A 144,179-nucleotide genomic window follows, 5' to 3' on the forward strand; every position below is an offset into this window, starting at 1 on the left:
CATGTATCAGTACTTCATTCTTTTTATGGCTAAATACTATTCTACTCTATGGATATAGCACATTTTGCTTATATATTCATCAGTTGATGGACACTTGGGTTGTTTCCACATTTTGGCTATTATGAATAATGCTGCTATAAATATTCATTTTCAGGTTTTTGTGTGATTGTTTCAATATTTTGATACTAGGAGTGAATTTGTTAGATCATATCATAATTATGTTTAAGTTTTTAAGGAACTACCAAACTGTTTTCCAAATCAGTTGCACCAATTATTTATTTTTATTTATTTACTTTTTTAGGGTATTATGGTTTCTTTTCTTTCTTTCTTTTTTTTTTTGGAGACAAAGTCTCACTCTGTCACCCAGGCTAGAGTGCTGTAGCATCAGCCTAGCTCACAGCAACCTCAGACTCCTGGGCTCAAGCCATCCTCCTGCCTCAGCCTCCCGAGTAGCTGGGACTACAGGCATGCGCCACCATGCCCGGCTAATTTTTTCTACATATTTTTAGTTGTCCAGCTAATTTCTTTCTATTTTTAGTAGAGACAGGGTCTCGCTCTTGCTCAGGCTGGTCTCGAACTCCTGACCTTGAGCAATCCTCCCGCCTTGGCCTCCCAGAGTGCTAGGATTACAGGCATGAGCCACCGCACCCGGCTGACACCAGTTTTTCATTGACAGAAATGACCTCGTATTTTCTTAAAAAATATAGAATGCTTGGAATAGTCAGAATCCCTTTAAAAAAATAAGTTTAGCCAGGCACAGCGGCTCATGCCTGTAATCCCAGCACTTTGGGAGGCTGAGGTGAGAGGATTGCTTGAGGCCAGGAGTTCAAGTCCAGTCTGGGCAAAATGGCAAGACGCAGTCTGTATAAAAAATAAAGGAATTAGCTGGGTGTGGTCACGTGTGCTTGTAGTCCCAGCTACTGGGGAGGCTGAGGCAGGAGGATCAGTTGAGCCCAAGAGTTCGAGGCTGTAGTGAGGTATGATCATGCCACTTGTATTCCAGCCTAGGTGAAAGAGCAAGACCATGTTTCAAAAAAATAAAAATAAAAAAGTTGTTTTTCTGAAAGACATCTATTATTAAAATTATATGGACATAATAATTTTCCCCAAGTAGCCTGTGGAATCATCATTTTATAATGCCCCTGATAGAACACTGTAGGAATCCTAACCACAGAGAAATGCAATTAAAGGAAGCTAGCACCTTTGAATTTACACAATTTGGGATTGTATTTGTGTTCTGTACTGGATATATTCCAGCTCTGTATCACAACATGAAACTTACCATCCCCTCAAAGCTAAAAAGCACAGACATCAGGTTAAACAGGCTGGTAAACAGAGAAATCAACTTGAACATAATTCATTAATTGATCACTGTCAGCCAGCCAGAAGTTGGGTACCTATATTTCTAGAAAAGATGGAGATAAATTTCTACTGATAAATTCAGGTCTTGCAAGGTTTAACAAGTTATTTGTAAACAGGAAAGTATGTTCAACTGATGGAGAAGATGCAATATATTTCATTACCTTGACTTTAGAGTTATGAATGTTAATGGCTATGGTAAGATACATATTAGGACTGTAGCCTAATGCAAGGTAATGCAATCATTAAACCATAAGCCACAATTTAACATTTTAACTATATAGTTTTTCTATGTAGATATTTCACATATTGTCAATTTTGAATTAACATTATCATAGTTCAGCAGTTTGAAAGTTGAATTTACATTATCATAATTTAGTAGTCTAAAAGTTGAATTTCTTCCCTTGTATTGCAAATTTTATATTATGATAAAAGGATAAAGGGAATTCTTTAGGGTATGGCAAAAAAGAAATTCTCTTCAAAATTAATGTTACAAAAGATTCTTGGGTTGTGCATCTATTCCATCAAGTGCTATTCTCTAAGCCTGTATCATATGAACTCTTTCCATGAAGCTGATCTTGGAAGCCCATTTTCTTCTCTCAGCTCCCATAGTACTATATTTGTACATCTTTTATAGCACTTATCTATATCTTTTTAGGTGCCTTAATGTTCCCTTTAAGTTGATGGTGAAGTTTGTTTTACAGAAGTAAAATTTAGATTCAGTGTTCTATAAACAGAAATCTGTTCTATCCAATGTTATTTTAAGTCTTTCCATAAGCATTGAAACAATGGGTTAAGTAGAATAAGACTAACTTACCTCTATTTCTTCCCCTAGGAAAAAAATAAATCTCAGGACAAATACTATTTTGATTGTTTCATCCAACTTGCTAATCAACATATTTAATTTGTAAAGAGTTACCAACCTAATTAACGTGCAACCGTTTTATTACAACTAGACACTCATTAAAATAAACACGTATAAAACTTTTGATGTATTTTTCAGTTTTAACTATTCACTTTTTAAAAAATCAGAACTTATATATCTAAGCATATAGTCTATTCCCATAGAAACTATAGAGAATCCTTTTTTTTTCCCCCACCATTTCCTACTACATTAGCCAGAAACCTTTTGGGTACAATTTAGAGAAATGTAACTGAAAACATCTTCAGTAAGGAATGAGGAAGGCTCTTGAGGGAGCCTACGGTGCTGAAAGAAAAGCTATACCTTGATGGAATGAGGACTGCCAGAGCACTTTTTCTGTCTCCAGCATGGATGCTGGGATCAGAAAGATGAGTCTAAACCTAGCTGTTAAGCTTTAATTCCCTTATTAGTAATGATATATTTAATAATTCAGTATTATATTAAATAAGACAGTACATTAAGAAAAGGCTACATGATAGTTGCTAATTCCATGAAACTGGACATAATTTTTTCCCTAACTATTGTTATTTATATACCACCTTTAATACAAACAATTCAGGATACTATGCCACTAAATGATAAGTAGAATTTTTTTTTTCTTTTTTAGCAGCGTAGTGTGGAAGATAAGTAGAAATCTTAATGTTTAAGAGCAAACTAAATTGAAACAATTTAAACAGATAAAACAATTTAAAAAATCCAAAGTGAACAGTGCAGCGTTTGCCTTGGGAACGGAGTAAATTTCTGAGTCCAAACCCATCCCATACTGGTGCAATTCAACGGCAATTAAGCACTTGTTGATGCTATAAGAGGCAAAGTTATAGAAGACAAAATTTCTCCCTTTGAGGAGGCATAATCTAAGAGGGAGGTAAGATGATACTCAAATGCAATGTGACAGTTCATTCATAAAGGAAGGTATTCGGCTATGGGAACACAGATGAGGAAGCATTAAATTTGTTTGGTGTAAGAGGGTAAGAAGTGTTAAGGAGAGTTACCAAGGGGAGGCGATATTTAAACCAGGCCTAAAACACGTGGGAGTCTGCCAGACAGAACAAGGGGAAGAAAAGGACATTTTAGGTGAAGGGAACAATAAGAAATATATATTCAATTCCTACAGACAATTAGGAAGACATAAAATCTAAATAATTGCAAAAAATGCTCTAAAGAAAGGGCTCTTCTGAGAAAAAAGGCCAAGTTACAAAGGGATCTAATTATTTACTCCATTGAATTGATTTTCTGGAGTCTGTGAAACTAACCAGCCAAGCCATCTTTTTTGGGTAAAATAATTTAAAATACAAGAATGATAAAGAAAATTAGCTTTATTTAATTTAGAAAAATTGATTGTAGTGTTAGAGTTTCTCAAATGTTTTCATTCTGAACAATTTACAAGAGTATTTATATACAAACGTAATAAAATAGAATACATCACATTGCTCTTGCTTGAATCAAAGTGTTTTCTCAATTCTGAACATGGCTCTGTCACTTCGGTTTGTAATTTTTAACAGGGAGATGATTTGTCTTGACATAGTGATTCACACAATATAACACTGAAGTGGAAGGAGAGTCACTGATCATGAACAGAGTTAAAAATATTTTTCAACCAATTATGACTTTATCATTAGATTTTTTTCTATGATAAAATATGTTTCAGTTAAAAAAAATACTTGTATTCACTGATAATCTAAATTTGTTGTACTAAATTTGGCATTTATATAAACCCACAGTTGATTTAAATATAATATAGATATGAACCTATATTAAACTTATTGGTATAAATGTTTGCCACAAACAAAATAAACAAAATTGTTAGGAATACAGGTAACAGAAAATCCATCTCAAATACGGTGAAGTGGAGATGCTCTATTCTATTTAAAACAAGTAAAACTTCCATTTTCTGAACCCAATACAAACGAACCAAAAGATGGTGAAAAGTCATGGTATTTATAGACATCAAATCTTAAGTCACACTGTAAGGCTGTAATTAATTTATACTATTATATATTGGATAATTCTAGGCCAAGTTTCCTAAATAGTTTTCCAATCATTTATCTTGTTTGAGAAATACAAGAAAGTTTAATACAATTACTGAATAAGGCAGAAGTTTAAATTAGCAATTGGGATACAATATAAGTGCAGATAATTTATACTACAGTCAAATCTATATCTGTCACAGTATTACGTATATCATGTGTGCATGGACTGTTAGAAGAAATCCATTTAATCTTTAAAGCTGTGGATTTAGTAAGTTTAGTTCTTTAGCACTTTCTTAAAATTCCTGGCAAGAATTTTGATAGCTCTGTTGTCTTACTAAATGGAAAAAAAGCCCACAAAAAATGTTAAGTATGCTGTTATTCTGAAAAGTCATACCTATTTAAGGTATAACAATCAACTAGACCTCCAAGTGCACTTGTGTCTAAAATGTCACTTTTGTCCCCAAAGAGAAGGAAGTTTGATCAAGTATTATATTAAGGTGCTTACTATTCCAAAAAATATAACATCAGAGGAAATTGGTCTTTAATTGGATGCTTGAATTTTTTCCAGGGCTCTTAGTATGTTTAGATGTTGGTATCTTGACTTTGACACTTTCCTGATTGCCCTTTATAGCAGCCTCAAGGCGGGCTTTCAGGGCCGGAGAAGAAGCCATTAAACTTTTAAAAACTGATGAATACTGAGGCCCAATCTGCATGAGATTTTGCAAAGCAAAGTCATGTAAATTTCTCATTATGGAAGTTGCAGATCCCAGAGTATTCTCATCCAAAAGGAAGGAAATGAGGATGGGTAAAAGACAGGCCACCAGCTGAGAGCCTAGAAAGTAAACAAATGATGTAAGTTCAGGGACATAAATGTTCATTATACAAGGCTGCAAAAGCACTTGATCTGTACACATTTTTCCCCACTAAGAAAGAAAACAATTCTTCCAATTTCTTCTCCTAAATTAATAATAATATCAATATTTGGGATTAACATAACACCTATCTGTCAATGAATGTGAAATACACATATAATGTGACTAACTGTTTTACAATTTAAACATTGAAATTTTGATTTTGGTGAGATTCTGAGTTTGCATGAATTTAGTGCTGAGACTTACGATGATGTTCTTCAGCAATAGTAACCAGTGCTTCCAAAACCTTTATGCCTTCTTGAAAGATCTGAAGCTCAGTATTGTTTTCAGGTTTTCTCTTGTCTATTTCCTGCAGTTTTTCCACAATAGAGGATGCTAAAGAGTAAATGTATGGGTAGGAAACAGCTGGATTCGGGTACTGAAAAATGGAATGCAGGAGCTGATAGGTCTTGATTTGTACCTAATCAGATAAGAGACAAGAAAAGCATAAACTGTAAATTTAAAAAACAAAGTCCCTGAGGATTCTTTGCAGTTAAAGTAGCAAAGGTATTTAAATTTATTTCTAATTTACCTTTAATTTTGAAAGTTCAAGTGCCAATAGGTATTGAAACTTTGATGCTAACAGTGGTTGTGACAGTTTGGAATGGGATAGACACATATGGGTAAAATAGGGAAGGATAACTATGAATAGTTAATTTTCATTGTTTTTTCTTATTCCCATGTCCCCCCCACCCCCCGCCATGTCCTTCTCTATAATGTAAAAAACCTCCAAAACCAAAAACAAAACACGCACCAACTTGAAAAATATTCTCATGATCAAAAATGTTTAGACAAAAATTACATATATTTGATGTTCAAATGTCATGGTCTGAAGGTTTCAAGGAACCATGTCTGGACCATAGTAATGGTGTGTCATCACACCTCAGAGCCACCACTTGGAGACTGCTACACAAAGCTCCTGTAGGCAGCAGGCAACCAAGGGGACAGAAAGATAAAAGGAAATGACTATACATCAAATACATAAATTATTTTAAGTTAATTGTGATGGTATTTTTTTTTTTTTTTGAGATAGGGTCTTACTCTGTCGCAGGGGCTAGAGTACAGGGACATGATCATAGCTCACTGCAACTTCAAACTCCTGGGCTTAAGCAATCTTTCCGGCTCAGCCTCCCAAAGAGCTGGGACTATAGGCACACGGCACCACGGCTGCATAATTTATTTTATTTTTCATAGAGATGGGGTCTTGCTATGTTGCCCAGGCTGGTATTGAATTCCTGCCCTCAAGGGATTCTCCCACCTCAACTTTCCATAGTGCTAGGATTACAGGCGTGAGCCACCACACCTGCCCTCTGACAGTATTTTAACAATTATTTTTTTCTGAGAGAAAAATCTTGTTTCTATATCTTTAGTAGATATATTTGTGACCAGAAGCCACAACTTATTTTGTAGCATGTAAAAGAAAAGGAAATTAGTCTAGCAACTAAAGGGGCCATAAACTTCACAGGGATCAACTTCCTTGAATAGTTTTTGGAATGAGTTCCATTATCTCACAATTGAATGCATGTGTCAGAGTCTTCCTTTCCTTTTTTTCTTTTTTTTTAAGGAAATCCACTATAACAAGCTATAAAGTAAGTCCCTTATAAAGTTCTAGAGCTATATCAATTTTTAGATTCTCCCATTTCAAATTTAGTTTTTAATAGTTCCTCTCATCCTCTAACCTCTTTATCCTTAGAGCCAAAGAACAAGGCCATAATTATTTGTCACCCCAGGAATAGAATAATCCAAAATCTAAAAATAAAAAATTATAGTCTGATACTTCTTGTTGGAGCCAATAAAATCACAAAGAAAAATTTTGCAAAAGCCTAAACATATTCCTATTACAAACATCTCTTTGCTAGAAGACACTTACCATAGGATCTTTTATCTCAAGAGTAGCCTTAAATTTCTCAATACAACGCTTCTGAAGGCATGGGATGGTAGTTACTTCTGGACTGGTAGACAAAATAAATACCGTGATAGCAGTAAGTAGACTGACTTCATCAAGTTCTTGGTGTGTTCCATCGACTAAAGAGAAATGATCTATTAGAAACAGATCATATTTACTGCTTTATATATCTGTGTGAAGCTGTCTTTAGTTTAGTAGTAACAGATACAGACAATAAACACTGACTGACTTTAAGAACACTGGAGAATGTACATGTTAAGATGTGCATTGTAAGTAATTCCAGAGACAAGAATTACCAAGGTAGTTATAATATTCAAAGGTAAAGATATCAGTAAATATATACACATTTACCAGGAATATACATTTACTAGTTGTGTAACCTTGGACATCTAACTCTATTTTCAGTTTTTTCATTTGTAAAATGGAAATAACAACAGTACTCACATTGACAGGGTTATGAGAAGCAAATGACTCAATCCATGTGAAGCATTTGGAATAGCATACTACAAACACTGCTCAATATATATTAGCTATTATGTTATTATTTTTACTGCACAGCAATACAGAAATGCTTGAACAATTATTTTATTCTTTGTTAAGTTTAAAGTATTTTGATAATACATGTAGCAACTGAAAATACCTTAGCATTTTTTCTATACATGCCATTTCACGGTAGGGAAAAATCTGAAAACAGCTGTGGAGGCCACAATCATTTGAAGGAATTTTCTATTAGAAGTAATCTAACCTGCATTTTCCAAAGCCATACTCCCATTAAATAATTTTAATGAACCTGGTGTGAAAAATCAATGTTATTCGAAAAAAGGTGTGGCAAATTCAACTTACTAAATTGCTTAAGAATGGCTTGTTACTTATGAAGAAATGGTATGTGTATATAGTAGCTTTGGAAACACTATGTGCCAACCCCCTTTTAGGCACTGAGAATACAACTTACAGAGAGGATATATTAGGTTATTAAGTATGAAATGTCCAATTTCCTTAAGTACTAAGTTTGACAGGCGATATCTCTGACATTTCACTTTGACACTTCTCGTATTTTTATCGTGAAGGTATATCCTCCGTCTTTCAAATGCACATTTTGGCTTGTGATTATCTTTCAAAAAATTTTTTGGAGCAATTCTTGTGAAACCATGGATAAGTCAAAAATTCATGTTATTTTCGATTATGAGTTCCATTGTGGAACTAATGCAGCACAGATAGCTCAAAATATCAACAAAGTGTTTGGGAAGGATATTGCTAATTGAACACACAGTACATTGATGGGGTTTGAAAAGTTCCATTCTGGTGATTTTCATTTTGAAAATGAGCCATGTGGGCAACCTGAGACCAAGATGGATAATGATAAGCTGAAAGCTGTAGTGGAAGTGAATCCATCTCATCCTACATGTGAATTAGCAGCAAGGTTTGATGTTACTATTCCAACAATATTGGACCATTTGAAACAAATTGGCAACGTAAAGAAGCTGGATAGAAGGGTTCTGGGTTAAGATGTTGACCTGACCCTGGCCAACATCTTAACAGTAACCTCATGAGAGACTGGGAGCCAGAACCAACTAGATAAACTGCTTCTCAATTTCTGACCCAAAGAAACTGTCAGATAACAAATGCTTGCTATTTGAAGCTACTAAGTTTTGGAGCAATGTGTTACGCAGCTGTCATGATCAGCTCCTTCTCTAATTTCTCTCAGTAGCTATTCTAAATCCTGTTCTAGCCTCACTCACTGATACACAACCAAAAAAACCATTTTTGGTGTGTGATGAGACAAGCTCATCATAATGCTCAACATATAGACTTATAATGTATTGTTTTCCATTCTTACCTCCTGTTCTTTCCTCCTACTGGCAGAGGTTAATCCTTCTAAATGTGTTGTAAATTTTACTCCTTCTGCCTAGACAGGGATGCTGCTTTCCTCTCTAATACTTCTTACTTCAATCTCATCTCTACCTCCTTTTTCCTCTGTATGAAATCATGCTAGAGTCTCACCTTTAAAAAAAAAAAAAAAAAAAGTATTCCTTAACCCCACACCTTTCCTTCAGCTATTTCTCTTCTTCTTGTCAAGAAGAGCCTATACTTGATCTTTTTCCCTCCTTACCTCTCATTTGTTACCTCAACACTGTGAACTCTATCTCCCATATTGTTTGACTTCTCTATAGTATTTTTATACTCCTGACCACGCCTCCTTCTCTATTAAAACTATCTTTTCTTTGACTTCTATGACTACATTATTTTCTGAATCTCTTCTCACCTTGATTTTAGTCCCCTTCTTGCTCCATAAACTCAAGTCAGGTAATTTCATTATCCTATAGCTTGTGCTGACAACTCTCAAATACATGTACTACAAAATTATCTCTAGCCCAGACCACTTTCTTGAACTTCAGACCTGCATACATCTGCCCCACTCACTTATCTGACAGGCATTTCAAACTCAACTCACTATCTTCCCCTGAAAACCCTTACTTGGTTATTTCTATTAATGGCACCAGGGGTGCTCAAGTTACCCTACCCTTTCAATTTCTAAATCAAACTATCAGTAAATTCTGTTGAAAATTGCTTATTATTTTATTTTCATCATTCTATTCCTCTTTATCCATATTGCTCTTATCTCCAACAGTTTGGCTTTCTTTATACTGCTGCCAAGAGTGATCCTTTAGAAATGCAAATCCTATCACATTACTCTCCTTCTTAAAAAGCCTTTAATGATTCTGCATGCCAATTAAAGGCAGCCCAAATTACAAATCATGCCTATCCCTCCATAATCTGGCCCCATACACCATCCAACTTCATTTCTTTCCTCACGAATTTACCACCCTCCTACTCTTCCCCCTAAACCCACACTCTCTCATTGCTATACTCACTGTCCCTAAATGTACCATAATATTTAGGTCTCCAGGTTTTTGATCATCATTTCTATGATGTCCGTGTGGAGAAAGCTTTTTAATCCTTTAAGAAATTGACTGAGAAGGCTTTTGTGGTAGATACACATATGCACCACTGAGAGCCCCTTTGAGAGAATGTGCTGCCCAGCTGTGGGGAGTGTGATCAGCTATCAGCTCCTTCAGGGTCAGCTTCAGCTACAGAGAGCTGCCTCGCCTGAGATCAAATCATTCCTGGGGCAGCCCATATCTGAGGTAGAGTATGAAGGAAGGCCAGCCCATTTCTGTCATATATAAAACACTCTGACGGGCAATCTCACTTCAGAGCTCTCTTGAGAGGTTCACTGAGATTTGTTGGGGAAGTGCATTACCGTTTGACTTCTTTTGCCCAATATTGCCTTCTCTTTTCTTCACAGATGTTGTTCCTTAATAAACTTCTTGCTCCCCCAACTCCATAGAAGAGTGTGCTTTTAGAGAACCTTACTTGTGACACTGCCTGATTTACTCAGACAGTGCTTATTACTCACATTTTTTTTTGACAGTTACTATCCTTTTTATTGTACTCCAAATGCAGTGATAAGACATTATTATTGCCTTCAAGAGCTCCTTATGGTATTAATCACACCTTACCGCAATTCATAGGAACCAGACTCCATTAGACTCCCAACTTAGGGTGAAGTGGGTGGTTAATAAATGCTGAATTCAATTGAAAACTTTTAACATATGAAAGCAAATATGGTGAATTGTGACATAAACAGAAGAAAGAAGGCAGGGATAATGTATAATATATCTAAAGACTTTTTACAATCATTATAACATACTGTTGAAAATAAAAACCACACAACAATAAGAAAGGTGAAAAATAAATTTTAATGACTGGCTATCATTTATTGATATATGCCAGGTAATAAGATGCTTTTGACATATTATGTTACCACTCTAAAAAATTTCTGCAACGTAATATTCTTATTAATGAGAAAACTAAGGCTCAGAAAAATTGGGAACTTGGCTAGTCACTTAGCTATTAATAGTAAATGCTGGAGTAATGAACCATATTGGTCTTATTTTATATTTAAAGTATATGGCTTATGCACATTTCAGTATACTGTATTAAAAAGTTCTGTTAGCTAGACATGGATCATATTACATTTTTAAATAAACATATATCTGAAAGTCTTCCACTGTCAACTTTATGTATAGGCTGCCTGTCATTTATTTAACTGTCATTAAAGGTTAAAGATACTAAAATGAGAGCATTGGTGTTTTCTATCTATCTACTTACATATCCTCTAAACACACAGTGAGTCATCAATATTCACCATATTCACTCATCTCTAGGTGAGATGGCCAAACATGATCAAGTAAATAGCTTATCCTCAGAAAACTGTTTCTCTCACTTTTTAAAACAAACTGAACAAATGCTTCTAAACAGCCTTAATTACCTGGATCCCAACAGTCAAGAATTGTTATTAGAGCATTTCGGAGAAGGTCAGTCCAAGCAGTTTGGCTCTTTTCTGCTCGGGCCATAGGAGAAGATAATATTCCTTTCAGAGCCTGTAGGGAAGCTGCAACTGTTGAAGATAACTGGCCCCCAGGTAACTTCACAGCAGTCTCTCTGAGGACCCCAATTGTGAGGTACAATATAGTAGGGAGAATTGAGATGCTTCCTGTAAGATACATTTTTAAAAAACACTCTGGATTTCAACACACATATCTATAGTTTCTAAAAAGAAATCATCAATGAGTAAGACAATGTCAGAGATTTCTATAGATTTTAAGATTATTTTTTCCCCACTCCAAGATTATTTTTCATGAAGTAGTATAACTAAGATAATTTAAGTAACTTTATTAAGATTTTAAGTTTAGATTAAATTTTGATGTTATAATTAGAGATGTTATTTAAATTGAATCACTTAGTATCATTATGCTTTTGTTGTTTTACTTGGCAGTTGACAAATGATTATTTTTTACTGTGGTAAAATATATATAACATAAAATTTACCATTTTAACCACTTTTAAATGCACAATACAGTGGCATTAAGTACATTCACAACTGTTGTGCAACTATCACCACTATCCATTTGAATATATTTTATATTAAACTCTTTTTCAAGAAATTTGGGGAGATCCACTCAGTATAAAATATTAAGTTTTCATGCCCACTAAGGAGTTGAAAAGTCAGTTATAAGTTTAAAATATAAGTAAAAAAAACTTTAAAGCTAAAATGGTCAATTTAATTTTCTTAGAGGCTACTCAATAAAACTCATATGGTTTATTTTTACCCCTAATTTTCTGCTAGTCACTTTTCCTTCTACTTCTGGTGTAAGACAGTGTAAGAACAAGGAGTACAGGTTTTAATTCAAATTGAAGCTTAAAGTCAATAAGCTGATAATGAGACAGCATATAAATTGGTCAGGACGCATTTAGGCAGAAATATGCTTACCTATAAGAAGTATTATTAAATACTAAATACCTATTATGTGCTAGATTTCAGAGAGTATACAAAATTTGGTTGGAAACAAGACATACACATCTATATATATTTTTATCTTCTATATATAATAATCAATTACATATGTTAGGTCTGGAGCCAAAAGAGAGACACATGAAGCCTCATGTGTAGCAAAATGCTGTTTATTTTGAGCATCTGGGTAGAGGCCAAAGAGCATCCACACTGAGGGAGGTGAAAGCCTTGGGTTTTATAGAGGGTTTCTCAGTAGGGAGTGAGTACCCAGGTCAGAACAGCCACTACAATAAATTTTTTTAAACAACCAATTTCTGGGACCCCTGCATCAGTCTCAGCCTGTAGAGATAAGGGAGGGGGGTAGCTTTGTCCTTATCAGGAGGGATAGGAATGCTGGCTGCAGCTGTCTGTTAGATTTACAACATTTGGGGACTCTCCAGACTTCTGTGGCTATTGTTTTACAAGCCCAAGTTTTCCCATTAACTGCATTCCGTCCTATACATACTTTTTGGGTTCCCACCTGGAACAAACCTAACAACATATAATGCCTCTATATGACAGATAAAAGCTATAGACCTACATATAGAAATAACCTATGTATATACATGAAAAGACAAAATTCATATGAGCTAGAGTTTTTAGGGAAGCCTGTACAGATGAGGTAGGCCTGGAGTTAAACTCTGAAGGAAGAAAAATTTTAAGAAGCAGAGAAAGGTCATTTCAAATCAAGTGACAATATGGAAAACAGCCCAGACCAAGGATGAACATGAAGCCTCCTGGGTTTAAGATTTGTATACAGAAGGAATCAGGAAAAGGCAATGAGTCAGCAGAGCTGTATGGAGAACCATAAATACTCTGTTAAAGAGTATGGACTAAATTCCAAACAGAACTGGATATGAAGACAAACCTGTATCATCACTGAGGCAGGAAAAGTCCATTAGATACAGTATACCAAAAAATGTCCAAGAGCTAATAATTACCACTGGCTGGTTTAAAATACTGTCAATCATAGAAGAGGATATCTATAGTATTTGCCGTGTCTATATTTTCATCCTTTTAGTAAAACAAATTACTATACAGAATGTAATCCTAATCTTACAGGATAAAAGACAATACTCAGATGTTTGGGTTAGTATTCATTTAATGAGACAAAGATTAGCAACTAGGCTCCATTATCTATGCCATTTCTTTCCTTCCACATTAAGTCAAGCAATGACATACCACAGCATACCTTCAGGAGAGCACACTGCAGGAAGTTCAGAGAGAATAACCAACGCAGCTGAAACCAATCTACTTCCATCTTCTGACAGCATCTGTGGCTTTGTAGCTTTTACTCCTGGGCTACCTGTCAATTTAGGATTTAGTTCTGGGAGCTGTCTAACTAGAATGCACACACACAATTCCAGTGTTGCAAAGACCAAAGACTTCCCGGGCACAAGTCCTCCTGTGTCCTTTCCCTCTCCAAACTCTGGCAGGGTTTCCTTTTCAGCAGCCCCATCATCAACTAAAAGACAGAAACAATAGTGTTTAATAAATACTTAGTGCTTGCTTTGCTTCTGGTAGATGGCAACTTAGTTAATTTCTGTTATAGGTAACACATTTAATGACTAAAGTTATGGGTATTAAAGATTGAGTGAGGAAGCAGTTATGGAGGTAAAAGTAGTCATCTTTATTATGACTTCTTATTGCAATGGATCAAAAGAGGTCTTTGTAACCCCATCAGGCTTAAAATATTGCCTGGTTATTTCCTTGCTGTTAAGAATGTAAACCTGACGGCTGGAGCTCCAGCAGTGACAATGTGACCATAGGTATTGATAGTGGCTGGGAAGAAAGATAGAAGCCTAGGTCCCCAATATCTTTAAGAAGGTGCCATACCAGCCCCAGACTGCCTCATTCTGGACTTCCTTTGAGGTGAGAAAATAATCTTTGTGGTTTAAATCCACTGTTTTCTATTATATGTTGTCAAATGTAATCTGAAATGATAAACTCACCAATATCATGTTAGACTTGTAAATGGGCAATTCACAAAAATAAGTCATCAAAAATTGTCAGTAGTTCTTTCTATGAACATTGCTAAACATAGGTAAAGCAAGTACTCTAGTAGTATAAGGAATTTTTTTCTCCCAGGTTTTGCTTAAATTCTTATTTTCCCAAAAAATAGTAGTTTTGCTACTGACAATATCCAAGCTAACATGTAGAGGTGAATGAAAATGAGAAGATTTGAAGCCATTCCTAGACACATTTCATTTTTACTCTACAAAATACATTATCAAAACTATAAAGATATATTAAATAATATTTTAAAAAATAATGATGCTATTTGGCATTAAGGGTTAACATTTACCTTCTGCACTTCGTCTTTTCTCCTTCACATGTTCTTGAGCTGCACAGATAATCTGCCTTACCACTTCAAGTGAAGCCAGTTGAATGGAAGGCGACTCTCTAGTCAAAATTACTCTATGTAGCACATTCAGCAACTCGATACCCAAGTCCTATCACAGAAAATATGTAAGGTACACTGTTTTGGAAATTGTGCTTCTTTTTTTTTTTTGGTAAAAATACCAATGTTAAATGCCATGACAAAATTCAGAAAAATAGAATATAACAAATTACTAATAAAAAATAAAGATATTAGTGCAATGAAGTTATATAACACTTGCTCCACTATAAACCAACTCCAGATTGTCTATTGCCAAATCTTGTGGGAGATGGCACCATGACAAAAGATCATTTTCACACAAGTACTAAACTAGGAAAACAGAAAAGGAAATTTCCAAAACAACATCTGAAATTTGGCTAAAATAATACAAGGGCTGACATGTACATTCCCAGATTTTTTTAAGAGACAGGGTCTCGCTCTGTTGCCCAGGCTGGAGTGCAGTGCCGTGAGCTGTGATTCGAACTGCTCACTGCAACCTTGAACTCTGGAGCTCAAGCAATGTTCCCACATCAGCCTCCCAAGTAGCTAGGAGTACGGGCATGTGCTACCAAGCTTGGCTAATTTTTTCTATTCTTAGTAGAGACAGGTCTCAAACTCCTGACGTCAAGCAATCCTCCTGCCTCAGCCTCCCAAAGTGATGGATTACAGATGAGAGCTATAGTACCTGGCTGATTCCTAGATTTATGTTAAGGTTTTCTACTAATAATAAAAAATGAAAGAAAACTATGGCATTAAAAGTGGATCATAAAATAATAAGATAGGCTAAATAGTTCTCTAAAGAATAAAATACACTGGAGAAATACCATTCCATTCTCTCTTCTCTTTTTTTATTGATTAGACTGGATGCTTGCTTTCTTCTTTGAAAATAACAGAGTAAGACTGTCATTATAATACTTGTTTTTAAACATACAGAGAAAGTAAATACAAAGAATTTAACATTTGTTCAAGTCCAATCCAAGTTGGGTAGGAACCTGATGCTTTAAACCTAATAAATGTTAGTGTTAAACACTTAAATAATAGCTAGTCTATCTAAAGAGAAAATCATACTACCCATTTATCTTAATGCCTAAGAGTCAATGATAACAAAAGTAATATATTGGATAAAACATTATGCTAAGAGTATCTGCTCAAATGCACACTTGTCCTTGAGAAAAGCAGTCAAAGGAAGTGCCATATTTTGTACAGCAATCCTTCTAACCATGGCCACAACTGGGTCAGATCTTAGTGTCTGAGTCTACCTATAGGCTAGGCAGCAGTCTCTTAACAAGACTTGGAGGGAGAACTCGGCCAACAAGAATATGTTTCAATGAACAGTAACTACATGAACCAATTAGATTCTCTTAGGGAAATGCAATATAAGATACAGGCACATACAAAGGGCAGGCTGCACAGAAGCAGGAAAAGCAAAGGACTAATGCCATATATAACTAGTGGTTACTGTTCTGGATAATGCAATATAGAACCTTCCCATCACTGCAGAAAGAAGTAGAGAAAGAATGTGGTAGAGTCAGAGGCATGATTGCTCCTGGGTCACCACATATGCTGATGGCATTCTGGTTCAAAGGCCTAGCTGTGCAGCTGTTTAGTTTTCTTTTTTATTTCTCCGTGTTCACCTTCTGTTCGTTGTAGTAAACTGAACGTGTTTCTGTTCCTTCAAGTCTACAGAAGCCTTACAAAAAAACCCAAGAAATCACCTGATCACTGCCAATTTTAGACCTGGGCCAAGGAACATCTAGAAGCGCCTGTAATGCATGTAAACAAGCAGTAATGCTTTCCATGGTTGCATCTGAGCGTAAGGAACACAGAAATTCCACACTGATTCCTGTGGAAAGCAAAAAAGAGAAGGAGGCTTCTTTGAGATTATCAGTTAAATAATTAATCTTCTATTTTGACAAGATACACAAATAAGCTTAGCAAAAAGGTAATGAAAATAAATCACAATGAATTTAAGACTCTAAACTATTAGGAGATAAGGCAAGTTCCTTAACTGTTTTCATTTATACATACACAAAGAATAATCTCCACTGGGCTTGTACACTAGTTGCTTAGTTGCTGTGAAATAGTTCAAAGATGCAAAAATTAGAATAAAATTGTACCAGAGAACTTAAAGTATTATAACTTTATATTGTCTAAAATTTATCGAGTGATTATCATGTATCAGGCACTGTGCTCTACATGTATCATTCTATTAAGTACTCATAATAACTGATGAAGTAGGGACTATGATTACTACTCAATTTCAGATAGAGAAATGAGCACACAGAGCTTAAGTAATTTATTTAAAAATTTATTTTTAATCAACAAATAATAGTGAGCTTGAGTAATTTAATTTGTTCAAGGTCAGTCACAATGGTGCACATCAAGAATTTGAAGTCAGGTAGTTGAACTGAATACCTTATGCTCATAATAACTCTACAATCCTTCATTCTATACGTTTGTTTTTAAAAAGCTGTCATCCTAAGGCAACTGGAAATAAATTTTTAATATACTCAATGATATAGGAATCTGGTCATGTCTAGCCTAGGAATGAATAATAATAGAAGTTCTATGAACCATAAATTTTAATTTAATCTTTTGCTTTTATAACAGTCATATTTCATTTAATCAATAAATTCTTTAAAGGTAATGATCTTATAGTTTGTTTCCTCAGAACTAGGTTAAATATGGAAAACCATTTATTCCATTTATTGTAGAAGCTCACTGTGTTATCTTAGGAAGACATTTCACTTTAAAAAATGGCATTCTGGAAGGCTAAAAATGGGTTAAATTTCATAAATCTAAAAATCTCAGTAATCTTTGATCTTTTATGGAACCTACTTTTTAGAACCTTGCAACCCTTGAGAACAAGGAGGAAAACTCCTCAGTATATTGGTATTTTTTAATGTATGTACTGAGAAATTCAGAACATTTGGAGATACCACATGGATCTTTTCAAAATCATGTGGAAAGATCTAGGCTTCTCCTACAATTTCTATAATTGATTTGACTTGATGCAAAAGTCAACTGTAATAGAGTTCTAGACTTAAAAATAATAAAACTTGTCATTTTACAAAATGTATACAAGTTTACCCAGTATACATATCAAGACAATCACTAACACTTAACAAAGAATAAAATGACAGCCACCAAGAGGCAGCAAGGCAAAATTTAAGAATAATCCCTATAAGATGTAAGCTTTTAAGCTCTTTTACTGACCTAAAATAAGATGGAATCTATCAGTGTAGACATCCTCAGGAGACTTAACTGTAGCCCCAGATGACGAACCCTGACACATGGAAGTTGGTGTTACAGGCCTCGAGAGATCAGATGCTCCTTCATCTGGGTCAGCGACAACAAAGCCTGTGCTTGTAAGCCACAATGCTGTAGCATGGAGGATAAGTGCCCAGGAGTGGTAATAATGCCACTTTGCATTTTCACTAGTCTCTGCTGTGTAGAACGCACCACCTACCAAAAAAGGGAAGCAAACAGTTTCGGGAGGAATAAAAGAGATTAGCTTCTAGTATATTTTCTCTTTTCTCTGTCACAAGCTATAGACCATTTCTATCACTCTGAAAGTTCCTTTGTACTCTTTTTCAGTAAGTCCTCTATACCCCAAGGCAACTACTTCCTGATTTTTATTAGCATAGATTAGTCTTGGCTGTTCTTGGATTTCATATAAATGGAATCATATATACAGTATATATTCGTTTGTGACTGACTTTTTATTAGCCTAAAAATGTTTTTAGACATTCATTCATGCTGCTATGTTACCAATATTTTGTTATCAATGTTTTTATTTCTCCTAGGAATACAACTGTTGCGTCATAAGGCTGATTTACCTTTAACTTGTAAGAAATTTGCAGGCTAATTCTTTTTTTTTTTTTTTTTTGAGACAGTCTTGCTCTGTTGCCCCGCCTAGAGTACAATGGCATGATCATAGCTCACTGCAACCTCAAACTCCTCGACTTGAGTGACCCTCAGCCTCCCAAGTAGCTGGGACTATAGGCGTCTACCACTGCGCCCACCTAATTTTTCTTCCATTTTTGGTAGAGATGGTATCTCACTCTTGCTCAGGATGGTTTTGAACTCCTGAGCTCAAGCAATCCTCCAGCCTCAGCCTCCCAGAGTGCTCGGATTACAGGAGTGAGCCACCGTGCCGCGCCCTTGCAGGCTAATTCTTAAGCTTTTATAATCAATTAATATATAATTAATTATAATATCAATATATTAATTATACATTCCGGAGAGAGTGCAACGGGTCAGTCTCCAGGAGTGGAGAAAGACCTGCTTTTATAATTTAATAAAATATTTTATTTTATTTTATTTTATTTTATTTTTTTTTGAGACAGAGTCTCACTCTGTTGCCCAGGCTAGAGTGAGTGCCGTGGCGTTAGCCTAGCTCACAGCAACCTCAAACTCCTGAGCTCAAGCGATCCTCCTGTCTCAGCCTCCCGAGTAGCTGGGACTACAGGCATGCACCACCATGCCCGGCTAATTTTTTCTATATATATATTTTTAGCTGTCCATATAATTTCTTTCTATTTTTAGTAGAGATGGGGTCTCGCTCTTGCTCAGGCTGGTCTCGAACTCCTGAGCTCAAACGATCCGCCCACCTCGGCCTCCCAGAGTGCTAGGATTACAGGCGTGAGCCACCGCGCCCGGCCAATATAATTTAATAAAATATTTTAAAACAAAATATGTGTATATGTGTGTTTAAAACAAATACCAATAGCCATTTATCCACTTCCAAGACAGACATTAACATTTTGCCTTCTTTTATTTTCTTTCTTTCTTTTTTTTTTTTTTTTAGAGATAGGGTCTTGCTCTGTTGCCTAGGCTGGAGTGTAGCAGTGCAATCATACCTCACAGCACACAGCAGCCTCAACCTCTTGGGCTTACGTGATCCTTCTGCCTCAGCCTCCTGAGTAGCGGGGACTATAGGTGCACACCACCATGCTTGGCTAATGTTTTTTCTTTTTCTTTTTATTTTTTGTAGAGACGGGGTCTCGCTATGTTGCCCAGGCTGGTCTCAAACTCCTGGCCTTAAATAATCTTCCTGGTTTGGCCTCCCAAAGTGCTGGGACTACAGACTCATGCCACCATGCCCGGCTTTATTTTCTTAAACCTCTTAAACCTTACTTTTTTTCTTAAAAAACCTAAAACTTTGTTACAACAGTGAATCCTTGCCCCTCCTTTCATTGCCACTTTCTTTAAGTCAGTGTGAATCATCAACGATGATTTTAATACTTTTACAATAATGTACATATTCATTAATAATGTAAGCTATTTTTTAGTGTTTAAAACTTTACTTAAAAGGCATATTGTATGCATTCTTTTTGAACTTGTTTTTTTACCTGACATTATGCCTTTGAGATTTACTTATGTTGATATATGTCTGTCATTGATTTTTACTGTTAAATTATATCAATAAATCAGTTTATTTCCATTTTGTTTCAATTTTTATGCCATTGAAAAGTACAATATAGAAGTTGCTTCTTCCATAAATAACCTAATCATAATCTTTGTCCATTTGCTACTTGGTGTTTATCATTTTCTTACTGATTCATCAATCCTTTATGTATATAATTTAATACTATTCCTTTGTGGTTGCATGCCTTACAGATCTTCTCTCCCAGTCTATAGCCTGTCCTTCCTTTCACCCTTTTAAAACTAATGTAATCAGTCATTTATGGTTTGTGTGTATTACCTGATACATTTTTTTTAACTTAAGATCATAAAGATCTATCAGCTTTACAGTTTTGCCTTTAGCATTTTGACCTTTAGTAGAACTGGAATTTACTTTGTAAGTATGAAGTGGAGATAGGAATCTAATTTTTATAGTTACTAATACTGCATTTTATGGGTTAGTTATTTGGTAGCCATTGGGCATAGTGACTCACACTTATAATCCCACTACTTTGGGAAGCCAAGGAGGGAAAATCGCTTGAGGCTAGGAGTTAAAGACCAGCCTGAGCAACATAGTAAGGCCCCTGTCTCTACAAAAAATAGGACAATCAGCTGGGTATGGTAGCACACACCTGTATTCCCAGCTATTTAGGAGGCTGAGACAGCAGGATCGCTTGAGCCCAGCTCAGGAGTTTGAGGTTGCAGTGAGCTGTGATCATGCCACTGCACGCTAGCCTGGGCAACAGGGTGAGATCCTGTCTCAAAAAAAAAAAAAAACCAACTTAAAGATTTTCAATCAAGGAAATAACAAAATAAAACAATGACATATTATTTTATTCCCATCAGGTTAACAAAAATCATTAAGTATGGTAATATATCATGTTGGGAAGGTATGCAGAAACTGAAACATGTTGCGGATCGATGTATAAATTGTTATAACCTCTTTAGAGAGTAATTTGGCAGTATCTTATGAGGTAAGATGTGCATGCCTTATGATCTCATGAATCAACTTCTGGGTGCCTACCCTAAAGCAACTCTTGCATGCTTATTCTGTGAGTGAAAATTATTCTGGGGAAAACGTTTCAGATAAATGTTACCTGCTAAAGAGGAAATTTCGAAAATATAAGTTACTGTCACTTGAGGAATTATCTAATTATTTTACCTCCTTACCCTCAGCAGGAAGTTGGGAGGCAAATTCTGAAGGCAAAGTTAAGAGAGCAAAATCCTGAAGTGCAGCAAGCCAGAGTCTGCTTAGCGTGCCGAGATCTGTGTAGACTAAGTCAAGCAGTCCATCTGATGAATATGATCCATTTCTGACACTTTCTTCTAAATAGGTGATAGTCTTCAAAGGTTGTTTGTGGGTTTTATGTCTTTGTACAGCAATTATGTAGACCTGTTAAAGGTTAATTTAAAAATAGGAAAATATTTTATCTGCTAAGAAGGTGCCATAATATTTTTATATCTTCCTGAAGAGGTAGATTCACCTTTGAGCATACTGCACTTGAAATGCATAGTGGTATCAAGAAGGCACATATGTGAAACCACACATAGAACCAGGGTAGAGGCCGGGCGCGGTGGCTCACGCCTGTAATCCTAGCACTCTGGGAGGCCGAGGTGGGCGGATCGTTTGAGCTCAGGAGTTCGAGACCAGCCTGAGCAAGAGCGAGATCCCATCTCTACTAAAAATAGAAAGAAATTATATGGACAACTAAAAATATATATAGAAAAAATTAGCCGGGCATGGTGGTGCATGCCTGTAGTCCCAGCTACTCGGGAGGCTGAGACAGGAGGATCGCTTGAGCTCAGGAGTCTGAGGTTGCTGTGAGCTAGGCTGACGCCACGGCACTCACTCTAGCCTGGGCAACAGAGTGAGACTCTGTCTCAAAAAAAAAAAAAAAAAAGAACCGGGGTAGAAAGAGCCAAAAATATTATCTTCAATGAGATGCATTAAGGATAACAAACACCTGGTAAATATGCTGCCACTCTGCATATCTGCAACCACAGCATCTATAATCGATTGATCCTGGCACTCTTTCTCATGAAGACTAGTTATGGCCTCATAATCCCAACACATGGGCCACCTCTGAACTAAAATACTGAAAATATTTTCATTCAAACTTACCACTAAATCACTACAAAAAGTGTATGTACATAAATAGATTTAACAAGGACTACAGAATATTAAAGTACTCAACATAGTACATAACATGTACTATCCCCTTTATCTACAACTCTAAAATCCAAAAAGCTCTGAAAAAATGTATTGTGGCAAACTAATCTAGTGGCAAAAGTGACTGAACTCATGTGAAATTATTTATAGTCTTCATACCCAACACAGTATGAATATTCAAACATTTTACTACAGATATATTAATGTGTTGGATTATAGATTCTATGGCACTGCCCCAGACTTCCAAGATGGATACATGAAATATGTACTGTATTACTTTTCTAAAATCCCTGAAATTCTACCAAATATATCTGATCCAAGGATTTCAGAAAAGAGATTATGGACCTCAATTACACAGAATATATTGGTCAGTCATTACTTATCTTTGCTGAGAAAAGAACAGGAGGAGGTAATGGGCTTAAGCAAGGGCACAGAGATTTAAATTATTATAAATAACACCACGTGAGCAGAATTATCTATAAAATAGGTTACAGATTTTCTGTTTACTTTAGTAAAAGCATGTTTTAAAAGCATAAAGAGCCAGGCATGGTGATGCACGTCTGTAATCCCAGTTACTTGGAGGCCAAAACGGGAGGATCACTTGAGCCCAGGAGTTCAAGACCAGTCTGGGCAACATAGCAAGACCCTATCTCAAAAAAAAAAAAAAAAAAAGGGACAAAGACTTGACTGTTAAACATAATTAGATCCAGATTATTACATCTAGGCAGAACTACTTCTTAATAAAGGTTTGTCAACTCTAATAAGAAAAATAGCTCCACTGGAGGAAATCCTTCTATACATGTTAGTTAATTCTCTCAGTTGCAATCTGAGACTATATGCCTTTTATTAAAGTGATGTATGAACCAAGATTGGCTATGTTTGGTAAATGATGAAGTTGAGTGATGGGGATTTGTGGATGCATTATATATACTATTCTATCTCCCTTTGTACATGCTTAAAAATTTCTGTAGTAAATTAAAAAATGATATAGCTTTCCTCTTGATTAGAAAAGTAAATAAACAAAAGTTAAGCATTTTATTACAAGATTTCTTTATTCTTAGAAAATAAAATGACTGCTATATAATATTCAAAAGTCATTTTATGAAAGAGAGTTAAAAAAGATTAAAGTAGATGTTACAGAGCTGAAATAGCATATAAGCAGACCCACATTTCCGAATTCAGATTTTGATATAATAACAGTTGATTTCCATTGGCTGTTTTTTTTTCTTTTTTTAAAGAGACAAGGTCTTGCTATATTGCTCCTGGGCTCAAGCAATCCTCCCACCTCAGCCTCCTGAGTAGCTGGGACAATAGGCGCCTGCAACCGTGCCCAGCCTCCATCGGCTATTATAAAGTATCTCTGGCTCATAACTGGTCCTGCTTAAAGCAGTAGATAACACACTATGGAGGGCTCTTTACAATACTTGGCCAACATGTCAATTAACATAAAAATTAATCTCATGTTAGAAGTCTCTTGTTTACCTTAAAAACGGACTTATTTGTAGTTAATTTTAAGTAGTTAATTTTGGTTTATGACCTAAGGTGTTTATTAACAACTTCCAAAATTCCAGTTATAAATTAAGAAGTACCAACCTCTGCCCAGGCTTTTAGCACAGCTAAGATCTCCATGGTAGAAGCACTTTCATTATATAAATGACTTACAGCTTCTTTTCCAGCTTGTATTTTTGTTAATGATGAAACAAGCAACTGATGAACTCTTCGGAGATCATTAAGGTCACTTACAACTCCACTTGTTATCCAGGCACTGCAAACCTAGTTTTTAAGAAAATCAAAAGTTATATTTAAAAATTATAAACATCATCCTTGTGAGTTCAGCAGAGCTCACCCACTTCTCAAGAATCTAGCCACTGAAACCATGCAGCTATCAAGAAATCCAGTGGAATGAGGCTGATAATGATAGTCAAAAGCCAGCATTTCAAAAAGGAATGAAATCTAAGGATGAAGCAAGGAAACCAGTGCTACTAAGTATATAAATTGAAGATTTTAGATGTATTAATATGGAGAAAAGAAGCCATAAAATCACGATCATAAATGTTTAGATATTTGAATTAAATCTCTAATCTTGATTATTTCATCTCATTATTTTTAAACCAGAGATTGTGTGGTTAACTAATGTAATTTAGTTAAAAGATATAGCATTTAACATTTAACATCCTAGGGGCCAGGCGCGGTGGCTCACGCCTGTAATCCTAGCACTCTGGGAGGCCGAGGCGGGTGGATCGCTCAAGGTCAGGAGTTCGAGACCAGCCTGAGCAAGAGCGAGACCCCGTCTCTACTAAAAATAGAAAGAAATTATATGGACAACTAAAAATATATATATAGAAAAATTAGCCAGGCATAGTGGCGCATGCCTGTAGTCCCAGCTACGCGGGAGGCTGAGGCAGGAGGATCGCTTGAGCCCAGGAGTTTGAGGTTGCTGTGAGCTAGGCTGACGCCACGGCACTCACTCTAGCCTGGGCAACAAAGCGAGACTCTGTCTCAAAAAAAAAAAAAATAAAATAAAACATCATTAATAATTCTGCAATGCAAAATGTTTACACAATTATCTGTGGTTCTTCCAGATAGATGCATGATACTTCTTTTTTCTTAGAGAAGATTTGTCCTCTTCTGTGTATGTATTTAGTTTTTGTTTCACTTTACAAAAGATTTCAAGTGGCTTACAGCAAGAACACATATAATAAAGTGATGATAAATTAGAGATGCAGTATAACATTTAACACAGTTCTTTGAATACTGGAGGCACTCAAGTATTTCCTAAACACACTTGAATAAAAGAAAGTTGAAAGAACTAAAACTGGTTTTCCTCATTATGTTTACCGTTTATTTACGCCAGTCCAGCTTTTAATTATTTCAGGTTACTGAAGGCTACATATTGAGTGTTTGACAACCTATTCCAAAAAAAATCAACTATTTATATGGCTCTTAGGTATATGAAAAAATGTTCAACTTCATTTGAAATACAAATCTAAACTTCTGTGATACCCTTTTTACACTATTACATAGACAAAAAGTTTGACAATTCATGATGTTGCTGAGACTATGAGAAAATAAGTACTTTATACATTGCTTGTGGGAGTTTAAATGGTTAACACCTATAATATACTCTTTAATCCATCAATTCAATTTTGGGGAATTTATCTCACAGATATGCTTGTACCAGTGAAATGACCTACGCACAAGGTCATTCACTGCAGCATTATTTTTAATAGCAAAAGATGAAAAAAATCCACATGTCCATCAATATACAACTGGTTAAATAAATTGGAATATATTCACACAGTGGATTACCATACAGTTGTCAAAAAGGAAGAGGAAGTTCCCTAAATTTAAAAAGAAAAAGAATATGGTGTGCTGAGAGTGACAGTGAAACAACAATAAAGAACTTTGGTAACAAATACTAACTGGAGGATTGCTCCCTAAAATTCTCTTTTTCTTTTTTTTTTTTTTTTGAGCCAGAGTCTCACTCTGTTGCCCAGGCTAGAGTGCCGTGGCGTCAGCCTAGCTCACAGCAACCTCAAACTCCTGGACTCAAGCAATCCTCCTGCCTCAGCCTCCAGAGCAGCCAGGACTACAGGCATGTGCCACCATGCCCAGGTAATTTTTTCTCTCTATATATATTTTTAGTTGTCCAGCTAATTTCTTTCTGTTTTTTTAGTAGAGACGAGGTCTTGCTCTTGCTCAGGCTGGTCTCGAACTCCTGAGCTCAAACAATCTGCCCGCCTCAGCCTCCCAGAGTGCTAGGATTACAGGCGTGAGCCACCTCGCCCGGCCTTTAAGATTATTTCTTAAGCTTCTTTTAATCATTTACCTGACATGCTTTGGCAGTGACATCAGGTGGTGTCTCTGTAGTGAAGGCTGGTCTAAGTGCTGCTCCTACCTGGCAAGAAATTATATGACATATCAAACATCAGTAAGATAGCATAACTTCTCCCTCTTTGTAAGGTTATTTTAAAGTTATTTGTTTATAATAGGTATTATGGACACCTGTTATTTTTGCCTGCCCATAATATTTTCCTCTGTTTTTAGATAATAGCATCCTAATTTTGTTTTTCCTTTGGAGAACCATCTCTGTCTCCAACTCTTAGTCCACGTTGTTGTTTTGGAGCCAACAGCACTTCCAAATACATTGGAAGAGAAGGAGAGAAAAAAAAAAAACATTAAAAAATATCTTATCAAGAAAGACAATATGCTCCAGGGACCCACATTGGGACAATGAAAGCTCTCAAGACTTTTGCCAGGAATAATGTGAAAGAAGAATTGTCTCTTTATAAGGCGCTGGGTACTATATAGCACTTGGAGAGAGCAAATCCGAGAAAAAGTCAGTGCAGAAGAAAAGCAGAGCCAACTAAGAGATTCCTAACAATAATTTTCCTTTTCTGCTTAAGTGAGTTGTAATTGTATTTCTAGCACTGGCAATTGTAAGATGGCTAAAAATATAACACAGTTCCCTTTAAGTAAGTTGAATTTTAATATTTTATTCTAATATGATAGTTCTATGTAACTTCAATTCCTTCCTTTTCTTTCTCCCTAAGCATACATTGGTATTACCTGCTAGGAATAAGTGATGGAGATGGCTAACCAACTGCTCTGGTCTCCCTAACTGCTATCCATTAGAAGCTGCTTCTGAACCATAATGAGAGATATCCTTGGTTGAATGCTACCAGAGGATTACAAGACAGGTGATTTTGTTGTTCTCCTCGCTCAACGCACCAGTCAAATAATCAGTTAAAAATATTATAGAACCAGTAAAAGAAACCTGAATCCTTTCCTAAATCTAGAAGGAAAAAAAAATGAAGGCGGTTATATATACTATCCTATTCCAGGAGTATTAATTTGAAGATAAAACAGGCATGTAGCCTAAATAGAATATTTAGTAATGATTTAGTGTTACCTTGTTTACGTAGACATTTTATAAAGGATTTCACTACTAAAGTCCTCTTTTTCCCCAAATTAGGAAGAAGGTTTTAATTTTAAAAATTAACCTTTAAAGTTATAAAAGACCTGTTTTATGTACCACTTTGCTTTTACTTGAAGCTTTATAAAATATTAGCTATAAGATTTATTCTTCAAACACACATTTTCTATATATAGATTATACTGTGATATGTTAGCACATATATATATACTTGTTTATGAATTAAGAGGTGACATGCCAATTAGTTTCACAGACTTTTTATCCATATGTTTAATAATAAAATTCTCTAACAGAACGTGCTTACATTGGCTTGATACTGTTCCAGAATCACATGCCCTGGAAACTCTGGTTCTGGAATAGCTGCAAATCGCCGAATAACAACTAATAGTGTTTCAAGGCCAGAAAGACGGAGCTGGTCACTGTGATCAGTGGCAGCCATAAAAGCCATGCGAATTAAGTCAGCAAGATGTAGCACCAAAAAGTCATCTATAAGAATAAAAAATATATTGGAAGAGAAGGGGAGGAATAAAAGATTAAAAAATATCTTATCAAGAAAGACAATATGCTGGAACTAAGATTTATGTTAAGTGATAACTTCTCCTCCTTTAACTTCATAATCCAGACTTTCTTTTAAGTGTCTCTGATTTTATTAACTTTTTTTTTTTTTTACTATTTGTTAAAAAGACACTTTAAAGCTGGATTTAATGCACACTGCCAATACACATGAAAAACTATCCCAAGAAAATAATTATATACAGGTATTCAAACACCAAAGGCAGAATTAACATCCTTTAAGAGTACTGACAGTATCTTCAATAAAAATTTCATTCAGACTGTCTGATAAAAATACATTAGTTGGGCCGGGCGCAGTGGCTCATGCCTGTAATCCTAGCACCATGGGAGGCCAAGGCAGGAGGATCGCTGGAGATCAGGAGTTCGAGACCAGCCTGAGCAAGAGTGAGACCCCGTCTCTACTAAAAAGATAGAAAGAAATTAGCTGGACAACTAACAATATATAGAAAAAAAATTAGCCGGGCATGGTGGCACATGCCTATAGTCCCGACTACTCGGGAGGCTGAGGCAGAAGGATCGCTTAAGCCCAGGAGTTTGAGGTTGCTGTGAGCTAGGCTGACGCCACGGCACTCTAGCCTGGGCAAAAGAGTGAGACTCTGTCTCAAAAAAAAAAAAAAAAAAAAAGAAAAGAAAAAATACATTTGTTGGTACTTAGGAGACTTTGGGGTTTGATGAATTAGGCAGTACTTTATTTTCTTTATGTCAAATTGAAGCCACAAAACTTAGTGTTCCTTTAAAAAAAAGTTCCATGTAGCTCTTCATATGAACTAGATTATCTTATTTTTGCATGTCTTGCCAAACATAGAAATGATGGCAGTATAAAACATTTCTAGCTATAGAAATGATAAATGAGAATTCCTTTCATTTCTACAACACATTCTTTGGTATAATAATGCTCCTAGGGAGAGACATAAGAAAATCCTTTACCAGGGTTCCAATAATATAATGTTTTGGGGTACAACTAACTTTTACCTAGAATATATGAGAATAAATCAAAGAGCAGAGTCATAGCTCACACTAACAAAACCAACATATCTTAGTAAGTATCAATTACAATTTTAATTGGGAGCACAGAAATCATTAAGTATCTGAGGCATACTAATTTTATACCTATAAGTATCTAGCAGTGTTCATCACAAATAAGAGACCTAAATGCTTGCATAAAAATAATTAAATCAGAGATACCTAATTCATATTCAGACTGGCAATAGCAATTTTGCTACTGTAATTCTTTTGTATGGCAAAGAATATTTTTAAGGCATTTAGAAATATGCATTGTGTCTTTGAACATATGTGTGTAAGTGAATTTAAAAAATGAGAAATTAAATCATAAACACAAACATAAATAGTTAAAAATAAAACTGAACGGTAAGAGGCAAAATGGTCTTACAATCAGGTTTGCTTTATATTTAGATGGGCTCAAATGTTATCTAGGTAATATCCATGACATCAAAACAATCTATAAGCAAAAATTGGCATAAGTTATAAGACAGAAAATAATTTATGGGAACTGGCTGATATACATACTATTTCCCAACAACTGGCTGTTCTCTATAAACTTAGCTCATTGCACATACCCATAAAACAAAAGTGAATGCCAACTTAGGAAATTTAATCATTAAAAATGTATTTAAACATTAAAAATGTACTAGCATTATAGCTTATACAAATATAATCATAACTGATTTAGAAGAATATAAACAATTTTTAGTTTCATTTTTAAAATTAATAATAAAACTATAAGCAGACAGCATTTCTACATATATCATTTGGTCTTTTCATTACTATGCCACTTACTTCTTGAATCTCTTTTTTTCATTTCTTGTGCTAAAGCAATGTCAAAATGTGCAATGTTTGCATTCTCACACTGGTTAATTATCCTACAGACACATTCAGCAGCAAAGACTCTAGTAGCCCATCGGGGATTGGTAAAAGGATGGGATTTTTCATCATTTCTGGTGGTCAGTACTGAGGCATCATCCCCTTTATCTCCTTCTTCCTCTTGCATTGTATCCACACAGATTACAGTTGAAAAATCTTTTTTATCAAGGAAGAACATATGTAATTATAATCAATTGGAAGATATCTTTATAAAAGAACACAAAATTGACTTCATATTCGACTAGAATTACTATTGATCAATCATACATCTTTCTGATAACATCAAATAATTAGCTGTAATAACTACAGATAACAGTGTTGTCTAAAGGAAATACTATAAGAGCTGTGCCAGGTCAAAATCATGAAGTTGTTAAATTATATTCAAAGTAAAAACCAAACACAATACTAAATACTGGAATAATTATCAATCCCCTCCATCTACATGGAGGAAGCTCAAAATTCTCTAGTAGGGAGTGAGGGTGGCATGCAACGGTGATGCTCTTTGAACACTGGGAGCTTGAATGGATTTTTAAGGAGGTTCCTAAACTCACTGCAACTGTCTGAAAATATTTTTCTTAGGATAGACCCGCTGCTGCTTTAATAGCTTCAAAGTTGTGCTGATTGCTGAAGTCACTGATTAATGAATTATTTCCTTTTATCTGTTAACTTATTATTAATTGTTAAACTTACAAACTGTTTAACTCTACTTAAAATAGAACTAGCACTATAAAACAAACCAATTTGAGGACCAATAAGAATCAAGGTATAATAGAGGAGAATACAGAAAATTCCAGGAACTTTATGGTTCCTTTTTTCCTTTCACATAATTCAGAGATAAGAGCTACATTAAACTGTAAGGCTTGGGTAACTGAGTTGAAACCTACTGAAATAGAGTGGAAAGCGCTGGATTTCAAAGTTGTGCAGGCTTAGGATTGAATTTATCTGTGTATGTCTTTGGGTAAGTTACTTACCACTCCAAGCATGTTTTTTCTCCTGTAAAATGGAATAATGCCAATTCATAGAACGGGTTAAAGGATTAAATCAGATAAATTATGTACAGTTCTTAGAATTGGTTTCTATTTTCTCTCTTCCTATCATTTATTTTCACTCTTACTCCATGGATACAAACTTTAAAGATTTGAATACATTTTCTCAATAACAATTATCTTGTATTAGCAAAGACATTAAGGTAATAACACTATTTTCTAATACTCTTTGAAATTAAGTGTGGAGAAAGTGGCTTGCTCAAAATGTCATAACTTTGGGTGAATTTTGTTACATTGATTTGAGGCAATCCTTCAAATGTATATTTTATTATGTGTATAAAAAATGATGGGGCCAATTAGGTCATACCTTTTATAAATAACAGCTCTACTTCTTAGTTTGTTTTATACAGGAAAGTAATCTGAGATAATCAAAAGAAATAAAGGAGGCTTAAGTGTTGGATTTATATTATTCAAATTAAAGAGAATTCTAAAATGCCAGAACTAGAATCTTCATTTAAAGAAAGCAACAACTAATCACAATCCAAATATTCAGACAGGACTGATGATTTCTCAGTGGCACACAATTTTATATAGTTTTTCCTTTCAATTTTATTGTTTTAATTGATAATCCCCAGTACTTACCAGCTGATGCGGCAAGTACATCTTTACAAAGCTTTAACCAAAGGGAGAGTTTTTCCACTGCCATAGATGTTAGCATATGATTTAAAGTCTCTTTGATATCATGGCATAATCGCTGATCTGTCTCTTTGTCTAGTAAGGTCAATAACGCTCCTTCAAGTCCTAATTCTCTGATGTTAGCATCTGACAAGAAGAAAATCGATGATCTAAGTAATACAGAAAACAAAACTGCCATATGAGAAGCACACACATTCAGTTGTTAAAAAATAGTAGATACAAAAAGAAAAAAAAAATAGTAGATACAAATATATTTTAAAGAACTAGCCCAAATATTGTACCTTAATCTACTGAGGTTCATTTTAGTTTACAATCGAAGTTTGGGCTTATTTATGATCCTGTATAGCTATTATAGCTATGTTTTATGTAATGTCATTGAAAGATAAGTCTTTATTAAAGAGTTACTAAGATATCTTCTTAATTAGGTATAATTTTTTACTTGATTAATGTTCAATACTTATAAATTTTATCCAATGTTTCTTGGTATAATCATTTTATTTTCTAATTTTAAATAAATAAATACTTCCTCATTCTGGTATAAAGTCTTTAAACTTAATAACATGTGAGTAAAGTCCAAACAGAAAACAACCATTGTATGGAGAATAGTGATACTGTTTAATTACTACAACTAAGCTATTGTGGACTATTGAATGAACATAAATCACTATACAATATCCTCAGTACAAAGTAAAAAACCATCTCAAAAGGGAAATACAAGCCTTGATCTATCATCTATTTCCTTTAACTCTGAAAATGCCAAAAGAACAAATGAATTTTCTCTTAAAGATTTGACTCATCTAGTATTTATGAAAGCACATAGATTCAAAAGATTATGCCACTATTAAACTAATTTAAAGAAGAATTATCTTTTAAGGATCAGAAAGAGGCAGTTGGAATATTTCAGATTAGGGATCTAAAAAGATGCAATAGCTAATGCAATGTGTGAGTCAATGACTAGATCCTAGATTTAGGTGGAATTGAGGGGGTTAGGAAGGAGTCATAAAGAACATTTTTTTGCATAACTAGAGAAATCTGTGTGAGAACTGTAAATTCTATGATGTTATTAAATCAGTGTTGATTTTCTTGGGTGTGGAAATGGTATATGGTCATGCAGGAGAATGCCTTTCTTGGGAAATGCAGACTGAAATATACAGGGATGAACTGTCATGATGTCTGGAGTCTGCTTTAAGATGATTTGGCAAAAGGTTTGTGTGTGTGTATAAAGAGAGACATATAAAAGACATTAAGTAGGTAAATCTATGTGTTCACAGCATGTTTTTTTCAGCTTTTCCATGAGTTTAAAAAAATGACAAAAATTTAAAAAAGGAATTATATACTGAATTTTTTTTTTTTTTTGAGACAGAGTCTCGCTCTGTTGCCCAGGCTAGAGTGCTGTGGCATCCTCCTAGCTCACAGCAACCTCAAACTCCTGGGCTCAAGCAATCCTACTGCCTCAGCCTCCCGAGTAGCTGGAACTACAGGCATGCGCCACCATGCCCGGCTAATTTTTTCTATATATTTTTAGTGGGCCAGATAATTTCTTTCAATTTTTAGTAGAGACGGAGTCTCGCTCTTGCTCAGGCTGGTCTCGAACTCCTGAGCTCGAACGATCCACCTGCCTCAGCCTCCCAAGTGCTAGGATTACAGGCGTGAGCCACCGCGCCCGGCCTATACTGAGTTCTTTATTATAATTTTACTAACATAGGGAAAATATACCAGCATGATTATACAATGAAAGCCCAAAGCAACAGATACAGATAATTTCAATGGTGAATATAAACTAAAAGTCACATCTGGGAGAACATGTGACATTGTTAGAAAATTAAAATTTCTCTGGTTAAGGTAAGTAATCACAGAAGAGTTTTCAGATGATTTCTGCAACCTGCTTGATGATTATTACAGGCATACCTTGTTTTATTGCACTTTGATTTACTGTACTTTAAAAATATGATTTTTTGTTTGTTTGAACAAATTGAAGGTTTATGGCAACCCATCCAGCAAGACTACTGGCAGGCACCATTTTCCCAGCAGCAGATGCTCATTTTATATCTGCGTGTCACATTTTGGTAATTCAAACAATATTTCAAAATTTTCCGGTATTATCCTATCTGTTAGAGTGATCCATGATCAGTGATCTTTGATGTTACTATTGTAATTGTTTCGGGGCATCATGGACCTCACCTACATAAGATGGCAAAATTAAATGATAAATGTACATGCTCTGACTGCTTCACTCCATCTCGTCTGGCCTCCCTATCCCCTAAGACACAATATTGAAATTAGGCCAATCAATAATTCCTCTACAGTGGTCTCTAAGTCTTCAAATGAAAGGAAGAATCATACGTCTCTCACTTAAAATCAAAAGCTAGAAATGATTAAACTTAGTGAGGAAGATATGTCAAATGGCTAAAGCCAGGCTAAAAGATAGGCTTCTGGTGCCAAACAGCCAAGTTGTGAATGCAAAGGAAAAGTTCTTAAATGAAAATAAAAGTGCTCATCCAGTGAATACACAAATGATAAGAAAGCAAAACAGACTTATTACCTATGTGGAGAAAGTCTGAGTGGTCTGGATAGAAGATCAAACCAGCCATAATATTCCCTTAAGCCAAAACCAAATCCAGAGCAAGGCTCTCTTCAATTCTATGAAGTCTGGAAGAGGTGAGGAAGCTAGAAAGAAGTTGGAAGCTAGCAGATGTTGGTTCATGAGGTTTAAGGAAAGAAGCCATCTCCATAACATAAAAGTACGAAATGAAACAGCAAGTACTGATTTAGAAGCTGCAGAAAGTTATCCAGAAGATCTAGCTATGATTGATGAAGTTGGCTATGCTAAACAACAGATTTTCAATGTAGACAAAATATCCTATTGGAAGATAGTCATCTAGGACTTTCATACCTGGAGAGAAGTTAATGCCTCACTTTAACGATTCAAAGAATAGGCTGACTCTTATTAGTGGCTGATGTAGCTGGTGACTTTAAGTTGAAGCCAATGCTTATTGACCGGTTCAAAAATGCTAGAGTCCTTAAGAATTATACTATTAATAAATCTACTTTGCCTGTGCTCTATAAAAAGAACAACAAAGCCTGGATGACAGCACATCTCTATACAGCATGGTTTACTGAATATTTTAAGCTCACTTTTGAGAACTACTGCTTGGAAAGATTCCTTTCAAAACATTACTGCTCTGTGACAATGCAATTGGTCACCCAAGAGCTCTGATGGAGACATACAATAATTAGGTGAATGTTGTTTTCATGCCTGCAAACAACAACAGCCATTCTGTAGCTTTCCAAGAAGTAATTTCGACTTTTAAGCTTGTCTTATTTAAGAAATAAATTTATTGTAAAATGTGATTTAAAAAAAAGAGGAAAGAAACAAGTTCCAAAAGGCTATAGCTGCCATAGACAGTGATTCCTCTGATGGATCCGGGCAAAGTCAATGGAAAATCTTCTGGAAAGGATTCACCATTCTAGATGCCATTAAGAACAATTGTGATTCATGGGAAGAGGTCAAAATATCAACACTAACAGAAATTTGGAAGAAGCTGACTCCAACACTCACAGATGACTCTCAGGGGTTTAAGATTTCAGTGGAGCAAGTAACTGCAGATGTGGTGGAAACAGCAAGAGAACTAGAATTAGAAGTGGAGCCTGAAGGTGTTATTCAATTGCTGCAATCTCATGATAAAACCAATAGATGAGGAACTGCTTCTTTTTTTTTTTTTTTTTTTTTTTTTTTTTCAATTTAGTTTTACAGAATCAAAGAGTCTAACAGTATATCTTGTTAGATACAGTATGTCCTCATAATGTATACATTATTTCTTGTACAATGATATGAAATAATATGGGAAATATTCATGATAAATTATTAAGTGAACAGTGCAAGTTAAAAACAATAGTTTCATAATATGGAACTGCTTCTTATGGATGAGCAAAGAACGTGGTTTCTTGAGATGGAATCTACTCCTAGTGATATGTGTGAACATTGTGAAATGACAACAAAGGACTTAGAATACTATACAAACTGAGTTGATAAAGCAGCAGCAGGGTTTGAGGGGATTGACTCCAATTTTGAAAGAAGCTCTACTGTAAGTAAAATGCTATAAACAGCATTGCATACTACAGAGAAATCTTTCATGAAAGGAATAGTCAATCAATATGGCAAACATCACTGTTGTCTTATTTTAAGAAATTGCCACAGTCACCCCAACCTTCAGCAACCACCAGCCTGAGCAAGTCAGCAGCCTTCAACATCGAATCAAGACCCTCTACCAGCAAAAAGATTACAACTCCCTGAAGGAGTTATTAGCATTATCTAGCAATAAGGTTGGTTTTTTTTTTAAAATTTGAGACAGGGTCTCGCTCTGTTGCCCCAGCTAGAGTACAGTGCCATCAGAGGTCACTGAAACCTCAAGCTCCTGGGCTCAAACAATCCTCCTGCTTCAGCCTCCCAAGTAGCTGGGACTACAGGCCTGCACCACCATGACCGGTTAATTTTTCTATTTTTTTGTAGATATGGACTCTCGCTCTTGCTCAGGCTGGTCTCAAACTCCTGACCTCAAGCGATCCTCCCACCTTGTTTTCCCAAAGTGTTTGAATTACAAGCGTGAGCCACTGCACCTGGCCTATTATAGTATTTTTTAATTAAGGTATGCGTATAGTTTTTTTAAGCCATAATGCTAGCATTATAGTATAAATATAAATTTTATATGCACTAGAAAATCAGAAAATTCATGTGATTTGCTTTATTGAGGTGTTTTGGAACTGAAACTATAATATCTCCTGGTTATGTCTGTATAGCAGTCCAGCCATGCTGATTGAGCCAGTTGAAGCAAAAGTTTTAATATAGGAATAAAACTGTTATTTAAAGATCATAGGCTGGGCGCGGTGGCTCACGCCTGTAATCCTAGCACTCTGGGAGGCTGAGGCGGGTGGATCGTTTGAGTTCAGGAGTTCGAAACCAGCCTGAGCAAGAGCGAGACCCCATCTCTACTAAAAAAGATAGAAAGAAATTAGCTGGACAACTAAAAATACATAGAAAAAATGAGCCAGGCATGGTGGTGCATGCCTGTAGTCCCAGCTATTTGGGAGGCTGAGGCAGAAGGATTGCTTAAGCCCAGGAGTTTGAGGTTGCTGTGAGCTAGGCTGACGCCACGGCACTCTAGCCCGGGCAACAGAGTGAGACTCTGTCTCAAAATAAATAAATAAATAAATAAATAAAGAGCATAGAATATTTACAGTAAAACACATTGTGGATCTGAAAGCTTTAACATATTGGATATTAAAGTCTGTGACTCTCTAAAAGTATGATAATACTTTTATACACATACAAGTGTAAGATTATTATTAGTATCTTTGCAGGCTAATAGTTTCTTTGAATTTACATGCAAATTTGGGTTATTCACATCACGATTTTAAAATGAAAGGACATACATTTAAAACAAATTTTACTGGCTACAAAATCCTTTAATTCAGCTCTAAAATGTAAAAGGGGTGTTAACAACCCATTAAATTGTAGCAGACTCATCTCTAATACATTTTATTAAAATGAGATTTCTGGGGAAGGGAGGCATGTATGATAAATTACTTAAGGGCTAAATCCAATTTCAATTGACTGCTATGAAAAAACTTGCTGTAAACCAATGGCTGTCAAACTTTAGCAGTCATGCTTCTCTTAAAGACTGGGATATATTCTGAGAAATGCACACTTAGGTGATTTTGTAATTGTGTAAACATCATACAGCATACTTAAACAAAGCTAGATGTTATAGCCTATTGTTCCTAGGCTACAAACCTGTACAGTACATTACTGTACTAAAAATACTGTAGGCTACTGTAACACAATGGTAAGTATCTGTGTAGCTAAACATAGAAAAGGTACTGTGAAAATATGGCATTATAATCTTACGGGACTGTGACCATATATGCAGTCCATCATTGACATCATCAAAACATTATTATGTGGTGTATGACTGTACTAACATGCAGATTGCAAAAACACAGATTTCTAAAACACACATTGCTGGGCTCTACTCCCAGTTCTGGTTCACTATGTCTGGGATGGGGCCCAATAATCTGCATTTCTAACAAGTCCTCAGGTGAGGTGGATGTTGCTGGCTTGGAAACTTCAGTTTAAGAACCACTGTTCTAAACCAATAACATCAGTCGTTGGAACAACTGTTAGCGATTGTTTCTTGTAGCAGATTTAAGATATACTATATGTTAACTTTTAAATTTTGTTTTAAAAACTCATGTATATATGGAAAATATAAGATTAAAACAATCATTTGATTCGGACATAATCTTGATAAAAAGAATTACCTGGGGTCAACTCCTCTCTGCTATCCATAGCAAGCATAACAGCATGTTCTGAAACTTCAGCTGCTTCTCTTTGTACAAGCTGACGTAAGCAAGCCAGTACTGACCTTCTCAGTAACAAGTAGGGGCTACAAAGATTCACCTGAAAAATACCATTTGAGGAATGAAAGAGCTAAAATTCTTGGTGGCACTCAGTAAGTCTAACAGATATTCACTGGATCCCCTCCTGATTCTGTCTAGCTCAGAATGGGCTGGATACAATTTATTAAATACATAGAAACTTCTTGAAACTATTCTAGTATGTATTTGTGATTATATAACTTAGAAACAGCTTAAGGAGTAATATGTGTACTAGATTATACACAATTCATAAACAAATCCAAGCAAAAGCCTTTTGACAGTATTCGAAGACAGAATTTATACAAGTAAAAGTAGTTTTAGGAGACAAAAGAAATGCAGTTGAAAGGATGTATTTGCAGTTTATAAATTTGTGCTCATGCAACTACATTATAATGTTTTATAATTCTCTAAGTAGAAATTTATACAAATCCATAAAGGCAATATAGCATATTGGTTTAAATGCAGGCTCTAGAATTAAACTGTCTCAATTTGAGTCCTAGATCCACCACTTTCTATCTGTGTGACCTTGGGCAAATTATTTAGATCTCTCTGTGCCTCAGTTTCCTTACTTGTAACACTACCCCATCACACAGGGCTGTTATGATGTTAACACAAAGTAACATGCAGAATGCTTACCATAGTACCTAGCAAATAGTAAATTCTCAATAAATGTTAGTTATTGCTAATGTAGTCTCTAGCAATAGTATTTTATTCAGGTGACATATAAAGTAAGTAAATGCATTTTCAAATAAGGGCAGAAAGTTTTACTCAAAAAACATATTCACCAAAAATGCTCTGTAGAGACAAACATAGGACAGCAAATTTTATATATATACACACACACACATATATTTATATTCTGATAAATATACAAATATGTACATACCTTAGAAATACAAATCTCAATAGGTTCTGTCTACTTACAGCAAATAAGATTTGTGACATAACTCAAATGATCAATTACAAGTCAAAGATTTCTGCATAAATTCTTACTCTATGATTTCACAAATAAAATAAAGTCTAGAGATTTTAAATTTATTTTGTTCTAACTATGAAAGTAAAGATCAGTTTGGTGTGGTCTACAACAATAAATATGCATGTTATAATAGTGATTTTCCAAGCAAAGCTTGAGAAATAGTGGCATGAGATTTAGCATATGTGAGAAAAACAGGACTAAAGTAGATGTGTTTGTTGTAAAGAGCAGAGGCTAAATTTCGACAGGAAAAAAAGAGTAGGTGGTAGGAGCTAGTTTTCAAATTATAAGAAGAAACACATGTAAGAGAGCTAATTTTATATTTTATAAGAAGCCAAAGAAAAAAAAGTTTGTGAATATATCATCAGTGAAACATATGGATGGGAAGGGCTTCATAAGTATGTTCTATTATACCCTCAAACTATATCATGAACTCAGAAAAGTGGACAGAGAGGCACATAATTCACAGAAAAGTCTCAAGGTAATGCCATTCCAGTCATGTTTAGGAACTCTGTTGTTCCTGTTAGAAACTAGTATATAGCATTAACAGAGAAGTCAAAAAATAAAATGATTAAGTTTACTCATGCCCAAGATTATTGCTGTATTTGACAACAATGACCAAACAAACAAACAAACCAACCACACAAAAACACTCTACAAGACAATTTTAAAGAAAAGTTAATAAATCTACGAGTTATTGTAACCAGAGTTTTACAAGCATATAATACAAGGCAGGTGCAGCATTTACTCAGGCTAGTCAAACAATCTTTCAGAAAAAGCATGCTTAAAAGTACTCTTTATTTGTTTGGTAGAAAAAGACTGAAAGCTGTCACACAAAGCAAAATGGGAGGCTTACTATCTCCATGTCATTCTCCAGCATTTATATTGGGAAGAGGAACAGAGTGATTTAAAGCAAACGATGCAGGCAAAATATAGAAATTAAATTAAAGTGCAATTATAATTCCTTTCTAAAATGAATATATTAAATTAAAATGATGCAAAATTCAGTGCAAGGAGTGAGTGCACCAGCTGGAGAAGGTTAGGAAGGATTTGTTTACATTGGTATTAAATAAACACCATGTAACATGCTACACATACTGTACTTTGCATTAATGGTTAGCTTAAACAAAGAGATGCAGAGGAAAACAAACATCTACAACCAAAAATGACACAAAGAAACAGCACTGCAAAACTCAAAAAAGGGTTAGGAATCAAGGGTCAGGGACCTACCAACACAGAATTATCCAACAAGATCTCCTGCACAAAAACAAATGACAGACCGGTCATGACAAAACCAAAAGATAAATACTAGGATGACTTTGACAACAGTCAGCTAAGCATTGAAATATAAATGTTGATCGCTATCATTCAAATTGGCTTAGCTTTAAGCTTAAAAAATATGCCACAAATACTTTACTTTCCAACTTAACAAAATATGAGCTGAGCTAAGATCTTGAAAATACTCAAGAACTCCAAGATATAAAATATGTTATAATTTTAAAATGTATATTTGAATAATTAGGTTTTCCTTTGGAATCTCTGATTAAGCCTCAGTATCAAACCAGATCAAGTAGGCATGAATGTAAGAGGAGTGATCTGGATTCTATTCATATAAACAGGTGCCCAGCAAGAGACAAAGTTAATGGTTTACCTCATCAGAAGTTAATTATAGACTTTTTTTTACTCTTGGAAGCCAAGTTTTAAAGCTAAGAGCATTCAGAATTGCTAGTGTAGCTAAGGGCAAGTTCAGAATGGAAGTTAAACAGCATGCAGTTAGAAAATAATGCTTTCCACTAAGATTCTTGCCTAATGATGAGACACAATTTCCTTGCTTCAGGGAATACTCTAAAGCACAATAAATTCAATCTTTCTTATTTATGTATTTATGTATTTATTTATTGATTGATTGACAGAGTCTTGCTCTGCTGCCTGGGCTAGAGTGTCGTGGCATCAGGCTAGCTCACAGCAACCTCAAACTCCTGGGCTCAAGCAATCCTTCTGCCTCAGCCTCCCAAGTACTGGGACTACAGGCATGTGCCACCATGCCCTACTAATTTTTTCTATATATTTTTAGTTGTCCAGCCAATTTCTTTCTATTTTTAGTAGAGATGGGGATCTTGCTCTTGCTCAGGCTGGTCTTGAACTCCCGACCTTTGAGCGATTCTCCCGCCTCGGCTTCCCAGAGTGCTACGATTACAGGCGTGAGCCACCACACCTGGCCCAATCTAATAAATTTAGAATAAATTACTAACCAAAATATTAAGATACATAATTAACACACTGTAGTGATAATAATTTTTGAATGTATTTTTATAGTAAAAATCATTTTACAGCTTAAATATTATCAGTAACATGAATAAGATTTGTAACTGTTATATCTGATTTTCTCAATTGCTCTGACTGCACCTACCTAAAGGAAAAATCTGATACATTCTTCTTTATATGTAAACTTTTTTGATCTGGGGAAGAAAAAAATTAGTAAGTTTGACAGATCCTATTCACTATGAATTAGTGGTTGGTCTTGCTCTTCATTTCCCAATAAACTTTGATTAATAAATAAATTCATGTATTAAAGGAGAAATTTTAAAAGGCTATTAACAGAAATTTTCTACTACAATTCAGGAAGAAAAAATGGCAGTATCACTATATTTAAATGGGCAGTAAAAAACCAACTTGCAAAAGAGTGAAAATTTTTTTAATAATTGATTGTGGCAAGAGTTCTTCAAATATAAAGGGTAATATTCCTGGGCAAAATTCCTTGAATGGTATAGGTAAAAGCTTTTTCCTGTAAGTGCTATTTTCCCTAATACAAAATTGACCAGGATCTAAAAAATACAGGAAGAAAAGTTTGTCAGAAAAATCAGAATCCCATTTTTAAAGTTTTGTATCACTATCAGTATCAATAATTAATACAATGTATGTTTAAGATATATGTCAACATGATAAAAGCAACTACCATTATTAAGTACTAATTAAGTGCCTAGGACATGTGCTTTTACATGCAGCACTTTGTGTAATCCTCCTGTTTTACAGACAAGGTAGCTGAGGCTAGAAGAGGTTATGGGACTTCCCTAAGGACACACAGCTAGGCCCGCAGCAGAGCTAAGATAAGATGTAACCATAAAATCTACAAAGGCAGTATGGAATAATGACCTGAGGACTGAAGGAGGAGCCCAGAAACCTGGTAGCTAACACTACCTAAATGTGTTACCCTGGGCAAAGTATTTGACTTTTTGGTCTTCAGTTTATCTTTTTATTGAGAAGACTGGTTTTAATGACGCAAACATCATTCTACAAAACTAGGGATAATCTATGTGACAGATTTTTAGATTTTGAGGTTCTTTCAAGTCTGAAATACTGCATATTTTGCTTCACGCTTGAAAATGGAAGGTCAAAAGTAATAATTCTCAATTGCCATGTTACTAACAGGAGTGTGCTGTGAACGTTGCAGGGGCAGAAAAAGTTGAAAAGCAACGGTGTCAAGTTGTAATTCCAAATGCAGCTCAGTTTTTGAGGCAAGTCTAGAATACGTATTCTTGACCCTTGAGGTAAATCTTTTTTTTTTTTTTTTTTTTGAGCCAGAGTCTTGCTTTGTTGCCCGGGCTAGAGTGAGTGCCGTGGCGTCAGCCTAGCTCACAGCAACCTCAAACTCCAGGGCTTAAGCGATCCTACTGCCTCAGCCTCCCGAGTAGCTGGGACTACAGGCATGCGCCACCGAGCCTGGCTAATTTTTTTTTTCTATATATATTTTAGTTGGCCAGATAATTTCTTTCTATTTTTAGTAGAGACGGGGTCTCGCTCTTGCTCAGGCTGGTCTCGAACTCCTGACCTCGAGCGATCCACCCGCCTCGGCCTCCCAGAGTGCTAGGATTACAGGCATGAGCCACTGCGCCCGGCCAAGGTAAATCTTAAAACCAATGACAACTACAAACCCCTTCATCAGAACTTCTGGCTGATTGCCTTCACCCTTCTACATTCATTAGATACATAATTAGAACTCATATATTGATGCACATGTTGCTAGAGTATTAAGGAAAGGTGTTACTTCCCCATCTAGGATGGAAACAATTTTATAATCATTTAGAATAGAGGAAGAAGAAGAAAAAAAATAGACAGGTGACCACATAAATTTTTGCATGTCCTACAGCATGTATACAGTACCTGGAACATTATAAACACTCAATATGTGTTTACGGATTAATGAATCAATATACCAAATATTAAGTGCAACATTAATGTGAGAAAAATGAATCAATGTGAGAGAGATAAGAAGTGATTACATGAGAGCTCCCCGCCAAAGATTAGAACTGAGGAAAAACAACAATGTACATAACATATAATTTTGTATAGTCTAGAGAATAACTAAAATGTGTATTAGAATAAATCTAAGTTTCAAATAAAAGAAACTAAAGGCTCATTTATAATTCTATACTCACACAGAGGCAGCTAACTAGGCTAGACAAGTTGACATGTCGTGGAGCAAACATATGAAGCTGCTGAAGGCAAGAGATGGCCTGTGCTTGAACAAGGCAGTTTGGATTATCTTGCATCACTGCACAACCCAACAGACAGGAAGTTCTTAAGGTAGAAATTGAAGTACTATTACCTAAATTAAAAAGCAGAAAGCTTTTAATAATTGGCCTATAGAATCATTACTCTTTAAACATATATTATTGGATTTTAAAATTTACTTTCAGTTTTAAACTTACAGATCTGTGAAGAACAATTTCTGCTAAAAAAGCAGGGATAATGGGATAATCTAAGTGACAGAGTACTTATTCTTAATGTGAAAGGTTTATTACAACACAAATCATTAGGCAAAGAAGAATCTAAAACTTACCTGTAGGTTATATCGTATTTTCATGAAAAGTGGAATTAGAAATTGCCAATAAACTTAACCCTGCTTGTATCAGTTAAGTTACTTTCATGTACTATTAATATAATCATATACTATGCAATCTGAACAGATTAGAATATTTGAGATTTCTGACTTAGTCATTTATTTCTTAAATGGAGATGGGAGCTCTTTATTCTATTTCATGTCTGTCATTTTAATTAAGGAAAGCATCTTTAGGACATATCTAATCTTTCTAAATGTGGTACTCTTTGTCTTTTCAAGGCAAAGAGAAATCAGACTGAATGGAATTTACACATTCATTTAACAAAACATACTGAGCACCTACCATATGCCAAGCAAAGAGACTAGGAACTGAATTCATTTTTATGTGTATATTTTTAATGTAAAACATCACAAAAGCAGCTGTGCATACCTTGTAGCTCTGGACCTAATGTAGTAATAAGTGCATTCAAGCAGCGACCAAGACTTTGGTGAACTTCAGCATGAGTAGGAGGCACATTTAACAACAACATTATAATAAGAGAAAGGGTAGGTTCCACATGTACATAATAGAGTGGGCCAGCAGAATCAATTATCAGTGACAGAGAATGTAATGCCCAGGTCTGTAAAGACAGAGAAAAACAATTAAAAATATTATAGTAGCATTAAAATTAAGACACATAAAATACCTTAAATTCTTCTTTCTTTGAAGTGATAAAGTAATGGCAAAGTAAAGTGTGTGTATACTACTGCTAATTTGGAAAGAGAAACAGCAAACTTTAATAGTTTAAGAAAATTCTTCTTGTCCTAGTACTCTGGGAGGTTAAGGCGAGAGGATTGCTTGAGCCCAGGAGTTTGAGACTGCGGTGAGCTACAATGACGCCGCTGCACTCTACTGGGAGTGGAGAGACAGAGAGAGACTCTGTCTCCCTCCAAAAATAAATAAATAAATAAATAAAAACTCTTCTTTTTAAATATTCAACTCATAAAACCAACTCAGAGGCAACCATTAAATTTAGAATGGTATATTTAGATATAGCTCAGCACTAAGAATTCCAAGATAACATTTGGTACTTTAACTAACAGCTTGAATCAAATCTAGTTTGTTGAAAATTGTGTATTGTTTAATACGTAGAAAGAATGAAAATACAAATTTTTAAAAGGATTCAACAAAATCTACAACTACATGCAATAATATGGACAAATCTCTTGAACATAATGTTGACTGAAGAAAGCCAGATACAAAATGAGTACATTACTGTATGATTTCATTTATGTAAAGTATAAAAGCAGGCAAAACTAATTTGTCCTGCTACAAATTATGATAGCGTTTACCCTTGGTGGGGCAGGGAGTTAACTAGAAGAGAGCATGAGTAGAGTGTCTGGGGTATTGATAATGTACTATTTCTTAATTAAGGTGCTGGTTACATAGTGTATTCTGTTTGTAGATATGTATACTTATGACAGGTACACTTTTATTTATATGTTAATATATAAATATATACTCTGGTTTAAATGAAACAAGACTGTCCATATACTGATAACCACTGAAGGTAGATGATGGGTATAATAGATTCATTACAGTATACATTTTACTTTTGTATATGTTTGAATGTTCTATAACAGGAAGTAAATAAAAAGTTCTCCCTTTAGGAAATGAACTAAAAAAGTTTTATCCCTTTTATCGATGGATGTGTAAGAAAGCTTATAGTACTTTAAATGCTATAAAAATGAGCTCCTATTTGTTAGGTGAGAGACAGCAATCAAGAAGACTCAGAACTGATGACACTAGAAGCCATGGTTTAAATTCATCAACAAAAAAGGTATTCAGCATAAAACTACGTACATTCAGAATGGACTTCTTAAAGGGAGAGAAGAGGAATATAACAGACAGAAGCAAAAAGTACTGTATTTAAAGACAGGTGAAAAAATGGAAAATCTTGTAAGTCAATTCAATTAAGTATTAGATAATGTGAAAGAGATGATTAGTAATATGGTAACTCAGAGAAGGAAAGCTAACTGTGGATTAGAATTATTGGAGTTTGATGAGATGGTGGTTAAACTGGATCTTAGGCTGGGCATGGTGAAGCATGCCTGTAGTCCCAGGTACTCCAGAGGCTGAGGTAGCAGGAGGATCACTGGAAGCCAGGAGTTTGAGAGTAGCCTGGGCAACATAGTGTGTCCCTATCTCTTAAAAGAAAACAAAGTAAATAAATTTAAAAAAACCAAATTGGATCTTAAAATACTAAAAAATTTGGATTATCAGATAGGAATGTGAGGGGAAAAGATGAAAAGAAAAAACGTAAACGCAGCTATGAGAATGACTGACATGTGTGGGAGGAAAGTAGGTAGATCATTTGTAGGTAGAAGCCACTAATACTTTGGCGTAATAATTGAGAAGGTTCATGGGTCAGCTGATGGGACTGGAATGAGAAGTTGATTAAAGAAGCAATAAGCAGGGCCGGGCGCGGTGGCTCACGCCTGTAATCCTAGCACTCTGGGAGGCCGAGGTGGGCGGATCGTTTGAGCTCAGGAGTTTGAGACCAGCCTGAGCAAGAGCGAGACCCCACCTCTACTAAAAATAGAAAGAAACTATATGGACAGCTAAAAATATATATAGAAAAAAATTAGCCAGGCATGGTGGTGCATGCCTGTAGTCCCAGCTACTCGGGTACTCGGGAGGCTGAGACAGGAGGATCGCTTGAGCTCAGGAGTTTGAGGTTGCTGTGAGCTAGGCTGACGCCACGGCACTCACTCTAGCCTGGGCAACAGAGTGAGACTCTGTCTCAAAAAAAAAAAAAAAAGAAGAAGCAATAAGCAGACTGGGCATAGTGGCTCACGATTATAATTCTAGCACTTTGAGAGGCCCAGATGGAATGATATCTTGAGGCCAGGAGTTTGAGACCAGCCTGAGCAAGAGGGATACCTCGTCTCTACAACAAATAGAAAAATTAGCCTAGTGTGGTGGCATGCACCTGTAGCCTCAGCTACTCAAGTGGCTAAGGCAGGAAGATTGCTTGAGCTCAGGAATTTGAGGTTGCAGGGAGCTCTGATGATGCCACTGCACTCTACCCTGGGAGACAGAACAAGATCCTGTCTCTACATACATACATATATACATACATATGTACATAAATAAAGGGGCAATAAGCAGCTGGGCATGGTAGCTCACACCTGTAATCCCAGCACTTTGGGAGGCCTAGGTGGAAGGATTGTTTGAGCCCAGAAGTTCAAGCCCAGTCTGGGCAACATAGAGAGATCCCATCTCTACAAAAATTTTTAAAAATTAGCTGGGGGTGGTAGTGCATGCCTGTAGTCCCAGCTCCTTAGGAGGCTGAGACAGGAGGATTGCTTGAGCCCAGAAGTTCAAGGCTGCACTGAGCCATGATAGTGCCATGGCACTCCAGACAAGGTAAAAAAAATTTTTGTTTTTGAGACAGGATCTTCTGGCTTCAAGCGATCCTCCTGCCTTGGCCTCCCAAAGTGCTACGATTACAGGCAAGAGTCACAGTGCCCAGCCAAGATGAAAACCTTTTGAGAAAAATTTGGCCTTTTATCTAGAGGGAGTTGGAAAGAAAAGAACCTAAAAATAACATGACTAGTGAGGAGGCTACTACAGTAACCATGTACATACTAACAAGGGGGACAGAGAGAAGATGAGATAAAGGGAGTAAAACAACAGGGGAATAAAAATCATTCCATATTTGATTAAGATATCAGGAGAATGATGAGTTTATTGGCAGAAATGGGTAAGATATGTACACCAATAAAGGGGTTGAGAACATGAATTTTGAGTCTACAACTTGTGTTCTTGAACTGATTCCATGATTTATTAGCTTTTCAGCTGTGAGCAAGTTACTTAGCTTTACTTAGCTTCCAAAAGCCTTAGTTTTATCTCCCCATAATGGGACTACACACCCTAAATTACTGTGAGGATTAAATATGATAATATATTTAGAAGAATATAATGCCTGGCACCTATTAAGCTCTTTAAAGTAGTAAATGTTATTATTAAGATGGAAGGGAAATCCATTTTCAGAAAAAGATACTGAACTTGAGTTCAGACACTCCAAGTATGAGGTGAAGATAGATTTGAGTTTTAAAAATCCATCAAGGGTAACAATGGCTTTGACATTTACATGGGGGGAAATATTCACAAATTATTAATGGTCAATAAAAACATAATCTGCATCATCTAAAAATCATGAATTTCAAAGAAAGTAACACATGAGGTACTCACCTGCACATCAGGAGAAGTATTATCCTGAGACAAAGCATAAAGGATTCCAATGCAAGAATTCAAGTGTTGAGAAGAACTTATTCCTCCTAAATACCTGTGTAGGGACCCCAAAGCCAATGAGTGCCCTGTTCTGGTAACCACATCCCTTGCTGATTTCAATCTGTAATTATGAAATAAAAATAAATGGTAATCACTGGGAAAAAAACTAATTCATGTACATCATCACTTAAGCAAAACTTTTTATATGAACAGCTACAAAATTCAGAAATATATTTACTGTTAACTGATAAAAATTCTGAAATAGCCCAAAAGGTATCTTCTAAAGCAGCAGTCCCAACCTTTTTGGCACCAGGGACCAGTTTCATGGAAGACAATTTTTCCACGGGTGGGGGTGGGGTGGAGCTCACGTAGTGATGTGAGTGGCAGGCAGTAGATAGGGGAAGCGGGGGAAGGGAGAGGACAGGCAGTACTTAGGTGGTGATGTGAGGCCCAGTTCCTAACAGGACGCTGACTGGTACCAGGCGCTGGGGACCAAAGTTGTAAAGGAAAACATTTTAAATAAAAATGTCTTCACACTATTACTCTATTACTGATTATTTTAGTATGGACAATTTTAATGTCTTTCAGATACACACACACAAAGTTTATAAGATAGGTATTACTGTTACTTTATCATTAAGTTACATTTTAAAAACTCATGCTGAGATACTTTAATTTCATAGAAAGAGTTTTAACTCAAGAACTTTGATTTTAAAATTAACTATATTAATAAGTTAATATTTATTAGAAATTTTCCATGTACTGTGTTGTTAATTTAAATGCTTTATATTCAATTGTTCTTTACAATCTTCCCAACAATCCTGTGGTTCATACTATTACCAGTGCCTTTTTCTCTCTCTCTTTTTTTTTTTTTTTTGAGACAGAGTCTCGCTTTGTTGCCCCAGCTGGAGTGCAATAGCGTCATCTGCAACCTCAAACTCCTGGGCTCAGGTGATACTCCTGCCTCAGCCTCCCAAGTAGCAGGAACCACAGGTATGTGCCACCATGCTCAGCTAATTTTTTCTATTTTTTCGTAGAGACGGGGTCTCGAACTCCTAAGCTCAAGCGATCCGCCCGCCTCGCCTTCCAGAGTGCTAGGATCACAGGCATGAGCCACCACTCCTGGCCTTTACCACTTCCTTTTTACAGACAAGACAACCAAAATAATAGCTAAAGCAATTCTCACAAAATAACCAACTATTAAATGACAGAATTGGGATTTGAGCGAAGTTAGTAATCTGATTCCAGAGTTCAAACTCAACCAAACTGAACACAAATGTCCAGTAGAGTGCAAGTTCAAAAGTCTGTCTGTACTGCTACCATGACTACTAATTATATAACTAATATAACCATGAATTGTTTTTTAATAAAAAAAATTTTTTTAGAGATGAGGTTATGCCCTGTTGCCTAGGCTAGAGTGCAGTAACACAGTCATAGCTCACTGGAGCCTCGAATTCCTATGTTCAAGCCATTCTCTTGCCTCAGCCTCTGGAGTAGCTGGGACTACAGGTGTGCACCACCACACTATGCTAATTTTGTTTTCATTTTTTTAGAGATGGGGGTCTTGCCATGTTGCTTAGGTTGGTTTTAAACTCCTGGCCTCAACTAATCCTCCATTTTAGCCTCCCGAGTAGCTGGGATGATAGATGGGATTTACTGCACCTGGCCCATGAACTTTTATTTGCAGTTGTTTTGTTTCTTCATTTAACTTTCATATTTATTACCTCATTTACTTAAATAGGTAAGGCAGTATTAACAACTTCTTATTTGGAATACAGGATAACTGGCTGAGAGGATTCAGTAACCTACTCAAAGTTCCAGAGCTAGTAGAAATGAAAGTACAGTTTGTTTCCTGATCTGTAGCCTATAGCCTTTTTCTGTAGACTCTGTAGATTGCTGTAGATTGTTCTTACTACCTATCATATATATATACATATATATATGTATATATTTTTTTTACATGATAAAAGTCCATAAGTGTCTCATTATCCTAGAGTCTATTCCATTGATGGTCAATTATATCACTGATATTATAGTGATCTTTCTCTTATTACATAAAGACTAAAGCTGAAATAATAATAGTCTTGTATTACAAGACCAACAGGCCAAAGGAGTTCTTTTTTATTTTAAAATACCCATACTTACCAATTTTTCTTTTCTTAGTTAAATCTCAGAATGAAGTTGTTACTAGTTCCAATAAACCAGCAAGATATACTCAGTTTTGACACATAGCCCATGAGTATTAAATAAAAAATTCACTTACTTGTCAAAGCTAATTTGAACTAATCCAGCTGTAAAAGCTCCATCATTGACCACTTGAGCTAGTCTGGCCCACGCCTCTGCAGCTGCACATCTCAACAGGGGGCTGGGACTTTCTAGGCCTCCCATAACTAATGTTAGGGAAAGTCTTCTCATTTCTTCTGGACCTAAACTTCCCTTGGAGCCAGCCACGTACTGAAATATGTAAAGAACAACCCAAACTTACAATTGTAGTAAATTCTTTTATCCAGTTTGGAATGTATATTCTGGTTAACCAAATATGTTCATACTTAAGTTACAACTTTAAAAAATCAGAACACAAAAATCCATGCTGATCATACAAACACAATTTGACTTTTTTTCCCCACGAAGCACTCTAGAATTTTAAACCTCTAGGCAACAATATGGCAATCAATTATCACTGAACTATAAATGTATTCAGAACATTAATAGAGATATTCGTAAGAACAACCAGTGAAGCCTATTATATTTTACTGTACTTGGAAACAACAGGTCATAAACGTAACGAGTCGGATTTGGTCCACAGGCCATAGGCCATCAATTCCCAATGCATAGCTCTCAGCTAAGATTATAGGTTTCATTTCTGACTAATAAGTTTTATATGGAGAAAAAGTAAAAGGAGAATTCCAAATCCTGAAACATTTTCATCAGGAGATTAAGAAAAATGAAATAAAAAAAGCCCTTTAAGAACATCATCCTCGCTTTCTGCTGTAGGCCCGGGTGGTTGCTGTAGAAATGGGCAAGTTCATGAAAGCCAGGAAAGTGGTGCTAGTCCTGGCCAGACGCTGCTACTCCGGATGAAAGCCGTAATCATGAAGGACATGGATGATGGCACCTCAGACCACCCCTCAGCCATGCTCTGGTGGCCAGAATTGATCACTATCCCCACAAACTGACAGCTGCCATAGGCAAGAAGATTGCCAAGTGGTCGAAGACCAAGTCTTTTTTTTTTTTTTTTTGAGACAGAGTCTCACTCTGTTGCCCAGGCTAGAGTGAGTGCCGTGGCGTCAGCCTAGCTCACAGCAACCTCAAACTCCTGAGCTCAAGCGATCCTCCTGTCTCAGCCTCCCGAGTACCCGAGTAGCTGGGACTACAGGCATGCACCACCATGCCCGGCTAATTTTTTTTATATATATATTTAGCTGTCCATATCATTTCTTTCTATTTTTAGTAGAGATGGGGTCTCGCTCTTGCTCAGGCTGGTCTCGAACTCCTGAGCTCAAACGATCCGCCCACCTCGGCCTCCCAGAGTGCTAGGATTACAGGCGTGAGCCACCGCGCCCGGCCGAAGACCAAGTCTTTTCTGAAGGTTTATAACTACAATCACCTCATGCTCACAGGTACTCTGTGGAAATCCCCTTGGACAAAACTATCGTCAACAAGGATGTCTTCCAAGACTCTGCTCTTTTTTGGGAGATGAAGTCTTGCTCTGTCACCCAGGCTAGAGTGCAGTGGCATCACCATAGCTCACTGCAACCTCAAATTCCTGGGCTCAAGCTATCCTCCTGCCTCACCCTCCTGAGTAGCTGAGACTATAGGCATTCATCACCACACCTGGCTAATTTTTCTATATTTTTAGTAAAGACGGGGGTCTTACTCTTGCTGAGGCTGGTCTCAAACTTCTGAGCTCAAGCAATCTTCCTGCCTTGGCCTCCCAAAGTGCTAGGATTAGAAGTGTGAGTAACTGTGCCCAGCCAGAGACCCAGCTCTTAAGCACAAGGCCTGATGGGAGGCCAAGGTTAAGTCTGAAGAGAGGTATAAGATGGGCAAGAACAAGTGATTCTTCCAGAAGCTACGATTTTAGATGTTTTTTGTTTCAGGCATTAAAAAAAAAAAAAAAAGTAAATATTTCAAAATTTTTTAAAAAAGAATTACCTTCAGGAAACTAGAAACTGAAGAAATAACATGTAAATGAACTACTTGCTGACGAACTCCTTTTGTGTGCTTTATACTGTCCAAAAGCTGTTCCAACATAAGAATCCTAAAATCAGAAGTAGTAAGATTTAAAAATAGATAAAATTTGCTAATAAAGAACAAAATAAACCAAAGGGCAATACTGAGTATCTACTGCTTATTTGTATTGTTGCATCATTTTGTTGGAACTACTAAAAGGAGATAAACTGCCCTTGAATATCTTGATGTATTTTAGGAAAAGAAATATAACTAACAGAAAGATAGTTTGATTATGGGTTATTCTGATAGGAGGGGAGAAGCATTATTTTGTGAAAAAAATTACAAATGCATTACTTAATAAAGATTGTTTTTTAAACTGCCATCTCTGGCAAGTAATAAAGATTTTACCTGGGCAAACTGTACCATTGCAGTTAACTATTTCCTAAACAAAACATATCTACAAGTTACTTGCATCAGCTTTTTTGGTCTCTTCCCCCCACTCTGGCATCTTTATTTTTCCTAAAACATGGATACAATTCACTCCTAAAAGCAGGGCAGTTCTCAACACTATTTAAATTTCATACTTTAGGTTCTTTAAACTTTAACTACTGCAGTATTTGTAAATGTGAGATTGCACATTCCAATAACAGGAAAACTATATTTGAGATAATAGTAACAAATTTATTCAATATTAATATAACTACACAAAAATTTATATGTAACACATAGCCTTTAATATCACAGAATTTGGCCTTATTATAGGCAGCTTACATATAAACAAAGTTACTTTTTGCTTTTATGTCCTAACCAATATGAAGTGTTACAACCAACAGAACTTTCCTTGCAGCTTTTTAGTAGGTACTTAAGACAGATGATTCCTCTTCTTAGAGAGAGGAGAAAAAAAACCTCAATGCTCACCCAGGGAGGGAAAAAAGCATTAACCCACAATTATCAAATTCTCATCAAGTTTCAGCAGATTCAACACCAGAAACATTATGGGGATCTCTGAAGTCTTCTGCCTAAGCATTTCTATAGAAGTTTCAGTACTGACCAACATTTTTGTTCTTAGTCTCAGGACTCACTGGACTCAAATACATTAATTCATCTTAAAGTGAGTACCAATATATGTCTTCTATAGTTAAGGCAAAGCAGCACAGCCCTTTGAACCCCCAATTATACTTTAAAAGTATACTTGGGATCATACTATATATAACAATTTTAACTTTTGCTTTTCTCATTTAACATTACCTCTTTTTTTTTTTTTTTTTTTTTTTTTTGAGACAGAGTCTCACTCTGTTGCCCGGGCTAGAGTGAGTGCCGTGGCGTCAGCTTAGCTCACAGCAACCTCAAACTCCTGGGCTTAAGCGATCCTACTGCCTCAGCCTCCCGAGTAGCTGGGACTACAGGCATGCGCCACCATGCTCGGCTAATTTTTTGTGTATATATATTTTAGTTGTCCATATAATTTCTTTCTATTTTTAGTAGAGACGGGGTCTCGCTCTTGCTCAGGCTGGTCTCGAACTCCTGACCTCGAGCGATCCACCCGCCTCGGCCTCCCAGAGTGATAGGATTACAGGCATGAGCCACCGCGCCCGGCCAACATTACCTCTTTAACACTTTTCAAATCAATTTTTTTTTGTTGTTGTTGTTGAGACAGAGTCTCACTTTGTTGCCCAGGCTAGAGTGAGTGCCGTGGCGTCAGCTTAGCTCACAGCAACCTCAGACTCCTGGGCTTAAGCGATCCTACTGCCTCAGCCTCCCGAGTAGCTGGGACTACAGGCATGCGCCACCATGCCTGGCTAATTTTTTCTATATAGATTTTTAGTTGTCCATATAATGTCTTTCTATTTTTAGTAGAGACGGGGTCTCGCTCAGGCTGGTCTCGAACTCCTGACCTTGAGCGATCCACCCGCCTCGGCCTCCCAGAGTGCTAGGATTACAGGCGTGAGCCACCGCGCCCGGCCTCAAATCAATTTTTATTCTTTGATAACCTTTGTGAACCCAAATTTCATTATACACATGGTACTATAATCTATTCAATGATTCTCCTACTTTTAAGAAAACTTTTCCAGTTTTTACAATTCTAATTATGATGCATATACACAATATTTTTTGTCTGGGGTTGAATATGTCCATTAGCTATTTGAGTATCTTCTGTCAATTGTTTTTCGTGTCCTTACAGCACAGACGTTTTAATTCCTTATGTCAAGATTAAAGATATGTAACCGTGAAATAAGCCACCCATCTTTCCATCAATTTCTCCCTTTAAAACATTGTCTTTCAGTCCCATAGTTCCTTTCTCCTCTTTTCTCCCTTTAAATCAGGAAAGCTGAAACTACGTTGAAGATAATTTTTTTGGTTGTGAATTATCTTGATGGCAGGAATAGTGGCTTATAATTTATCTTCATCTTTCTAGTATCTTGTGTTTAGCATGTGGTAGGCAGTCAAATGGGCTTGTTGAACAATCATAAAAGACAACTACACTGAATAGGTAAAAAGAGGGCATGACCCAGGCTGAACATGGCATATGGATATGCTTTTACCTGACCCTAATGTACTTTCAATAATATCTTTAACTAGATCTCTATCATTCCGTTGCGGCTACAAGGCAAGCTATGCTCCAAATGGCAATTTTGTTATTAAATTAGGATATGGGGATTATGCCTTTAAGAAATCCAACTGTACAAAAAGTTAGAGAAAAAAGGAAGGTGTGTAAACCATGTGTGTATCAGATGCATTGGGAAAAGCAGTATTTGTATAAATTTATAAAATATAATAAAAATAGTGGATCACTAAGAATTGTGAAAACCACAGTACTCTAAGAATATTTACAAAAATATTTCCTTATTTCAAGTGAACTCTGTTTGTCATAATAAATCTGAAAAACTCAGAAAAGCACATTTCTCCTCCTAGGCATATGGTATAATTTTCAGAAAACTGGGATCACATTGTGCATACTTTGTTAATAACTTGTTTTTTTCCCCCCCTAAACAACATTATCAGGGATTTTCCTTATTATCTACTACAGTGAAACAATTTTAAATAGGTATTAGTATTATACACTTTGGATATATAATATTTATGTAACCAATTTCCTGGTCTGGGACATTGAGGCTATTTCTAATTTTGGTTATTATAAATAACATAATAAATATCCTACATATAAAAATTTCTCTGCCTGTTGTTCAAGACCATATTTAAGGCCGGGCGTGGTGGCTCACACCTGTAATCCTAGCACTCTGGGAGGCCGAGGCGGGTGGATCGTGTGAGCTCAGGAGTTCAAGGCCAGCCAGAGCAAGGAGACTCTGTCTCTACTAAAAAATAGAAAGAAATTAGCTGGACAACTAAAAATATAGAAAAAATTAGCTGGGCATGGAGGCGCATGCCTGTAGTCCTAGCTACTCCGGTGGCTGAGGCAGAAGGATTGCCTGAGCCCAGAAGTTTGAGGTTGCTGTGAGCTAGGCTGTTGCCACGGCACTGTAGTCCAGGCAACAGAGTGAGACTCTGTCTCAAAAAAAAAAAAAAAAAACCAAAAAAAAAAACCAAAAAAAAAAAAAAAAAAAAAACCACCATATTTAAGGCATTTTGTTTTAAGAACACATAATTACCCTCCAGGAAGATTGTGGAGGTTAAATGTGACATCGAAGGGGAATTAAGGATAACTGTATAATCCAGCTCACAAGTTTCAAAACCTAAAACATCATTTTTAGATCATATCCTACATGTATTATAATGGAATTGTATCATCTTGAAAATACTAAAAATACATAAGGTCAGAGCTTGAGAATTTTGTTATGTCATACTATAATCTGATCTGTATCATTTTCTTGTCCACATCCATGAGCCGAAGCCAAAGACTATAAAATAGTATGCCGGAGCCCAAAATCTTTTTCTCTATCCTTTGCCCCCCAATCCTGACAGAGACTGAATATGCTATTAATTAATTAAGGGCTCAAGATAAATGATGACATAAATACATTTAGAGATCTCAACAAAAGATTCTCAATCTTCAGGAAGATAGAGATGACTTACTCTTAGTAATGTTGAATTGGTATTCCTAAGTAGTAACAATTTTAATATATAATTATCAGTTTGGAAAGAAATGATAGACAATAAAGTTTTGAGTCTAGAGGGGATAAAAATACATAGTTAACTGAATAAAGGGCAAAGATATAATAACATTTGAAAATGCTGATTTACTTTATACTTTTAGGGAGGGTATATAATGGCAAAAATTTTTAGTACTGAGAGCTATAACTGTATAAGCTTTTCTTCTCTGTCCATCAACTCATAAGTGACATCAGTTGTTGAAGCAGTGCATTTATCAGAATCACTTAAGGGGTTTTAAAAAAGTCCAGTGCCCACCATAGTATGCATACTATACTAATAAATCAGAATCTTTAGTATTTTTAAAAGTTGTCTGGATGATTCCAATGTGTAAGTCAAGGATGGAAGAATCCTTAAGTGAAGTAATTTATTTGTTACAATTAGGTGTAAAATATATGTAAAAGTAACCACAAATGACATATGAACAAGATTAATAATACTTCTGTATAAAATATTTTGACATTCTAACCTTTAAACATTTTAGTGCTTTAATATTAGCAATGCAAAGTTTTATTTTTAGAATACTATAATCAGAATAGAGAACCAACTAATTTAAAAGACAATTTAATTTCTAAACTCATAAATAAAATTCATAAAAAACTTATTTCCGGCCGGGCGCGGTGGCTCACGCCTGTAATCCTAGCACTCTGGGAGGCCGAGGCGGGTGGATTGCTCAAGGTCAGGAGTTCGAGACCAGCCTGAGCGAGACCCCGTCTCTACTAAAAATAGAAAGACATTATATGGACACCTAAAAATCTATACAGAAAAAATTAGCCGGGCATAGTGGCGCATGCCTGTAGTCCCAGCTACTCGGGAGGCTGAGGCAGTAGGATCGCTTGAGCCCAGGAGTTTGAGGTTGCTGTGAGCTAGGCTGACGCCACGGCACTCACTCTAGCCTGGGCAACAAAGTGAGACTCTGTCTCAACAAAAAAAAAAAAAAAAACTTATTTCCAATCTTAAGGCAATCTCATATTATAAAGATTTAATTTTAAACTGTTTAAACATGAGGCTAACCACAACAACAACAAAATGGTTTGAAATATTCAGTTATTAAATATGGATAATTTAAGACCTTTTTTTTCTGGAAATGCAAATACAAGGCCAAAAGGAAAAGGGCTTGCCATTTTATACAACTATCATATCTATGATACCAGGAAATTAGAAACTTAACTTTTCTAGCCACGCAGTTTCTTTCCTCTGGTTCTCTAACGACACCCACTGGAGACTGCTGATAGTTGCCTATTGACCCACTTTCTACGTATGGGATCCTGCCAGACCATTTAAAAAAGTCTCTAAATTACTGCCTACTATTTTTATTCAGTTAGAATATGAACAGAATGATAGGTTTTGCTTTTATCTGTTCTCTATGTTTTTATTAAAACAAACGAAACTTTCCCTTCCTTGAATATTCACTTATATTATTATAATCCAAGTGGGGGGAAAAACTATCAGTATATTTTAAAATTCATTAGACTTAATAAAAATAAGAAAGCATCCCCTTGAAACTACAATTGGGCAATAAATATGAGAAGAAAAACTTCTCTAGGAGAATAACAAAATCACTATTTTTTAAAAGGAAAGTTTGTAAGAAATAGATTCTTTTCTTTTTTGCTTTTTTACCTTATACCTATTAAAAATAGTGAAGCCATTTAAGAGCATGCTTAATTTAAATTCTTTACCCAAAAGGCCATCCCTGTTTCATCCATAGTAGTTATTGCTGTATCAATTCAAATTCATAATTTTAAATTAATTATATGCTCTATAAAATAGCAGAGACTAGTTCAAATCTTATCCTCTCCATGAATCCTTTGAAGATTAGCCTACTACGATTTTCCTCTAATCTTTTATTCATTAATAATTTAGATACATATTGCCTAAAATATCTTATAACCATAACTATAGTTACACTACACACAGGGAGGTATAGGTTACAAATAAATTTGGGAAAAACATTATCTTTTGAAATTGAAACTAATAAAAATCAAAATAAATTTCATCCACTTTTTATGCATTGAAAATAAACTATCCCAAGACCTGTTTCAGAAAGGTACTGCCGACAAGATTAAAGTATTTTTATAAGTCTTCACCAAAGAGACTAAGGTAAATTCTCTAATTGGTATCCTCTGGAAGACATAACTGGATAAAATGATGTAATAATAAAAGCTATGATCTAGTTAAATGCATTGTTGTTAGTCTAGCATGAGAATGAGAGTGGGAGAGAGAGAATATATGAATGAATGAATGAATGTGAATAGTAATAATTTGTAAACTATTAACCAGGCTAGCCCACAAGGAGAGATTTCCTTCCCATTTAGTTCTTCAGATAGTAAGAGTATTTCTGGGATAGTAGATTTTGATCCCTGGCAAAGGTATATGCTCAGTTATTAATTAAGAAAAACTATCATTCTCAATGAGGAATCATTATAAAACTGTGGTTTTTCAAAAACAAAGTTCATTTTTCGGTAGAGGCATCTTATGTTTACTTTTTTCTCACACAACAGCATAAAATGGAAATCCCTACAAACTATGTATTAATGCTCTTAGTCATACTTTTCCCCTAGTTTTACTGAGGTGTAACTGGCAAATAAAAATAGAATATGTTTAAGGTATACAACATGTTTTGCTATATCTATACCTTGTGAAATGATAACCACAATCAAGTTATTTAACATATTCATCACTTCACATAGTTACTTGTGAATAATTAAATAAGAACCTTTATCTCATCTTTACCTATCATTTATAAGAAATCTTTTATGTTAATGAGATCTTCTGATAACAATCTTCCTACCCACCCATTCTCTATTATGCATTCACTGAATCAATTACATATTATATTTTAGGATAAGTGAACTACTGAAGATGTTTACCTTTGAGCTTCTTCCACATGAGCACATACAACCCCAAAAAGCTTGACTGCAGAGCTAATAACTGACAGTGTTGGAGGTAAGGGTTTAGGCACTGAATCTCCCTCTACATCTTTCTCATAAATAGAATAAGGGTCATATTCGAGACTTCCACATGCAACACCATTACCAAGCAGGAGCTAAGGAAAAAAAGATATGTAAGGTTTTAAAATCGCTATTCACAGACTAAATCTACCCAAGAATGATTAAAAATGGCCATACCTGTTCCTCAATAAATCTATGGTCAGTCTCTTGCAGCAAAGGACTTAATATCAAAAGATCATCCTGATGACAGAGAGGAGGAAGTAAAAATGTAGCTGCTGCCACCTGGATATCAGGGGCAGTCAAGTCAGCAGCCAGTTCTTTGAGGACAGCACAGAGGTTTCCTGGTGAGTCAGAGAAAAAGAGCAATTTGCAATTAGTACTAGCAGTTAACTGGTTAGAGTATTGGGTTAAAAAAGTCCAGGCTGAGCTTTAATCCACAACACTGGCAAACTTTAATATATCATAGCCAAAGATCATACTTCTCATCCTTGAAAACTACCCTACAAACAAATGTCTTAACTGTGTGTTGCTAGTCACAAGACTAATAATGGATACTAAAAGGACATCTTTCAAAGTATGCATGTGTATATACATACCACATGATATAAAATGACATGATATACAAAAACAGATTTTTAAAAAGATAAACATACACAAGCAGATAATTATATTTGTTTTTTAAAATGCATAACCTGAAAAAATTTATAAGAACTAAGTTGAAAAAATTTATAATTAGACATGATTTTATTATGGAAAATTTCAAACATATACAAAAGTATTACATAACAGTATTATGATCCCAACCCCCTTCACTCAGCATTTGCTCATCGTTCATCACCAGTGGAACAATCTTGCTCACCTAAATCCCCATTCACTATCCTACCACCCCCCCATATTATTTTGAAGCAAACCCCAGACAGTGTATCATTTCATCCATAAATATTCCATTCTCTATCACTAAAGGACATTTTATTTTACACATAATCCCACTAGCATAATCTCATGTTTTAAAAAAAGTACTAAACATCAAATACCCATTCAGTATTCAAATTTCCAATTGTCTCATAAATGCCTGTTTTTGTTTCTTCTGTGTTTGAATCCAGATCTAAGTAAGGTTTATACATTGCAACTAGTTGTTATATCTTCAGTCTCTTTTTTTTTTTTTTTTTTTTGAGACAGAGTCTCACTCTGTTGCCCAGGCTAGAGTGAGTGCCGTGGCGTCAGCCTAGCTCACAGCAACCTCAAACTCCTGGGCTCAAGCAATCCTCCTGTCTCAGCCTCCCGAGTAGCTGGGACTACAGGCATGCACCACCATGCCCGGCTAATTTTTTCTATATATATATTTTAGCTGTCCAGATAATTTCTTTCTATTTTTTTTAGTAGAGATGGGGTCTCACTCTTGCTCAGGCTGGTCTTGAACTCCTGAGCTCAAACGATCCGCCCACCTCGGCCTCCCAGAGTGCTAGGATTACAGGCGTGAGCCACCGCGCCCGGCCTTCAGTCTCTTTAAATCTAATACTCTCCCTCTACCTTCCCCACAACCTCCTGGTAATTTATTTGAAGAAACAAGATTATTTGTTCTGTAGAACTTTCTACAGCCTGGATTTTTATGATTATAGCCTGCTGGTGTAGTTTAATTTGTTCCTCTATCATCTGTATTTTTTTTTGTAAATTGGCAGCTGGATCTAGAGAAGGTTCATTTTTGTCTGTATTTTATTTTGGGGGGGGCAGGCTAGTTTATACGTAGTATTGTGTTCTTGCATAAGACAGAAGACAACATGTGGTTGTCTCTCTAATATATACATTTGGAAAAATTGGTTCATTTATCACACTGACCAAAATTATCATCTCATAGATTCGTTAGGCTAATTTCTGATGGATTATCAAAAAAAATTTATTCATATGGCGTTTAAACGGCTTTTGCCACTTTGTAACTTAACTACTGCAGCAATAAGTAAAAATCACCTTCGAGAAATATTCACTTTTGCAAATGTTTCTTTGAGCAATAGTGTCAGAATGAAATGAGGACTAGGGTGATTTCTACCTATTAGCAGTGAGTGGTAGGATGAGTTAGGAAGGGGTCATCTGCCATCATTTTCTCTTAATATATCATTTGTAGCAATAACAGTAGTAGCAACAAATAGTTATCAAAGATTCAATGTGTGTCAGGAAATGTCCTAAAAGCTTTACATATAACCCTCATAATAACCTCTGAGGTTAGGTTTTAGTACTGTCATTTTACAGGTGAGGAAACAGTTAACAGAGAGTTTGTTATTTAGCAGAGATCACACAGCAATTACACAGCAGAGTCAGAATGAAACCTAGGCATCAGGCTCCAGAATTTGAGCTTTTAACCACTATACTTAATTATTCATTTATTCAAATTGTGTTTAAGATGCTACAGAGAAAAATTTTTATTATATTTAATCTTCCTTTCCAGAAGCTGTAAAATATGGGTTACAAATATACACATATAATATGAAGGTAGGAAGTACTATGTTTCATAAAAGATAAAAACAAAAGTACTATTATGTTTAGAGAAAGGAGAGATTACATACTGGAACTGGGGAGGGTGAACAGGGATCAGTGAAGTCTTAATGAAGGAAATGGGCCAGGTGTGGGTGGCTCATGCCTATAATCCTAGCACTCTGGGAGGTCAAGGCGGGAGGATAGATTGAGGTCAGGAGTTGGAGACCAGCCTGAACAAGAGCAAGACCCTGCCTCTACTAAAAATAGAAAAAACTATCCAGGTGTGGTAGTGCACACCTGTAGTCCCAGCTACTTGGGAGGCTGACACAGGAGGATCTCTTGAGCCCAGGAGTTTGAGGTTGCAGTGAGCTATGATGGCGCCACCGCACTCTAGCTGGGGCAACAGAGCGAGATTCTGTCTTAAGAAAAAAAAAAGAAAAGAAAAGAAAAGAAGCAAAGGAAAGTTGCTCAAAGGAAGTTTAATTATCAGCAAAATAACTTTGTTGGTAGTCAATATGCAAAGTATATTTGGCCCTATAGTTAAGTGTGAAAATAGCAGAAAATCTCTATTTCTCATTTAAAGTGACTACTCTCCCAATTGTCTCTGGAAAAAGTACTCAAAGATAATTAGATTTTGAAATGCAAATAGGTTTTTGTTATAGAAATTCATCATTGACTTTGTGATGGTAATTAGGAATTATTTTTAGTATAAAGAATATCAAAATATTTGAAAGGAAATCCATGCAAAAACTAAGATAGCAAATAAAAACTAAGAAAATTTTTATTCTACAACCTTCAGAAAACTAAGTCACTCAAGACAAAAAGTCTGCATCTGCTGGATAGCCATGAAGAAAAGTTATTTCAATTCTTAAACAATTCTGTGTTACAAAAGCTATTTCTTTCTCTTATAGACTGATTTTTTGACAATACACTGGAGCAACTGATATGATCAAAATTTTAAACTTGATTTCTTAGTCACATTTTCCAAATTAATTAGAGGAATAAATTTAAAGACTACTATTTCCTTTTGTATAAAATATTTAGAACTTACTACAGGTTACTATTGTACTATGAGCTACGTTATTTAAAGTGTCACTTGATATTTTAATGGTAAAGTTATGACTGTTATGCTCCATATACATTACATAAATCTATTAAATTATGTAGAAAATAATTTTTAAAAAGAATCCAAAAGCCCTTAAGAAAAAAATCCTCACTTCTATTACCATACTTGTTTTTTTTTTTTTTTTTTTTTTTTTGAGACAGAGTCTCGCTTTGTTGCCCGGGCTAGAGTGAGTGCCGTGGCGTCAGCCTGGCTCACAGCAACCTCAAACTCCTGGGCTCAAGCGATCCTCCTGCCTCAGCCTCCCGAGTAGCTGGGACTACAGGCATGCGCCACCATGCCCGGCTAATTTTTTCTATATATATTTTAGTTGGCCAGATCATTTCTTTCTATTTTTAGTAGAGACGGGGTCTCACTCTTGCTCAGGCTGGTCTCGAACTCCTGACCTTGAGCGATCCACCCGCCTCCGCCTCCCAGAGTGCTAGGATTACAGGCGTGAGCCACCGCGCCCGGCCTATTACCATACTTGTAAAGATAAAAAAAAGATTAGAAATAGTAAATTACTGCTTTTGGTTGAAACATAAAAATATTAATACAACCATATTTTCATTTTTCTAAAAATTGTTTTCCTTCTGTAATTCATGTAAGAAAAGTAGATACACTTGAAAAAAGACAAAGAGGGTATATTTAGATTTTGTTTTCCCAGGAAGTTCATAGTAAGTCCTGATTTTGTCTTTTAATGAACACTCTGGAATTGACTAAAAATATGTATGTGTATATTCATTATTCCTTTAGGACTCCTGATTGCATTTCGAAACTTCAACTCTGAGAAAATACAAATACAAAAAAAAATACAAGACTTTTTTTCCCTTTCCCAAATTCAAGTTCTTCAAGGGTAAAATTAACACTATCATTTATCAGAAGATACAATGTAGATTTTAGGTAGATATTCTTGTATCCCTAAATGTTAAAGAATTGGAAAAAAGTCTACTTTTTAAAAAATCTGTAGTTTAAAAATAAACTTCAAGATACTATGGCAAAAATCTGAAGGGTTCCAGGTTCATCTATGTTGGAAAAAAAAAAATGTGAAGGAAATTGCTTTTGCCACAGCCTAACAGTTACCCAACCTGTGGAATATAGAAATTACCTCTCAGCTTTTTACCAGGTATCTAGCAGGTAACTTTTATATTGATAGAAAGCATAGACAAGAAAGACCTATCACTCAGCTTTGACTATTTATTAGGTCTCTGGTACGTTATTTTTAAATGGAGAGGCAGCACACCATGAGGCAAACTTATATTTTAATTTCGATTCCAGTATTTATTGAGTATGTGTTCTTGAGTTGGTTTTGTAACCTCTCTGAGACTTTATATGTCAAATAAGGAAAAGGTAACTAGCTCATTATATTATCTTAGAATAAATGAGATAGAATATATACAATTTCTAGCACAGTGCCTAGAATACAGAAATGGTTCTTTTGATATGGTTTCTGAGAAATGGCAACGTACTATTTTTTTTCAGTTCTTTAAAAGTATATAGTAAATGTTTACTTTATAGCAAACATTTTGCTAGGTACATCTGAGAACCAGAAAGAGAGTGAAGGGGAACAATATCACTCATGTAATGATAAAGGCCAAGATAGAAGTTATAAATTAATATTTTGAGCATTTACTGGCATAAGGATATGAGCAAATAAATATAGTACTTTTACAAGAAATATATTTGAAGTAACATTCTACTTAATATGATTGGCTGAAAATGATCAAAATTAAAACAATATTAGAAGTTTTCATAAGAGACAATTTTCAACTTTTACCTCTTGGAACAAGCACCTTGAATTATTCAGTTGTAGCAGCAATATATATATATTTTTTCTTTTTTCTTATAGTCTGTTTTCTGTTGCTATAACAAATATGACATTTTCTTAAAACTATATTTTAGATTTATAAGAAAGATTTTAGGACTAATTTTAAAGTAGGGACAAGTTTATTTTACCAACTGCAGCATTCTAGTAATCCAAAGTCATTCTTGAGCCTAGTAAGAGCAAAAACTACATTATAAACTTTATAAAATCAATTATACCTTGGTAGTTCAATATTAAATTTTTATCTGAGAAGAGTTAAGAACAGAATAATGGAAAGGAATGTGTACTACAGATAATCATTCTAGAAGGAAACTGGGAATGGCCATATTTGTAATAGATTTACATTTTATATTCTGTATAAAACCCTGGAGTCGAATCAGCATCAGTCTTTGTGACTCATTCTCCCTCGCACACACAGTAGAACTAGGGAGCAGTTGAGTATTTTCCCAGAAGGAAGAAAGCAAGACATGAAGAAGGTTTTTTAAAAAATGTATTTTATTTATTATAAAATGGTGAACACATGGATTAGGATTAAACTCCCTAAACCTTCTAGAAACAAGGCACTAAATAACTGCCATTGTAATTCATTCATTCAAGTATTTAATGAGTAACAATTTCTAGGCACTGTACTAGCCACAAACAATAAAACGTTCTAGTCTAAGGCACATACCTTCATAGGTTTCAGGAGGTAATAAAATCAATAGTTCATAAAGTCTTTGTCTATAAACTACTGATGATGTTTTCAAAGGACTTCCATAGGTTTTTAGTATTGAAGAAAGCCTTAAAATAAAAAAAAGTATATCTTAAGTGGGTAAGTCATATAACAATGTACAAACAATGAACAGCTTAACATGTAAATTAGCTATACATATTTTAATGAGCATTAGTGCTACTTTACATTTTTAATAAGGTGTCATTGATTAAACAGTATTAGAGGGATTACAAGTGTCACATGTGGAAATCATTTTGCTGACTTTTCTATCACACTTCATAAAACAAAACAATATAGTCAGCTTAGATTTCTAAGGCCACAGTATTATGTCTAGAACCTGAAACTCTTACTGAATTCCAGAATTTACAACTTGGCATTTGTGAAAAACAAAAGTCTATTATGGGCCGGGCAAGGTGGCTCATGCCTGTAATCCTAGTTCACTGGGAGGCTGAGGGAGAGGACTGCTTGAGGCCAGGAGTTCAAGACCAGCCTGAGCAAGAGCAAGACCACGGCTTTACAAAAAGTAGAAACAGCCAGGCATGGTGGCAATGCCTGTAGTCCCAGCTAATCCAGAGGTTGAGGCTGGAGGATCGCTTGAGCCTGGGAGTTTGAGATTGCAGTGAGGTATGATGATGTCACTGCACTCTAGTCGGGGCAACAGAGCGAGACTCTGTCTCAAAAAAAAAAAAAAAAAAAAAAAAATTTAAATTGGAAAAAATAGTCTATAGATAGAAAAGCAATCAGCCAAAGAAAACAGAAACAGGAGACACAAATAGCTAAACAAAACCCAAGCATTTGTTAGAAACTTGATCTGAAATGCTACCACCAAATAAGATGAACCACCAAAATTTGCAAAATCATAAAACAAATGACTTCTCTTTTAATAAAATCCAAGCTGAGCCAATGTTTTTCTAAAAGGTCCATTCACAAAATCTCATTACTTTTCTTTCTTCACTCTCTCACTTTAATGTACTCTTCGTTATCAACTGTTCACCTTTACAACTGGTATTAAAATAGCACTTTACCAATGTTCATTCATTTAACAAACATTTATTGAAGGACTACTAATCTTTGCAAGGTACCATGTTACCAACTAGAGTATAGTTTTCATCTCTGTTAACAATATAGAAATTCAATAGAATTACTTTTATTGTGCCAGTGGAATAAACCTGCTAAACTGCCATGGCATGAGGCTTCTAGGTTCTCTAAGAAACTCTGGGCCAGGTGTGTTGGCTCACATCTGTAAAGCTAGCACTTTGGGAGGCACAGGTGGGAAGATTGCTTGAGGCCAGGAGTTCAAGACTAGCCTGAGCAAGACCAAGACCCCGTTTCTACAAAAAAAGTAGAAAAATTAGCCAGGCATGGTGGTGCACACCTGTGCTACTAGGTAGACTAAAGCAGAAGGATCTCCTGAGCCCAGGAATTTGAGGTTACAGTGAGCTATGATGACGGCACTGTACCCTAGCCCAGGCAACAGAGCGAGACCCTGTCTCAAACAGAAAAAAACAAAACAAAACAGAAAGAAAGAAAAAAGAAAAAAAGAAATTTCTGTTCTTTATAAGTTATCCAGTCTCAGGTAGTTCATTATAGTAGTACAAAACGACTAAGACAGATCCCTACCTGACTCCAAATAGAAAAATCAATTTCAGGCCGGGCGCGGTGGCTCACGCCTGTAATCCTAGCACTCTGGGAAGCCAAGGCGGGCGGACTGTTTGAGCTCAGGAGTTCGAGACCAGCCTGAGGAAGAGCAAGACCCTGTCTCTACTAAAAATAGAAAGAAATTATATGGACAGCTAAAAATATATATGGAAAAAATTAGCCGGGCATGGTGGTGCATGCCTGTAGTCCCAGCTACTCGGGAGGCTGAGGCAGGAGGATTGCTTAAGTCCAGGAGTTTGAGGTTGCTGTGAGCTAGGATGATGCCACAGCACTCTAGCCTGGGCAACAGAGCAAGACTGTGTCTCAAAAAAAAAAAAAGAAAAATCAATTTCAGATGAATTAAAGACTTAAATATGAAAAATAAACTTAAAACATTTCAGAGAGAAATATAAGAAAATATCCTATAACTCGGCAGTAAGGAAGACTTTTTCAACCAAAAGAAAAAGAGTACTAACTAAAAAGTAAAAGATAGATAAATTAGACATTTAAGTAATGAGTATCTGTTAATCAAAAACTAGAAGATATTTTTAATATTTGCACATCAAAAGTACAGTCTTGAAAATATGTAAAAAACTCCTATAAATCAATAAAAAAAAAAGGACAAACAAAATAGAAGTAGTTTAAAGATATATACAAATATGCATTTCACAGAAGGGGAAATACTGAAGAACAATAAATATATAAAATGATACTTAGACTGCTAGGAATCAGATACACAATTAAAACCAAATGAGACACCATTTTACACCTATTGGATGGGGTAGAATTGATGTCCAAGTGTTTGTGTAAAAGTGGCTCACAGGGTACTCATATATACTATTGGTAGAAACATGAAAGGATAGCAGAAAATAATTTGGTATTATCTTATGAAGTTGAATATAAAAACACCTTTTAGCACTGCAATTTCACCGCTAGGTACATATCCTAGAGACTTAAAGACTTGAATGGAAATGTTCATATTAGTATTAGATTTAAAAGCAGAACACTGGAAACAATCTAGAAGTCCACTGACAAAAGAATCAACATGTTGTTGTATATTCACACAATTAAATATTATACAGCAACCAAAATGAATGAACTGACACATAGCCAAAGATTAAAAACGTAACGCTGAGTAAACAAAACAAGTCCCAGAAATAATATGATAACATTTGCCTGATCAAAACCAAGCAAAAGTAAACAACATACTACTTAGGGAAACAAAAATATGTAATACACTTTTTAAAACTGTAAAGAAATGACAACTATAAAATTCAGGTTCATGGTTACTTCTAAAGGAAGGCAGAAAGAATGGCATTGGAGAGAGGCACACAGATATCTTCACTAGTATTGTTAATACTGTAATAATTCAGTGGTAGCCAAACAGGCCCACTGCCTGTTTCTTTAATAAAGTTTTACTGGGGCCAGGCATGGTGGCTCACACCTATAATCCTAGCACTCTGGGAGGCCAAGGCAGGAGGATTTCTTGAGCTCAGGAGTTCGAGACCAGCCTGAGCAAGAGTGAGACCCGTCTCCACTAAAAATGGAAAAATTAGCCAGACATCATGGCACGTGCCTGTATTCTCAGCTGCTTGGGAGGCTGAGGCAACAGATCACTTGAGTCCAGGAGTTTGAGGTTGCAGTGAGCTATGATATGCCACTGCACTCTACCCAGAGTGACAGAGCAAGACTCTGTCTCAAAAAAAAAAAAAAAAAAAGTTTTCTTGGAACACAGCCACATTCATTCATTCACTCACATATTCCCTATGACTGTTTCTGGGCTACAATGAGAGTTGAGTAGTTTCAACATAGAACTCACGGCCCACACAGCCCAAAATGTTTACTATCTGGCCCTTTCCAGGAAAGGTTTGCTAACCCCTGTTCTACTTGTATTGGATTCACAGGTAAACATTTTACTATTATACTTTCCAAGCCATATCTAAAATGTATTTTTCTTTATATATAAACTGTTAATCATTAAATACTTTTTGGAAAGATTTTCTCTATATATTTTGTTATTTGCAGATTAAAAGGGCTCATGATATATATTGGCTTTTCTCTATTTCTAATCATATAAGTATAACTCAAACTTAGAAAAAATATAAACAAAAACCTAAAACTGTTAACAAGCATCTGGTTCTTTTGAACACAGAATATGCTAACGAACCAATAAAATGCATACCTGAAAAGGTTAACAGGCTTAATACTTAATTTCTTGTTAAGTCTGCCTGTATGGAAAGTACATTATTCACCCAGTAATTTTCTTTCCCTTTTAATATATATTTTTCTTTCAAGATCCTAGCCTATAAAAAAAAAAAAAATCACACAACTAAATGATTGCCTTCCTCTGCAAAAGGAAAATCATTCACCAACCACAGAAGCTTGCCTTATTATTATACTTAAAGAATATTACATAATCAGAGAATAACTACTTGCTCTTAGAAAATTTTATCAAATCTAAATAGCTGATCCTTACTGAGTTAGCAAATCCACAGCACAAGGAAGTGGTGGAAGAAGACGCTGAATTACTTCCTCAGTAAGGAGATCACCACAGTAGGAAACAAAGGTCTTGATAGCTGAAAAAGAGAACAGACTTTTACTCAGCATAGTGTAATCAACCATAAAAGAAGCATTTGATTATGGTACAGTGTAAGTATTTTTATTAGAGGAATAAAGAAATGTGCTAAAAACAAAAAAATTCTTGAAACTCTAGTATAAAAAGGAAGCTAGTGCCTTCCAACTCTTCATCATACTATTATAAAAAACCTTCCTAGGGTTACTAAAAGAGACCAATAGGCAAATTAACAAAATGTTGTTGTCCTGGGGTTTTACTCAGCCTTTGAGCACAGAAGTTAAAAAATAAATAAATTAGCTTGGACTCTCAAATCTGCCAGTTCCACAACTAGTTCTGTGGAACCATGCTGACTTTTGAGTCAGCATGTTAGGTTTTTACAAATGTTACCTCACACAAAGAACTTTCTATAAGGAGTTACTTCATATATAGAATAAAATGAGTATTTTAAAGTTAGATTGAGTTTCAAGATCAACTTTAAAATGGGATAAGAGAGCATAAAAATACCATGAACAAACAAACAAAACCAAAATCAATGCTGCCATGTCTTTCTAGGGATCCCACCCTTCCTCAGTTCAAATTTTCATGATGAAATACTATTAATATTTTTAACAGTCTATATATTGTAGAAGGGTACAACTTTCATACACAGGTGACCCTTGAATAACACGGGTTTGAACCGTGTGGGTCCGTCTATATGTAGATTTTTTTCAATACGAGTTACATATGGAGGGTGCCTGTCCCTACTTCCTCTTGCTCCACTGCTTTCACTTCTGCCACCCCTGAGACAGCAAGACTAACCCCTTCTCTTTCTCCTCCTCCTCCTCAGCCTTTTCAACATGAAGATGAAGACCTTTATCATGATTTAGTTCCACTTAATGAATAGCAAATATATTTTTTCTGTATGATTTTCTTAATAACATTTTCTTTTCTCCAGCTATTATAAGAATACAGCATATAATACATATAACATATAAAATTTGCGGTAATCAACTATTTATTTTAGTGGTAAGGCTTCTGGTCAACAGTAGGCTATTCATAGTTAAGTTTTTGGGGAATCAAAAGTTGCATGTGGATTTTCGACTTCGTAAGCGGTGGGCACCCATAATCCCCACCTTGTTCAAGGGTCAGTATATAGACTAAATGGAAACCACACTTACGCAATGCTAATTAAACCAAACCCTAGTATTTCTGAAAACAGGAATGAAACTCTACTTAAAGCAATCTTCACAGTTTTCAACTGGACTGCATCTAATAAAACACACATTATCTCAAGGATCAGAACTTTCAAATTTGGTTTACTATGTGTCATACTTCGGTTATCATCATCAACTAATCAATTACATTTTTTTTAAGTTACAAAAATCACTAGAGGCAGATTTTTTCTCCCATTGCACTAAATAAAACATACAAGTACATGCAAAGACAAACGGTGGGGATAAAGCCAAAAGAAAGGGAGAAAAAAGATTAAACTCAACCTACCACAGAGTGCACCAGCTCGTCCTTCCAGGGTTACCTGCCACGTGAATGAATCTCCTCGGCTCTTTTCTGTTTCTAGATCTTTAGGAGATGCTGGAAAGACGCACTTCCACAACAACAGAACTCGAGCAAGGTGATGACTGACAACTGCAGGACCTGTAATGTATTCAACTTGTCATTTGTAAGAGAACCCAAAGTGGTTACTCTTTAAAACTCTTATTATTAAGCAGGAACGTCTCTCTTAAAAGAAACATTTTAATTCACTAATGCAATACTCTGTCCCTTTTCTTACCGTCTGGTTCCAAATGAATCTACTACTGAATGAATTATTATCTGAAGGTGCTGGAGTATAGAGAGGAAAAACAAGCCTGGGCCCTAGCGTCAGCTCTTCTACTATTGTCTTCTCTGAGTCTCAGTTTCTTCTATATACACAATGAAGCTAGTACCACCCATACGGCTTGTCTCTAAGGGTTTGTCAGATCCAAATGATAGAATGTACTTTGAAAAACTCTAAAGTACTACATAAATGTAAGGTACAATCATTATATTAACAAATAACATTGAATTCCTAATCCTCAGAGTAATGCTAATTTCTGATAGCAACTTATTTTAAATAACAAATCAGATGTGAAACATCTGAGAGATTACTTAAAAAAAAAGATTTCAGAGCAACATTTATAAATTGAGGGGTCATGAATACACAAACCCAGTAATAAAGACAATATAATTGATGATAGCATTACCAATTAAAAAAAAAGAAAAAACTAAAAAGTATAAAAACCAAAACTCACAGTTTTTCTCTCCAAGTAATTTTCTTGAAAATTACAAGGTTACCTTAAACTTCTCCTATAAACACTCCCTACATCGTACTCCCACATTCTGCTGACTGTATATCTTTCTTTCATGGTATGGCAACACAGCTTAGAACTGCATTTTGCTTTGGAGGGAGACTGCCTAGGCCTAGGTTAATATTCTTACTCTACCCACTTATTAGTTGTGTAAGCCTGGAAGAGTTACTTAAGCTTTTTGTGCCTCAATTTCCTCATCTATAAATGGGGATAATAGTAATTACCTCCAGAACAGTTTCTGAGGCATACATGAGTTTATATATAGAACAGTGTTTGGCTCATGGTAATAAGCATTTACATAATGTCTGACATGCAATTATCACTAAAAAATTTGCCTTATTTGCACAGGAAGAGGTGAGACTAATAACAAAATGACAGAGCAACTGCAAGCCCATCTTTTTTTTAATGCATGCAAGTTAGTAGATTAAAAATACTTAATTTCTCCTTTTTTCTTCTGACTTGCTTTTTAGGAAGAGATACTATGGCTAATCCCTACAGCAAAATAAATTCAGTACTTGTTGCTCACTACTTTTCTTGATGAAGTAAGTAGAACTTTAAAAAACTAGAAATGATCGTAAGAGGTTTATGTGTGTGTAAGTACACGAGTGCACACATTCATATTCATACATAATGGGTTGTGGGAATATACAAAATTCTGACAGCAAAATTTAGTCAGATATGAAAAAAAGAGTGTGCAATCACTGAGAGTATATGTAATTGAGAAAAACTTCATAAATATGTGCCATTGAACCCTCAAGACACTTCTCTATCTCAATAGTGGACAGTATAGCATCTATTTCCTAGAGAGATATTAAGATAATGCCATTTCAGAAACATATACAAACTAAGTCATTTAAAATAAGTTTACAGTAATCGCAAAGTTAAAACATCAACAAAAGTAAGTTTTTCACACCTAAGAATACTGTAACAAAAGCATACAAATATACTTTATGAGCCACCCACAGATACACAAGATGTGGAGATATCCACAGGTAAATTAAAGTTGTTTTATATGACATCAGATAAACTGGTAAGTATAGCAAAAAATGTTAAAACCATTTCCCACAAAAAGAATCAAGGCTCCTCGGAGAAATGGCTGATGGCAAGCTGAGGGAAGGAAATATACAACGTAAAACCTGGACACATTATCAAAGAATAAACAAACACATTATCAAAGAGTACTAGGTTTATGTTAAAAGGACACACGAACCAATTAGAAGGGGGCTCCCACTGACTAGTGATGAGACCATTTGAAGATTGAAAGGAATAATGACTCCAATGGATTGAAACATATAAATATATAAAATTCTATAAGTTCATAATGATAGCTAAAAATAAAAACATTACTGATCCCCTTTGAAAATTGCTAGAATACTAACACATTCTAAAAACTGATAAAAAGGGCAAAGAGTACAGAAGAAAAATGAATAGAACCCAAGAAAATACATAGTAATTAAATAAAAATATTAATTAAAATTTTAATCTTTTTTGTATGTTGATTATGAATATACAATTAAATATGTTTCACTAATCTCTTTTGTAAAGAAGAAAGGACCTCTTATTGTCTTCCTCTTGTCATCTCCAATGGAATTACCTTGTTTTAAAAGCTATTGTCAAAATACTGCATTTATTAAGTAGTTTATTTCCCCTTTAATTTACAAAGAACATCAATATGGCAGACATGAAGGACTCAGCAAAACCAAACAAAAACTTAACTACATTATTCTCAGCACATTGTGAAACGATGATCTATGCTAGAGGCTAAAAAACATTTTCTGTAAAGGGGCAGAAAGTAAACATTTTAGGCTTTAAGAACCATACACTCTCTGTTGCAATTACTCAACTCTGCCACTATAGCACCAAAAGGCCACAGACAATACAAGAACAAATGAGAGTGGTTTTATTCAAATAAAATTACAGACACTGAAATTTGACTTCTATTTAATTCTCACATAGCACAAAATACCCCTTTTCCCCCTCATCCATTAAAAACTGTAAAAACCATTCTTAGCTCACAGGCTATACTGATACAGGTGACATGCCAGATTTGGCCCTTGGTGGGGGCTAAACCTGATCTAGTCCAAAAAATCTCTTTAATCATCTTAAGAACATTACATAAAGTAGTTCTTCATTTATGATTGTTTATTTTAATTGAAGCTCCTTTCAGTTCATATTACTTCATTGGTGTCAAAATGATTTTTTTGGTCAAATCCAGTCAGTTGTTATATATCCTAGCAATAACTTACATGATAACAGAGACTTAAAACAAAATACAGCTATGATAAAGTAATAAAATTAAGTTTCAAAGTTACAGGATGTAAATAGTCACAACTATAAAACAATTACCGATTTTTTTTAAATCATAAAAAGGTGAGGAGTTCCATTACCTTTTTTTTGTTTTGTTTTGAAACAGAGTCTTACGCTGTCACCTTGAGTAGAGTGCAGAGGCATCACCAGAGCTCACTGCATCCTGAAACTCCTGGGCTCAAGTGATCCTCCTGCCTCAGCCTCCTGAATAGCTGGGACTATAGGCATGCATCTCAACGTCTAGCTAATTTTTCTATTTTAGTAGAGACGGAGTCTCACTCTTGCTCAAGCTGGTCTTGAACTCCTGAGCTCAAGCAATCTCCCTGCCTTGGCCTCCCAGAGTGCTAGGATTACCAGTGTGAGCCACCATGCCCACCCCGATTACTGATTTTTAATAAACACAATTTAAATGAGCCCCACGCCCTTCAACATAGCAACCTTATTGGCTATTACCAATCCTGAAAACAATTACAGAACTGGATTCACAAACTATGGTATGTTCTCTTGCCTATCCTTATATCGTGGAAAGACTTTTTTCCTAAAGACAGATGTGAATGATTTTTTGAAAAGCCAGAGTCACTGAGGGTTAAGCCTGAAAGATGATTAAATTGGCTTATCCTACTTGAGGCTTATAAATTGGTCTGGAAGAGAAATTCAAAAGAGGGATATGAAAAACTGTTTTAAGAAATGAAGAAAGTAAATGGCATCTTAAGGTGAGTGACTAGTACAAGAAACTTGTTTGTATGGCTATTTAAATTCTGGTACATATTAAAAGTTAGTCTCATCAAATCACATATAAGAATCCTTTCACTCAGAAAACACAAAGTATTTCAAATTATGTAAACCTTCCACAAGACTATTACCTAATGTCATCAGAGCAGCAATCAGCAACCATCCAGCCTGTGTGCGTTGAGCTGAAAGACGACTGTTTTGAGCAGCAGAACACAGTAAATCCTCTGCTAATGTCATAATAATCTATTTATGTATAGAAGAACAAGGTAAAAAAAAAAAGCATATCAGTTCATAAGTTACTAAACAAATGATAGCAACTAATAATCTCTTGAAAAATTAACTCTTATGTAAAATAAACCTGATGAAGAAATGTCATTTATGTAGACTGGTGGTTCCCAACCTCTTTGGCACCAGGAATTAGTTTCATGGAAGATAATTCTTCCATGGATGGGGGGTCTCGGAGATAGTTTCAGGGTGATTCAAGTGCATTACATTTATTGTGCAGTCAAACCTCTCTGCTAATGATAATCTGTATTTGCAGCCACTGCCCAGCGCTAGCATCACCACCTCAGCTCCATCTCAGATCATCAGGCATTTCTTACAAGGAGCGTGCAACCTAGATCCCTCACATGCGCAGTTTACAGTAGAGTTTGCGCTCCTACGAGAACCTAATGCCCCCACTGATCTGAAAGGAGGTGGAGCTCAGGTGGTGATGCGAGTGATGGAAAGCGGCTATAAATACATATGAAGCCTCCCTTGCTGCCCTGCTTGCCGCTCACCTCCTGCTGTGCCACCCTGTTAATAACAGGCCACTTGGACCAGTACCAGTCTGGGGCCCAGGGTTTGGGGATCGTAGATGTAGATTACACAAAAGGATAATGTCATAAAGGAAACTATAGAAAATTAGATTTTCAAGATTAAATACCAGCATATGAGGTAGTATCCAGCAACTCTATAGTTCTTTGTACAGCTTATGTGACAACATTGTAAGATTGTTTAAGTATGGCTGTACAGAATTTGAATTTACTTTTAGTTTTAAGCAACTACCCCTTTAGACCAGTAATTACCAAAAAAAGTTTCATTATAGCAGTCTCTCTTTTTAAAATTCTACATACCACTTTGATACCTTAGTAGCTAATAACAGTCTTCCTAGAGGCGGTATACTATAATGGCTAAAAGTAGTCAAAATTGTCTCACACTGAAAAGCAGGATCATTAAAATGTTATACTAAGAAAGTCTATGAACTGAGCAGAGTTATAAAACAACAGAGAGGAAAAACTAGATATTTCACATTTATGGATCATCTATGTTTATATGGCACACAGGTGAGGGAGTATCTAATATGTCAGAGAAAACATCTGTTACCAATCACCTCTGAAAAGCAGCAAGTATTATAAGCTGGCATATAAATTTTCTAAAGAAGAAGACTAGTGTATTTTTTTAATTAATTATTATCATTATTTTTTTTTTTTCTAGAGACCAAGTCTCACTCTTGCTCAGGCTGGTCTTGAACTCCTGACCTCAAGTGATCCTCCCGCCTTGGCCTCCCAAAGTGCTAAGATTATAGGCATGAGCCACCGTGCTTGGCGAGGCTAGTGTATTTTTAAAAAAACCAGCTTACAACTAAATTAGGACTACCTGCTGCCTATACAGCCAATAGATAGCAATCAAAAAAAGGACAAAACAAACTACTCTAGTCAAATCAGGACAAGTAGATATTTTCTCAAAAAGAAATTTCAAATATAATATGGGGATGGGAACTTCGAATTAATGATATCTGAGGATATTAAGTTTAATTAAATACACGCAATGACAATTCTTTGCTTAGCAAGATGTGATGTGTTAGTTCAGTTCAGAATATAACTAAAATAATGAATTTAAATGAATAATATCATCTCCCAAAGTTGTCAGCTACCTTATGCCAATGGCAGTGGCAATAACTGAAATATTTTTGGAATTGGTAATGTATGGAATGGTCTATTGCAGAGCCTAAACTGTGGAGCATACACTAGAAAACTAAATAATGATGTAGGAGTGACAATGAGAAAGAAAAGAATTATGATTTATTTTTTCAAAAATATATGTGTGAGGTATGGGTTACAAGGACTTTCATTATCAAACAGAATTCTCTGACAACTTATAATTCCTAGCTATTAAAAAACAAACAAAATTCCAACACTATGTTTTGTCTATATTGTATATTCAGTGTTTCATTAAAAATTTTTTTCTTTAGTTCTCTTCAAAATTCTTTGTACATTAAAACTGGGTTATTTATTCACTAGGTTTTGTATTATTTACCTGTTTGGAAGTGCTACATCCAAAAGCACTAAATTTACCCCAAAAATGACATTTTTCAGTAGCAATGCAATTTGCAGGGGAGATTTTTTTTTAACATAATTATGAACTCACGAAATACTATATATTTAGTGTGTTTCAATCCATTGTAGCCATTATTTTTGATGTACAAATTATCCTATCTTTGGTCAGTGGGAGCCCCCTAAGTTACTTCCCTTTAAGATGAACATAATATTTTTTGATGACTTTCTTAATTCCTGGCATAAGATATCCCAAGCTTATATTGTGCATTTCCTGCCCCAGACCAGAAACCAGCCACTACTCCATGGAAGCTTGATTCTTTTTTGGTTGGAAATGGTATTTAGGACCACAGCCTGGGTACTAGGAATATTCCCTGCTACTTGGTTATCACTGCTTTTAGGCCTTTTCACTGGACAGAATAAAGACATAAGTATTTTGAAAAAAATAAAATTATAAGTTCATACTGATAATTTCAATTCAAGTTTAATATATGGGGCTTTTATTTAACTTTCTTGATCCTACAGCTATAGCTCTTTTTTCTTAAATGGAAAATCTTGGTTCCTAAGAACATAACATAATTATCTACTTTATCTTACTATATGTAAACTAATTTTGAAGTAATACCAACAACTAATACCACTAAAATTATTAAATGAAATTTAAGATGTCTTTTGGAGCTCTATTTAACCTTTACAATAGAATTTTAAATGTACTTATATGGCAGGCCTAGCTATATAGCAAAATAAAGCCTTCAGGAACAAATTCTGTTATTACATGGAGATACTGCTATCAAAAAGCACAGAAAGCACTCCTTTATTAAAATGTGCATAAACTATTTTTAATCCATTCCTTCATTTTTCACAGCAATTATGTTGATAATATTTAATACTTAAAAGGTAGTATAGCTGATTGCTCAGAAATTTGTCCTGCACAGATTTGGGTGATATACAAAAAGACTGATGTTTTTAGAAAAAACATGAAACATTATTATCATATATAGAGAATGAAATTATTACCTTGCCCTTTCCATGAGGAATTCCTAAAGGACAATGTTTCACCGCTCCCAACAAAGCTGCCACAGCAAAACTAAAGCCAGTTATGGCTTCAGGCGAAGACTTAAGTACAGTAAGACGTTCAAGGCAACGATCTAAGAGAGGTGTTAGGTAGGAAGGTAATGCCACAGCAATGCAGTGTAAACACCAAGCTGCTGCTAGTCGAACAGATATGCTAGGATGAAGAATAACTGAAATGACACTGTCAAGAAGGCCTGGAAAGACAGAATAAACAAATGACTTAGGCACACAAATAAAAACTCACTTGGCAATAAAACAGTCAAAAGAATAAATAGCCATGTCAACACAAAATATATTATTTTATCAAAAGTCAAATCAAAATTGAAAAAAATTAAGTGATAGATAATTACAGATAATTTTTTAAACCTACGAATTACCTCATTAATACATATCATGAAGATTGGCTTAAATTAAGTCAGTACACAAAAGTACATTTTTTTTCCTAAATAAGCAAATGTTCTGTCAACTTTATCTTGTGGTCGTTACTAATTTGGTATTAGAAGTTGAAAATTATCAATAACAAAAACACCTTGAAAAGAAATGTCACACATCCTTTTAATTTTTAATTCCTTCTAGCATATTTACCTACATAAACAGTATACTTCCTATCTACCACATTATTATTATCTGAGAACAAAATATTAAAATCAAGGATTTGCTGGGTCCTTAGTGGGCTACTAATTATGAAGACAGTGAGTACCATCCCCAATAAGAAAAAAGTCTACATTTATCACTGCTACATCCAAAAGCACTAAATTTACCCAGGAAATAATATTTTTCAGTAGCAATGCAATTTGCAGGGGGGACTTTTTTTTAACATAATTATGAACTCATAAAGTATTATATATTTAGTATGTTTCAATCCATTGTAGTCATTATTTTTGATGTACAAATCATCCCATCTTTGGAATACAACATATATCTTTGGTGATTCAACATACTTTCATCAAAACATGTAAGTTTCATGTCAGCTGCTACTTAATTAAATATTTCAGATTTAAGTAGCTTATAAACAAATATAAATGTAAAGTGTCTCAGCAGAAAATGTGTATCACAAAGGATAAAAACCATAAAAATGATTTCTAAAAGTGATTTTAAAAAAGCTAGTTACTGAAGACTATATTTTGTATGATTCCATTTATATGAAATGTCCATAACAGGCAAATGCATAGAAAAAGTAGATTAGTGGTTGTCTTGGGCTGAGGGAAAGGGAAATAGGAATGACAACTAACAGGCTTCCTGAAGTGATGAAAACACTCTGGAAACAAACAGTGGTAGTGGTTACACAGTTTTGTGAATATACCAAAACCACTGAATTGTATACTTTAAAAAGGTGAATTTTATGGTATATGAATTATATCTTGGAAACCAATTCTATCAAGACCTTGAGGCCAGGCGCGGTGGCTCACGCCTGTAATCCTAGCACTCTGAGAGGCCAAGGCGGGTGGATCGCTCAAGGTCAGGAGTTCGAGACCAGCCTGAGCAAGAGCGAGACCCTGTCTCTACTAAAAATAGAAAGAAATTATATGGACAACTAAAATATATATAGAAAAAATTAGCCGGGCATGGTGGCGCATGCCTGTAGTCCCAGCTACTCGGGAGGCTGAGGCAGTAGGATCGCTTAAGCCCAGGAGTTTGAGGTTGCTGTGAGCTAGGCTGACGCCACGGCACTCACTCTAGCCAGGGCAACAAAGCAAGACTCTGTCTCAAAAAAAAAAAAGACCCTGAGACATGGCTGGGCGCAGTGGCTCACATCTGTAATCCTAGCACTCTGGGAGGCCGAAGTGGGAGGATTGCTCGAGGTCAGGAGTTTGAGACCAGCCTGAGGAAGAGCAAGACCCATTCTCTATTAAAAATAGAAAGAAATTATCTGGACAACTAAAAATATATGTAGAAAAACAATAGCTGGGCATGGTGGCACATGCCTGTAGTCCCAGCTACTCGGGAGGCTGAGGCAGTAGGATCGCTTAAGCCCAGGAGTCTGAGGTTGCTGTGAGCTAGACTGATGCCACGGCACTCACTCTAGCCCGGGCAACAGAGTGAGACTCTGTCTCAAAAAAAAAAAAAAAAAAGAAAAGAAAAACAAAATAAAAAACAAATTTACAAAACACACAAGAAAACAAAGTACCATGGAAGCCAACAGAAACAAAAGAGTAAGATTCCCAAGAACTTCAAACATCAGAAAGATCACACAAAGAAGCCATGTTTATGTGTTTAAATAAATAAAAGGATTAAAGATGCAAAGAGTAAAACACTAGAAAAATGACCAAGAGAATTAAAAACTTAAAAAAAAAAAAAGAATTATACCTTAATAAAGCTGTTATAAAATGATTAAATAATTTTCAAAGAGAGAAAGAAAATAAAAACTCTTTGGAAAGACCTTTGAGGAACTGAATTATATGTACCATATAGATACTAATGTTTTCATTACAGATGATAGACATGAGTACAGGTTTACTTCTCTGTTAAAGTTTTTCCACATTATCTTATATATCTCCAGAAAGGAGGTTGGGGGTAGAGATTTAGAGAATAATTTTTAATTCCACAAGCAAAAAAACCCTCAAACATATACATATTTTTAATAATTTTGATTATAGATTTTTCATAAAACAACTCTAATGAATCTACCATGGAATCTATAGTAAGTGCGCTATACATGGATAGTAAGTGTGCTATATATGAAGGAGATTTCCTTCTTTAGAAACAAATTTACCTAGAGTACAAGTAAAAATAAGGTATCCAGATGAGTCACAAACACAGATATACCTGTACTTGAATCCTGCAGCAAGGGTGCAGCTGTAGTGCCAAGATTGTATATGAGATTTCCAAGTTCTTGTAATGCACATACCAGCATATGCTGGCTAGCTGCTACATCTGTGGAACCAAGCCGGGTTTCCAAATTACCATCACTCATTACAGCATCTGAGGGAAACGAAAGAATTAACTATGTATCACTATTTTATTAAAATATAGTATAGGGGGTGGGTGTCAGGAGCAAAAAATATATAAAGGCAAAAATTAATACATACATTTGATCTATATGAAACACTTGAGACAATAACTGAAATGCTCAAATGGAGACTTGTATCAATACAGAAAGAACGGAACCAATATAATCAATTTAGTTCAAGCAACCCAATCAGAGACCTCTTATTACTCTTTTAGCTAGTGGCACTGAAAGGGAGAAATGATGGGAAACTAAAAAGTATTCCAATATTACTGATAAGACAAGCAGAGTAGACTTAAGACAGAAGAACTCAGAAAGAATAATTGTTTCAAAAATAATTTATCCTAGCTTCTACAGAAGTGCAACATGAATTCTGAGGAACTACTATAATCAGCTTTCAAGGTTTTTGTATTAATATAGTAATGTATCAGCCTAGCATTTCCAAAGGGACAATTCCTTTAGCACTGTTAAAGCAAACTGTCTTAGTAAATCCATACCCACAATTTTCTTTAGCTTCCAGATGGCCTGACAAATATCCTTTACAGCAGCAATCTGAGCCTTTTCTCCAAGAAGGCCTCCTATAGTAGCTCGAAGAATAAATGAAACACAGCGCCGACAGCAGACAGCATCAATCTGAGTTTGGGTGGCTTTAGGGTGTGACTGTGACACAAGGCTTAGGATATGAGAAAGAAAGGCAGCAAAATTTTTCTCTAGCCAAGCTCCTCCTAGTGTTGAAACAAATACCACATAAGCCTAAAAAAAAAAAGGAGTTTATTTCCAAAATTAAATCCTTTCAATTTTGTTATTTTCTTTTCTACAAAATATGTAGAATTTACTCATGTTTTTTTTATTCCCTACAAATTGTATTCTTTCCTTATTTACAGCCACTTGAAATAGATAAATGTAGCACTACTTTTTTGTTTGTTTGTTTAAAGCCAAACTGAAGTGCATAGTCTTTCAACTGAGACTTCATTTATGATGCCTCTGTTTTATTTTGGTCAGAAGTTTCAGGACAGTCACCATAGCCAGCTAATATGTAAAATGTGTCTGTAGCTTCTCTGAACAAAGGTTTCAAGAGATTTAAAATTCTCAAGAAGAAAATCCGATTCAAACAAATAAACACATTATAAGAATTAACTATGCTCCATACACTATAACTCTAAGGGAATTTAGTTCAGAAACCTGACACGAAAGTTTACAGTGATGAATTACTGCTCTTTATTATCATGAACGTTAACAGTGTGTCTTACTCCAGAGATATAAAGACAAGCAGATTTCTTAAGTAATCTGTTTCTTAGAAACACATAGTTTAATTATAATTATATTGGGAAGCTTACATTTTCATTAAGACTATATATAGTATAAAACAATTAGGATGTATGTGAATTTAAAAAAAAATACAAGTTTGCTTTGAACCATAATAGCATTTAGGAAAAAAAAAGATAAGGAAAGAACACAGAGACCTCTGTGCTACCTAATAGCTTAAATCTGAACTGTATGAGCACACATAAACACAATGGAAAACATATTAAACCAAAAGACACATAAAGCACAAGGGCTAGAAACAAAAAAATGTTTATGTTTCAAAGGAAATAAAAATCTTACATTATTAGGAACTTAAAACACATCATGGGTAATAAGGTTTTCTTACTTGTAGCCTAGTTTTAAAAAAAGTTTTGGCCTTACCATTTACATCTATTTATAAAGATGAGAGCATAAGTGGTGACCTTGCATAGTATCACTTCTGTGGAGTCAGATACTAAAACTTTCATTACAGGCCAGTAAGAATTACATTTAGATACTAATTTGTGAATCCAACCTGAGTAACTCCAACTCGAACATCCCTACTGACTGAACTGGTTCCTTTCAGCATATCTCCACTGGCCCGAAGAAATCCTGAACTCCCACGTAGAAAACCCGTTCCTAGTAATTCCAGAACTTCCTCCAGAGATACTTTGCGAATGTTTTGACGTGAGGCTGCTACAACAAAGAACAAAACAAAACTGTAATTTGTATTTCATACACTAAATTTTAACGCATGATCCTGACTTGCAAAAAGCCAGTATGTTAATAGAAACAAAAATAAACTAAATGTTCAAACAAAAAGCAAACTCTACAGGACATTCTACACATTTACACACAAAAAAGTCACACAAAGGCTCAGAGCTCAAATCAGAATGAACCCAGAAGTACCATGTCAAGGACATCTTAAATTCTGTGCTATATTAAGATCATGCTCAGGCCGGGCGCGGTGGCTCACGCCTGTAATCCTAGCACTCTGGGAGGCCGAAGTGGGCGGATCGTTTGAGCTCAGGAGTTCGAGACCAGCCTGAGCAAGAGCGAGACCCCATCTCTACTAAAAATAGAAAGAAATTATATGGACAGCTAAAAATATATATAGAAAAAATTAGCCGGGCATGGTGGTGCATGCCTGTAGTCCCAGCTACTCGGGAGGCTGAGACAGGAGGATCGCTTGAGCTCAGGAGTTTGAGGTTGCTGTGAGCTAGGCTGACGCCATGGCACTCACTCTAGCCTGGGCAACAGAGTGAGACTCTGTCTCAAAAAAAAAAAAAAAAAATCATGCTCTATTGCTCCCTTTCCTCAAACAAAGAAGTTAAAAGGCTAACAGTCCTCTAAAACAAGAGAAAACATAAGTAAGACCGTCCTAGTTCTCCATAAATGAAAATGCTACACAATGCTTTGAAAATTCTTTTGAAATACTAAAAATGCCAAAAATCATAATTTTCTTTTATTAAATGCTCTGTAACTAATAAAATTTACATAAAGTAACCACCATGTCCTATTTTTAAAAATTCTCTCTTGGCAATACAATTTTTGCTATTCTCTTAGTCTCTGAATAAATTAAAGCTAAATACTGTATCATTAAAACTACTCAGTTGGTCCTTAGGCAACAATAATGAAGAGATTACTAGTTAGGGCAGGAATATTTAAGGTTGTCTTCAGTTTGACACAGACGAGTTTTTCCCTGTGACTACCTAGGGGATAATATCTCCTTTGGAAAAAAAGTATTAATTTCTCCCTTTTATTTTTCTTCTGAAAATTAATGGTCATAAGCTCTGACCCTTGTCACAGACTCAAATCATACAGCAATACAGAAATAAACTTTTGTTACTGCTCCCTAGCCTAAAGAAAAGAAAAAGAAAACCATCTGAAACGAATAAAAATCTATCTTAGCATTTTGGAAAGAAACATTATTGAATAGTACAAAATCCATGCCCTTGTGGATAATAAATTCTAAGAAGAACCGACAATGATAAACATAATAAATTACTAAGTACATATATAGTACTTTAAACACTGATTTAAAACCATGCAGAAAATAGAGCAAACAAAGTCAGGAATACCTCCCTTACATTAACAATAAACAATTTCTAGAGCAAGGCTTCCCAAAATTCAATGTGCATATGAACTGCCTAGGGATCCTGTTAAAATGAAACTTTAATTTAGTAAGTTGGGTGGGGACTGGGTTTCTACATTTCTTAAAAGCTCCCAGTACCTGGTGCAGTACCTGGGATTACAGCTTGAGACTTGGGGAGGCTGAGGCAGGAGATCCCCTTCTCTAAAAAAATAAGAAAAATTAGCTGGGCTGGGCATGGTGGCTCATGCTGTAATCCCAGCACTCTGGGAGGCTGAGGCGGGAGGATCGCTTGAGGTCAGGAAAACTGCCCAAACAGAGTAAATTTCAAATATACATCATTTGCTCCCTTGTACCAATCTAGAAAATGGCAAGCCCAATGTACGTAATCAGATGTATGCTAGTAAAATGAAAATAATTCAAGATTTAGATTGTATCTCTTAACACTTTACAATTTATTAAAAAAACAAAAATCATAATGTAAAGGCAGACAACTGAACAAAGCATACTATACTTCAAGAGTTCTTCTATTTTTTTCCCGAAATTTTTTGAGAATGAAATCTTAGGGCCTAGACCAATGTTTATGAACTAAAATTGATTTGTATTCTGCTTCTTTTCAAAAGTAATGATGGGTAGATGTAATACTACATATATTTGTTTAAATCAACCGGAAAAAACTAAAAAAGATATTCTGAAAATAATCACATATATTTACCTGTTCCTGGATGTTTAGAAATTAGAGCTTTAGCCAATATTGTGCCCAGTAGCTTTGAAACTGAAATCCGCACATCATAACTGGAACCTTCAAAGGACTTAAAACATAATGTGGCCACACTGTCCAGGTCTGTACTCCACATAAAGATGGCCTCGTTCTGAAGTTCAAGGAGACACTATTCAATCGGACAAACAGAAATTAAAGAAAAACAAAATATAAATGTCAGGTTCAGATCTATATATAATAAGTTGCAGAAACTATCAGGGTCTAATAAAATAATACATAAATCCAGAGTCTCTATATAATGATTGTAGGAACAACAAATACTCATTAAAAGTCATAAACATTATACTATATAAAGCAATGTAACTACAAAGGATGGAAAGGCCCATTTCTAATTCAGTGGACTATGAAAAATACCTTTAGAATCAATCTGTTGGCTATAAGCAACCAGGAGAATAATTCCAACATTAAAAAGTGTTACTTGGCTGGGCGTGGTGGCTCACGCCTATAATCCTAGCACTCAGGGAGGCTGAGGCGGGTGGATCGTTTGAGCTCAGGAGTTCGAGACCAGCCTGAGCAGGAGCGAGACCCTGTCTCTACTAAAAATAGAAAGAAATTAGCTGGACAATTAAAAATATATATATAAAAATTAGCCGGGCATGGTGGCGCATGCCTATAGTCCCAGCTACTCGGGAGGCTGAGGCAGGAGGATCGCTTGAGCCCAGGAGTTTGAGGTTGCTGTGAGCTAGGCTGACACCATGGCATTCTAGCCCAGGCAAGAGAATGAGACTCTGTCTCAAAAAAAAAAAAGTGTTACTGTACTGCCTAGCCAACTATGTTAAGAAGGTATGATTAACAACAAAACAAAAAGAATCATTTGAGGCCAGACAAGGAGGCTCACACCTGTAATCCTAGCATTCTGGGAGGCCAAGGCAGAGGACTGCTAGAGCTTAGGAGTTCAAGACCTGCCTGAGCAAAAGCAAGATCATGTCTCTACCAAAAACAGAAAAAATTAGCTGGGTGTGCTGGCACATGCCTGTAGTCCCAGCTACTTGGGAAGCTAAGGCAGGAGGATTGCTTGAGCCTGGAGTTTGAGGTTGCAGCTAGCTATGATGATGCCACTGCATGCTAGCCAGGGCAACAGACCAAGATTCTGTCTCAAAAAAAAGAGAGAGAGAGAGAAAAGAAAATCACTTTGAAACAATACGAACCTTACATATAAATTTTAGTTTACATAATTATGGAAAGGGAGCATGGTAGAATGGAATGAATGCTTAAGAGTCTGGAATTGGTTCTCCGATTGACTGTTATTGGCATACATGAATGCCTCTTATTTGTGTGTATTGATTTTGTAACCTGAGACTTTGCTGTCAGTACTCTTCAAAATAGCAACAAAGAAAATAAAATATCTAGGAATATATTTAACTAAAGAGGTAAAGGACCTCTATAGGGAAAACTATGAAACACTGAGGAAGGAAATAGCAGAACTTGTAAATAGGTGGAAAACCATACCATGCTCGTGGATCGGAAGAATCAACATTGTTAAAATGTCTATACTGCCCAAAGTGATCTACAGATTCAATGCAATCCCTATTAAATTACCAACATCATTTTTCACAGATATAGAGAAAATAATTATACACTTTGTATGGAATCACAGAAGACCCCGTATAGGAAAAGCAATTTTAAGCAATAAAAACAAAATGGGAGGTATTAATTTGCCAGACTTCAAACTATACTACAAGGCTGTGGTTCTTAAAACTGCCTGGTATTGGCACAAGTGCAGGGACACAGACCAGTGGAACAGAACAGAAAATCCAAATATAAAACCATCCTTATATAGACACCTAATCTTTGACAGAGCAGACAAAAACATACTCTGAGGACAAGAATCCCTATTGAATAAATGGTGCTGGGAAAATTGGATAGCCACATGTAGAAGACTGAAACAGGACCCACAGCTTTCACCTCTCACAAAAATCAAATCACGGTGGATAACAGACTTAAACCTTAGGTGTGAAACGATTAGAATTCTAGAAGAAAATGTAGGAAAGACTCTTACAGACATTGGCCTAGGCAAAGAATTTATGAAGAAGACCCCTAAGGCAACCACAGCAACAACAAAAATAAATGAATGGGACCTGATTAAATTAAAAAGCTTCTGCACAGCCAAAGAAACAGTCATGAGAATAAACAGACCACCTACAGAATGGGAAAAAATTTTTGCATACTACACATCAGATAAAGGACTGATAACAAGAATCTATTTAGAACTCAGGAAAATCAGCAAGAAAAAATCAAACAACCCTATCAAGAAGTGGGCAAACGACATGAATAGAAATTTTTCAAAAGAAGATATAAGAATGGCTAACAAACATATGAAAAAATGCTCAACATCCCTAATCATCAGAGAAATGCAAATCAAAACCACAATGAGATATCACTTAACCCCAGTGAGAATGGCCTTTATCAAAAAGTCCCAAAACAACACATGTTGGCGTGGGTGTGGAGAGACAGGAACACTCATACACTGCTGGTGGGACTGTAAACTAGTGCAACCCCTGTGGAAAGCATTATGGAGATACCTTAAACAGATTCAAATAGACCTACCATTCGATCCAGCAATCCCATTATTGGGCATCTACCCAAAAGAACATAAGTCATTCTATGACAAAGACACCTGTACCCGAATGTTTATAGCAGCACAATTCACAATCACAAAGATGTGGAAACAACCCAAATGCCCATCAATTCATGATTGGATTAGTAAACTGTGGTATATGTATACCATGGAATATTACTCAGCTATAAGAAATAACAGAGACACGACATCTGTATGGTTCTCCTGGAGAGAGTTGGAACTCATTATATTAAGTGAAGTATCCCAAGAATGGAAAAACAAGCATCATATGTATTCACCAGAAAATTGGTTTCCCTGATCATCACCTAAATTCACATCTGGGAATGATACCAATCGGATATCAGACTGTGGTGGGGGGTGGGGGGAGGGGATGGGTGTATGCCTACATGATGAGTCCAGTGCGCACTGTCTGGGGAATGGACACGCCTGGAGCTCTGACTTGGGGGGATAGGCGGTACATGGACAACGTATGTAACCTGAACTTTTGTACCCCCCATAATAAGCTGAAAAAAAAAAAAAAAAAAGAGTCTGGAATTGAATTTCCTACCCTCTGACAATGTGTTGCCAACTACTTGAACCTTGGGAAATTCATGTAACTCTCGGCCGCAGTTTCCTCACATGTTAAAATGAGACAGACAGTTCTAGCTGATTTACCAAAATTGTAGCTCTGAAATCATGTAGCTGTTACTAACAGTTTTACAGAGACAATCTGATTAATTTTCCTGATATTAATTTGTAGAAAGTCTGCTTATTAGATCATTTTACCTTTGCAGCAGCACAACGAACAGCCATGGATCTATCTGTCAAGCAGGATCTAGCAGCTTTGTAAACATCCCTGTGGCAAGGTGTAGCGGCAGCTCCTAGTCCATTCAATATATTTTGTAGACTCAGCATAATCTCATAGCGGCCTTGAGACTAACAAAAATAAAAAAATAAAAATTTAAAGACTAAATAGGAAAAATAATTCCACAGTGAAGAATAGCATTAAGCATTGATATTTATCTCACATATTAGAGAAATACCCAGATTTTTGTGCATAGTAAACCCATTCTAACATCAAGAAACATTAACAGTTACTATTTCATAAAGTATTTATGATTTAGCCAGGCGCGGTGGCTCACACCTATAATCCTAGCACTCTGGGAGGCCGAGGCGGGAGGATTGCTCAAGGTCAGGAGTTCAACACCAGCCTGAGCAAGAGCAAGATCCCATCTCTACTAAAAATAGAAAGAAAAGATCTGGACAGCTAAAATTATACATATAGAAAAAAAATTAGCTGGGCATGGTGGCGCATGCCTGTAGTCCCAGCTACTTGGGAGGCTGAGGCAGAAGGATTGCTTAAGCCCAGGAGTTTGAGGTTGCTGTGAGCTTGATGCCACGGCACTCTAGTCCGGGCAACAAAGTGAGACTCTGTCTCAAAAAAAAAAAAAAAAAAAAAAAAGTATTTATTATTTGAGGCCAAGGTCAGTGGCTCACTCCTGTAATCCTAGCACTCTTGGAGGCTGAGGCAGGAAGATTGTTTGAGGCTAGGAGTTCCAGACCAGCCTAAGCAAAAGCAAGACCACATCTCTACCAAAAATAGAAAAAAATTAGCTGAGTGTGGTGGCACATGCACCTATACTCCCAGCTCCTGGGGAGGATGAGGCAGGAGGATCACTGGAGCCTAAGAGTTTGAGGTTGCAGTGAGCTATGATGACGCCACTGCACCCTAACCCAGGTGGCAGAGCAAGACTCTTGTCTCAAATAAATAAATAAAAATAAAAAAATAAAAGAGAAAGTATTTACTATTTGAAAAGTATTATCTGTATATATTACATGTCAACACAACTTTCAGCTACTGCCCTGGAGGGGGCCCGCATCAGAGCCTAGTTGTCTGTTCACGCTGCCACCAGGCCTGGCACCTGGCACACCTGGCCCATGTCCCTCCCTGTGGCTGTGTGTGCACCTCAACAGCACGCTCAGCATCTGGGCACTGCACAACTAGAGTGTCTGGCTCACACATTTCACACATGGCAGCACTTGCTTTCTTCGTGTGCTGCTTGCGCTAGCTGCTGCCCATATACCCTGAGTTGGCTGAGGTGGTGGGATGCCAGTAGTCATCTCCATCAGAAGCAACTGAAAGTTTCATATCAAAAGACATTTCGTTGGCACTACCGTAGTTCTATGAAATAAGATGACTTGAAAACTTTGCCTCTTTGACTTGCACATATTTGCTTTGGATCATGCATTAGAAGGGGTGGAAAGATGGCTGCCGATGACTGTATTAACTACTGATGGGATGCTCCAGTCTTTACCAGGTAATGAGCTGTATAGTTAGAAGATTCAGACTCAGACTTTTTAGCAATTTTTTTGTCTACTGAAAAAAAGACAAGAAATCATAAAGGCAAGAAATTTCACCAAGTAATGATGTACAATTGCCATCTTTATGATACACATGTGGCTGTTCACAGTATAGCCATGTTTATCCTAAGAACTAAGTAGTAAAAGCCATTTGTAGGGTGCTGCTTGTTTCTACTACTTGAAGGAGTTCTAATAAATATTAAGGGTTGACTAAACTTTCTTGACATTTAAGGAACTTTGTGCCCATAAAAGTAATGCAGCGTTTCTTATTTCAAGTGTAACATGGAGCTCTCTTATTTTATTCCTTAAACCTTACAGTGTGCCACAAGCACAAAGTTTATAAAGTATTAATGATCTTGTTACCAAAACAAGAAAAAAGATTTCACAAACATTCCCACTTCTATACTGTTTTATTATCTCAAAAGTTTAAAATAAGATGTTCTGCTGCCATTGTTCTAATTGTCCAGTGTATTAGCACTTTGCCTGATGTGCTTTGGAGGTTGATCCATGAATTTCTTAGACTTTCTGTTGGAATTAATTTAAGAGTGTCTGATGAGATGGTGAACAGTAGACTAGGACAACCTTCAAGTGATAATGTCATTTTTTTCTTGTTATGTCTTTAGCTTGATGATTAAGATACACTTCTTGGCTGGGTGCAGTGGCTCACGCCTGTAATCCTAGCACTCTGGGAGGCCAAGGCAGGAGGATAGCTCGAGGTCAGGAGTTCAAGACCAGCCTGAGCAAGAGCGAGACTCCGTCTCTACTAAAAATAGAAAGAAATTATCTGGACAACTAAAAATATATAGAGAAAAAAATTAGCCGGGCATGGTGGCACATGCCTGTAGTCCCAGCTACTCAGGTGGCTGAGGCAGAAGGATTGCCTAAGCCCAGGAGTTTGAGGTTGCTGTGAGCTAGGCTGACGCCACAGCACTTTAGCCAGGGCAACAGAGCGAGACTTTGTCTCAAAAAAAAAAAAAATAAATAAACTTCTTTTTAAAATCAAATGGCATTAATTATTATGTTTTCCAAATGCAATCTATTTTAGTTAATATTTTAAAGAAATATGAAGCCATAACAAAAACCATCATTATTTTTATTCTGGAGTGTTAGTTAATGAGTGAAAAAAGGTTAGAGAGATGAGGTGTTTAATTAATGACGTTTATTTTCAGTATGTTTAATATGAAATTTTTTTTTACCTCTTTTAAAGATGAATAATGTTTATTGATTAAAGGTGAGAAATGACAGTTAAGATACCAATTCTATTTCAAGATCTTTGACTATACTATACAGTGTAAAATGGACTTCATTTTTCATGAAATACCTCAGTTTTCCTACCTATAAGATAAAGGCAATGATGAAAAAAAATTTTCACAGGGTTTGATGTGAAGATTAAATAAAATTATATGAAAAGTGCCCAGCACAAAGTTTGTATGTCTTTAAGGATGCAATAAATGGTTGGTATAATATGATATAACATATTAAGAATGCAGGGTCTCAGAGGAAAAGAGATTTTTTGTTTTTTTAGAGATGGGGTCTCACTCTTGCTCAGGCTGGTCTCAAACTCTGAGCTCAAGCAAGCCTTCCAGAGTGCTAGGATTACAGGCGTGAGCCACCATGCCCAGCCAAAGAAATCATTTTATTAAAAAGACACCCAAACATATGTTTATGGCAGCACAATTCACAATTGCAAAGATGGAATCAACTTAAGTGCCCATCAACTGTTGAGTGGATAAAGAAAATGTATATATACCATGGAATACTACTCAGCCATCAAAAAGAATGAAATAATTTCTCTTGTAGCAGCTTGGATGGAACTGGAGGCCATTATTCTAAGTGCATTAACCAAGGAACAAAAAAATCAAACACCACATGTTCTCACTTGTAAGTGGGAGCTAAGCAATGGGTATGCATGGTCATACAGAGTGACATAATGGACACTGGAGACTCAGAAGGGGGAGGCTAGGAAAGAGATGTATAGGATGAAAAATTACCTATTGGGTACCATGTACATGATTCAGGTGATGGGTACACTAAAAGCCTAGACTTCTCCACTATACAATTCATCCATGTACAAAAAAACATTTGTACCCCCTAAATCTATTAAAAAAACAATTTTAAAAAAATGAAAGAATGCAGGGTCTGATATCTACTAGCTATATAACCTGGGGCAAATCTGTTTCTTTATTTGTAAAATGGAGATAATAGTTTCCACATCATATAAGAAGCAAATTAGTTAATACATATAAAGTGCTTAGAACAATGCCAGATATACAGCAAATGCTCAAAAGATTTGGCAGCTATTAATATTTTATCACTTATTAGTTGTGATGTTTAACTCAGAAGTCTCAGGTTTAGAATTAAAAACACCTGGGTTTGAACTTGTCTGTGACCCTCAGTAGCTGTGTGACTTTTAAGTTGTTCTTATTTCCTCATCTATAAAATAAGGATAAGATGAATATCATAGGGTAAACATTCACTATAGTGCCTAGCACATAGTAAATAGTCAAGAAACAGCTACTTGTATTATTGTTTTACTAAATGCCCCAAATGATCTCTATAACCTAGGAAGTTAAGACCATTGAAGGTAGATAAAGTTGGAAGAAGACAACAGCATCAAGCAGCATCACTTTCATAATAATATTATTAATTTATCTTTGTTTAAAAGAGCACAAGAGTCATAGGTATATACAGTAAAATGGGTGCTAATGGGAACTTCTGAACTTTCTTTTATTCCAGTTTCAAATGTTTATCACTGATGGGTACAGATCAAAGACAGGAATCCCTTTTGATATCTCTGAAATGTGGTAACTGACCAACTAAATCATAAAGACAAAAAATAGGAAAGCAATAAAATATTTACCAATACCATTAAAATGTTTGATACCTATAGAGTAATCCCCTGTTAACCAAGGGGCCTAAAAAGTATTACAGCTTAACCAATGGTGTTAAGAAAAAGAAAGTTTAAAATAGCTATATTCCAGTACATTAAATTTCTTACAGACATCAGCTTTTAAATAAAACCAGATTTATGGTGTTAAAAAATCTCTTCTCCTAAATGATCTTCTTTAATCATTTAGGAAAGTACTGCTGAGGAGTGATCTGCTAAGCAGATTTTCTCACCAGTTTTATGTTACAGACTTCACTTCTAAAAAGTTCTTGAATCAGCGATATCTTCCTTGAAATTTAACATATTTCATATTTGAATTTTCCCATGTTTTGTCTTATTAATTTTTAAAAATGTGCATATGACCATTGAGCATTTCTATAAATTATTTCAGAACTATTTTCTAGACTATTTTTCTAAGATAAGATGAGTAACTAATGTATTATTTTTATATTTAAAGGTACTAAGTTATCCATACATATTAAGGACCACCGATTGAAAACTTTTGATATACAAAGATACAAATGCTTTTTGGCAAGAAATTACCATATCTTGGAAGTCAAATGAAGAGAGAGCCTCAAAAACAAAGTGTGTTCCACAGTAGTAAATGATGCAAACATATCAACAAGGAGGATAAGGTTGAAAATATATTCCCCTGCCAATTAAAAGATCATCCTGATCACACTTCTATCCTCCACACTCCTTCTCCCCAATTATATTCCTTACTCTCTTCTGATGTTTATACAGTAAGCAATCCATCCATCAGGTATATAGTAGTTAGTAACTATGTAGTAACAAGTAATTGCTCTGGCACTAGTAAGTAGTATTAAATGGAAAAGGTGGAGTGAGAGGAAGGAGCAGGGATGGGTCGGCCAGCGAAATACCTTAGTTTTTGCCTATTTGGATTTACATGAGTACACAATTCTCTTGGATTATTACTTTTCCGACAGGGATTCAATACATAGAGTACATATTGTATATCACCTAGTAATAATTTACAGATATATTTATATACACATCTATAGACGCCTGTCATTTGTAAAGTCTAAGAAAGCATAAACCTATAAAATGCAATCTTTTTATTCTTTGGCTGAACTTGTAGTTACTTACCTCTGCACTCTTCATAGCTTTAAGAATATTCCCCACTGTATCAGTAAAGGTGTTCCCCAGTATTCTACCCAACTTCTTGTACAAGGAACCCAAGCATACCACAGCAGCACTGAAAAAACATTTAAATTAGAAATTAGTCATGGCTAAAAAAATAGGAATAAAAAAATGTTAGAATATGTAAAAGTGACTATTTAAAATTTTTTCCATATTCTGTTTTCTTTTCACTTTCTCAGTAGTATTTTTTGAAACACAAATGTTTTTCATTGTGACAAAAATTTACCTATATTTTCTTTTGTCATTTGTATTTTTGGTGTTATATCTAAGAAACCACTGCCTGATTCAAGGTCATGAAGATTTACTCCTATGTTTTTTCCTAAGAGTTTTATAGTTTTAGCTGTTACATTTAGATCTATGATCCATTTTGAATAGAATTTTTTAATACGGTGGGATAGAAGGGTCCAATTTCATTCTTTTGCATGTGGCTATCTAGTTGTCCTGGTATCATTTGTTGAAAAAAGTTTTAACTATTTAATTTCACTTTGAAAGGATAAAATTTCCCAGAATCTACTCTGCGGTTAAATCCTAAGGCATGACACTTAGGTGAATGTGCAATGATTATATTTTCCATAACAAGACTTTCATAAGGCTGTATCAATCTTTAGTTAACCTAAACCTCAGCCCAAAGAAGATTCCACTCTCTCAAATGTGTTACAAAACAAAATTCTACAAAATATTTCAATAGAACCTGGTTTCATACACTAGATAATCAAAGATGAACTTAAAAGATAAGTAAAAAAAAGAAATAATGTTCTCACCAAGTTTGAAATCTGAACACTTTTCATGGGAGATTACATTCTGTTATAAACTAAAAATTTCTATAGAATTACTATAGTAGAACCATACATGGCTCACTGCCTTTTCTAAAATAATAGGTGATAAAATGAACTAAATGCCTTGAGAAAGAAATTGAGCTATTCTTTTTAGGATCTTAGAAGAGTATTTTTCTACATATTTATTATCAATTTTCACTACTAAGAACTAATAAACTAAAAAAAAATCCAAAATATGAAGAATTTAAAATATCTTTTTCTTAAATACTGACTGCTAAAATTTTAGGAAAATGTTTTAAAGCTCAAATCTAGACTTCGTAAGGTCTAAAAAAGTTAGATTTAAAAATGAATAAAACTGAATTTGTATTCAGTTTCATAGTAACCGTCAAGTAGTTTGGGTACTTTATAAAAATGATACAACAAGGAAGCAATATTTTGTTTTCTGTTCTGTTTTAATGTTTAACTTACAGTTTAGTGGGAAGATAACTTGGAGAATCATCTTTGCTACGAATAAGATCATTACATTTATCTATTGTCTCGTAAACAGAGAATGTGTCACCAATACTATAAAGTATAGCGAGATTCTTAGCAAGGAGTTTGCGGGTAGGAGGCCCTGGGGAGCTGTTCAACAAAGACAGGAGCTGCTCAACAAGAGTCTTCTGTTTCTCCCTTACATCACTCTAGAAAGGTAACAAAAAGACAATTAAAAGTCAACACAATTTATATGTAATCCTCTCATTTTTATTTCATACACTTAAGAACAAAAAAGGCTCTAGAAAAATACAAAACTATTTTGACTAAAAGTTACAGGTAAGTTGGTGGCATGGTCATCATGCCACCCTAACAGGTAGTTTGTTGCCCTGCTAGTGTCTCAAAAAAAAAAAAAAAAAAAAAAAAACCAACAACAACAATTCTGAACCAGACTACACTTTAGTCTCTGTTAACAAAGATTAGAGCTCTATTTATTCTAAATCTTCTTTTGTTTAAAAGATACAACAAATTTGTTTTTTAATAGAGACTGAGTCTCCCTGATGCCCAGGCTGGTGCAGAGCTACTTACATGCATGATCATGGTGCACTATAGCCTTGAACTCCTGAGCTCAAGCAAACCTCCTGCCTCAGCCTCCAGAGGAGCTGGAACTACACACACATGCCACCATGCCCAAATTTGCCCTTTAAAGATTCTTAGTTATTAAGCCTAACTCCCTCATATATATCTGCATAAATAAAGCAGTAACCTATAATTTTAACTAAAGCTGACCTTATAATGGTTACCTATTTTATTCAGACTTATTTCTAAATTTAGTGCAGTTTTCTTTTTGCAAGCTTATGCATATAAATGTTAATGTTATTCTCTTTTCCCTGTCCGCTATCTAAAAAAGGAGTACAGCATATCATTACAAAGCTAATAGTATTCAGGTGCTCACTCAGACCTAAAATTCCACAATGAAATATTTGTTAATTTAGTATATAAAATTTTGTCTTTTTAAAAAAATTTTTTTTCAAATCTAGAAGTTGCTTTTATTTTTCTTTCTCTTAAACATCAGCAAACTTATCAAATGTTTTACTTCATGATAACCAGAGTCATAATTTCCTGTTGTCTCAGACAAGGATGTGTTTTGGAATGCTGGGTTTTTTTTTTTTTTCCCAATTGACAAAATTTGTCTTTTGTTAAATTCTAAATGTCTCCATGATTAGTGTTTTTGTACCGCTTTATTATTACACATGGTGCTGTAAGAGAAATGTCTTTATTTTTAGGAGATGTACGCTAGAGTATTTAGAAGTAAAATCCCACTTCAACCACTTAGTAAATCAGTCAAGCAAACCTGGAGAAATGTTAACAACTACTCAATATAGGTGAAGGGTATGAGTAGTCAGTTTTCTTTTTTGGTACCCATTTCATGAGCTTTTAAGAGAGAATATGTTTATCCTAAGGCTCTTCAATTCATAGTCCCCTTAAAGTCTTCGCACTTTTTTTTTAAGTGAAACTCCCATTACATTATTTAGCACTATAGTGCAGCATGGAAGGACACAAGATAATGAAAATGAAGTACATAATACAATGTGGTTGTAGTTAATGTTTCATATATTTTAAAATAATACCAAAAATATTAGCTAGTTTCTTTCTGCTTTTTTGAATGGAGCAAAGCTCTTATAATGGTAAAAATGTCAATGGGGGCCAAAATTTTACTATATTTCCTTAAGTCTTAACAATGTCTAGCACTTTAAAGGTAATTTAGGTTATTCTGGACAAAACTAGAAAAGCAAACCAAAGGAACTAACATTAAAGAACACTTAAAAAACAAACAAACAAAAAAACAGCTTTCATCATTTTTACCCACCCTGCTGGTTGCTAGCAAGAGCTTCTCCAAATATCTCAACCACTCAAAAATAAACTCTGCTTTCTGAACGTCACCTAGTTGACTGCATGCGGCTTCATTCAGCAATAAGCTATGAGCTAATTCCATTCCTTGCAGCAAATTCTCCTAGCTGGTCACAATTCTTCTCATTAATTGTCAGTTGATGTCCCTAGGAACAAAAATCTGCAATAGAGGAAAATAACGAAATTTAAACGAAAGTAAAAACGAAAACAGTCATAATACTAGAAATCTGTCACAGAAAAGTGAAAACATAATTAAATGTATACACTTTTTATAACTGCTCTAAGGTGAATCTGAGAAAATCCCGATAATAAGTTCTAGTTAACAATGACACAAAAATCCACCTTTGTATTCTGTACTCTTTTTTTTTCCCCCTGAGACAGGATCTTGCTCTGTCACCCAGTCTAGAGTGCAGTGGCCTCATCAGTTTCCTGTAACCTCGAAGCCTGGGCTCAAGCAATCCTCTGCCTTGACCTCCCAGTGCCTGGCCTGTACTCCTTTTTTAAGAAAGCAGAAGGCAAAATAGAGTAGCATTACTGGCACTCATATGCAAAAACGTGCTAAATGAAAGAGACAATCCACTAAAATTCTGGAAATTTTAAGTTTAGAGTACTCAGTGTTAGGTTTTCAGTTTTCCTTGTAGTTTAAATACCTTCTACTAAAATAGGTAATAGGTGCATATTAACTAATGACCAAATATCCAGACCTCTTACTAAAATTCTCTGGGCCTTTGCCTTAGGTACATGCCCTGTCATTTACCTGGAGATCCAAACCATGAAGAGAGGGACTTAAGCCCATTAGCATCTGCTCCCCTTTACGAAAGAGTCCTGTCCCAACTAGTAGATAGTCTCCTTATCTCTGAGAGCCTTGTGAAAGCAAACTTTTTTTTTTTTTTTCCTGAAGGCACTTGAATGGATGTTGTTCAGGAATTGCAGCAATAAAGAGCATGGCTGCTCTGACTGAGATCCAATGTAGCCTTAATTTTGTTGTAGTAAATAATCAACAGAAGACACAGGAGGTTTATTTGGTTTGTTTTATTCATCAGCATCTCCTGGATACACGCAGGTGCCGTTACAGAACAAACACAACATTTAAATGTGTGTGTATATACATACACACACATATTCACACACAAATTTATAAGATGGCATTGTGATTATGAGCAGAATTTTTTATTTTTAGGAGGCAAATGCTTTACTGCAACTGACTTTCAAATAGTTAAGTAAATCAATCACTCAACCATAAAATATGGCAAAATTTTAACAGTTGAATATAAGTAGTGGCTATGTGAGTAATCATTTTACTCTTCTTCATTTTTCTACATTTTTTAAAAGATCACAATAAAAAAGTAGGAAAAATTATGTAAGTAAGTAACTACAAAAAATTACTACTACTTGTAGGAGGAATAGCAGCCATTATCAGGCACATTAAACAACAGAGAAGGTACCATACACACACAAAAAATGGGTACTAATGTATCAAAAACAAATCTGAGTAGAATTCCAAACTAAATAGAAACCGGTCACTGAATTTCATAAAACTATAAATAGAATGCTACGGGCACTTAAACTAAAGTATTTAAAATGCATGCCTCACGTTCCCCTAAAAAAATCTCAATCTTTTACAGAGAAGCCAGTAAGTAAAGATGTATGAAAAAATTATTATAGATGAGAGACATAGGGAAGGCCATTCTTTCATTTTTTTTCCTCCCAGAGAGTTTACCAATATAAAATTAATTAAAGTATTAGATCATCATAATTATTATGTAACTGAAAAGAAGATCGTCTTTAAAAAACAGTAGTCACAAACTGGTTCGCTGTCCACCAAATTTGGCATGTAAGGCACTGGGGAAAAAAATTAGTTGCTAACATTTAAACATGAGAAGACTATACACAAAAATCTGGGTCTATATTCCCATACAGCCATAAATGGCTTAATCTAAAATGAGCAGGACTCTCCAGCAGGCCACAGTTGCCACCTAGCCTGCTTTATTCACTTACATTATTTGCCAACTTCTATGGCCTTTTATTTATTTTTTGAGACGGAGTCTCACTCTGTCACCCGGGCCAGAGTGCAGTGGCATCACCACAGCTCACTGCAACCTGAAACTCCTGGGCTCAAGCTAGCCTCCTGCCTCAGCCTCCTGAGTAGCTGGGTCTACAGGCATGTACCACCACACCCGATTAATTTTTACTATTTTTAGTAGAGATGAGGTCTCTCTTGGCCAGACTGGTCTCAAACTCCTGAGCTCAAGTGATCCTCCTGCCTCAGCCTCCCAGAATGCTAAGATTATAGGTGTGAGCCACTGCGCCTAGCCTCTATGGGTTTTTATTTAAGTTTTATTTAACTTCTTTGGATTTTCTATGTAAGTATTCAACTCCTACTCTTTTACCGTACTTGTGTCCCTTGGCTTGGGCCAATATTCTAGATTCTATGACACTATCTCAGAAGCCAAAGGACAGCTTTCTCCCACCTAACGTTGTCTTCTCAAGTCCATGTGCTGCTTTAGCCATCCAGGTTGTCCCCTCTCAATCAACACTACCCACCTGCCTATTACCATCCATGCATGACAGGGCACTGACAGTGTTTATAAAAAAAAAAAAAAAAAAAGACTTAGGTTATTTTCAGAAATGTAACTTTTAAGGAACAAAGAAAAATGCTAACAATGCTAAGAAATTCATTTTTATAAAGACAACATGAATTCTAGATTCTTGCTTTAAAAAAATCCTCCTTTCTGAGAGGCATGATGGTTCACACCTGTAATCCTAGCACTTTGGGAGGCCAGGGTGGGAGGATCGCTTGAGGCCAGGAGTTCAAGACCAGCCTGGGCAACATAGTGAGACCCTACCTCTACTTAAAATTTAAAAAACAAAAAAATTAGCTGGGCATGGTGGCGTGTGCCTATAGTCCCAGCAATTCGGGAGGGTGAGTTGGAAGCATTGCTTGAGCCCAGGAGTGAAAGGCTACAGTGAGCAATGATTGTGCCACTGCACACCAGCCTGGGTGACAGAGATCCTGTCTCTATACAAAAATATTAATAAAAAAAAATAGCCGGGTGTAGGGGTACACACCTGTAGTCCTACCTACCCCACAGGCTGAGGTAGGAGAGTTCAAGTTTATGATGAGCTATGATTGCACCACTGTACTCCAGCCTGGGCGACAGAGTGTGACCCTATCTCTTAAAACAGAAACTAACACAAAAACCCTCCTTTCCTTTCTTAAATTTAAGTTAGCCGAAATATTCACAATTAAGGATAAAGTTAATAAATCCTAGAAAAATAATTTCTCAAAGAAATCTACTAAATATATGTGGAAGGTGAAAATCAAGTTTGTACTTAATACCTATGACTGAGGGAAAAAAATAACCTCAGTATCAAAGAGAAAATTTCTTATAACTACCAGGGCAAGTCAAATTCCTATCTTAAGAGTCAAATTATCCTTTCTAGAGGTCATTAGGATTGCTGAAGAGACATTTTTCCTTAGGCAGCAACAATACTGTGGTGTAAAATGACCTATCAAGAAGGAAAAAAGCTAACACAATGTGATAATAAATAATTCAGTAAAAAGCTTGACATCATAAGCAAGGCATAAAGTTATCTCTAATGCCCTCAATATATTCCTCATAAAAATTACTCCTAAAGGAAGTAAACAATTCTTATTGTTAATCTCACATCTAAATGCCCAAGTCTAAAATGCACCTGAGAGCTCCACATATGCCCTGTCAATGTGATACGCAAACACATTTTGCAAATAACAGATGCTCCTGCTGCTCTTATCTGAAATCTCACTTTAGAAAGATGTGTACAAATTCAGTTAATGTTACCTGCTATGTGCTTTATCATAACTACAACCCTACATATAACTGACAAAAGCGTATTTTTCCCTTATTTTCCATTCTTATGTTTCTGTTGAGAATATAAAGTAATTATAAAGTGAACATATATTTAATATATTAATACATATTTAGATATATTTTTCACAGTATGGTTAGTTGCTACTTGAAAAAAGGATTTCATGAAACAACTGCTAGGCTGGGTGCAGTGGCTTATGCCTGTAATCCCAGTACTTTTGAGAGGCTTGAGGCAGGATTGCTTGAAGCCAGGAGTTTGAGACCTGCCTGAGCAATGTAGTGAGACCCCGTAACTCCAAAAAAAAAAGAAAAAGAAAACTTAGTCACGCATGGTGCAACATGGCTGTAGTCCTAGCTAACTCAGGACAGGAGGATGAGGCAGGAGGATCGCTTGAATCTAGGAGTTCACAGCTACAGTGCACTATGATTGTGCCACTGTACTCCAGCCTGGGCGACAGAGCAAGATTCTGTCACTAAAAAGATTAATTAAAAAAAGAATAAAACAACTGTTGCTCTAAATGCAATGCCGGCCATTTTTAAGAGCTACTAATATTTACTGAATATTTACTATAGTCTAGGCTGTACTCTAAGTGCATTACATTTATTTTCTTGACTAATGTGCAAAACTGTCTATAAGGCAATTATTTTTATTAGCACTATTTTACAGATGAGGAAATTGAGGCACAGAGAAGCTAAGTAACTTTGCTAAGGTCACACTGAACCTGGGTTGTATACTTAAGCAATCTGACTCTAGATATATTTGCTCTAACCACAATATACTATGCTGTCACCCTTTCATCCAATCAAACCTCTCAAAAATCTCAGAAGCCAGACATTTTTAAAAAGCTTAGAATTTGCAGATAATTTATAGATAGTATGGCACTATTAATATGTATTATTATACTGTTTTCCAAATACAGAATATCAGGTTCCTTGCTTTAATAGTTTGGGAATCTCTCATTAAAACAAAGTTAGGGATTTTTATCTAAAAGATTTCCCAGGATATTTAATAAAGTTAATGTGTATTATGACTCTCCATGAAAGTAGTAATTAATCAAAACACTACTATCAACTAAGGAACTTCTAGACCTAAGCAAGGTGCACCAAGGAGAAACATTAACATGTACCTGTCATGATCGTTTATCCTGTATTTTTAAAGGTTAAACAAGAATACTAATTCCATTACTTTACAGCCAAATATTGTATATGCTTACCCTAGAACCAATAACTGAACTTAGTTATAAAGGCCTTTATATGCTTTTTAGACTACATGTTTCTCTGGGCACTATTTACTTTTTTAATAATAACTGCTGTACTTTGTATATGATAGATACTCCTGGCCGGGCGCGGTGGCTCACGCCTGTAATCCTAGCACTCTGGGAGGCCAAAGCGGGTGGATCGCTGGAGGTCAGGAGTTCGAGACCAGCCTGAGCAAGAGCGAGACTCCGTCTCTACTAAAAAATAGAAAGAAATTATCTGACCAACTAAAAAAGAAGAAAAAAAATTAAAAAAATAAAATGATAGATACTCCTACTTATTCCATCACAATTTTCATTCCTGAGGTTTTCTATGTAGGCACCGGGAACCAGACCTAATGTACTAACTAACGTCCTGTCCAAATCATGCTTTTCAAACTGGAATGACCCCAGCAATGTGCCAACAGAATAAACATGAAGCATATTATTAATACTAGAGGATCAAATTTTACTTAAAGATTTTCTCCTGAACATTAATTCTAAATATTATTTTATATTAAAATACACATTTAATATGCAATATTAGGCAAAATAAATAAAACATTTCAAAATAAAACATGAGACTTCAAAGAAATTCTGAGCATTACAATGCCTTTCTAGATTTCCTTTATTTTTTTATTTATTTTTTTTGAGACAGTGTCTTGCTCTGTTGTCCAGGCTAGAGTGCCGTGGTGTCAGCCTAGCTCACAGCAACCTCAAACTCCTGAGCTCAAGCAATCCTCCTCCCTCAGCCTCCCGAGTAGCCAGGACTACAGGCACACGCCACCATGCCCAGCTAATTTTTTCTATATATATTTTTAGTTGTCCATATAATTTCTTTCTATTTTTAGTAGAGTCGGGGTCCTGCTCTTGCTCAGGCTGGTCTTGAACTCCTGAGCTCAAACCATCTGCCCGCCTCGGCCTCCCAGAGTGCTAGGATTACAGGCGTGAGCCACCATGCTTGGTTCTAGATTTCCTTTAACAAAATCACTCCCCTCTGCTGGTAGGGGAGGTAAGCTACCAATAAGTTAAACTACATGAAATTGCCATTTTTATAGGTTAAAAAAATGGCTGAATATTAGCAATTCATGATTCAACTTAAGTGCCACGCTCAGTCTTCAAAGATCAGACATGGGATATAAGAGGCTAATTTCTGTACTTTGCATAGAATTCTTTCCTTTCACCCAGTGACTTTCTTGGCCTAGAGTAACACATGTGTGTGAATATTACTGACTACTAATAGAAAAAGGAACCAGCAGGGGGATGATTTTCCAAGGCCAGGATTGTCTATTCTAAAGTAACTTACTTCAAAGCCACCTCCAAGAGCTGTTAACAACTATATTCCCAACAATAGTTTTAACTCATCTGAAAATGAATTAACTTTTCAGAGTTAATTCAACTCTGAAAACATACAAGCTGCTGATTATGCCAGTCCTTGTACAGAGTGCTAACATAATTTTCTCTATCTAAGGTTTATAGATCTGTTTTGGTAGAGTTGGAAACATGTTGAAATTTATTGAGGAAAAAAAGTATTCCTAATCTTGTTGGTCATTTTAATTTCTTAAAATGATCATATCATTTGCAAGATGGAAAAGAGGAAAATCACAAATAATCAAGGAGGACATCAGATACAAGATAAGTTTATTGGACTGGCTTGTTAGTTTTTTTCCTTCCAGAGCACACAAAGAATAATTCACAAAATGAAAAGGTCATTAAGCAGTAAATGAAACTAATTCCAGAATGTATCAAGTGCCTAAAGTTTTGAGATATGTCTCATACTTAAATTTCAATTACTTTCTTTGACTCTCACTTCTCTAGAAAACACCACAACAGCCTCTACTCAGCCTCCAGTCTTTAGCTTCTCAGTTTTGTTAAAAAAAGCATAAAGTAAGCTTTTGTAAAAAAAAAAAAAAAAAAAAAAGCATAAAGTTAGGTGGCATGTGCTTGTAGTGCTAGCTACTAGTAAGGCTGAGGAGTTGGAGGATAGCCTGGGCAACACAGCAAGACACTCACGCCCCCACTCTTAGAAAGGGAAAACAAAAACAACTCTTAAGGACTGTCATACTTCAGGAAGAAAGGACAAGTCTTAAAATCCAAACCTTTCCCCAAAATATAGTAATTAGCTTTAATCTAGAAATAAGCTGGATCATTCTACCCTGACCTTAGATTCTCATTTGTGAGTCTGGCTTTTCAAAATTATAGGTTACGAAATAGGAACTCATAAGTTACACAAAGCATTAGGTCATGCTTGAGATGTTGCCTAAGGAAGGCTGCCCCTGGTAGAGAGAAAATGAAGTCCCTTTGTTACATTTCCCTTTGCTATATAGGCAGGATCCTACAGTTCGTTTGCTGACACACTTAACCATTATACTTCAACAGATTTAGGGTAAAATAGTTACTGAAGCAAGTGATTTATAGTTTTAGAGCTCTTTAACACAATTACAGCTTGATGATTTTTAAATCTTGTCTGTACTGTGATTCCATCTTTGAGTATGAAATATCCTGCTTCTTTCTTTCCACAGTAATCTCACTATTTTAAAATTTGGCTAAAAAAAAAAATCACTTGTTTCAGAAAAGAGCAGGATAATCTCTGGCAATGAAATTCAAACCTATGGCATTAATCTGTATGAACTTAGTCTTTCTAATTCTCTATAACAACCCTAAATATAAACTGGTTATCATTAGCTAATACTTTAAAATGTTTACTATACAATGATTTAAACTCAATAGGAAATAATTTCATTTAGCTGAATGGTTCGAAATTGTATGTATATTAAATCTAATATTACAAATACAAAAACTTTTATAGCCAATACTGAGATTTTAGAAAAGCTGATAGTTTTGTATGAATAGTGGCAGTACATGGTCCAACTCTTTTGGAAAACAAAAATGTATCAGATGTCACAAAAATATTAAAATCATTTGACAGAAATATCCAGTTTCTGAAAATTGGTTAATGAAAGAAAAAGAAAAATATAAGAAGTAATAAAGTGGCCGGGCGCGGTGGCTCACGCCTATAATCCTAGCACTCTGGGAGGCCGAGGCGGGTGGATCGCTCGAGGTCAGGAGTTCAAGATCAGCCTGAGCAAGAGTGAGACCCCGTCTCTACTAAAAATAGAAAGAAATTATATGGACAACTAAAATATATATATATACAAAAAATTAGCCGGGCATGGTGGCGCATGCCTGTAGTCCCAGCTACTCGGGAGGCTGAGACAGTAGGATCGCTTAAGCCCAGGAGTTTGAGGTTGCTGTGAGCTAGGCTGATGCCACGGCACTCACTCTAGCCCGGGCAACAGAGTGAGACTCTGTCTCAAAAAAAAAAAAAAAAAAAAAAGAAGTAATAAAGTGTTAATTATAACACTGTAAAAGTAAAAACTGGAAATAACTTTTAAGTCCAACACTAGAGAAACGGTTAAAGTTTGACAGGGTCAAAGAATATTAGGCTCTCATTAAAAATTATAAAAACTACAGATTAAAAGTTTTACATACTAAGAGAGAGACCTAGAAATAAAGCAGTGTTTACTAAAGAGTGCTCTGTAGAATAGTGCCAAAAAATGAGAACAAGTGTTCTGTTGGGAGGGGGTTGGTGGGGAGAAATCAAATCGAAAGACTTTTGGGAAATGCCAAATTTGCAGTTTTCTTTACCAGTGTTTTTCCATACATGTAATACAGTAACGTGCACTGTGTATGACAAAAGGGTGTTTTTCAACATGCATTTAATGTTTCTCAACATATTTTAACTATAGACCTCTCCCTGACAAGAAACGCATGGAATTGGTGTTCTATAGAATATAATCTTCAAAATACTAATCATTAAAAACTACTATATGTCAAAAAACTTAAAGATTCCTTTTGTTCATACTATGACAGGATTTTTTTGTTTGTTTTTTTATTTCAGCTCATTATGGGGGTACAAAAGTTCAGGTTATATATATTGCCCATGCTCCCCATCCCCCCAAGCCAGAGCTTCAAGCGTGTCCATTCCCCAGACAGTGCGCATTGCACTCGTCATGTAGGTATACATCCATCCCCATCCCCATCCCCCCGAGTCAGAACTTCCAGCGTGTCCATTCAGGATTTTTTTTTATTGGAAGTAGGAGATGTAACAAGCATATGTATGGCCTTCTACTTACGAGAGGCCATTTCTGATTAATATTTTGGATCACATTATCTAACATTCGGAATTCTAAATACAAACAGAATCTTCTCTTAGCTACTCCTGGAATATGAATAAAGAAAGAAAAGACAGTTTTAGTTAACTTGGCATATTCAAAATTTATCAGTTCACATAAAAATTTGTGTAATTCACACTTTTTTTTTCTGAGTCAGGGTCTCGCTCTGTCACCCAGTGGAACATCATAGCTCGCTACAGCCCCCAACTCTTGAGCTCAAGTGATCCTCTCACCTCAGCTTCTGTTATTGCTGCAACTACAGGCACTTGCCACCATGCCCAGCTAATTTTTCTTGTTTTTTGTAGAGATGGGGTCTCACTATATCGCTCAGGATGGTCTTGGACTCCTGGCCTCAAGAGATCCTCCCACTTCAGCCTTCCAAAGTGCTAGGATTACAGGCATGAGCCATTTTTCTGAGGCAGAGTCACACTCTAATGCCCAGGGTGCAGTGCAGTGACGTCACCATAGCTCACTGCAAACCTCAAACTCCTGGACTCAAGAGATCTTCCTGCCTCAGCCTACCAAGTAGCTGGGACCATAGGTACGTGCCACCATGCCTGGCTAATTTATTGTCTCTTTTTTTGTAGAGACAAGATCTTGCTATTGCCTAGGGTGGCCTCAAGTGATCCACCTCAGCATCCCAAAGTGCTAGGATTACAGGCCTGAGTCACCACACTTAGCCTATTCACACTTTTAAATATGTTTCATATACACACCCTTTCCAAACTAAAAATTGCTTGGTGCACCATTAAATTTTAAATTTTGATTTTTGGAATTCTGAACATAAATTCCTATATAATCAAATAAATCATGTCTCCTAAGTCATACCACAAAAGCTTAACTATAACATGTACTAGGCATAGCACTAAGATCTTACTTTAATATAGAATGAAAATACATCCAGTGTACCAAGATTCCAAGAATATTTCCTGCAAACTTGGTAGGAATGAGAAGAATGTTGCATCCTATCACTGCATGATACAAAGCAATGAGAACAGCAAATACAGCTACAAAAACGGAAGGGGATCATATCATATAGGGTATAAAATTTAGGGTGGAAAAGGAAAGAAACAGGAGTTACCAGGATAAGGAATTTATAAGTTGAGGTGAGAAAGGACCAGAGGTGGGGATGGAATTTACTTGGCCTTCCTCTTTTGTTTTTTCAAAGTACTGCAGGTTACTCTTACGGATGAGAAAAATGGCATAAACTGGATTCAATGAAGGAGAGATTGCCTATGGAAGCCCCAGTTGGAGTATAACTGTTTCTGGGCAGTTCTTCCAGATTGCAAAAGAGAAAACTGACGTATAAAAGGAAATGTTCTCGTGGGAAGGCCATGCAGTAGGAACCAACTCTAATAAAGCAATAATAGGAAAAGGAATATTTTTTGAAGATCTACTCACTAAAACCTTTTCATTATCATTTAATACTTATAACACTGAAACTTAGAATTATTATTCTCACTTTACAAATGAAGATAATGAGTTAAGAAATCGGTCCAAGGCTAAATTGCTATTTCAGTGGAAGAAAGCCAGTAGTAACATACACGTCTGTCTAGTTTCAACACCAATGTTCCTTCAACTACTTCCTACAGTCTCTACAATAATTGCTGCTATTACTGACACAGTTATTGCCACAGCTGCTAAAGCATCAAATCCTTATAATTTGTTGTTCTTTCTCATCATTTCACTCTCCTCTTATGTCTCCAGTACTTTGAGGCTTTTTGTTAAAGTGTTTTTTGTCTTCTAGAGACATCAGCTTCCAGAGAGCCCTTTCCATCTGGACAGTAAATCAGTAAGCCACTAAAAGTATTAGTCTTTGGCTGTTCTTGACTATTTTTATCACTCTTCATTCCACATACCACCTCTCCCATCTCCCCTTGGGAAAGGATATTTCATTCTGGACATTTAGGAATGCCAGAGGCAGATTTTAAGTTTTACTCTTTTTTGCATCTTCCACCATACTCATCTGAAAACCACTGGCTATCTAAGTACTCAGTACCTAGTTGAGAATCCAGTAATAGGAAGCAAAAAATAAACAAACAAAAGTCCATACAGTATTGTTTCAGAACTCATGGATTTTATGGATATAAAAGCCTATTTGTTCTTAGTTTAGACATGACTAATAACCCAGTTATCTGGGTTCCAGCTAGAGAAATACATCAATAGTAAAGGAACAAACCCACTGAGAGCAGGAAGAATTCAGAGCAGGCAGTTAACAGTAACAGAACAGACTGAAATACTATTTAATATAGATATTTTAAAAAGCAGAGCAATATGGGGCTACTTAGTGTAATAGCAAAGTATACGGGATGCCAATATTCCCCCAGCACAGCAGGGTTTACAAGAGAGGTCAGGAACTCTTGCTCAATTTTCAAAATAACTCATGCAATCTGCCACCTAGTGCTTCCTAGTTTAGCCATTAGACCCTGCTTGGTTTAGAATCTTCCTTTTCCCCTCTACTCATGGCTCCTACATCCTGGTTAGAATTCACAGACTCACCCTTAATCCACTCCATTGTCTGACATCCTTGCTCTTCCTCTTGGTTCCCACTTTTAATTCACAACACACCTTATAGAATACCTAGCCTAGAACTTAGCTACATTTCTGACCTCTTAGAGCCCCACTTGAGGACTTTCCTTGACAGACACTGCTTCTCACTTCCTGCCACATGTCCAGCTAGGCTCTTAACTTTGCAAGTAGAGCTCCCTGCAATAATTCCATATAACTGCCTTCTGGCTGCCACTTTCATGGCCTATCCATGTAATATAGTAAACATACCATTTATTACATTAAACCTCTAAGTTGGTCTGGGGCATCACTCCATAAATCAAACTAATTGATATTTCTGCAGCTAAAGATAGGCATATTCACCTAAGATGGGATAAACAATGACTATAAATATTTCTGCATCAGTTGAGGCCATGTTTCGCTGCCAAATGAGTTAAGAAAAAAATTTTTCAGAGGATTTTGGACTCTGGAATTAAGACTAAAGTATTTTATACCTATATATTAGTTTTTCTTTTCTTCTGATTTCCACCCTAAATATTTTTTTAAAGTTTTGGTGTTTCAATGGGTAATTTTAGTTTTTTGGTAACTTTACTTACATAAAAATGTATTACCTGTATTAAGTAAGGTATTATTTTTGTGTACAGACACAAAAATATGTACATATTGAACATATAGAAACCCACAAATGTAACAGAAAAGGATACAAATGTTGCTGCATATTTACCCATAGAGAAGCATTACTTGGGCAATAAGGACAACTAAGTTACTGAAAAAATACATCCATAAAACATTTTATTTAATAAAATTAGCATCATACTATGGTTTTAAGATTAGCAGAAGTGTATACACAGCTTTAAATATTTAAAATTATCACCTCCAAGTTTTCCTTCTTTTGTGTCACAGACCCAGTTCCAATTTCTTAGGCAGGTAACTAACATAATGCTTTAATATGGCTATATCATGCTTCTTTTCTAGAAATAAGTATCTCTTAAGTTGTTGTTATTATTTTTTAAAAAAGCCCAAGCATTATTCAGGATATACCCTCCAGTTTCAATATATCTGCTTAGTGTCTGTTTAGAGCGTTCTAACTTTGATCTCATGACCAACTGCTATATCCTTAGATTCCTTTTTAAAAAAATGTTTTGAGTAAAGGCAACTTACTGCTTCTTATGATAAACACCATGAATGATATATTAAAAAGAGAGAAGTTTACTAAATGAAAAAATTTTTCCATACCAGATCTAAATTAAAACTAAAAACTAGAAAGTTAGAGAAACATATAAAAACTCTTCCCCTTCCCTAAACTTCTAAATGACTAGAATTGCTAATTTTATAAAACTTTATACTAGGTAAAGGTAGCAGAAAAGCCATGCCCCTCTTCTATCATTATACATCTAGGATCCAGAGGCATTTATGTATCCTAGATTTACCGTATATAATAATGAAAAAGCAAGATTAAGAATTAAAACTGAACTTAACCTATTTCCCCCTACAAAAGATTTAACGGTTAAACATTCAGAGTTCTAGTACAGGGGCCCACAAATTTTTCTTTAGAGGAACAGTCAGTAAATACTTCAGGCTTTGTGGGCCATACAGTCTCTATCTCAACTACTCATAAACACATCAGCAGCCATAAGCAAAAAGCATGGTTGTGTTCCAATAATACCTTGCAGGAGAGATCTGACCCACAAACTGTAGGTTACCAACCACTATTTTAATCCAAAAAATTTAACACTAGAACTAGACAAGGGATTCAATTAAATGAAATAGGCAAGTCTGTACTAATTCCTTGGGCCCCAGTTAATTGATTTCTTAAATGAGATTTAATAACAGTTTCTCCCTGTCTCCTTAAAAAGCAGAAGTGCTCTTTATATGAGAGGACTATGGTCATATTAAAGGATTATTCAAACTCTTCAATTATGCTATGGGATAATTCACGAACCACAAAAGACTCAATAAAGCTTTTTTAAAAAATGCAATGTCATTACACTGGTTAACCAGGATTTAGAATAAAAGAATTTAATAATTTTTTAAAAATCCAGAATTTAACCCTTATTTTATTCACAATTAAGAAAGGCTCATGAAGATTATTATAAATTGCCTCTATTTCTTTGAAATAAAGCTAGAAGGAAGATAAGTGCATTGGTTAAAGACAAGTAAAAAGGTAATTTTTTCTGTAGAGAATGTATTTGTTAAGGTAATACAGTTAATTTTCATTAATAATTTAAGAATTAAAAAGGTATTTTGGAGTTATATATTTTTTTGTCACTATAGTCAGATACAGGCTACGCACAGTGGCTCATGCCTATAATCCCAGTCCTTTGGGAGGCTGAATTAGGAGGATTGCTTGAGCCCAGGAATTTGAGGCTGCAGTGAATTATGATCACACCACTACACTCCAGTCTAGGCAACAGAGTAACTCCATCTCTTAAAAAAAAAAAAAAAAAAAGTCAGATATTAATACAATCATAAATAAAGAAAATGGAAAAGAAAAGTGGCCTAATCTAAGATCCATAAATAGTGAAGGAGCTTAAAGCTAGAATTCAGGTCTCCTGATTTTCAGGTCAGGATTCTTTTCCTATTCTATAGCTATCTATGTAAAATAACTGCATTCCAAGGCACAACAAATCCACCCTCCAGTATTCTCCAACTGTCATTATGTTATTAACTCTACCTGCTTACCCATTTTATTAAAGAAAAACATCAGTAGTATTAAAATGTAACACAAATCTCAGCTTCAATGCTTGCCTAAAATCACTTTCTCAAAGGCATACATACCATCCAGAACGGTTGGAAAATGAAACAAGACAATTTCCTATCCATCCATCCGATGCCCAGCTGTAATGACACTTCTGCTTTCCCTACACCTTAAATAATTCCATCCAGAATATTTTTTCTCCAAGTTCTTAACTGTACTTGTGGCTACGGCCCCCCGCCCTTTTTTAACCTCCTCAGACTTTTAACGTCTCCTCTAGCCTGCTCATAAAAGGTCAATATTTGTAGAATAAATGAATGCACGTAAAAACAGTGTGTTAATTATGACCTTTAATGAAGAACCTCATGCCATTTGACTACCATTATCTGACTTGACAGTCAAGAAAATTATCTTAACTTGCCCGATGTATACGTTATTGCGATAAGTACCACAAAAACCTTCTACAAAGTTTCTAAAGACTTTATAATCACTTGAAATGACGTCGTGCTGGCTGAGAGTAGAGTAAGAAGAAATGTTTACTCATACTGAGCAAATGCTACCTCAGAAAAGTCTTCCTTTCCTGGAGAGAAGGACTGGAAATAGTTCTCCACAGAGAAAGCAGTATCTACTCTCTCTCTCCACTGCTCCCTTCTGGAAACTCGTCTCGAAGGCTGCGTGCAGAAAACGAACGGGTCTCCGAGGAACCTAGCCCGATGGCGGGGTTGGGGCCCCGCTCCCGGTGGACCACTGGCGCTGCAGGAGCCGCAGGGCGGGTCCGGGGAGCGGCCCGCGGACTAGCAGGGCCCCAACCTCCTGACCTTTCTCGCGCGCCTGGCGTCCCGGGCTCCCGCTGGCGGGCAGAGTCCACGCCTACCTGTTGTGCTCGGGGGAAGCCAGACTTTCCCGGAGCCCGAGAGGAAAGAACGATAGCGCTAAACACCAGCCGACCCCGCGCCCTAGTCAGCCCCCCCTCAGCAGGCTCCGGCCCCTTGGGCCACGACACCTAGGCCCTCGACCCGTTCCCGCTCCCGGGGTCCCAGCTTCCTTCGCGACCACATAGCTGTCGCGACTACCCCGGGGATCCCCAAGACGCTCAACTGGATGTGTTGGCCCGGGTGAGTTGTCCCACCCAGCCAGCGGGCAGCCTGGACAACGCCCCCTTGCGCCCGGAGCCACCCCCTCTCCCGGGATTCCCGACTGCTTGCCTTAGGGAGTCCCCGTCAGCTCAGAGCCCGTCAAGAGTCCCGCCACGTTACCGGCTGTTCCGCAAAGCAAGGCAGCGCCTGGATTTGCCTGGGACCGCGACTGGGAGGCAGAGGGGCGGGAGGGGCGCGCGCGGGGCGGGGCCGGAAAGCTAGCAGTAGCGAGCACGGCGGGAGCTAGCGATTGGGAGCGCGCCCTGCGCCGCGCCGCCGGTTCTGAGGCCCCGCCAGTCGGCTGCCGAGCCATCGAGTGCCCACTCTGGCAGGCATGACTGCTCCACCGCCGAAGGAGCGATGGAGGAGACCGCGGCCCTAAAGGAGGCGAGGACAGCGGCTTTGCAGTCCGGAGATTCTGGCCACAACTATTTTTGTTTGTTTTTCTTGCAGGCCAGAATCCGTGGGTGCAGTATTGGGGCATCTGAAGGCAAAGACACAGCTGGAGCTTGGAGAAATTCAGACAGGGCCAGTGCTGTGGGTGTAGATGGTGGAATGCTACACGTGGAAGGGACCCTCGGGAGCCTGGAGCCTGAGGTAAAGTGACTTGCTCAAGGTCACACACTGAGTCGATGGTGGAACTGAGACTAACAGCCTCTTGGCTTGAGTCCTGTGCGTTTTCCCACTATAATCAGCGTTTTGAATACAATTATTCAATTTTTATTTTTAATCAATCTCAAACTTACAAAAAATTTGCAAGTATAATACGAAGAACTTTTTTTCCTGAACTTTTGAGTTTAAGTTGCTGACACCACGCCATATTGTCCCTAAGTATCTTTTACATAATTACAATATAACTATCAAAATCAAAACATTTACGTGATACATTATGTTTTGCCAATTGTCCCAATAATATTCTTTATGGTAAAAAGATTCAGTTCAGAATCAAGCATTGTATTTACTTGTCACATATCTTTAGTTGCCTCTAATCTGGAACACTTCCTCCAGTTTTTCCTTGACTTTCATATCCTTTACACTTTTGAAGATTCCTAGTCAGTTATTTTTGTAGAATGGCCTTCACTTTAGGTCTGTCTGATATTTATTCATGATTCAGACTAGGTATGACAGGACAGAGTCCTTTGACAGGGCTCTCACAGATGTCATGCTGTCTACTTCTCATTGCATCTTATCAGGTGGCATGATTTTAATTTCTCTCATTACTGATGTTTAATAAGGTGGTATCTGCCAGGCTTCTTCACTGTAAAGTTATTTTTTTCCTCTTTGTAATTAATATTTTGTGGGGAAGTCTTTTAAACTGTCTTGCTTCAAGATATTTGTAAATTTCTTATTTCTCAGCAAACTTTCAATTACTATATTTATATTACTATTGATCCAGACTTTCCTGTTTTGTTAAATGGGTTATAATCTGTTTCTATCCTTATTTATTTTGATGCTCAAATTGTCCCAAGTTTGGTCAGTAGGAGCCCCATTCATTCTAGCTTCTGTGTTTTTGTGTGTGTGTTTTAAATTCTTTAAATATTTTAAAGCATTTTAAAAATACAAAATTAAAAGAGTTATACCATATATGCATCATCCAGATTCTACATTAACATCTTACTATTCTGTGCCCTTTTGACACATCCCCATCATTCTTTGAGCACTCCCTTACTTTCTGGCACAATATGATGTTCCAGGGTCATCTTTTCCCAGCCTTGGGTGCAGCCATTTATCCAGGAGCCCTGATTCCTTATAATGGAGAATGGTATTTAGAAGCACTAAGTGTGCTCACTGCTACTGGGGTATCACAGCCCAGGCTGTCTCAGTGGATGCAGCTAGGGAATATTTATCTATATACGTATACTTACACACATTTATAGCTATATTTCTTTAACAATATATGCTGAAAAATCATATGTTCACAGTAATACCTTCAATCCAGCAACACAGTTCATTCTAGTTTCTGCCCTTTCACATTTGTAACTACTTTCTCCTATGGAGAGAAACCTGGCTCCCATTATCCTTGAGATATTTACTTATTTGAACAACCCCCCTATATGTAAGCAATCACCCATAGCTGCCATCTGTTCCTTTGGAGGATGCTGCCCTTACCCCTCTAAATTTCTGAAATCCCAAAATTAGCTACCTCAAACCCCCCACATCTATTTCCTTACCCCTGGTCCCACATCCTGTATTCATGTCCAGCCCATAAGCCCTCCTCACCCTGCTCAGACCCCAACATCCCTTGCCAAGCATCCCCCTTGGTATCCTTCTTACTCCACTTAATATATGTAGACATATACACTACATACATATTAGTTATATATTATTCTTTACCAAACCCCCCCACACACTATATATATGTTATATATATATATATGTTTTACATAACATATATATATGTAGTGTGCATGGGGTTTTGTAAATAATACACATGTACCATATAATGTATATATACAGTGTGTGTATGTATGTATAGAGTACTGTAAAGAACAATATATATACCTAATATATGATATATTTATATATTATATATAGGATACATATTGTGTGTATGTGTATAGGGGATTGTAAAGTAACCTAAAAAAGGTACAAAAGTATTATAGGATCCTAAAGGAGAGGGCAATTACTACGAAATTTAGTTGAGCAGCCCATGAAGGGTTTAAAGAAAGAGATGATATTTAAAATGGGCTTTGAAGGGTACATAAGAATGGATGAGTAGGATATGCTCTATTAGATATTGAAAAAACTCTGGAAATTAGTTTCAGTGGGCCCAAAGCAGAGAAAGTAATTCATTTTGACTGAGTATGTGGTACAAAAATAACACTACTAGAATTTTAGAGCTAGAAGGGATAATATGTATCACTGAGTCCAACCACTAGTTTTATAGAAGATTCAAAGATGGCTCCAAACTTTGAGCTGGGTGACTAAGAGAATGAATTTAGAAGATAGAATCAGTGTGAAGGGGAAAATAATGAGTTTAATTTTAAAAATGTCACATTAAAGGTGACAGTAAAAGCTTCTCAGGGGAAATGTGGAACCACAGCTTAGAAGAGGGGTCAGAGCTAGAGATGTAGATTCAGAACTTTTCTACCTGGAGCTGACAACTGACACAATGAAAAAGAAAAAACTAAAGAGAGAAAACAAGGACAGAACTCTGAAAAATGCCAGTTTCATTACCTTAATTAAATGGAAATGTGTCCTACTTTTCAACTACTATTATACTTTGATTATACATTGTTCAATCTCAAATTGAAATTTTGAGTAACAGTGAAGAAGGCAGCTGTATTATAATTAGTAGAAAGAACATAGCTTTGGAATCTATGACTTGTGTTCAAATTCTAATTATACCAGTTAGTAGACACGACCTAGGGAAAACCACTTCACATCTCTGAAGCTCAGTTTCTTCACTCATAAAATGAGAATACTATCTCTTTCCCTGGGGTGTTCTGAGGATTTGAGATACAATATAAATAACTAGCATATTGCTCATTGCCAAATGATAGCTAGAATTATCAGGCATTTACCTTAACTCCCCACCCCCAACTCACTCCAGCTTGTCAACTCAGTTGGTATCACTGTCTGGCATACAGAAGGCACTTTAGATATTTGTTGAAGGAATGAAGAATTTGATATACTTCTATTTATTTTATACTCATCACTATAAAGCATTATACTGCATTTTCTTGGCTTTCTATAAGAGAATAATTTTCCCATCAATAAATGAAACATTCTCAGAAGTAGAACTGATGGTATTTAATGGTGTATTTAAAAATCAGAAAGTCAGCCAGTGGTTACCCATTTAACTTGCTATGTGATATCCTGTTTTAATTTATTGTTCAAACATATCTGATGCAATGATTTTACGTTCCAACCAGCATACATTTGGGAAACTGAAAATAACAGATTACCTTTAAGATTACTTCTACCCCTGCAATTATAAAATTCAATGATAGTAGAACAATATTGCTCAAACAATGGAATTCTAGTGATCCATGGAACTCTAGGGTCCTCCTCTTGATTATACCCCTCAGGAGGTTAATAGAAGTTCCTTTAAAAGCTATTCTTAAACAAAGTTGAGAAACACTACAGATTAATATATTATAGCCATTTCTTAGAGATGTTATGCCTATTATTAGGCTGCATTTAATGCACTGTTTCCCAAACTATTTGCCCATGGAATATATCTTTTTTCTTTTTAAAGGAATGCAAACTAACAGCTTTTAGAACTAATGTTCCCAGGAGCAGACTTTGGAAAAAGTACCTCTAGAACTTTGTTACTAGTGACCCACTCTAGTTGTGCCAGGTTGCTTAATGTTGACAGAACCATTGAGGAGACTGGAGTGTACATGTGACAAACTCATGTCACAAAATTCATGGGTTGGGCACAGCTGCCACTCTGTTGATTTCAATGTGCTGTGAAGCCTGAAATGACACTGATACACCACTCTAACAAAAGATCCGCTGGCCCTTTGTGATACAGCTTTCCACTTTTTGGTCTATCAAGCATTATCGTCAATATACTGCCAAGCTTGCTGTAATCTGTGACAGTTTATAGCACCAAATTTCTAGTGAGAACTTTTGACCATGGGTAGGATTTCCCTTAGTAGACAAACTACCACTGTAAATATTCAGTCAAGAAGTGCTTAAAACATAGCAGCAAGATCTTGACCTCTGGTGACAAGTAAGTGACAGCAGGCCATTTAACTTGAAGGAAGCGGTTAAACTCAGGCTGGTGCTTCTAAGCAGGAATACTGAGCAAAGGTAGGTCGATCTGCAACTATGGATTTGATAATACTTTACACAAGAAATGACTGCAATTATGTTCATACGTGACTAGGACAACTAAGGTCCCTTCCAAATCCTCATTCTCTGATCAGATGAAGAAATACAGTGCTTTACATGTGCCTAAACTTTATCGTTTTGTTCCATAGTTGTTGTCGTATTTTATACACAAGCCTTTTTTTTTTTTTTTTTTTTTTGAGACAGAGTCTCGCTTTGTTGCCCGGGCTAGAGTGAGTGCCGTGGTGTCAGCCTAGCTCACAGCAACCTCAAACTCCTGGGTGTAAGTGATCCTACTGCCTCAGCCTCCCAAGTAGCTGGGACTACAGGCATGCACCACCATGCCCAGCTAATTTTTCTATATATATTTTTAGTTATCCAGCTAATTTCTTTCTATTTTTAGTAAAGACAGCGTCTTGCTCTTGCTCAGGCTGGTCTCGAACTCCTGACCTCGAGCGATCCACCCACCTCAGCCTCCCAGAGTGCTAGGATTACAGGTGTGAGCCACCGCGCCCGGCCAACAAGCCATTTTATAAGCAACCTCTTTGGACTGCATTATCCTCCTTTGGAAAATTAGTATGTTGTATTAGGTGTCTGTAAGATCTCCAGTTTTAAAATTCCAATATTCTATTGTTACCCTTATAAAAATCTCTTCAAAGTAAATAGAGTAGCTATTATTTTGAAGAAATATAAACCAGGGCCCAGAATAGCTAACTGGTTTGTCCATGTTTGGAACAAGATTTGAAAAGTCTTTCTTTTATGTGTATAGTCACATATTTATTTTAAAATATTAACATCAACTTGAAACTACAATTTTTTTAAACTCAAGGAAACTAAAACATAATCCTACTACTTCCACATGACAATTATTTTCATTTATTTGGTTTTCATTGAACTGTTGTTCACATGTCTATGCAAAGTTACATGCATGTGGCATATCAAATTTGTATTCATAGTAATTTCATCACCATTGGCCATATAAACATCAGTTTCTGGGTATAATGTTGCTAGCGCTCAAGCATGTGGGTCTAAGGGGAAGGGAAAGTTACTATGATCATCAACATTGGGGGAAAAAACCTATTATCTCCTATGGTAGGTAAGTGTACTTGGCAAGGGCTGAAAAGTACTTAAAATGATTCTGTAGTCTGTTATGATTACCCTTTCCCCTCATATCTGGCTTTAAAATCTCATGGTTAGAATCATTCCTCTGGTTTTCTTTTTTATTTTTTTTGGAAACAGAGTCTCACTCTGTTGCCCCAGCTAGAGTGCCGTGGCGTCAGCCTAGCTCACAGCAACCTCAAACTCCTGGGCCTAAGCAATCCTTCTGCCTCAGCCTCCTGAGTAGCTGGGACTACAGGCATGTGCCACCATGCCCAGCTAATTTTTTCTATATATTTTTAGTTGTCCAGATAATTTCTTTCTATTTTTTAGTAGAGATGGGGTCTCGCTCTTGCTCAGGCTGGTCTCGAACTCCTAGAACTCCTGACCTCGAGCAATCCTCCCGCCTCAGCCTCCCAGAGTGCTAGGATTACAGGTGTAAGCCACCGCACCGGGCCTCTGGTTTGATTAAAAAAGACAGTAAGAGAAACTTCAGTAAGTCAATGTTAAGATGCTGTAACCTGAGGTGGGAGAGAAGACCCTGGAGATTGCCTCTGGTTTATTTCTGGAATACAGTTTTCACCTTGGAAGGCAGGGAAGATGTGACCCTGAAGGAGTGAACAGCAGGACAGGAAGGTTCCAATGAGAAGGTGAAGATGAGGCAGCAGCACACCTGCAGTGGCCAGAGAGAGCCAGGGATAATGGGATCCAGGGCAGACTCTAGTGGGAAGGAGGTGTCTGTGGGGAATCAATACAAGTGGGGCTGAAAGAGTTAGAAGAGAGTCTTTGGTCTGCTTGTCAATTTTTCTGTGCCAGAAAGTCCCTGATGGGAACCACAGGAAATATCATCATAAGCCAAATTAATCACAAAGTTAATCTATCAAGGTGAAGGAGCAAAAGTTAGTGACATTACCAGCCCATTTCTAAACATGAGCCAACACCCAAAGAATGGGATAGGTCAAGCTGGAGCTAGAAATGAGGAGGAAGGCTATGTTAACTAAATATTACACAAACCCTCAACTTCTGCTGGAGCTCTTTAGGCAAGGCAACTGTTTACATGTAGACAAGTAACTTAAGAAAACATATTAGTGATTCCATTTAGGAATGTTTCATCCTTTAAAGAAGTGGCATACAAGGCATCCCAGAGAAATCTTATTCACCAATTAGAGATATATTTGAAAGTGAAAACTGACAATGGATGATCATCCACTTAAAAACCAAATATTTTAGAATAATCATCACATGACAACATGGAGACCCACAGAATTTGTAATAAAATTCATAATTTGAGATTATTTGTTTAGCTCAAGAAATTGAACTTACCCAGCAAAAAAGCAAAACTCTACATAATTTAGTATTCTTGCTGAATTATCATATATGAAGGAAAACTATACAATTATAAAAAGTACCTGTGGGAATTCTTATCAGTTACTGTGTTTAGGAATATAGATCTATTAACTGCTTTGGGACGCACTATTGTTGAAGCAAATTGTAATAAAAATTACTTCAAATGTCAAACTTCTGGTTTAGCTATAAACTTAAAGGAGAGAACCTTATCTAGATGCAAACAAATTTAACTGACCAGTATGAACAATAGCTACAAATTAAATTACCCATGTAATATGGTTAAGGTAATCAGTGGAGCCTGAGTCAGGAAGAAAAAGAAAAATGTTAATAATATGGAATAGAATTATATACTCTTGAATTCAATTTGCCAACCTAGAGGCATTCACAGACCAGAGCACAAATCTACTTATAGACCATACTTGCTTATCTTAATAACATTTTATTGACTTACACTTTTCTCCTTTTGTTTGCTTCCTCTCCCTTATACTCTATGAGACCAAAATCAAGAAAGACATTTTCTTAAATACATATAATAAAATATTAAATTTTTAAAAAGCAAAATATAAATTTCTTTATGCTAATTGAACTACGTTAAAATGTGTTAAGATCAAAGATTATAAAGGAACAAAAATGAAGTAATTGTATTTGAAACAATGAGATTATGAGCTCTTTTATCCTTTCAATATTTGTAATTGTTATACAGCTTTTACAAAAAGAAAAGGGGGAAGTGTTTTTAAAAGTTTTCTCTTTGTAATTTCCTGGTGCAATTTTTTCCCCTTTGGAAAGGTACTTTACACATAGTACGTGTTCAACACAAACTTGTTGAGTAAGTGTACAAAATGGCAACTAAAATTGCTGGCAGATTTCCTTTGGGGAGAAGCCAAATGATGGCACTGGCTGGGGTGAGGTAAGGATAAAATAAGTCAGTATTTACTCATCCACCTGTCCAGGGGCCTCTAATTGCCTATCCTGCTTCCTTGAGCTAGAATTAGAGGTTTATTAGGAGGGTGTCCATATAACTTATTGTCTACTGAGACACTTTTGCGTGTGAAAAGGAAAGCTATTAATAAATATGTTGAGTTCTCAGACATGACACCTGAAGCAAAAGCAACTAAAGGGAAAAAAATAGATAAATTGGACTTCATACAAATTAAAAACTTGTGATTCAAAGGACATTATCAAAAAAATGAATAGATAACCCATAAAATAGAGGAAAATATTTGCAAATAATTTATCTAATAAGAATCTAGTAAGTAGACTAAAGAAAGAACTCTTACAATCAATGATAGATGCAATTAAAAAACAGGCAAAGAATTTGAATGAATATTTCTCCAAAGAATATATACAAATGGGCAATAAGCACATGAAAATACACTCAACGTTGTTAGTCATTAAGGAAATGTAAAGTAAAACCACAATAAGATGCCACTTCACACCCACTAGGATGACTATAATTTTAAAAAATGGAAAACAACAGGTTTTGATGAGGAAGTAGAGAAATTGGAACTCCCATGCGCTGCTAGCAAAAATGTAAAATGATGCAGCTGTTTTGGAAAACAGTTTGGCAGTTTCTCAAAAAGTTAAACATATTCTGGGGGATGGACATGCTAGAAGCTCTGACTCGGGTGGGGCAAAGGCAATATACGTAACCTAAACATTTGTACCCCTGTAATATGCTGAAATAAAAAAATTTTTTTAAAAAGTTAAACGTAGAGTTACCATATGACCTGAAAATTCTACTGCTAGAAGTGGTATACACCCAAAAGAATTGAAAACATACATGCACACGACAAACTTGTACTCAGATGTTCATAGAGGCATTTCAAAATGTGGAAACAGTGCAAATGTCTGCAGGCATACTTCATTTTATTGCACTTCACTTTATTGTCCTTCCCAGACATTGCATTTTTTTAAACAAATTGAAGGATTGTGGCAACTTTTTCATTATTATTATTATATCTGTCATGGTGATCTGTGATCAGTGATCTCAATGTTACTATTTTAATTGTTTTGGAGTGCCACACACTGTGCCCATATAAGACAACCAACTTAATTGATAAATGTTATGTGTGTTCTGACTGTTCTATCGACCCGCTCATTCCCCAGTCTCTGTCCCTCTTCTCAGGTCTCCCTATTCCCTGAGACTCAACAATATTGAAATTAGGCCAATTAATAACCCTACAATGGCCTCTAAGTGTTAAAATGAAAGGAAGAGTCACACATCTCTCACTTTTAATTCAAAAGTTACAAATGATTAAACTTAATGAGGAAGATATGTCAAAAGCCAAGACAGGCTGAAAGCTAAGTCTTTTGGGTCAAACAGCCAAGTTGTGAATGCAAAGAAAAGGTTCCCAAAAAAATTAAAAATTCTACTCTGATGGACACACAAATAATAAAAAAGCAAAACAACATATAACTGATATGGAGAAAGTTTAATTGGTCTGGATAGAAGATCAAACCAGCCACAACATCCCCTTAGGCCAAAGCCTAATCCAGAGCAAGGACCTAACTCTCTTCAATTCTGTGAAGGCTGCGAGAGGTGAGGAAGCTGCAGAAGAAAAATTGGAAGCTAGCAGAGGTTGATTCATGAGGTTTAAGGAAAGAAGCCATCTCCATAACATAAAGTGCAAGGTGAGGCAGCAAGTGCTGATAGAGAAGCTACAACAAGTTATCCAGAAGATCTAGCTAAGATCACTGATATAGGTGACTACACTAAACAACAGATGTTCAAAACAGCCTTCTATTGGAAGAAGATGATGTCTAGATCTTTCATAGCTAGAGAGGAAAAGTCAATGCTCTGCTTCAAATCTTCAAAGGACAGACTGACTCTTTTGTTAGTGGCTAATGCAGCTGGTGACTTTAAGCTGAAGACAGTGCTCATTTGCCATTTTGAAAATCCTGGAGCCCTTAAGCATTATGCTAAATCTATTCTGTCTGTGCTCTATAAATGAATCAACAAAGCCTGGGTGACACATTTGTACACAGCATGGTTTACTGAATATTTTAAGCCCACTCTTGAGCTTTCTCAGAAAGAAAGATTCTTTTTAAAATATTACTGCTCCATGACAATGCACCTGGTTACCCAAGAGCTCTGATGGAGATGTACAAGGAGATTAATGTTGTTTTCATGCCTGCTAACACAGTATCCATTCTGCAGCCCATGGGTCAAGGAGTAATTTCAGCTTTCAATTCTTATTATTTAAGACATACGTTTTCTAAGACCATAGCTATCATAGATAGTGATTCCTCTGATGGATGTGGCAAAGTCAATTGAAAATCTGGAAAGGACTCAACATTCCAGATGCCATTGAGAACAGTTGTGATTCATGGGAGGAGATCAAAATATCAACATTAATAGGAATTTGGAAGAATTTGATCCCAACCCTTATGGATCACCCTCAGGGATTTAAGACCTCAGTGAAGGAAGTAACTGCAGATGTGGTAGTAATAGCAAGAGAACTAGAATTAGAAGTGGAGCCTGAAGATGTTACTGAATTGCTGCAGTCTCATGATAAAACAAATGGATGAGGAACTGATTCAATGGATGAGCAAAGAAAATGGTTTCTTGAGATGGGATCTACTCCCAGTGAAGGTGCTGTGAAGATTGTTGAAATGACAATAAAGGATTTAAAATATTACATAAATTTAGTCAATAAAGCAGCAGCAGGGTTTGAGGGGATTGACTCCAATTTTGAAAGGAGTTCTACTGTGGGTACAATGATATCAATAGCATTGCATGCCACAGAGAAATCTTTCATGAAAGGAAGAGTCAATCTATATGGCAAACTTCACTGTTGTCTTATTTTAAGAAATTCAGCCTGGGCAACATAGCGAGACCCCTATCTCTATAAAATTTTATAAACAAAAAACTTAGTTGATGTGGTGACATGTACCTGTAGTCCTAGCTACTTGGGAGGCTGAGGCAGGAGGATCGCTTGAGCCCAGGATTTGGAAGCTGCAGTGAGCTATGATTGTGTCACTGCACTTCCAGCCTGGGCAACAGAGTAAGACCCTGTCTCACAATAAAAAAAAAAAGAAAATGAAAAGAAATTGCCACAGCCACCCAACCTTTAGCAACTACTCCTCTGATCAGTAGCAGCCATCAACATTGAGGCAAGACCCTCTGCCAGCAAAAAGATTACAACTCGCTGAAGGCTCAGATGATTGTTAGCATTTTTTAGCAATGAAGAATTTTTAAAAAATTTGTTGTTTTGGAGAAAGGGTCTTGCTATATTGCCCAGGCTGGTCTTAAACTCCTGGGCTCAAGCAATCTTCTCACCTCAGCCTCCTGAGTAGCTGGGACTACAGGTGTCTGCCATTGTGCCTGGCTAATTTTTTATTTTTTATAGATACAGGGGTCTCACCATGTTGTCCAACTCCTGGCCTCAAGTGATCCTCCTACTTCAGCCTCCTGAGTAGCTGGGATTACAGGCATGAGTCACTGCGCCTGGCTAGCAATAAAGTATTTTTTAATTAAGGTATGTACATTGTTTTTTAGATATAATCTATTTTACACTTAATAGACTACAGTATAGTGTAAACATAACTTTTATATACACTGGGAAACCAAAGTGTTACTCGCTTTATTGTGATGGCCTAGAACCAAACCTGCAATATCTCCGAAGTATACCTGTATTGACTGATGAATGGATAAACAAAATGTGGTATATCCATACAATGGAGTATCATTCAGTTATGAAAAGGCGGCCGGGCGCGGTGGCTCACGCCTGTAATCCTAGCACTCTGGGAGGCCGAGGCGGGTGGATCGCTCGAGGTCAGGAGTTCGAGACCAGCCTGAGCAAGAGTGAGACCCCGTCTCTACTAAAAATAGAAAGACATTATATGGATAACTAAAAATCTATATAGAAAAAATTAGCCGGGCATAGTGGCGCATGCCTGTAGTCCCAGCTACTCGGGAGGCTGAGGCAGTAGGATCGCTTAAGCCCAGGAGTCTGAGGTTGCTGTGAGCTAAGCTGACGCCACGGCACTCACTCTAGCCTGGGCAACAAAGTGAGACTCTGTCTCAACAAAAAAAAAAAAAAAAAAAAAGAAAAGGAATGAAGTTCTGATACATGCTACAACATGGATGAACCTTGAAAACATTACGCTAACTGAAAGAAGCCAGAGGCAAAAGGCCAAATATTGTATGATTCCATTAAGTAAAATGTCCAGAATAGTCAAATCAATAGAGACCAAAAATAGATTAATGGTTGGTAGAGGCTGAAGGTAGGGAGGAAATGGGAGTGACTATAATGGGTACCGGGTTTCTTTTTAGATGATGACAATGTTCTATAATTACAGTGGTGATGTATAACCTTGTACAACCTTTTTGCAATATTGTGCAATAAAACAATATTGTACAACCTTCTGAAGATACTAAAAACCATTAAATTATATGCTTTAAAGTGGTGAATTTTATGGTATGCAAAGTACATATTTTAAATAAATAAATAAGCTGCAACAATGGGTTGAACTGGAACTGAATGTATAGTCATCCAAGATTAGGGACTCAATGCACTTCTGATCCTAAAAGGTAAATAACTGGAGAAAGTTGGGTTGGAGAAGATGCCCAAGTGTTTTCCCCAGAACAATATGTTTAAACCTGAAATCTAAAACTTTAAGCAAAGGCTATGATAATATTACATATGGCTTCCGGATCATCCCAATTTTGTTTCATCTTGCCTAAATAATATGAAGCCAAGTTTAGTGGTTCCATTTGATTTGTATTAGCATCTTTTACTTTATCTTTCCTAAAAAAAATTCAGCCTTAATTAGTGTTTTGGTTGTTTTAACATCCCTTCTATCTCTCAATTTATTTGCTTTATCTCTCCCAAACAATATTCAGCATAAAATTAGCATTATAATTCCATTCACATGCCTTCTATCTCTCACTTCCCTGAAACTTTTGTGCACTTCTCAATTTCCTGTCTCCCTTGTAATATAAGCCCCTCTAGTCACTTTTTCTTCTCTCTTTCCCATAATCAGCTTGCTGATTCTCCTACTAATCCCATGTTATCCTCTAAAATAATCTATTGTTAATAAACTTTCCTATACTGCTAATGTTTTCCTAACAATCTTTTGATCTCTTTGCCACAAAGGAAACTGGACTTCTGACTACACAGTCCCTTTGAGTGTAGAGATGCCTATTTCAAGACCAGGAAATGCAGCTGACTATCCCCTGGCTCTAGACTAAGGTTTTCAGACCATGATTCTCCTCTGCTCCTCCACCAAAGTTCACATCCTCTTAAAACATCACTCTTTCCCCATCCACATCTCTACCTTTTGCTGACCTTCATACCATACTCTTACAGTGGTTAAAGATTTGGGCACAGGGTTCTGGGTATTTCTCTCTGTTCTGAGTCTTATCATCCTAGGTTACATTTATTGTAAGGTAACAAATATTGATATTTGTACTATCCAAATGGAGTAGTCATCCAACATACTAGCTTTTAAATTCCTTGACACCTCCACTGCAACTACACATTCCCATGACCTCGTCCTAGATCTTGTTATCACGCAGAATGGTTCTACCTCAGAGATCTCCTACTGCGACCAGTTTTCAATCTTTCAACTTCTCCCACTCTTACTCTCTTTGAACTTCCCTCTTCTAACTTCTTAAAAGTACTAGTCTTCCTGACTTCTCTTCATCTAGTCTGTTAGCTCCTTGCTAATTTTATTCCTTCCGTGTCCGGTTTGGATTATGAGGTCAGTTGTTTCAGCTACTTTCTTACTAGCATTCACAATTCTTTCCACTCCATGACCTTAATACATTGCACCTCTTCTGCCAACCCCTGAATGTGGCTCAACCCAACCATCTGCTTTTTCCAACCTGCTCTTGGACTGCCAAGAAAATTGCATAACCTTGCTTCCTACTTTACTGCATTATTTATGATTTAGTCTCAGTTAATTGGCTCAATTACCCATTCCCATAGTGGCTATGTCAAATATTCACTACTGCCCTCAAGCCATCTTCCTCTCTCCCAGATGACCAAGTTTTACGTTTTACAGCAAAAGTAGATGGCATGATGTCTGAACTCCATCAGAGCTGTCCTTTTCATCCTAAACTCAGCTATTGTTTCCTCCTAACTTAGAGGATACCCAAAGTTTTCCAAAAGCATCTTTCTGTCTATGCCTTTGATATGGAATTTTGCTCCACAAGTTATTGCCTCTCTTCTTTCTTAAATTTTCTCTACCTACTTCCTCTTCCTCTAAAAATATGCTAGGATTTTCTGCATCTTAAAAAAATTCCCTTAATAGTGCACTCTTACGAAACTACTGCTCTTCTATTTCCTTCCCTTAAGAGTTGTCTACACTTACTATATTTTTTAAAGTCCCATTCAATTCTCAAGGTATTTGGTTTATGTAATTCCAAGGGACCTGCATTCAATAATGTTCATAGTGACCTCCTAATTGTCAATCGCAATGGCTCTTTTACAGTACTTTTTTATTTTACCTCTCTAGTGGATCGGACATTGTTCACCAAGCTACTTGGATAGAATTTCTTCCTTCTCTTGGATTCCATGACATCATTCTCTTCTAGGTTTTTCCCACCCTGTCAGTTTCTTGATGGTATCTCTCTCTCTCTCTTTTAATTTTAGAGATAGGGTCTCGCTCTGTCACCCAGGCTAGAGAGCAGTGGCACAATCATTACTCACTGCAGATTTGAACTCCTGGGCTCAAGCAATGCTCCCAATTCAGCCTCCCAAGTAGCTGGGACTACAGGCATACACCACTATTTTTTTTTTTTTTTTTTTAATTTCAAGTAGAGACTGGGGAGTCTCACTATGTTGCCCAGGTCCGTCTTGAACTTCTGGCCTCAACTGATCCTTCCACTTCAACCTTCCAAAGTGCTAGGATTATAGGTGTGAGCCACTGTGCCTAGCCAATGGTATCTCTTAATTTACTTGTTTCTCAAATATTCAGCTTCCTACTGTTTCATTTCCCTCCCTCCTTCCCTTCCTTCCTTCCTTCCTTCCTTCCTTCTTTCGTTCTTTCTTTCTTTCATTTTTTGGAGACAGAATCTCGCTCTGTCACCCCAGCTATTGTGCAGTGGTATCATCATAGCTCACTGCAACCTCAAACTCCTGGGCTCAAGTGATCCTTCTGCCTCAATTCTTGAGCAGCTGGAATTATAGGCATGTACCACCATGCCTGGCTAATTCTTCTATTTTTTTTTTTTTTTTTTGTAGAGATGGGGTCTCATTCTTGCTCAGACTGGTCTCTAATTCCTGAGCTCAAGTGATCCTCCTGCTTCAGCCTCCCAGAATGCTAGGATTACAGGTGTGAGTCACCCAGCCCAGCCCTACTGTTTCTTTTTTTTTTTTTTTTTTTTTTTTTTGAGACAGAGTCTCACTTTGTTGCCCAGGCTAGAGTGAGTGCCGTGGCGTCAGCCTAGCTCACAGCAACCTCAAACTCCTGGGCTCAAGCAATCCTCCTGCCTCAGCCTCCCGAGTAGCTGGGACTACAGGCATGCGCCACTATGCCCGGCTAATTTTTCTATATATATTTTTAGTTGTCTATATAATTTTTTTCTATTTTTAGTAGAGACGGGGTCTCGCTCTTGCTCAGGCTGGTCTCGAACTCCTGACCTTGAGCGATCCGCCCGCCTCGGCCTCCCAGAGTGCTAGGATTACAGGCGTGAGCCACCGTGCCCGGCCTCCTACTGTTTCTTAATTGAGGTATTGTCTACACACTCTTTCTGATCAATGTCATCCACTTTGGTGACTTTTTAAAAAACCGTACAGTTCAGTAGTGGTAAGTATATTTACATTGTTGTGAAACAGATCTCTAGAACTTTTTCATCTTGTACAACTGAAACTCGATACTCACTAAACAACAACCACCCATTTCCCCTCCTCCAGGCCCTGATACCTATTATTCTTTTTTCTGTTTCTATAAATCTGACCATTTTAGATATCTCATATAGGTGGAATCATACAGTATTTGTCTTTTTGCAACTGTCTTATTTCACTTAGCATAATGTCTTTAAGGCTCATCCATGTTGTAGCATGCAACAGGATTTCCTTCCTCTATAAGTTTGAATAATATTCCATTGTATGTATATATTATAGTTTGTTTATCCATTCATCCTTTGATGGACACTTGGGTTGCTTCCACCTCTTGGCTATTGTGAATAGTGCTTCAGTGAACACGCATATGCAAATATCTCTTGGAGAACCTGCTTTCAATTCTTTTGTACATATACCCAGAAGCGGGATTGCTGGATTATATGGTAGTTCTATCATTAATTTTTGAGGATCTGCCATACTATTAACTTTGGTGACTTTACCACACATGTACAGCTAACTCCCAAATCTATATCCCTGGACCCAATCTCTGTCTCCTGAAATATATAAAGATGAGCCCAAAAAGGAGAGGAATATGTTTTAGCTGTTTATCCCCTGTATTTTCCAGTACTTGGTATATAGGAGGTTCTAAATAAATTCTTGTTGAAAGGACTATGTCTTTTGAATTCAGAGTGTGTCTCCCAAAGTACTCCTAGGAAAGGTAAGTCCAAATATTTTTTCTATTATTGTATAATTCAGGATGAACCACTGTTGTAAGCTTCTCAATGGTAGGCATTGTGCAATATACTTATCTGTTTGCTTGTAATGCATACAAGTGCTTTGCACATACTAGGTAGTAAGGATCTGATCAGATCAGGAAATAATATCAAATATTTATCAAACTAAGAGTAGCTGTGGCCCAGTATTGAAATGCTTCCATAATTCTCTGTTTCTAAATTAAAATATAAGAGAAAAAAGAAGGGAAAATATGGGAATATGGTATTACTATAAGCCTATATATATTTTAGGATAAACACAAATATGTAGGCCATATACTGGATAAACTTTATTCTGACCATAAGATCTCAGTAAATTAGAACATGCCAATAAAATTTTTAGAAAAGTTTAGCAAATAGAAAATGTATACTACCACTGGGGGGTAAAAGAATTTTTAAAAAGAACCTTGCTGGAGGATATGGGTACTCAATATTATTATTTATGAGAGGATAACAAGGGCACTGCATAACATTTTAAACAATATTCTAAAATCACCTTGAAACTAAAATTAGGCCCAGATTTATAATGGAAAAACATTATATATCTAACATCACAGTGATTGAGGGCACAAAATTTAATCATTGCTTAAAGATTATCACACACTTTTCTCTTTCACTACTGAACAGAGCTTTAAAACTTTCAGTAACTTCTGCCAACTCAGAACTCTGAGAAAATAATACTTTATAGTATAGTATAGTATAGTAGTCTAAATACTTTATAGGAAGAAGAAGAAAAAAAGGCACATTATCAACAATGACAGAGGAATGCAGAATGGCAACAGCTCAAAGTAGATCTGGCAGACTATGAACACTGGAGTCTCCAAGGAAATATGGAGCTATGAAATGGCAAAAGGCTGTGTGAAATGCTTTAAACTCATTCTATGGTTCAGCTTTCAAAAGCCAAATGAAAACTCACAAGATACAAGAAGAATGTAGTTATTTTGATGAATAACTCACATACTAGTTGAATTACAAGAAACAACTGCAGTTCAAATGAACACAAAACCTAAACAGTTTTTCAGCTCATCTCATTAAAGTCCATCCAACTTCTTCTAATTTAAAAGATTCAGCTTTCATAGTTCCACAAAATGGTCCAGCTGAAAGGGATCTTAGAATTTATCAAGTACAACTCCTTCTCTTTTATGATGAGTCCTGGAAGGACTGTGTAACACACACAGTTCATGGGAAAGCTAAGACTCCAATGGAGGCCTCTTGATTCTTGGTTCAGAGATATCACCACTACATAAATCAGTTCTCAAATGCTAGTCTGTATAAGACTCACTGGTGGGGAAAAGTGACTGTTAAAATGCAGACTCCAGGCCTCTCTCAGAAATTCTGACTCAGTAGGTATGGGGTCAGATGCACAAATTTGCATTTTTAACAAGTGATTTTTATTCAGGTGGTCCTCAGACCATACTTTGATAGACTGCTGGAAAGCTTGACAAATCATGTGGTCACTTAGAAATAGGCTTTTCTCCGTTCTCAGGTGCAGGCATCCAGGGATAGTTAACTAACTTAACTGGAAGGGTGGAAGGATCATTTCTCCTATGGACTATCATTTGGGACCTTTCTTTAAAGACAAAAAGGCACACTGAGTGGAGGTTTTCCTATAAAGTAAGTGAATCTGGGCACATTGGTGAAATGCAGCAGGCTCACACACATCCTGGGCCTTGGAAAGGAGAAGCTGGCCAACAGAGGAATGAATTTAAAACTCTGGCAAACAAAATAACCTCATTTTTAGAATGGACAGATGGGTAGATAGGTAATAAAGGAAATACACCAAGATGCTAATTATAGAATCTAGGTGGTGGACATATGGGTGTTGACTACATAATGCTTTCAATTTTTCTGTATGTTTATACCTTGAAAACTTAAACTCCAAGACACTGGCATTTCCACTTACATCTCCTACTTTGTCCACTCACCTATCTGTCTGATCCTTCTTTGCTTTGTCAATTTTTTGTCTTCCTCCTGTTGCTCTTGATTTGGTTGGAAATCAAATCTCACATTTTTCACCATGTCATATCTCTAATAGATCTTAATTTTCAAAATTATATTAAATGTCAATGCTCCCTTAATCAGATGAAATTTCTTCCCTCTCCAAATCTCCATAGTACTGTTAATTACCTTTCTTTTGGCACATCTAAAATGAAACACAGTTTCTCTGTGTTCCAGTTAACTGCTTTAATATCCCAGTTATGTTGTAAATTCCATGAGAATAGAAATTGCCTTTTCTTTTTTAGTGTGCCTCTTTATACTTACCAGAGTAGGCACTCGGTGATTGGATGATTAAGTCTTAGCTTAGCTTAACTATCACTTTTATAATTGACGTTTCTACTTGGTAGACATTCCAGTGTCTCAAAACTCAACATATTAAAATCTGGATTCATCTTCTCCAGTAACCCATACATGAAATTTTAGAGTGATTTTTGATTCCTCCTTTTCTTTGAGACAGAGTATGACACTGTTGCCCAGGCTGGAATGCACTGGTGTCATCATAACTCACTGCAGCCTCAAACTCCTGGGCTCAAATGGTCCGCCTGCCTCAGCCTCCCAAGTACCTGGGACTACAGGTACATGCCACCACACCTGGCTATTTTTTCTATTTTTTGTAGCGATAGGATCTCACTGTTACCCAGGATGGTCTCAAACTCCTGGCCTCAAATGATCCTCCCATCTTGGCCTCTCAAAGGGCTAGAATTACAAGCATGAGCCACTACACCCAGTCCCTTCCTTTTCTTTAACCCTATCATAACCACTCAGCTGCTCTGATATGTGTTTTTCTTCAAAACACCATTTAATATCTCCAGTTATGTTCATTTCCATATTCACAGCCACCAGCCTGTTATTAGTGAGCCCTAATCCCTATATGTCTGTACTACTCAAAAAAAAAAAAACCTGTCTTCTGTATCACTACCACATCAACCCTCTTAAAAACTGTTTTAGTTATGTCACTCTTCTCTTTAAAAGCCTTCAATGGCACTGTATTACCTATTAGTCCAGATGAACTTTGAAATACCCTCCCCTACTCCTTGTACCTATAGAAATCCTACTCATTCTTCAAAGATGGCTCAAGTTGCTATGCATTTTTTAACACATAGATTTACCACTCCAGCCAAAAGTGTCTTCTCCCTCTGCTGCTATTCTACAACTCATAGATAGCATCATCCAGATATCACAGACCACATACTACTTAGTGCATTTCTGTGTCTAACATGTCCACTACTAGACAGTAAATTCCTTGATGTTTGGGGTCATATCTCACTGCTGATTTGAATATTCTAAAGACTACAACCGGCCGGGCGCGGGGGCTCTCACCTGTAATCCTAGCACTTGGGAGGCTAAGGGGGTGGATAGTTTGAGGTCAGGAGTTCAAGACCAGCCTGAGCAAGAGCGAGACCCCCATCTCTACTGAAAAAATAGAAAGAAATTAGTCGGACAACTAAAAATATATACAAAAAAAAAAAATCAGCCGGGCATGGTGGCACATGCCTGTAGTCCCAGCTACTTGGGAGGCTGAAGCAGGAGGATTGCTTGAGCCCAGGAGTTTGAGGTTGCTGTGAGCTAGGCTGACGCCACGGCACTCTAGCCCCCAGCAACAGAGCGAGACTCTATCTCAAAAAAAATAGAAAAATAAAGACTACAACCTTTAAATGAAGAGCAACCATACATGAAGCTATATTAAGCAAATGTTATAACACTTTCAACACTTGGGTTAAAAAAGGCAAGTATGGGCCAGGTGTGGTGGCTCACGCCTGTAATCCTAGCACTCTGGGAGGCTGGGGCAGGAGGATCGCTTGAGGTCAGGAGTTTGAGACCAGCCTGAGCAAGAGTGAGACCCAGTCTTTAATTTAAGGGAAGAAAAGGCAAGTATATATATAATGAAAAGAAATAAATGCTGTGAGAACTATCTGAATGTAATCAGGAGAAATAATCCAGGTACTGAGCAAACTAAACTTTAAAGATAATTATGTTTACTCATAGACTTACCTTGGGGCAGCAAAGTAAACAAAAATAATGCCAGGAATAAAAAGTCTATCTACATTAGGACAAAACTTAAGTAAATAATATCTCAAAGTTGGAGCCAAGGATTATATTTTTGTTAGTATGGTCAGACAGTTGCTAAAAAAACCTCTATACTTTAGCCTCAAAAAAGCCCATAATTACTTTCCCAACCCCAAATATTTATATCAATAATAGCTAATGGTTCTCAGATAGTTATATAGGGTGTGGTGCATTCTCTACATAAATTCCTTTTTTCACATTCATATAAAAGGCTGATGTAATAGGTCAAATTTTATTAAACTTTTTAGGAGAAAAATGCTGATTTAACCCAGTGCAAAGAATTCATTCATCTGAAAAGGCCCAGTAAAAAGCAGGGTCACATTTATCTTAAAGTTGGCTATTTGTGAATGCATCCCACAGAACTGCTTTATTTTGTGATTAAATATAGAAGGGATTTAATAAAGCTTATTGCATCAAAATTCATATTTGTAAACAAAACAAATTAAGACATTTTATTTCCCAAAAACTTTTGTTAGGTAGATAGCGAGGGATTCCGGGTCTCCTAGGGACGAAAGTGGGTGTTGTTGCCTTGGTGCAATCGCCCCACCTAGGAAGAAGGACCAGGCCTCCATCTTGGTCCTGCTCCACCCTAATCCTCTCCCAAGCAACTGCCATACCTGGGGGAGGACGGAATACTCTACGAATATGCCAGTCAACTTAGCACTCCAGCTGTAAAAGAATGCAGAGGACTCTCTAGCCCATGAGCCAAGCAGCATAGGTACCAGAGTCGGGAAGTGACCTAGAACACCCCGCATGCACAGTAATGCAACTCCCAACCATCCAGTCAAAGTGGTTCCATGGTGATGTCTGAGCCACTAGGGACGTCCCAATCTGGACACTATAAAACAAGATGCAGACCATAACCAAATCCCTTTTTGCGCCCTTCCTTTTGCTCTCCCTTTGCTGTGACAATGGGTCTGGTTGTCATCTGTGGCGTATGTATCACACTCTGTGAACCTATATATTGCTCTTGTTCTATAATCCTATCTTTCTCTCCTCAATAAACCTCATTTTCATGCTTGCTTTGCTTTGGTATGTCTGGTCATTCTTTGGCCATGAGTGTACTAACAACCAACATTTCAGACTGAAACCTGACATATTGTTTTCTGAAAAACTCAAATACAGGTTTTCTTAAATGAAATAGTTTTTACTTTCTGTTAAGAGTGGTTTGCTTTTTCCATTATATTAAGTGAAGTATCCCAAGAATGGAAAAACAAGCATCACATGCACTCACCAGAAAATTGGTTTCCCTGAACATCACCTAAATACACATCTAGGAACGACACCAATTGGATATCAGACTGAGGTGGGGGGTGGGGGAGGGGATGGGTGTATGCCTACACAATGAGTGCATTGCACACCGTTTGGGGAATGGTAACACTTGAAGGTGCTGTTTCGGGAAGGGGGGTGGGGGGGAGGGACATATACCTACCTGATGGGTGCAATGCGCACTACCTGGGGAACGGACACGCCTGGAGCTCTGACTTGGGGGGAAAGGCGGTACATGGGCAACGTATGTAACCTGCAATTCTGTATCCCCCATAACAATAAGATGAAATTAAAAAAAAAAAAAAAGAATGGTTTGCTTTTTGTACACCTTTTTTAGGTACAGAGCTATTACATAAACACAGTTATACTATATTAGAAACAATAAACCTTTATAGTGAACCTTAAGAAAATGTAAAGTGACCACTCTGATAAAATAAATAAAATAGAAATAGCAATACCCATATTTGTGTTGAAATTCAAAAATCCTTCATTTTAGTCTTTACCTTTTTTTTCTAGTGTTATCTATTATATTAAAACATGGTATAACTGTATTAAACTTGCTTCTTGCATATACATCTCTTTATTCCTTAAGGACTAAGAAATCTATGTATAAAGTAGTGGTATAACTGAACCAAAATCAAGAGTATTCTGGCCACTAACATATCTCCATATTAATCAGGTAATATTTACTGAGAATGACTAAGCATAGACCACAGGCACAGCCCTATGGAAATCCTGCGGGAGATAAAAAGTTTATGCTGTATTATGTCTGCCCACTATTATACTGTCTCTATCCCATATTACTTATACTCCTGCAGTCAAGACGTATTAATATTAAAAAATTAAAGCCAAAGTACACAATTTCCTAAGACACATCATTAGTGTCACAAGCGTCACAATCATAATGCCAAGAAATGTAGAAGTAGGAGAAATACTATGGGGTCAGAAGAGACTGACTTGAGCTAGATATTGAATGATGATGGATTTAGAGGAGAGCAGAGGGCAATTTAGGTAAGGGCATGATCTAAGAAAAATGTAGAGCTACGCTGAAGAATTTCTGTAGGGGAGTGGTGGGAGAAAAGTTTAGAAAGTTAAGCTGGAGCCAGATTATAAAACCTTGATATCAGCCTTAGAAGTCTGGGCTTCATTCTGAGTACCAATGGTTCTGGGATTCCAGTGTACTCTAGATCACCTGTGGGGAGACTGGTGATTAGACAGATTTTTAACTCCTGAGATTCTGCTTTAGTATGTTTGGCATGGTCCGGGAAAACTGCAACTTAATAGGCTCCCCAGGTGATTCTGGTACACTGACACACTTTGAGACACTGTGTCCTAGGACAAAAGATTAAGAATCCTTACTATTAGCTATTGAAAATACTCCACTTCTCCATAAGCTCTGAAAAAACCCAACTGCTTGGCCCAGAGGTCTTTCCTTAGTTTTTGTGTTACCCAATTTTTCTCTAGTACCTGGCACTGACTTTGTCCCTGTTTACATTTTGAAAGTATCTTTGCTTAACAATGCACTTTTCTGGTTCTCTCTGCCTCTCTGATATCTCTTATAGTCTCCTCTGGCCTCTTGCACTTTGCCCTTTCCTTAGATGTTATTTTTCAAGATTCTGACATTAGTTCCCTACAGTTCTTCCTGAGTGATTTCATACACTCCTGAGGGGTATGGAGAGCCTTGATGCCAACCTCCAGCAGATTAGACTTTGTTCTGTAGATAAAGAGAAGCTATAGAAGTTTCTAAGCAGGGAAATGCCATAAAGACATGTTCTAGGAACATTACCTTGAAGATGGTCTACAGAAAGGTTTAGAGATAGGAGAAACAGGAGATAGGGAGAATTATTAGGAGACTATCAAAATAAATGTTTAAAGTCATCACCAAGGTGTGGCTTCAGAATGAAAATGTTACTTTTCTAGGAGTTCTCCCCTTTCAGAAACTAGTCTTATTTCAATAAATTAATATATCAGATATTTCTAAATACATTGGGGTATCATTATGTGGGTTTTTTTTTTTTTTTTTTTTGCTATATATTCAGCTATAACAAATCAGGTTCTCTGCAATGTTAATCACAGATAGTAAAAATCTGACATGACTTTGTTCTCTTAAAACATCAATGTGGGCCGGGCGCGGTGGCTCACGCCTGTAATCCTAGCACTCTGGGAGGCCGAGGCAGGTGGATCGCTCGAGGTCAGGAGTTCGAGACCAGCCTGAGCAAGAGCGAGACCACCCCCCCCCTCGCCCCTGTCTCTACTAAAAATAGAAAGAAATTATCTGGCCAACTAAAATATATATATAGAAAAAAAAATTAGCTGGGCATAGTGGTGCATGCCTGTAGTCCCAGCTACTTGGGAGGCTGAGGCAGTAGGATCGCTTGAGCCCAGGAGTTTGAGGTTGCTGTGAGCTAGGCTGACACCACGGCACTCACTCTAGCCCGGGCAACAGAGTGAGACTCTGTCTCAAAAAAAAAAAAAAAATCAATGTGAATTCTTATTCTCTAAAACAAGTGGCATGCAAGGAGTCTATACTATTTGATTTTGATATATAATAAACTGAGTTCTTTCACTATGGAGTCAACAAATTATCATTAGTATAGATATTATTCATAAATGGTATGCCTTCTTTAATGACTTGAACTAATAAAGGAATGGTAAAAGTGTATTTGATTTTACTTTATATAAGTGTATTTGAGATATTAAAACCATATCCATTTTTTTTTAATTTCAAAATATTAAGGGAGTACAAATGTTTTTGTTAATGGATACCTTTTATAATGCTTAAGTCAGGGCTTTTAGTGTGCCCATCACCCAGTGTTCATTGTACCCAGTAGATAGGTTTTTATCTACCCTCCACTCCCCCCCATTGTGTTTTATACACAGTATTTTCTATAACTGAATCCAGGAGGTTTCTAAATTGACAGATAAAATAGTACCTTATTTAGATAATCTATTTGAAACATTCTAGAATCTTAGAAAATCAGAAGCAGAAGGTACCTAAATTAGGTGCAAATCTGACTGCACTTAATTTATAATAAATAAACCAATTTATTGGGGCCGGGTGTGGTGGCTCACGCCTGTAATCCTAGCACTCTGGGGAGGCTGAGGCGGGAGGATCACTTGAGCTTAGGAGTTCAAGACCAGCCTGAGCAAGAGTGAGACCCCCATCTCTATTAAAATAGTAAAAAATTAGACAGGTGCATGCCTGTAGTCCCAGCTACTCAGGAGGCTGAGGCAGGAGGATCACTTGAGCCCAGGAGTTTGAGGTTGCTGTGAGATAAGCTGATGCCACAGCACTCTAGCCCAGGCAACAAAGTGAGACTCTGTCTCAAAAAAAATAAAAATAAAAATAAACCCATTTATTGGCTATTCTTTCTCAAGTGATCCACACTAAAAGATGCTAAGCTTTTATCAACATCAATTTCTATTTTAACAACTCTCACAAGAGAGTCAATTTCCAAAAAGATGGAAATTATTCCTTCCTATTGTATGACCTTGGGAAAATTATTTAAACATTGTCTTTCCATAGCATTATCATCATTATATATATATTGTGAAGATAAAATATCTATTGAAAGTTCTTTGAGCACTTTGGGCCCAAAGAGGTACAGAAAGCCAAAATACTATTTGTCTTGCCTTCTCCCCTGTTGTAGCCTCCCTGGAAATTAAGCAAAGTTGATCATCACCTTCTGCTTAATAACTATTCATGTACTTGAAATTGCTATTCTCCATAAGTACCTCAAGCAAATGTTTTAAGGACGATTGCTTGAACTATAAAACAGCAATCTAGGCCTGAGTCAGCATTTCACTTAGACATAAAATCAAAATGATTTAAAATAGGTAATACAATCTTTCTGAAAGTCATACACACTTGTCTTTGGAGAATCTTTGAGAAAACTGGAGTTTGCAAGTTTATGAATAGTTTATTACATTTCAATAAGTGTATTGTGAATCAATAAAGCAAAAATTAAGGACAGTGAGCTCATTACCAAGCCAGTTATTGATTTTCAAGTTCCAAAATAGAATAATACAGGAAGGGTATAGAGAAAATAGGATTTTTTGTGATAATAAAAAATTTAAGTATCTTAGGAACACAGATCTAAAGAAATTATAAGACACAAAGGAATTTTCAGCAGCTACTTAGGATGTTTATTTAATTTCTTCACCTTTTTGGTAATTAGCAATATTATTTGGTTTTCACTCTTAAAAAGCACCTTTTAAAATCAGGTCAGAGGCGTTTTGAAAACTACCTCTTATTGACTCATTTATTCTTTCAACTTCTTGTATATCTTCCTTTCTTGTCTTTGAAAATTTATCTTATTAGCTGTCTATCTTTACTCTTTTAGACATCTCAGGCTGCCATAACAAAATACCTTAGACTGGGTAGCTTAAACAACAGAAATTTATTTTCTCATAGTTCTGAAAGCTAGAAGTTCAAGATCAATGTGTCAGCATGGTCAGTTTCTGGTGATGGCTCTTTTCCTGGCTTGCAGACAGCCACCTTCTTGTTGTGTCCTCACAAGGTAGAATGGGGTGGGGTGGGGAGAACAAGCTGTCTGGTGGCTCCTTTTTTAACCAGTCTCATCATGAGGGCCCTACCCTCATGACCTCATCTAACCCTAATTACTTCCCAAAGGCTCCATCTCCACATACCATCACACTGGGGATAAGGGCTTCAACATATAAATTTCAGGGTGAGGCACTAACAGCCAGTCCACAACATTCACTAATTCAGAAAAATTGACACTGGCTCCAAACCATCAAGCAGATAATATGAGAATGAGTAAGTCAATTTGTTTTCAAACTATTCCTGGAGAAAACTTCCCTTTTTCTTCCCCTTATAGTAACCTAATTCAACAGGAAAGGGACTTCCTAAAAAATTTACGAACACTAATTTCATGAACTAGTTCTTTAAAAACCAAAGAAACGGCACACACCTGTAATTCCTGCTACTCAAGAGGCTGAGGTGTGTGTCTCACTTTGCATCTTTTTTTTTTTTTTTTTTGAGGGTCTCAAAAAGAAAAAAAAAAGAGATGGAAAGTGAGACACATGTGGTTTTGGTAAAAACTGAGAAACAGAACATTAACTCATCTATATGGGTATGTTTAATAAAAACAACTTTTAATCCCCTATACCATGTTTCTATGTTAACTAAAGATTCCTAAAATAATGTAAAGCATCTGTATGTCCTTGGAAAGTAATACAATGCACAAAACATTTCTGTGTTACATTTTGATACATATTATAAAAGAAATGATGAATCACATATACTTTCATTCAAAATAGGAACATATAAATAGTAAAATTGACAAAGTTATAAATGGCTTGTGTTGGATTTTACCTAATTTTAATACAAATAGTTATTTTTATCACATACACAAATGAGAACATAATAAATGTATTTCCCTGGATAGCACAAATTTCTTCATTGTAAAATATTTAAAATGTATGTAATTTTAAAAGTACAGCTAAGAACATTTCTTTAATGACTATGAAGTCAATAGACATCATTTCTCCAATTTTCAAGTGGAAGGGTAGGAGAAAGCAGGACAAAAGGTGACTGAGACCAGAGTTTAGGTGACTCAGCAAAGTCACCCAACTAGCAGGTTGCAGAGTTATATAAGCAACCCAGGATTTTCTTGTCTAAAAATGCTGCAGATTAGTGTTTTCAAGATGAAGAGGAAGAAAATCTTAATATAGTTCAGATCATTTACTACCATACAACAGCTATAGAAACTAATTTTTAATTTTCAAAACTCAATTAAATGTGTATATGGTCCATTGGTATCCAGCTTTAACACCTGCCTGTTCCCGTAAGTGCCATGTTCCACTACAACCCCAGCTTCAGCACACTTGCTGTTAGCACCTAATTCTTTTTCACATAGAGTCACAAACTGAGAATAAAGTTCTAACCCTTCTTCTTTTCCAGAGTTAGAGTGATATTGCATGTTCTTTCCTTTTACTCTTCCCCCGAGGGTGGCTTGAGGGATGATAAGAATGTCGCCAGGTAGATCCAATATAGAGACGTGCTTGCCATTTTCTGTCTCGCTCAATTTCACATTTAACAGTGTATTAACTGGGTAGGGGAGAGAGGCAAAACATTTTGAAGTGAAAAACAAACATGAAGGAAATCATCATTTTTAGTCAGCAAATCTCATGCTTAAAACTCAGTTTGTCAGCTCACACTTCTAACCCAAAGTCTCTATTTGGATTTTAAAAACTGCTTTACTAAGCTAATTAATGTAAGCATGAAAAATAAAGCAAATTTCATGCAGAAATGGCATGGTATTTTAAATTTGACTTGGCAGTTAAGATTACCTAACATTATGCTCATCCAGAAAGGTCTGAAGAATTAACTGTACAATGGAACCTCAAGTATTGTTGCCTTGGAGGAATGCATGAGAAGATTTTGCTGCCCTGCTCCTTCTGTTTCATTAGCAAATCCCACTGGAAAAAGATCATGAGTAATCCTCCTTGCACCAAATTCTGCATTATAACAGAATATTAAATAAAAATGTTAGTGCATTTATTATTTTAAGCTTAGTTGCTTAGAGTTTTAAGCTAAGATAAAGGTTCCTGGTTCAATCCCATTATAAACTAGCTGATTTTGCAGTTTCATAACCTTAAAGGCAATATTAATATGGACTAATCATTTTACAAATATAATCCATGGAAGAAGGGTAAAGATGAAAGCAAGAACCATCAGAAATTCTTTGTTACAACTGAAAAAGTAAATTCTTTGTTACAACTGGCACTATCTTTACATACATGTAAGAAAACATGGTGATATTTTTATAGCATTTATGAGATTATATGTAGCTAACACGAAGTGTCAAAACTACCATAAATATCTATGTATAGCTAAAAGCCTTAACTTAGAAAACTTTTACACCTCAACATTAACCATTTTCAAAACAATAAACAAAAGAAGTGTCTAATATAAATAGACTTAGGGTCTGCCTACCTCTATAAAGTTATAAATGACTTCTTGCAAAGAGCAGTCCTGAGAGGACAAATGGTAAAACAAACTATATAAACTTCACACTCCTACCCAAAAATTAGGCATCAAAAGGTGTGCTTTCTGTTGGGGTAGTTAATAGTTTCAATTATTAGAAGATCTGTAGCATTAGTAAGGATTCAGTATGGTTGCCCCATTCTACAAGTCATGGAATTAACCTGAGAAAAACCTGCCAAGATGAACATCCAAATGAATTCCTAGGCTATACATTAAGCATCATCAATTTTCACTTAACTAATATCTATTTTTAAATACCTCTAGTTTTCTCTATTACAAATAGGACTTTGCTATATAGGCAGCAATGCTTACTGACTGCCTCTAAGGAAACTGAACTCTCCAGAGCACTTCATTCCAATGGAAATCACTATCTAGCTATCTAGGCTTCAGGCCAGTGACGGACTAAGTAGTCAATTTTGGAATAACAGGCCTGAAAGGTAATACTACAATTTATTATACTTCTACATACCTCCCTCTACTGGCTATAACTGAGAATTCAATTAATGCTGTTGGTATACAAGTACAGATAAATACAATACAAATACAAACACCAGTAAGTAGGATTAAAATGAAACAATGAATTAATGGCATGCTGGAAACTTGAAGACCCAAAAACAGGTTATCAGTTAAGTATTTCTAATGACGTACATGGGAAATGAAGCTTTGACAGGTCCCTGGGTCTCAGTCCAATAATACTGAAGATGAACTGAGGAAGATTCTACACATTTCTATGTTAGCTATGCTATTTCGGACTTTATGGTTACAACTGGTTGTTATGTTCCCAAGAGATATATGATTTGATTAGAAATATCTGAATTCATGTAATAAGCATGAGGTGGGGTTTAAGAGAATCCCATTACATTGAGTTACTTTCTGGCTTGAATAGAGTGAAGCTCAAGCTAACATCTAATAATAGATGCAATTATTTTGCTTAAAATAATTGCATCTAAAAACTCAAACCAGCAAAATGTGACTCTTTCTTTACTGAGAATCATGATATATAAAGCTTTGTGTTAGATTACCCACTAAAAGAGTTAAGGTGGATCTCCAGAGTGTTTTTAATCTACCACAATCTTATGCATGTATTTAAAGTGAACTCACAAAGATATACATGGAAGCACACAGGATTTAATCACTACAAAACAAAATGCAGCATGGATTTGGTAGGCTTACTTCATCCAATTATGATTAAGATCCATTTAAGACCCATGAGACAACTTTAGAAAGTCAATCTTAAATTAGAATGACAAAAAATTTTCTTCCTGTTTTTGAAGATTTCTACTGTATATTTTATGGCCAATAATGATTTGATCCAAGGGAAAATATTAATTTAGGAAAGTATACAGAATGTCTAACACCCTAGCATTAGGATCTGACAAATTATCCTCTATAATAGGAGGCCTCATTTCATTTTCTTCTTAAACCTATCAAAACTTCCTTATTATCCTCTGGATTCAAATTTTGAACTATTACAGTTACTGGCTTTCCATCTACAACTATCATAGTCCCTGCTTAAGTCTAGTTTTCATTCGTTGACAAAGTTGTCAAACGTGTTTAATATATCAGTATAAAATTGACCTAGAAGCTTTAGCTTTTTGTCCAAGCTGGTCTAATTGGGCTATTTGCCCTTGAAGCTCTTCTAGGTTAACTTCTGTAAGCCTCAACTATCCATTTGTATAATTTATATTTCTTATTAATCCCACTAATGGGTACTATCCTTTACTAATGAGGAGAATATAACCTGTCCCCAACCTTAAGGATAGCTCCATTATTTCAGGTTTATTTTGTTTTTTCGAGGGACACCATTGTTAAATCCAATATACATAATTGAGACAGTATATGAATTAATTTGGTATATCTGAGCCTATGTAATTATCACAAGGAATGTACAGTACTATGAACT

At 36.2% G+C, this 144,179-nt stretch overlaps 2 protein-coding genes and 1 pseudogene across 2 annotated transcripts in view; 1 reads left to right on the top strand and 2 right to left on the bottom strand.

Annotated features, from left to right (window-relative positions):
- Positions 1 to 4,389: 4,389 nt before the first annotated feature.
- HEATR5A (HEAT repeat containing 5A) lies at positions 4,390 to 113,296 on the bottom strand. The gene is made up of 36 exons (XM_069486407.1): positions 113,214 to 113,296; positions 97,507 to 97,707; positions 95,634 to 95,845; positions 94,336 to 94,444; positions 88,767 to 88,916; positions 85,358 to 85,532; positions 83,086 to 83,246; positions 81,764 to 82,019; positions 81,086 to 81,241; positions 78,263 to 78,513; positions 75,062 to 75,173; positions 71,047 to 71,199; positions 69,469 to 69,568; positions 65,313 to 65,422; positions 59,424 to 59,587; positions 59,166 to 59,341; positions 52,171 to 52,276; positions 50,279 to 50,469; positions 47,977 to 48,136; positions 44,170 to 44,359; positions 43,336 to 43,505; positions 37,810 to 37,948; positions 31,438 to 31,617; positions 29,726 to 29,965; positions 27,660 to 27,841; positions 26,249 to 26,317; positions 24,013 to 24,192; positions 21,420 to 21,642; positions 18,060 to 18,308; positions 16,559 to 16,686; positions 14,769 to 14,916; positions 13,656 to 13,928; positions 11,402 to 11,626; positions 7,033 to 7,187; positions 5,370 to 5,583; positions 4,390 to 5,083 (listed from the first exon to the last, which is right to left on the bottom strand). Exons 2-36 carry the CDS (start codon positions 97,630 to 97,632, stop codon positions 4,776 to 4,778), a joined length of 6,141 nt encoding a protein of 2,046 aa, XP_069342508.1. The 5' UTR covers positions 97,633 to 97,707; positions 113,214 to 113,296; the 3' UTR covers positions 4,390 to 4,775.
- Positions 51,031 to 52,099, top strand: LOC138378677 (large ribosomal subunit protein eL27-like; annotated as a pseudogene).
- A 27,376-nt stretch (positions 113,297 to 140,672) lies between the features above and the next one.
- The window catches only part of DTD2 (D-aminoacyl-tRNA deacylase 2), a 7,041-nt gene continuing 3,534 nt past the window's right edge, over positions 140,673 to 144,179 (bottom strand). Inside the window, exon 3 of the mRNA XM_069464053.1 lies at positions 140,673 to 141,337. Coding sequence (XP_069320154.1) covers positions 141,012 to 141,337 — 326 coding nt within the window. The 3' untranslated portion in view covers positions 140,673 to 141,011. The remainder of the gene's footprint in view (positions 141,338 to 144,179) is intronic.

Source organism: Eulemur rufifrons, chromosome 2, assembly GCF_041146395.1.
Source record: "Eulemur rufifrons isolate Redbay chromosome 2, OSU_ERuf_1, whole genome shotgun sequence".
Lineage (NCBI taxonomy): Eukaryota > Metazoa > Chordata > Mammalia > Primates > Lemuridae > Eulemur > Eulemur rufifrons.

Excerpts from the sequence above, each read along its gene's own strand:
- HEATR5A (XM_069486407.1), bottom strand. The coding sequence starts at position 97,632 with ATGGAATTAGCTCATAGCTTATTGCTGAATGAAGCCGCATGCAGTCAA. Across the intron at positions 82,020-83,085 it reads TTCGAGTTGGAGTTACTCAG|GCTTATGTGGTATTTGTTTC; the intron begins GTTGGATTCACA and ends TTTTTTTTTTAG. Across the intron at positions 24,193-26,248 it reads TCACTGCCAAAGCATGTCAG|GTTTGCAGTGCCTGGATAAC; the intron begins GTAAATGATTAA and ends CTTAAAAACTAG.